The following is a 119,252-nucleotide window of genomic DNA, read 5'->3' on the forward strand; positions in this document are numbered from 1 at the left end:
GGGAATCCATTGACTGGCACAGCTGTCCAAGCCTGACATGTCTGTTCTCAGCAGGGTTTGGTGTGGAAAACTGAGTTTGGAGGAGGGATGAACATCAAAATGCTGGTTTTGTGCAAGTGTCCATCTGAATTAAATCAATCACATAATTTGTAGCCAGTGGCTTCTATACAATGTTTTGCTTATTGAAAAATACTCTGCTTGGTATTAGGAACTCGTTGAACAGAACTGCTCAAGGAAGGAAAGGACACTGATTTAGGGTTCCATGAGTAGTGGCCTACCATCCATTTCCCACCCTCTGAAGCTCTGTATTTTTTTTATCACCAGACATCACTTAAAAAAATGTTTTCATACCTAAAGCTTCCCTTTTTAGGCAAACATCTGGTCCAATTTCAGGCAAAACCCTTCACCACCACTTCATTGGAAACAAGCACATACTCAAGAGACCTCTGTTTGAAATTCCTGCTTTTCTTGATCAGCACAAACCTCTGAATTTCTGTGCATTTCCCATCCAATGTGACAGGTGAGGAGATGAGGGACAGAATGAAGAGAACCACAGCTTGAGGATGGACAGTGATACACAAATACTGTAGTCAAGACCACTAAATGGTAAAAAAAAAGGAAAACAAGACTTATAAGAAAAGATAATCTACTTTAACACATGCAATTTAACTGCAGATGAACAGACAAGTTTTACAATGTAAGCTTTTGTCCAAGTCACTTGAAAAAAGTCCTGAAAATGTAACTGGAACTGTACTCTGCCTGAGAGCTTGTCTATTCCTTTTCCAACCATGTCAAAAGGCTTCTTGTATGGATTATGCTTTGATATTTTGTGAAAGGAGGCAGAACGATCTGCTGAGAACAGAGGATAGAATAACTCAAGATAACCCCAGAGTCAGCAGAAAATGTCCTCACAACAGGAGACCCAGGAAAGGTTTCCCACACGCAGTTCCAGAAGCACAAGGTGTCCCCTGAGGGAAGCAGAAGAGCATCACCTGGGGCAGTGGATGGCCTGGGAGGGGAGTCTGGCTCTTGGGTGTAGTGCAGGCACTTCAGGACAGCAATTCTAGCTGAGGATTTCTGTGTACCCAGCAAAGGCAGCCACAGAAACACTCAAATCCTGAAAGTCCTTCATTAATGAATTTCTTTGTCACAGCATCTTACCGGTCCTAAATAAACCCTTCTGCCCTCTCAAAGTGTTGCCTTAGTAATTATAGCTACAGGGCAAACTAACATGATAAGCCGTGTAATCCTTCTAGGAAACACCAATTTCCTCTTCTCAGCTCTTTCCCTCTTTCCTCTCTCCCGTTTCAGCCCCTGCCTCTTCAGGTTTCCCAGTCAGCCCACCCTGACTGTGCTGGCCTCATTCCTGTAGCCCTCCTGGGCAAGGAGTGAGAGCCAATGCACACCTGAATAATGAGAGAAGCACCTTCTAACTTTGTACTTAACTAAACTTGATCATCTCATTTTCCACCTCATTTTCCACCCTGATTAATGTACAATTCTCCTCTCAGCTTCTCCCCTCTCCACATCAGCTGCTGTCTCTGTCTGCTCCTGTCCCCTTCTGTTAGCATAGCTTTTAAACCACTCAGGATTAGTTAAAGTCTTCGGCAAATTAGCTGTAGTCTGATGAAGACAACATAATCTCCTATTTCCCATCGAGATTTCATGTCAAGTGCTCCCGGTCCTTTCCTCAGATAACCTGAAAAAGATAATAATTGTAATTTTCCCTTTCCTGTTTTCCCCCTGCTTTTCTGCATAGCTACTAAGAGTATTCTGTTTGCTACATTAGGAAAGTTATTTTTCAGACTGTACCTTTCTTTTCTATGGATTGTTGTCTGTGGTAGAGATTTGTTGTTGGAATGTTCCCCATTCTGACCTTAAATACACCGTGGCTGTAAAACTACTGTAAACATCAGCTTTCTACTGCCACATGGAAATCACTGTCCACTGTCAGATAAGAGATAATGAACAATAGAAAAGCAACAAAAGCATTTATGTGTTGTTTTTCACTTTTTATGAAGACCCTTTCGTTTTAGCTATCTTGTTAAAACTGGTATTGTCCTTGAAAATTAAAATTTTTTCTGTTCAGAACAGTTTGTTCCCAGGAAAGCAGGAATGAAGGGGATTAAATTATACCTGCACTAGACTTTCCTTGGTGACTGTCACTCATGATGGTACTCATTGCACTTAGCTGCATGGACCTGGAGGAAAACATGACAATTCCCCCTGTACTAGACATAATGAGAATCTATGGCTTTTCAAGGAATAATTCATCAATGACGTACAGGAGTAAACAAAACATGGGGAAGTTCTACTTGGAACAGAGGATTTTTTTTTTCTTCAAGCCATAGTATAAAATATTTATTTTTCTCTTGGGAATTATAATTGGGCAGGTGGCAGGTGCCAGGGAACCATCCTTAGGAAATAAATCCTAGACAGCAAAGAGAATGTATGTGCTTTGATAGAGGGTCCCTCAAGAAAAAGGATTTTGTCCCTTCTCCATAAAAACATAAGGTCTTTACCAATTTTTAATCAGACTTGTACTAACTTTGTATTTTATATTAACTTTTGATTTTAGCTTTTACCTTAGTTTGTCAGTTATGTTCACCGTGCAGAACTTTAGACAAGGTGGAATTTAACCCTGAACTGTAAGCTGAACTTGAAGAAATAAACCAAAACCTTGTTTAGATTAAAGGCTAAACTGTAAGAAATAAGTCAGAAAACCTGTCTAGGTTGAGGCTTGAAGCTGTAATATTGTTTAGTTAAAAGGAGATATAGGGTTGCAGAGATAAGAGCAGCCCATTAGATCTGTTAAAGTCACCCTAAATATGCTGCTTAACTCTGAGGAGGTGTTATCAGTTGTGACTCAGGATATAAACCTGGAAACACAAAAGTCTCATCGAACATGCCTTTGGTGGAATTCTCCCCCATGTTCCCAGCGCTGAATAAAATGAAGAGTTTTGTTCTAGTCCATTGGATTTGATTGTTTCCTTAAATCAGCTTCCTGAGCACAGACTCACACCCTTCTGGCTCTATCCAGGTTGAAATATTGGCATCTCACCTTGTAGTGGTCAGTGTGTCTGTCATTGGGGTGAACACACTTATTTGGACCAGACTTAACTGCAGTCAAATGCATTTTCCTACTTCTCACTGGGATCTGTATGTTGAAAAGCTGTGGTACGAAAAGTGCTGTCCAATAGCAAAGCTTCTACTGAAAACCAAACCAAACCAAACCATATCTCCTTGGCAGAGGCAACACTGATGGAGGAAACCCACAAGTCTACATTTCCATGAACCACAAATTAACTTAACTTGCTGAATTTGACAAAGAAACGTAGTTAAATGTGGAGGGACTAAGTCCACAAACATTCAAGAGCAATCACTTGTGTTCTCAGCAGGCTTGTTTTTGCATCCAAGTCAGGTTCTTTGCAATCAAAATCATTCTGCAGAACATTGTGGTCTCAGTGAACTGTGTCTCCTGCAATGCACCCTCGGGCAGAAATGTGTGTTGGCCTCAGCATCACAGTGCAATCCGACATCCTGTAAAGTCTTTTATTTCCATTTCTAATAAACGTCAGTTATCCTAAATACAGTACCTTGCAAAGTGTTTCTGCAGAGCTTTCAACACTGACCTGTAATTGGTATGTTTTAAATACTTTCAAAAAGTTACTCTCTCTCCAGGGTCACTGTGACTTATACTTAAGAAAACACTCATGGCATCTCCCTGGTAATAGTCTTTTTCCTCCCCTTCAACAAAGTGCTGTCAATTTAAAACTCAAGAGACTTCCTCCTGCAGTATGTGGCATAAACTGGCTTTTATCGGTCGATAGAATATCGGCACACATGGAACAAGGAGATCAATGATGGGAACTACTTACAGCTTCAAAGGAAACTGAGAAAACTGAGACAACCCAGAGGAGATGTTGCAAAAGTTATCAGCTAAGTGTTGTAAATTGCTGTGAAAAATTCAAGGGCTGCTCATAGCTGATATTCTAAAGGAACAGCAACACAAACTGTTACACTGGCTGTATTTAAAGAAGACAAAACAGGACTCAGCTATCAGCTTATAAACTCTATTTGTCAGACAGACCATTCAAAAACAAATCAACAAATTAACTGCATCTTTCCTGATAACTGATAGGGGCATAGGAGCACAGACTGTTTAAGGAATAGATGTGTGTGCTCTTATACTGAGAGATGGCCACAAAGTGACAAAGAAACTTCTCATGAGAGAGCAAAGCCACCTCACAGGTGTGAAGAAATGTTAAAACTTCTTTATTGGATTGAGCTGGGTTTGTCTGGCCAGGACTTGGTCCTAGAGGGTGACTGAAGGAAACACTCAAATCCAACAGAATAGAACAAAACTCTTCCTTTTATTCAGCACTGGGAACATGGGGGATAATTCCACCTAAGGCTTGTTCGATGAGACTTTTGTGTTTCCAGGTTTATAGATTTGGTTACAACTGATAACACCTTCCAAGAGTTAAGCCGCATATTTAGGGTGACTTTTAACAGATCTAATGGGCTGCTCTTGTCTCTGCAACCCTATATTTCCTTTTAACTAAACAATATTACAGCTTCAAGCCTCAACCTAGACAGGTTTTCTGATTTATTTCTTACAGTTCAGCATGTCAGTTTACAGCTTACAGGGTTAAATTCCACTTTGTCTAAAGCCCTGCATGGTTAAGATAACTGACAAACTAAGGTAAAAGGTAAAATCAAAAATTAATATAAAATACAGAGTTAGTACATTTCTGATTAAATATTAGTGAAGACCTTATGATTTTATGGAGAAGGGATAAAATCTTTTTTCTTGAGGGGTCCCTGAATCAATAGAGAAAGTTCTCTCTGGCTATTAAGTGTGGTTTCATAGCAGAGATCAAAATTCTTCCAGCCTGTGTGCTGTCCACTGTTTGACAGGCAGTGTTGAGTTCTTAAGACTTTGATTTTCTGGAAATGCTTATAGCTCGTAAGTTCTCCCTGGCTAAAGTGTGGTCCTCACAGGAAGGCTGAAAACCTTTCCAACCTGTGTTCTGTCCATTGTTAAACAGGCAGTGCTGGGTTCACAAAGCTTTGATTGTTCTGAGGACGCTCATAGCTACTAACTTTATATTAATACAGGTGGGTGTGCTGGTTTAAAGACAAACTGACAGGAGAAATGAACCCAACACAAAAGAGATTATAAGTCAGAGTTACAATTTAATAACAATATCACAATAAATGCAATGGCACAAAGAGAAATTGGGTTTAACCCCCAAACCCAGCAGTCTAACCCAGCCCCCTGGGGCACAAACACAGTGGGGTTTGGTGGCCCCTGTGCTGAGCCCCCCGTGGTTCCTTCGAGTCCAAAGGAAAAGGAAGGGACAAACCTGTTGGTGCAGATGATGGCACAGTCTGGTGGAGAGTGGTGGGCACCTCCTGTCCAGGGTCTGATCCTCCTCTGGATCCCATGAGTGGTTCCCCAAGTGCCCAAAGCCCAAGATTCTCTCCCCTCAGGTGCAGGTGGGAGCCCCCAGTGCCTCCCCCAGGGCAGGGTGTGGAGGTGCCAAGGAGTCCCTGGAGGGCAGTTCTCCCAGCTCCTCTGCCAGGCTTCTTTCCCAGCCAGCTCCCAGCCCGAGGGCTCAGCTGTGCCCTGGGCAGCTGCTGCCAGTGGGCCATTGGGAACAGTTCCTGGGCAATGGCCCAGAGGGTTTAGAATGCACAGCTTTGGTCACACCCACACAGTGATAAACTGGTCCCACCTGCTGAACTAGGACAGTTGGACAAGAAATCTTTGCATTTCTGCCCTCTCCTTTCATGTGACACAGAGCCAGTACCCCTGGCCCCAAGGCAGAGCTACTCCTGGCCAAGGCACAGCCCGTCAGCCACATCTACAGCTCCTCTGGGATAACTGTGAAGAAAAGCCTGTGGGGAACAACAGCAGTGGCAAGAGGAGTGAGGATGTGCAAGCACAGACTTGCAGAGCCTGTGCCTGTGCAGCTGGAGGGGCAGGAGATGCTTGTGGGGCAGGAGGACCTCCAGGCACTGAGCTGAGATTCCCTTGCAGCCAGAGGTGAGGCAGCTGTGCCCCTGCAGCCCCTCAGAGCCCATGGAGTGCAGAGATCCCCCTGCAGCCCTGCAGAACCCTACCCCAGAGCAGGGGACTCCTAAAGGAGGATGTGATCCCATGGGAAGCCCTCCTGAAGCAGCTCCTGGCAGGACCTGTGGCCCCATGGAGAGAAGCCCATGCTGACACAGGTTGGGTGGCAGGACTGGTGAGCCTGTAGGAACCCACACTGCAGTGGCAGGAAGGATCAGTGCATCTGTCCAAGGTTCAAACAAAGGAAGGAGGTGGTGGAGGGAGGAGTCCTTCAGGGAACTTTTCTCACTCTACCAACACAAAAGTTTCAGGTGTTGTAGTGCCAGGACTGAGAACAAAGGAGTGGTTGATGGCTCCAGATTCCATCTGAATGGAGGGATGGAGGTGAGAAACAGATCCCCAGCACCTGAGAGGAGGAGAGGCTTTTCCTGGGTGCTGCTTCACTTTGTTTTGGGGCAGCTGCTGGAAGAGAGCCACTGCTTGCTGAGCTGGTGAGAGCTCCTTACGGCTCTGCTCTTTGCTTTTCCCCCTCCATCTCTGGGCACCCTGAGCTTCAGAGAGAGAGGGAAGAGAGAGGAGGTTTACAGCTGCTTCAGGACACACTGCAGACCTTTTTCCTGGGGACTGGCTTGGACTGCAAGGAGATTTCTGGGAATTACCACCACTCCTCAACTCCCAGTGTTTTCTTCTTTTGAATAAAGAAGAAGGACAGAGAGAGAGTTTGCTCTTCCCCATGGAAAAGGCTCCATCTTGCACCACGTGAATCCGACACCCCCCTTGTCTCTGCCTTGCTGGGAACAGACTGAGGGTTCACCTCGTGGCTGAGGTGTGACACTCACACTGTCCATAAATATAACTCTATCAGGAGGAACCTACAGTATTTAGGAGTTGGGTTTTTTTGGTGCTGGGGGAGTAGTCTACTCTGGTCTGTTTATAGTTATGTCTATATATATATAATCGTAGAATGGATTGGGTTGGAAAAGACCTCCGAGATCAAGTCCAACCCTTGCTCCAACTCCAGTCCATTTACCAGGTCATGGCACTCAGTGCCATGGCCAATCTCAGTTTATACAGTAGTTAAGAAAAGTTATCCTTATATACATTTTCTAATTAAAGTTTTTTAAAAATTTAATAAGGGGTGATGTGGTTATTGAGGAGGAATCCTCCCCTCTGTCTTGGTAAACATTTCAGTTTCCCTCAAACTAAGACAGCATCCTTCAGCTGCTGCCTGAGACTTCCAGACGCCTTTTCCCCTGTTGGGCTTGCTTGCCTTTCCTCTACACCAACACATTTTAGGGATTGTTACAAAGGCTCACAACATCCCAGGCAAACTCAGGAGGATTGACTGGACATTTTGAACCAGGATACTTAAAACCTTGGTTTCAGCAGAAATGCTCTGACACAGTCTAATGCCTTTCATTAGAGAACTGTCAGGGATGCTGCCATGGATTGTAGTATCAGTGCAAGGGCTCATGCAATCTTTGCTGTGGAATTGCTCACATCTATCTCTTCCATGCTGCAGACAACCCCTGTATTTCCAGTGCAGGGTGTACAGAGTGTGGGGTGTGGTTTTTGGAATCAATCACTACGAGGTGTTGTACTATCTGGAATGATTTTTCTCTCAAAAATTTAATGTTTACACTCAGTAGGACCTCAGGATTTAAAAATGCCTGCCCTTACAAAGAAGTACAGAATGCCTCATTTATTGTGCCACAACAGCTTTTTCATACACTTCAAATTTGTACTGGATCCCATTCTCTTCTTGGATATCAGCAGGCACACCTGGGTACCTAGGGAGAGAGGAGAGGAAAGGTAAAAGCCAACAAGTAGGTAAAAATATCATGACGCTTTAGCTGTAATTTATCCAATCAACCAGAAAAGTGATTTGTTTGGAAATGAAAATACTGTCCTTAGAACTGGTATACTATGTAAAAACTGGTTTTAGGAATCATATTAATACTACCTGCAACTTGTACACATATCTTTCACTTGAAGAAAGCATAGTCTGATGCAAAACAAACCCTTAATTTTTGGCTTAATCAAAAAATCCCCAGTATTTTTATTAAAGCTTCCAACAAAGCCAATATTCAAAATGCCTGCCAAGGTACAGAACACTTTGGGGTTTTCCTTTGCTTGCTTTTCCTCATAAGGTTTAGAGGAAACACAAAGGACAAGGTTTATTAAAAGTTTGCAGCAGATTCTTAAAGCAGCTGACTGCAACCATAGAAAAAGTTCCCCTATATACCAGACTGTCTAAACCAATTTTTATTAATAGACATGCTCAAAAATCTTTTCATCTCCCTATGTCAGAATGAGGATTTTGTACGAATAACATTGACTGAGAGAGAATACATTTGAAATTTCATTTGCCAGTTTGATGGTGCCAGGTTTCCACCTTAGAGAGGAGATTGCCTGGTACTTTATAACATGTTCCAAAGCCAAACCCTTGATTTCAGTTCACTGTCCAAAAGCAATGTACACCTAAGGAACAGCCCTGGGGGAGAGAGGGAGCTCTGGGTCAGACCTCAGGGCACTCAGGTGAACACAGGGCAGCTCAGAGTATGTTGGAGTTGGTGACTTGTCCTCCCCACCCACCCTGTTTGTTTCTCCTGCATTCCTCTTCCCTGAACTCAGTGCTGTGCTAATCCATTCCTGTGCCTCTGCAGAGACCTCCACTCCCCACAGCTCCTGTTTCTTCCAATGCTGGTCTAGAACCAGCTGGGAGTCAAAACAGGAGCAGCACCAAGAGGAGGAACAGGTCTTGTCCTTCCTTGCTCTTGAGGCTGGTGGCTGAATTTTTGCTGCTTCCTCACTGCCTGTTGGATATTGTCTCATTGGAGAGGACATAAAAGCATGACTGGCTATGACAAGGATAAACAGAAGAAACCACAGCAAAAGGCACAAACTCACAGTTCAGTGTCTTCTTCTACTACATTTGTTAGGAATAAGAAATTCTCTCAAGAGAAAAGGAACCTTAGAAACCAATAATGCTCAACCCTTTCTCATGAAACATTTTTCATTTGTCTTTGGCAATTTATCAAAGACATTCAGAGGCCAAAGACTATTTACTGTGCACACATTTAGAGTTACAAACCTGAGAAAGTATCTGAGTAATTCTAACCCCAGAAACAGTCTTTTGAAGAAAACTGATGTGTGCAGTTCTTTATTGTGAGGATTATGGGAAGACTGAAGAACACAGCAAGTTCCAAGAACCTCTGTGCAGAGTGAGATGCAACTCCAGGTTGTAAATAAAGTTTTCTGGGGGAAAAAAATCACCCCTACCTCAAACCAGCACAGCCTTAGCAGGACCCTTGCACATTCAAATTAGATTATTCTGAAACAAACCTAGTGTGCAATCTGATACTTACTCTGTGAGAAGTTTGTAGTCTTTAGAATTAATTTCTGGAAAAAATGTGTCACTTTCAAATTCCTTCAAGATTCTTGTCACAAACAATCGGTGATTAACTGGCTTCTCCATTGCTGCCTTTAAAAACAACAGAAACTCCAGCACTATTTATGCAGCACAGGATTTTAGCAAAGCAGTGAAAATTACACTCTAAATCTCATCTTTTAGATTCTGCTCCAGAGCACTTTTTAAAGGTCTCATTTCACCTTGTGTCAGTTCTATCTGGTAAGTGGCAGCAAAACCTATTCTCAGACTTTGGGTTATTTGACAGAAATTAGGAAAAAAAATTAAATAGCGCTGTGAGAAGAAAGGAACAGTGTGGCCTACTTGGCAATAAGCAATTTCTGAATTAACACTTCTTAGAGAAACAGGAAGGTTTAGGTGGTGGGAGATGCCCTCACCTCAATGTCATCTGTTCTGATATTTAATTACTATCACTGCTAAGGATTGATAACGTATTTTTAGTCTGCCATTAGTTTGAAATTCCAGATATCAAACTGCCTATCAGTTTAACTTCAAAGTTTGATGTCTGGATTGTAGCAACATGACAAAATACATTGAAAGTTTTTAACAACAATGTTTCTAAGTTCCTTGGATGAAAAATGTTAAAATAACACTTATTAGGAGAGTTTTTTCACTAACAACTTCAGGAGTTAAAAGTTTGAGACATTTTGTTGCCAGATCAGGCTGGAACAGCACCTCTCCAGGACTCTGTGGCATTAAAATAACCCACTAAAAGCTACATTGGTGCTGGTAGTTACAATTATTTTCGCAAAGCCCATAGCTGTTCCTCCCTTTCTCTTAACATGGCAATGAGCATCAATCTTTGATCTTTGTGGAGGGTGACTCACCATGCATCAGGCTATTAGGTACTACTTGGACAAGTACAGGAACCAAGTAACAGCAAATGGGATCCAATAAAAGTAATCATTGTCACTGGTGAGAGGTTATTTTCTAGAAAAGCTGCTCGATTACTAGAGAATGGTTAAAAATTTAAGTGTTAAGTCACAGCACACCAGCACCCAACAGCACTTGAACTGGTGTTGGTCCAGTTCCCATATAAATACCAGTAGCTTTATTTGTTTAAGGGTGGGAGGTAAGAGGAGAAACATACACCTGCAAAATAAGAGAATAATAATGTGCTCCACAAGTAAAAACATATTGTATTCTGCAAACAGAGATACTTTGGTTTTGTAGTAGAAAAATTTGACTTCCTATGGACTCTGGAATTCACCAGAAAGGCCAGGGAAGAGCACACGGACCATGGATGTTGCAAAAAGAGCTGAATTTAGCCCAAAGAGACCAGATAGGGACCTCTTTTCAGGTAAATGTTTCATTAGATGAGTGAACCAACCACTGTGTAACCATCCACTCATTAATGAAAGAAGCACAAATGCTTCCTCAGTTTGCAGACCAGCTCTGGGGCCTGTGTGTGGAGGTGACCCATGGACAGGAAACAACAAACAGAAAAGATCTTGGGGAAAAGCAACAGGCTCAAGGTGGTCCTGACCCACAAGCTGCTCCTCAGCGGCTGGAATGCCCAGTGCCATGGCAGGGACATGGAGCAGGCAAGGAGAAACACACTGTGAAGTGATTCCACTTTCCATTTCACTTGGCCTGTTCTGGTCAGTGCCATTTTCCCTCTATTGGGATTTAAGTAAGGAGCTGAATTATGTCACAGGTTGACACTGACCTGGCCTTGGCCAGTGCCCACAGCCCTGTTTGGTCATCCCAAGGCTATGTCTGACTCTGTTCTGATCCTGCCCATGGACCTGTCTGGTCATCCCAAGGCTACGTCTGACTCTGTTCTGATCCTGCCCATGGACCTGTCTGGTCATCCCTATGTCTGACTGTCCTGATCCTGCACATGGACCTGTCTGGTCATCCCAAGGCTACGTCTGACTCTGTCCTGATCCTGCCCATGGACCTGTCTCCCCACCTCAAGCCCCTGTCATCCCAGTTACTGCCCCTGTGTTCCAGCTCCTGTCCCTCTAACAGCACTTGGTCTTCCTGTTCTCTGACAGTAACTTCAGATAGTAAATTTGGTATCAACATGAAACCCCTCATGTGTGGACCCTCCAGGAACCTGTTTGGCAAGAACTGGGCTCTGGCCCTGCCTCTGCCAACTCCTGCTGTGCACCTGGCAGGATGGCAAAGCAGCTTTATCACAACTCTGTCATTTCCACAGCATTTCAAGTAGCTCCTCACCAACTCTTGCCCTGGCCATCCCACTCCATCTGTTCCACACACTTTTGGGACAGAAGAGCAGTTAGAGGATGCACACTGCTGAGCTGAAGGAATGTTTTACAGGCTATTTGCACAGGCATTTCATTTTTCTTACAGCCTTAGCAGTATGTAAACACTTCACTTCTTTACTGTAAAAGATTAATTCCTAAGACACAGAGTTTGTGAAAGGCACAAACTGCAAAGGCAAGAGATACCAGAAAATGTATTTTCCTACCCCACACAAGGCATAGTATCTGCCCTAATTTGACACTAGGAGCATGACAGCACTAAAATCCAAGTGCCAAACAATAAGTGGATTTTGTTTCCCACCATACTTTTAATGAGTAAAGGACAGTGAAAATGTTTCCTTCACTATTAAAAAAAAAAGCTTTATAGTTCTTAACAATTCAATTAAGAATACAGGGACTGGGAGCAGTGGGGACATCTAGTTGCTGGATGGGAAAGCAGAGTGCAAGCTTTAGCCATGATTATCTCCTCTTATTGAGAAGATAATCATATCTCCTCTTACTGAGGAGATAATCATATGACACCATCACCCACCAGCTCTCTCCAAGCCCTATTTTCTTACCTCTACACATGCATAAAGGGTCATACTCTGGCTAAAAATGCTCTGTTTTTTTCTGTTTTCTTTTTTCACATCCTTTGCAAGGTCAGTCAGCAACCTCAGTAAAATAAACATACCAATATGGGTTCTGGCTGAAACCCCAAGCAATCCAGGTGCTTAAGAAAAGATCTCAAAAGTACAAAGCCTGTATGGCAGTGGCTCATTGGCCAGAGCAACATGTGGTTACTTGGACAGGTATTTCAAACACAAGAGCTGAAATCTCACTTGCCAAGACTTGCTCTGCTGGAATTGCTTCGCTGGAAAAGGACTTTCTGAAGCAAAATTATCAGGAACTTGAGCCATCCTCACCCCACCAGAGAGATGTACCCCAGGAGTGGCTGACTGTACCTTGTAAACTGAAGTGCCTCCAACGATCCACACCATGTCTACTTTGCTTTTTAACTCTGGTGAATCCAAAAGAGCTAAAGCATCATCCAGACTTTTGGAAAGATAATGTGCTCCTTTTGGGGTTTCTCTGGAAAAAGGAAAGTTTTATCACTAAGTAATTAAAGGGGAATTCATCATCATCACCAATATAATCTTAACACATAATGTGTTTTGCTGAATTCACAAATAATAATTTACATTAATTAATTGTTTTGAAATGCCTGTTATTGCCAACTTATGTTAGAATTCTCATCTGACTGCAGGGTTGTTTATCAGATCTCAGATTCATCATAATTTAAGAGGCATTATAAATTATATATCTGAAATTGTAGAACACATTTTTGAAAAAGCATAACTGAGAAATTTACATATCTATAAAATGAAAACACAATCTATAAACTAAGTTCAGATAATTAAATACAGATAATATAGAAATTAATTACAGATTTTTACCTGAATTTCAAAACATCAATATTTCACTTAATGAAAACAGCTGATAAGCCCCAATTCCCTGCCCATCCACATATCCAGCTGCAAACCCACCAACATCCTCCAAAGCAATAGAAACTCTAAGTGGATGTTTTTGTTTATTAACATGTGGGTGACTGTGGGTGATGCTTTCAAAATGAGAGCTTTGAAAAAGGGCAGTTCATCCACAAATCCTAATAAAAATAAACTTCCAAAAAGGGATTGAGAACCACCAATCTGAGCAGGAACTAGAGAAATGCAGTTAAATACATGAATACAAAAGGTTACTGACAACTGCCAAATGGTTTGTGAGTGAAGCCAGAAGCAGTACTTATGATGCAAAATAATGACAATTAAGCTTGTGAATTAATTTTTTAAAAAAATTAAAGGTAAAGTGGTTATAACACTCAGAATCAGCAGCAGAAATGCTTCCTAGCCAGATACCAAAGATGATACATTTGGAATTACCGTATGTTGTATTGCCACAGGTATTTTTAGGTGCTGAATTTTTATTTGTTTTACAGGTCTATTATTCATCATACTTACTGGAGCTCCCTGCTGAGCACAATATTAATTCTGTCTTTCAAAGGACGGTTCTTCTCAGGAATGGAGAACCAGGTGTTTTTACCCATTATCAGAGCATTCTGTTTACCTGAGTAGGATAGGAAACACTAATTTAAATTTACTGTTTAGTGACAGTGTTGGACTTTCCCTTCCCCTCCTAAATGCCTCATCAGCAGTTAACAAAAGCACAAGCTCAGGCTCCAGATCTCTAATCGGTCACATGTTTGTGGCCTCAAAGGCTTGCCAGTCAGTTGACCCCAAAGCAGAATCCCAGACTCAGAATCCCAGACTGTTCTGAGCTGGAAGGGACCCCCAAGGATCATCGAGTCCGGCTCTTCAGTCAATGGCCCACACAGGGGATTGACCCCATGACCTTGGCATTGTTACAGCCAAGTTTTAACCAACTGAGCTAATTTCAGTTTCATGCAAATTTATAAAATCATGATTTTTAGAACATTCTAGAACAATTTTTAGAAATTAAATCTAAAGCTGAAATGCAACAGGTGTTCAATCATTCTAAAAATTCACCCATAAATACAATTTCTGACCAAACACAAGAATTCATGACCTGATCATCTCTTATACACACACTGCTAAGAAGAGAAAGGTTTCCCTTTATGAGGAAATGGAGTTGTCAGAGAAATAAACACAGAGGCTGAGGGTCAACAGAGGCAATGGTGACATCCCTGCTGTGAAGATTTATGGCCGCAAACTGCACTAAGAGGTCCAGTTATGAAACAACTTAGCTGGCTAACATCTAAAGTCACAGCTTACCAAAAGATCTGCAGGCAGGATGGAGCAAATTTTTTCTTTTTACTCGTATTTTAAACATTTTTTTTTGATCACAGGTTGTTTGTGCCAGGTAAGATTCAAAGTGCAGACATCTATAAAGACTTACACTTGTGTTCTGTCTTTTTTAGTACAGAAAAGGTTGCAGTGTGTTGTATCAGATCTCCAAAACATAGATAAAATCCTTCACTTAAGACTGCTGCAAAATGATACTACACATTCCTTGTGGATTATGGAACAGACCTTGTAAGTAAGAAAACAGAACAGGTCACCTAACTAAAACAAGGGAACACTTCAGGCTGACCAGGAGTTTTAGCAAACAAGTGAGTTTTAACAGGGGCATGAAAATAAAGAAACCCAAGGAAAGAGTGACCACACTGGGGAATGTTTGCTGTGTGGTATCAGCAGGGTTAGGGTTTTCTGGCACAGAGGATAGCTCAACACGCTGCAAACCACGAAAATTACTGTCACAAGCGTCAGAGGGGTGGAACAAATGGCCAAGGCAAACAAGTGAGATAAGCTGAGGCAGCCTGAACAAAGCAAACCACCTCTGCTCATGTGAAACCACCTCCAGCATGTGAAAACACCTCCATTTCTAATGTGGGTTTCCAGGCAAAGACGTTGTTGGTAAAATGTAAGTGAAGTCTTCTACTCTTTGGAGGAAACAGGACGTGGGAATCTCTTTTATTTCCAGACCAGCTGCACCCCCGAAACACCTGAAGCCCCTTGGTTGCTGATCTGACCCAAAGGATTGATTTAGCAGGGGTGAGGCACAGACAGGTGAGGCTCGGGAGGAAGGGGATGTGCAGGGCAGGGCTGTGATCCAGGGAATGTGCAGTGCCTGGTACCACGCACAGCTCCGCCTCACCTTCCACACGCGTCGTGCTCGTCATCCTCTGGAAGTACTTGTACTCGTTCCTGCGGGAGACAGGAACAGCGTTACAGCGATGTCCCCCAGCAGGACTGTGTTCCCCGGCAGGACTCTCTCCTGGCAGGGGCGGTGCCCCCCGGTGGGACACTGTGTCCTCAGCAGAACTGTGTCCCCCGGTGCCACTGTGTCCCCTGCCAGGGACAATGATCACCCTGCAGGACTGTGTCCCTTGGCAGAGGCCATGTCCTCCCGGCAGGACTGGGTTCCGCTTTAAGGAGCGATGTCCCCCGGTGCGACTGTGTCCCCCGGCAGAGGCGGTGTCCCCCGGCCCGCTCGGCGGTACCGATGTCCCCTGACATTAACGATGTCCCATGGCCACTCCGTGAGAGCGAACCTCCCCCGACCCCCCCGCGCAGCTCCCGCGCGACTTTGCCGCCTTCCCGCCGCTTTCCCGCCTTCCCGCCGCCGCTTTCGCGCCGGTTTCCCGCCTTCCTCCCGCTTTCCCGCCGCCGCGCTCTCAGCGCCTACAAGTCCCGGCGGGCCCCGCGCCGCCCCACAGCGGCCCCACAGCGCCCGCCGGCAGGATCGCGGCGCGGAGCAGTCCGAACGGCCGTACCTGAGTGGCGGCCAGGGCAGGTGCCCGTCCTTGCCGATGCCCATGTTCTGCCCCACGGCCACGATGGAGTTCAGCGAGCGCGCCATGGCCGTGCCGAGCCGAGCCGTGCCGTATACTGCCGTGCCGTATCGAGCCGTGCCGTGCGGGGCGGGACAGGGCGGGCGCAGCGGCCGCATCCGGCGGGGGCGGTGCCGGGCCCGGTGGGCCAGGCCATGCCGGGGCCGCGGCGCCGGGAGCGGGGCCGCACCGGGGCCGGGGCCGGGGCCGGGGCCGGGACCAGGACGCAGCTCGTGCTCAGCAGGTTCTTCGGCGCGGCGGCGACCGGCGGGCAGGGCGGCTCGGCCCTCAGCACGGTGACCGGGGCGCGGGGGCGGGAGGGACCGGGCACGGCCCGTTATCCCGGGATGAACGGGTGGGACCGATAGTGTACCTGAGGAACACCGGGCAGCTCGGAGAGCATCCCGAGCGGGAGGAACAGCTGGACACGGTGGCCGTGAGCTGGCAGTGCCCTGGGGACAGAAGGGACGGGGGATCCTGGGATGCCTCAGGAAGAGTGTCAAGCAGAGCAGGGAGGGGATCCTGCCCCTCTGCTCAGCCCTGCTGGGGCCACAGTTGGAACAGGGTGTCCAGCTCTGGGATCCTCAGGACAAGAAGGACCAGGAACTGCTGCAAAGGGTCCATTGGAGGCCACAGGGATGGTTTGGGCTGTGGAGCATCTCCCTGGTGGGCAGAGCCTGCGGGAGCTGGGCCTGGTCAGTCTGGAGAGGAGCAGATTGAGAGGGGACCCATCACTGCACACAAACATCTCCAGGGGTGGCACAGGACGGTTCCACACTCTGCTCAGCGGGACAGGGACAGCACGAGGAGCAATGGCCATGAACTCCAGTACAACCAGTGCCCCCAGCATGAAGCAGAACTGCTTTGCATGGGGGTGGCAGAGCCTGGCCCAGCTGCCCAGGGAGGGTGTGCAGTGTCCCTGTTGGGGACATTGCAGCCCCCCTGGGCACGGCCCTGTGTCACTGCTGGGGGTGCCCCTGCCTGCCCCCTGACAGAGGGGCTGTGCTTGGGAATTCTCAGCTCTGACTTGCTGTGTGCAAACCAGGGCACAGAAAGGGCAGGTGTTGTGCTGTGTGTGGCACACACTGAGCACCAGGGCCTGTGCAGGGCTGAAATAAATGGGCAGTGTCAGAGTGAAATTACTGCCTTGTGGCACACTGAGTAATGAATCTGAACTTTTGGGCAGCTCTGGCATTCAGGAGGCTGGGCTCATGGCCCAGGTGATGGAGCCCAGGTGACTCCAGGTGTGTCTGCTGTTGGGACAAAGGTTACAAGAGCCTGCAATGATCCAGCAGCCTCTTTGTACCACCACTGCTTAAAAATTGTCTCTCGGCAACTAGTTTTCATTCAGAATTTATATTTTCTACTCTCCCTGCAGTTAAAGTTTTCAATCCCTTACACCCTGGGGTGGGTGTTTGCTTTTTCCACCTGTGTCTCAAGTCAACTGCTTTTGTTACCATTTGGAGTGGTGATTGCAGCTTTCTTCCTATCCAGAGAAAGCTTTTTAATTAGTGTTAGTTTGGTGGTATTTAACAGTAGTCTTGGACACTTTGCTGCTGATATGGGCTGTGCATATGGGTAGGTTATGTAGATGTTGGGGGCTTAGTTGGTGAGGGTGGAGCTCCTGCTTAGTTGTAAGGAATTTGAAATGCCCCTCTTAAATGATCTGGCATTACTATAGGAAATGTGGATTCAGGCTGCTGAAAGCACCTGTTATGTGCTTATCTGTAAAGTGTTTGCGTGTTGTTGGAGTTGTAAGTTCTTTATACTTAGTCAAACTTCTTGCATTCTGTCAAGCAATAGATCAGTGACAAAGCAGCATAAATCGTGGAATTTTTAGTTTCCATAGTGTTCAGAATGCCTGTGTCAAAAGTCATCTAAGGAGCAGTGGTCCAAAGTGCTGGATTCTGTACAAACCCAGGTGCTTACAGGCAGTTTAGTCTGGATTGACAGAGAAGAGCAACGAGGCTGGTGAAGGGACTGGAGCAAAACTCCTAAGGGGAGAGGCTGAGGGAGCTGGGGGTGTTTAGCCTGGAGAAGAGGAGGCTCAGAGGTGACCTCAGCACTGTCTGGAACTGCCTGAAGGGAAGTTCTGGCCAGGTGGGGGTTGGTCTCTTCTCCCAGGCACTCAGCAATAGGACAAGGGGGCACGATGGGCTCAAGCTCTGCCAGGGGAAACTGAAGTTGGAGAGCAGAAAAAAATTCCTTGCAGAGAGAGTGCTCAGGCACTGGAATGGGCTGCCCAGAGAGGGGGTGGATTCCCCATCCCTGGAGGTTTTTAACCTGAGCTTGGCTGTGGCACTGAGTGCCATGATCTGGTAAAGGGACTGGAGTTGGACCAAGGGTTGGACTCGATGATCTCAGAGGTCTTTTCCAACCCAATCCATTCTGTGATTCTGTGACACTTCTAGGGAGATGTGAAGCAGGTGCAGGTGATCCCATCAGTGCTGGGGTTCAGAAATGGTGCCTCCTGGGGGTGAACAGCCAGTGTCTGGCAGGGAGAGATCTCTGGACTGTGGGAGTGAGCTGTGGTTCAGGCACAGGTGGTGTCTGTGGTGTGATGGGAAAGTCTGTTAAACGCTGGTTCAGTTCTCTGCCACAGAAGTAGCTCTAAGCTGCCTTTTGAAGCCACAGTAGCTGCAGGTGTTTCTTTTCTAGCACAATGTGAAGACAGAATGCACTTTTTCTCTTCCTCTTGTAGCCTTGTCTTCTAGAACTGTTTTATACACAGAAAATGTAGGTAGCTAAAACAGTTAGGGATTTTGTATATGGTAAATTATTTTCATAGAATCCCAGAAGGGACTGGGTTAGAAAGGACCTAACACTTGTCATGGGAAGGGACACTGTCCAATAGACCAGGTTGCTCCAAGCCCTGTCCAGCCTGGCCTTGGACACTGCCAGAGACAAGTTATTCAATATTTGCCTTATCTATTTGTGAAATCCTTGGGTGCATTATTGTCTTTCATAGAGGCTGACAATGAGAAACAGGGACTGAACTTCTTTGTGTAATTCACATTCCAGGCCTCTGAATGTGACACAAAAAGGAGCACATCAACTGAAGACTATGAACCTTGTGAAAAGAAGACCAAGGCACGACAAATCACTCTAGAAGACATCTGTAATCCCCTGAAGACTCTGGATAAAAGTGAGTTGACTGTAAACAAACCTCCCAGCATTGGCAGTCAGGAAATAGTTTGTCATTGTCAAATGTGAAAAAAGTGTTTTGGCAGATACTTTGGGAAGTGTCTCGTGAGTGTAAGATACATCCCTGAAGTGACCATACTCCTGTATGGTTTAAGAACCTTTCTGTGACTCAGAAGGTAGGAGGAATCTGAGCCTTGCTCCAGAATTACTCTGCAAATCCCCTTCAGCTGACTCAGCTTTAACGGGTTGTTCAGTCAGTGAAGGACAGATGTCCAGGCAGAAATGGTGCAACTTTGCTTTCTGTGTTGGTTTAACTTGTTCTGGAGCATGACTGACCCCTGACAGCTCTGTGGAGACTGGTTTGCCACTGGGGTACCCAAAGGCTGCCCCAAAGTAAATAGCCCCTGTCCAGTGCTCTGACCTGGGAAACAACAGCCACTCCATTGCCTCAGAAATGCCTGAGTTCCATCTGGCTTTGAACCAAGAGTTTAGTAAAATAATGCTAGTACAAAAACAAATCAGTGTATAGAAAGTTCCTTGCACCTCATTTAAAACAATTAGCCCCTCTGTGTTTTTTAAAATGGGAACTGTATTCAGTTTTGTGGGTGCAATGGTTTGAAGTATCACTAAGACACCACCAGCAGCAATACTGCTAAAAAAATGTACTTAAAAAATTGTACTTGATTTCCAATGTTCTTGGATAAATTTGTGGCTTTGTAGTTATCAGCCCAGAAAATAATTGTGTGTGTTTTTCCATGGATGGCCAAGTACACAAGTGAGGAATATTGGTTTTCCAGGGGAGTTAACCAAAGGGGTTCCGTGCACAATTCTGTCAGTCTGGCAGAAATAGTGCAATGGGAGAGCAGAAGGAATGTAGAGAAGAGAGAGATGGAGCAAAATAATTGTGTTCTATGCTTACTGATGTTGCTCTAATGGACATTCTGTCTTGGAAAACAAGTTACTAATGTTTTTGTTGTGTGTTTTTACTGCAGAAGAACCTCAGAAGCGTGAAAAGCCACGTATATGTTTGGAGACTCTAGACAGACTGAGAGAATTTTGCAGTGATTCAGACCAGCAGTGTACCAGAGTCCAGGAGGATGGTTTTCAGGAGAGAGTATCTCAAAGTTTGGAAAAATGTCCCACTGTTATTAGGAGAAGTTCAGAACTGAAGAACCCTCTTCCACCCTGGGACACTGGCCCAAAGGTTGCTCAGAAGGTATGCAGAGCTGTGGTCTGTGCTGTGTAGATTGCTTGTTGTGGTTTAAAAAAGCAAGTTTTGGCAGAAGCTTCCCTTTATGTTGTTGTGTCCTGATGTGAAACAGGGCAGCAGGACCCAACAGACTCTGTTTTCCTGAGGCTCTCCTCGTAGTGAGCAGGATGCCTTTTTAGCTCTTCAGAAACACCACTGGAAACCAGCAGTAATGAGAGAGCAGAAACACTGGCAGTGTGTCTTGTGCCTGTGAATGAAGCTGTAATATTGTGATAACACATGTTCAGTCAAGCACTTTGCTCAGCTTTCTTTCAGTTCTGCCAGTTTTGATGTGGGCAATCAGATTTCTAACAGGCTTTCTCTGCATAAATATTATCAGAAGTATTGCTGAGGTGCAGCCTAATCCAGTTGCTGGTAAAGCCAACTGCTAAAGATACCACTGTTTTTACATCTGCAGAGGGTATGGGTAGCTTACAGATCATTATGATATGTAGGATGCAAGTCAATAACAGTGGGGTAATAGTACTTTGTAAGAGTAATAGTACTTTGCTTCTTCATTAGTTATGGGTCTAATTAACATTAGTGAATTGGTTGGTTTGGGGATCAGCCTGCTCAGCTTGAAGTGTTCAGGTGCTAAGAGGTGTCTCCTGGCTTACTGTGGCAACTGCTCTTTTGTGGAATTGTACTCCTGACTCTCTGAGGGAAGGAGGTTGTATGGAGGGTTGTACAGTTGATTTTCACTTTCCCTGTCTGAAGGTGTGAACTTATACTGGGGGTGTCTGGTTTGTATGAGAGTGAGCTCAGAATGCTGAAGTGAACAGCTTGTGGCAAGATGTTTCACTTGTGATGAGAGATTGAGGTTATGTGGATGTGGTCACTTGGAGAGCACAGAAAACATTACAAGGCTGCCCTGCTTGGAGCAGCTCATTTTTGATGTTTGTGTCTTGCTTTTTTTATACAGTTATAACCTTTTTATGTGAGTGATTTTCCTCTCAATCCCTCAAGTTTACAACCATCTCAACAATCCAACTTCTCTGTCTGTTTTTACTTCTTTTGCTTGCTTTTATGAGACTTTTTTGCTGTGGTTTTTCATAAGTTTCCTCTAAAGTGAGGCAAGCTCATCCTGCTGGGCTGGCAGACCTTGGGTCGAGGGCTGCTGACCCCTGGGCTGAGATTTTGCAGTAGAGGCCTCTGAGCTGCTGTGGCCACCTGAGCTGTGGTTCAGCTCAGTTTGTGCTGGGCTGTGCTGTCCTGCTGGATGGTGTGCAATTGTGAGAATTGTGCAGTTACATTTAATGTTCTTTCTCACTGATTGTTCCCTGACTGCACTCTTTGTACATTCCAGTGACCTGAAGTATGTGATTTAAGCTGTCTCTGTGTTTCTTCTGAGTTACCATGGCTGTTAAAAAGGCTCTTCACTTGGGTGCTTGTAATCTGGATGGGGCTGTTGGTAGAAATGGAAGTCTCATGGGTTTATTGGCACATCTGGAACTTTGCAGCACAACCTGATCTGTTGTGTTTTGAATGGCCATAGACTTTAAAAACTTGTGGAGGGTGTTGTATTTGTATTTTGTTTTCTAACCAATTTTATTAGTACTTGGTGGTGTGATTTAAGTGAGGAGGAACTTTTTTGCCAGTAAAATATACCTTATCAGTGTTTTTCACCACACTGCTGAAAGACTGAACCCATCACCTTACTGATACTACAGAACAACACAGAGTTGTAGAGCTGAAGTTGCTTGGCAAAAATAGGCTGCATAATGTCATTGTGAATGGTAAACTGAGAGAGAGTGGGCTCAAAGCCTTTAATAGATTTTAGAAACTAGTATAGATCTGTGTTTAAATTATTTTGTGAGGTTTGCTGAGGAAGGGCAGACTGGAGAAGAAATACAGTTTTGGTAGTTGAGACAGTGAACTGGGACTCAGATTGGTTTTATTGGTGGGTTTTTGGAACATCCTAGATCCCTCTGCACTGCACTGGAGTTTCTTATCTGTAAACTGGAGTGGTTATTTTTATACTGCCCAGTTCAGACTGCCCAGTCTTTGCAGCCAGCACAGCTTGTGACCTGTGTTTGGCAGACTTAGGATGCAGTTGGGATCTGATTTCACCTGAAGTGTCTGAGGACTGTTATAAAGCAAGTCAACTAACTTTGATTTTCATGACTTTCTAATTCCTTTGAATTCCAAATCACCTGTGTTCTGTATCTCCTACTTCAATAGTTTTGCTGCAACTCTTGGGACTGTTTAGTGCAAGGACAGTCTTGAGCTCTGTGGTCAGTGCAAGCCAAGGTCTGCAAGGGTAATTGATTTGTTTGATGATTCCTAACTATGCTTTTCCATCCTTTATTTACAGGAGGAGGTACGATGTGATCTTAGCCAGTTTTCTGCATCTCTTAAGTCCTGTGAAAATACTCAAAATGCTTCAGATACGAATCTTAATAGAAGAACCAAAACCATTTACACTCCACTAGAGCTTCAGTACATAGAAATGAAGAAACAATATAAAGATGCTGTTCTGTGTGTGGAGTGTGGATACAAATACCGCTTCTTTGGAGAAGATGCAGAGGTAATTTTTGTCAGGGTTGTGGAAAGCTGGTTGCGTTGTGCTGGTGTCCTGCTCAGTCTATGGCCACTTCCAGAAGGGAGGTTTCTTTGTGGGTTCTTTTAATACTTGAAATCAAGATCAAAAAGTCTCTGCATGTTTAAACCTTTTACCAAAAAAAGATTTATTATTTTATAATGGTATTGTAGTGCTTACTGTCTTGTGTGCTGAGAATTTAAGGTGAGTTCCCAGAATAATTACTTGTCAGAGTTAAAGATGAAAAAATGAGGGGTGAATTGGCTCAAAACTCATCCAGGAGTGTTTCAGTCTGGAAGACAGTGAGACAAGTGCTGTAAAAAGGGATGAACATAGCAAGTACAGCCTGGGTGCAGAGAGCATCTTGAATGCATGTTCAGATGTAGCACCTACACCTGCCTGATCTGTAGGAACTTGGTAACAAACATGGTTTTACAGTGGAGGTTCATTAGTGGTTCATAATGTTGGGGTTTTGTTGGGTTTTTTTGTGTGTGTGTGATGTGTGTGATGATTTCTTTGCTACCAGCCTTGGATTGGTGCTATTTCCACACTGGAGACCAATGAGAAATGTTGCTTAGTTACTGGGAATTAATTTTGCCCTTCACATTTGGGCTGTGTAATTTGTCTAGTCATTTGCTGATGTACTTGCAGTCCAGAAATAGAATTATGTGGTCCAGGGAGACAGATCCGTGCTTGGGTGCAGTTGCTGCTTAACACACATTGTCTAGTCAGTGAGTAACTAAAGGGCAGAAAGCCAAATAAAATCACACATGATAATGTCACATTTTAGTAAGTGTTGTTACTCTTTCTTATTTAATGTTTAGTTTCTACTGCTCTTTGATACTGATTTTTCAGTATTTTAATTGATTAGCCAGCAGAATCCCATCGTTATAACCACAAATTGAACACCTCCATTCCTGCTGTGTTTTCAGGAGTGTGAAAATGATCTGACCCTTTGTTGAGCTGTGTTTCAGACTCTGTGTGTGCAGTGCAGGTGGTTTGCCTCACAGCCATGAAGATCCAGGTGCACCCTAAAAGTCTGACAGGTGAATTCTGAGACAGTGAAGCCCCTGCTTGTGGCAATGCCAGGACAGGAAGGTGTAAGAGTCAAAAAACTGGCTGATCCCAGATATGGGGTGAAAACAGGAATTCCTTGATTGAACACCACTCAATTTAAGGCCTTGGGGCAGTGTTATAGTTTGAGCTGGCAAAATGCCAACTGCCTGGTACCCTGTCAAAAAGCCCACTCCCAGAGCAGGAGAGTGAGGGAAAACAGCAGAAATGAGGCTTTAGACACAGTGAGGTTTTTATATTTATACAGAGAAGAGGAGAGCTTAACACAGAATATGAAATAGCACATAGTGACAGAAAACAACAACAGGCTCACCGTGGTTGCCCCAGCTAACAGGTGAAACTCCAAGCCAACCAAACCCCCTCCCCAAAGGAAACCCCCCAGCAAGAGGGAAAGAGGAATTAACAGGAATGTGCTCACGTCCCCGGCTAAACAGACGTGCGGACCGGCAGCAGGGCCTGATATCAGCAGTCAGGGAGCGGGAACCGTCCTGGTCAGAAGCATGGACCGAAAAGAGAGCGAGACTCCTCCCACCTTGCTTGTTATACTCCCCAACACTTCCTGATGATGTCAGATGATATGAAATACCTCTTTGGCTGCTTAAGTCAGATGATACCTGTCCCCTCTAATCTGTGTCACAACCTTTGAGGCCTGCTAAAAACTGAGGCCTAAATGGGGACTTATGCTGACTACAGGCAGCACATGTTGATAGGGAGGAAGAGTTATGGTAATCCAGGAAGGGCTTATGTTAACTAGAGAATTGCACAAGGCTTTGCTGAGTTGCACAAAGTTACTGTTTCTCATTCTAGGGATTTACAAGAGGGGAAGAGGACAAAGGGTTACAACATGGTCTGATAACATTCATTCCAGAGTTCTTTCTTTTCTCAAGGCAGGAGACAGATTTATCTTCAAGCTGAGCATCACCAGACCTCGTCTATTCTTGGTGACAGAATTTCTCTCAGCCTTTGTTGACCAAGGCTTGCTGTTTAAGCTTTCTAGCTCTTTTTGCTGGAAGCTGGATTTCAGATTCCAGCAGGAAGGTGGAGGGGCCCAGTCCCTCCAGGCTTTCTCTTGGAATGTTTGACACTGAGCTTTTAACTGTAGTTGTGCATCCCTGTCATCATAGGGATGCCATGAGAGGGACCCCAAAAAACACTCCAAGCCAAGTTAGTGTGGGATGAGATTAAAAGGTAGATTCTTTAATGTCTAGGCTTAGGGCTTTCAGGAATACATGATGACATGCCCCCTGTGAACACTGATTTCCATGGTTTTTATAATAATGTCCACATAATAATAATAATAATAATAATGATAATAATAATAATATCCATGGTTTTTATAATAATGTCCACATCTCTTGGTCCAACCCCGTCCTGCCCCTGTTCCACCTCCTCAGGATTTGAGTCTGGGGTCAGTGGGACCCTCTGTTCTTCATTTTTGTCTTCCTCAGCACACACAGGGCTCTTGGAGCTCTTCCAGTGTTCTTAGACCCAAGGCTGTTGGCTCATGTTTATGTCTCACTCTGCAGGCCTGTTCAGATTCTTCAGCCTTCTACCTTGAAAAGATGTCTAACCACTAAAAGAACTTGAGCCACTGATACGTGGTAGGGGTTGGGATACATAAACATTGAACTGAAGCTGCCAGAAATATTAACACACTACATTTGCTTTTTTACTACAGTTACAAGTACTTCTAAAATCTATAAAAATAAAAAAAATCAAAAAATCATAGAGATAAGCTGCTTACCTTCCCCAGTTACCTTCTGACCTGCTGGCTGACTTTTTCTGTGCCTTGCAGATCGCAGCCAAGGAGCTGAACATCTCCTGCCACCTGGACCACAACTTCATGACCGCGAGCATCCCGAGCCACCGGCTCTTCGTGCACGTGCGGCGCCTCGTGGCCAAGGGACACAAGGTCATCCTGGCCTTCATTAGAGCATGTTGAGCACAGAGTAGCACTGAAATAACCTGCACCTGTTGTACCAGAGTCCTGTTTCAGCTGAGAAGTGTGCAGCTCATTATCACCTGCTTCTGCAATTAGAATGTCTAACTTCCCTTTGTTTCAATTTCTCTGTTCCGGGAGAGGTCATGAGCCTCCAGTAGATCAGGCTTTTCCTCTCTTTTACGGAAAGGTATCCATGTTTTCAGGAACAGTTCTCAGTATTTAATTATCAAGTCTTTGCATTTGATAAAGAGAAATTTACATATCCTCTCTCTTTTATTCTTTGTCACATCCTTGTCTTCCTTATCCCAGACGAATGTTTTTCCTGATTTCCTTTCTCTCCTTGATCCCTGTAATTCTGTGGCTTTTCTGTTGTTACCTCTTTTTCTACTTCTAAGTAAAGAATGTCACAGAATATGCTGAATTTAAATTGATTGCAGCAACTCTTCTGTGATAAGCAGTGAGCTGCAGCTAAATTGTTTCAAAATAGGACAAGAAAGAGGGACAGAACCTGAGAGGACAGTTCGGAGCAGACAAAGGGTCAGGAAAGGCAGTGCCTTTCTCATTAGTAGGACTGATGCTCTTTCTGCCCTTTCTGTTGACAATGCACTCCAGCTTGAGTGGTCCATTTGCTCTCTGCATGTCTTAAAGTATCATCAGTTAATAACATAGTAAAAATAATAATTTATTAACAGAGATCTAACTTTGTTTCTTGTTTGCCTGCTTGTAGGTTGGAGTAATCAAACAAATGGAGACTGCAGCTCTGAAAGCTGCTGGAGAAAACAAAAGCTCTCTGTTCAGCCGTAAGCTGACTGCTCTCTACACCAAGTCCACACTTATTGGAGAAGATATCCTTTTTAAACAGATTTGGTTCCAGGCTAACCTTTGGTGTGTGAGAGGCCTCCATTCCAGTACTATCACCTGGATGGAACATGAGTAGATGACACAGGAGTGGCAGCAGGAAATAAAGTTCCTTTAATTTTGCATTGTGGTTAAATATCTTGCTGGACTTTCAAAGAATTTAATCTACTCAGTGCTGTAGGTATGTTGTGAAAGAGCAGAGGTTGTGTTCACTGTAGTTCCTTTCTGAAGTCAGAGAGTGGAGTTCCTAAGTCTACAGTGTTCACAGAATCCCAGACTATTCTGAGCTGGAAGGGACCCACAAGGATCATCGAGTCCAACTCTTCAGTCAGTGGCCTACACAGGGGATTGAACCCATGACCTTGGCATTCTTACAGCCAATTTTTAAGCAACTGAGCCAATCTCAGGTCAGTGTTCTGCAGGTCTTGCCTAGAAAATGCAAAAATGAGATTGAAATAGTTTTTAACCAGTGGATTTAATTTCTTTCCTTCCATTTTTTATTTTGCTATCTCCTTCTTTATCTACCCTATGATTTTTTTCTTTCATTCCTTGAACAACGTACCAGATACCCAGAGCAAAAGAGATTTTTAGATCAGTGCCTGTGAGTAGAAAAGGACTTAGATCCAGAAGGACCTGTGAATAATCCACCCAATTGTTTTTTTTAACACCTGTCACATGTGAACCCTTTGCTGAAGCTGGATGATTCCGTAGAGGTCGACCAGGTAACAACAGATGTCCCTGATAACTACCTCCTCTGTATCTGTGAAAATGGAGAAAACCTAAGGGACAGGAAGAAAGGTGACATTGTTATAGGCATTATGGTAAGTTACTTTCACAGGGAAATCAGTATTTTAAGGTTAGCTGGGTTGTTTTGAGAGGTGGATGATTCCCATCTTAGAGTCATGATTATTCTGTCTCATAGATTTTGTTTTGAGTGAGAAAATTATTTCTAAATTTTAAAATATTTTCTAAATTTTTCTTTTTGCAAAAAAAGAGACAGTTTAGGTAAAATATCATCTATATGCAAACTTTAATGGCTTTACATTTGAAAACTACAGGAAAGCAGTTGATAGTTGAGTATTTGTGGGACTGTTTTTGTTGTTGTTTCACTTAACACATCTGTATGTTCACCAAATACTGGGCAATCATTAGTTCAGATGCTTTAATTGCCTTAAACTTTGAACATCTTTAAGATCAATATTTTAAAGCTTCTGAGCACATTTTTCCTCTACAAAGTACTATTCTTTAGAGGAAAAGACTTCAAACTTTTTACCATTTACACTTCAGATTTGTTTTCTCTTCTATGGTGAAGATTAAACCCAGGATTGTGTAACCGGCATAACACAATGATAACTCAAGCCTGGTCAACTGGTAATTAATTAATTAAAAACCATCTTGATCGTGCTTGTGTTTGAATGTCACACTGCAGCTGAGAGAGAACAAGAGCACATGTTTAGATTCTGGATTGAATTGCATGTAGCTTTTATGGACTTCAGTTTACAGATTGATTTGTATTAGAAGTTGAACAGTGGTGGATTGATGACAGCAAGAGTACGTATACATTTTTGAGGTATTGTTGGAACTTACCAAGAGAAAGTCATGGCAGTCTTTGGAAGTTGTTACCTTATCATAGATTGGATAAAACCACAGTTATAGTTCTTGATCTGCCACTGTGGGTGTGGGTGCTGTATAATTTCTGCTGCACACTATAGATTTTCTTTCTGGCTTAACAATCCCAGTCACTGAAGCACCCCCTGAAAATGTAAATATCCAGTGGATATAGATGTTTTTTTATTGGCAGGCGATCCAACCAACCACTGGAGAGGTAATTTTTGACAGTTTTCGGGACTCTGCCTCTCGCTCGGAGCTGGAGGGTCGAGTTCTGCGCCTGCAGCCAGTCGAAATAATCCTTCCACCCAGGTTGTCAGATCCATCTGAGAAGCTCATCAGCAGTATAACCTCCATGAGGTGAGTCCTGTGGGGATGTCACTGTTTGAGGGTTTTGCCTTTTTTGTGTTTAAGTACAGCACAGCTGTCGGTGGAGTTTAGATCCAGAAGCAAGCAGGGATGTGTAGTTCTGTACAGGCCCATTTCTGAATGGCTGTACTTTGCTGCTGGGTTCAAAATTTCCCAAATCCCACTCATTCTTAGATTGTGCTCAGACTGAAATTGGTGACTTCTGTCTCTGGGCTGTGAAGGATTCATGTGCTTAAATATGGTCATTTAGATAGTCTTGCAACCACACTCCTGATCACAGGATCTGTTGGAATCATTTCCAAACTCATGCACTTATCTTTGGGATCTGAAAAAGGAGTTGTGTGGCTTTTTTTCTGATTTATCATAGTTTTAGGATTGCTAAATACATGAAACTTTTTTTTCTATTAATATAGGTAGGTATAGAAAATTTTTGCAACTGTTATTTCATTCTGTGTATCCTGTTGCACTGTCTTGAACTTGGGAGGATTGTGACTGATCATCTGTTTCTGTGTTATCTTTGTATATTTCAAGAGGAAATTTGTTACCTGTTTTCTGTACCAATTTTACTGTATAATAAAGCCAGACCAGGATATAATTGGTAGGGTGATAGATGAAGGATGAAGCAATTCTCTGAACATGTAAGGTAAGCTTGTGCAATCTTACAGGGGCAATTAATGTGAGAAAATAGCAGTTTTTCACTTGTTTTTTTAAACCATGCCATTTTTTGGGCTGTAGAGAGCTAGCTCAACTTGACATTTCAATAGTCACTCTGGTGCAGGTTTGGGAGAGGGGTTGTGTTTTTTTCTTCTCCTGGTTGTGCGCAGTTGAAGATGTTCCTGAGTAATTTCTCATTTTTGTGAAGAGCCAAAAATACCATGCATGAGCTGATTCTGTGAAGAGATATTAGATTGTAGTTATTTTGCCTTTCTGGTAATTCATTAGGCATCTTTCCAGCCTAAATGCTCTTAATTACGTGAGATTGACAAAAATAAAACACGTTTTTGCAGGACATTTCAAAACAGTTCTTCATGGATTTTCTTGTACCAAAAGTGAAACCACTAGAGGGCCCTGAAGTATTTAGTATTAGTTTAACTGATTCCAATGTGCTGCTTCCATGTGCTTTTAACTGGGCTCCAGTTTTTATACAATTACTTTTATATGGGCAGGAGTTTTATTTTAATACATATTGAGAAGTCTGAAGTGTTCAGGTTTGGTTATTGGCCCATTACCTGGTAATTTCATTCTTTGCTCTTTTCTAAAAGCTCCTGGTGAAAATCATCCATTATCTGGCAGAAATTTCATTTCTGTAATTTTTTTGAAGATCTTTCTGACTAAAACCATGGGAACCAGGTCTTGTGATTCAGGATTGTGATTCTCTTTGTGTGTTAGAAATGCAGTGGAGAAGCAGTGAATGTGTAAGAACAGGGCACAGGTGGGGGAGAAAAGTAGTCCCTGGGGAGGGATTGGGGGGGATGAGGAGGGAGAAGGGTGTTTCTGTCTGCACAACACAACACCTGACTGCTCTCCATGGCACGCTGTGCTTCTCTCTGCCTGTGCTCTGTCTGTCCAGGCTGGGCTGTCCCACTCACACAGTTCACTGCAGCTTCTGTTTTAGCGGTGTGTGTATTTTCACAGCCCAATTACAGCACAGGAATACCCATCATAGGAGGAAAAATCAGCTGAGGGACACAATTCTGCTGTTCTAAATTTATTTTTGTCAAAAATAAGAGCCAGTTAAGTCTCCAGAAGTTCTCCATGTCTAAAGTTGATGACATTCATGGGCAGTAAGCAAAGACAAATCCTGCTGTAGTAAGATCATGTAGCTCCTTGTAGGATTTGCTCATAAAATGGGGTTTTAATTCAGTTAGTATGAAGCCAGGTTAGTAAAACTGGATAAAAGGGAAATATTGCCACTGATTTAAATGAAATTAGACCCAAAGATCTCTTTGTAAAGACTTTTTTATAGCCATTTGGATTAAATGAGATCTTGCCAACCTAAGCAAGTTTTAAAAATAGTTTGACTTGTGGTGTAGGTTCATGTTACAAGCTGGAAACTTTCTCCTTTGGTAATTTAAAACTCGTGGAAGTGAATGTGTGTAAAAGTGTGCCATGGTTCCATGCAGGTTTGATTCTCACACTCTGGTGTTTTAAGTGGTCAGTGAAATGCTCCAAATTACCAATGTCATGACAGCCATTGTTTGTAAAAATTGATGACTAGAAGATGCTGTTGAAGGGCAGATTTAATGAACTTGGGAGTACTATGCAAGGACACTGAGCAGGGGACAGTTTTGATGGAGAGCCTTCCTCCAAAAGCAAAGTATAAATTAAAAGTGGTTGCAGAAAATGGTTCAGGACAAACTGTTCTGTTTGCAAGTGCTGATCTGCCTGGAGGAAAAAATTTTCATGTTTTTAGCTTCCTTCTTTCTAGAAAACAGAGAAAAAAGTCTTGCTGTTAGACATGGAAGAACACTGTGTTTTGTACAAGTTGTTTCTAGTCAAGGGTCAGCACCCATCCCCCTTAACTTGGTGGCTGCTTTGAAACTTGGCCTGTGCTAATCTTCCTGACATTGTCTTTGAGGCTTATTTTAATGATTTTTGCTCTTCTCATGTGCCCCACTTTTGTTTCATTGAAAAATCCAGTGCATCTGAAGATGCCAAATTGCCTGTTTTTATTTTTTCCATTTGCCCTCCTTTGTGAAATGTTTTATTCTAATGTATTCCTTGAGACTGTGTAAAAACATGCTGATCACCAGTCCTTCAGTTTTAATCCAAAGCATTTCACCCAGATCTGCACCTTTCTCATTTTTTCATGTATCTTGTTTGATGCCTGGCCAGCAATCTTGAACCAGGGTGATAGGACAGCTGACCTTTTGTCTGTGTGGTCTGTTACACTGAGCTATAGTTGATTTATTTCATACATGGGTCAGTAGTGCTATCCATTGCTAATTGCTGTTATGGAGAGAGTTATGGATTTATGTCCTCACTCAAGGAGTAGAAACTCCCCTGAAATGAACTTAGTGAAGTCTTGTAGATGAGTATAAAATCCTTTTAATTTTGTGGATCTTTATATGTGGATCTTTATATGTGGTTGTTCAGATCAGAGGGTGCATCACGTAGTTAATGCTGAGGGATGTTTTTTTTTATGGAGAGCAGTTATATGTATTTATTTATGTAGCTCAGCCCTTAAGGTTTGTAGGTGAGCAAGGACAGGAAGGTTTGTAGCAGCAGAAACAAGGTCCCAAAGGGTTACAGCAAGAGTAAACAGTATTGCAAATTAAATTGCAGAGCAGAGGCCTGAAGAGTATCTGAAGGGTTGACAGTCATAAAAACTGGTGGTTTCATGGTTTGTATAGCTTGTGATATTCCCATGGATTTTTAAGTGAAAGGCAAGCTGTGACAAACATCTTGAGAATGTTTGTATAAATGGAAGCTACAAGCAGTTGAATTTGCAGCAGGGAGGAAAAAAAAGCAAGTGAAGTACAAAACCAGCATGTGAGCTATTTTCTGTAAATACAGAGCCCAAGTGCATCAGTGAGCAGATGTTCACTGGCTAAGGAGGTGTTTTGCTCTGCTCAGAATCCAACTCGTGGCTGGGGCCATCCAGCTGTGGGGGAGCTGCTTGGAGAGTATTGATCATGTCACAGCTCACTCCTTTTGAACAGACAGAAAAAACTCCACACTGGTATTGCCACCTCATGTGAGAGAATTGTTGGATAGAGGGGTTTTGTTGTTGGTTTGGGTTTTTTTTTCAATTTCACCCTGTCACTATTGCTGTTCTCAGTACTGGAGATCATTCTTGTCTTCTGTGGCATTGCAGGTGTGAGAAACAGTCTCAACCTCGTAGGTTTTCAATTAAAGTTTATTATATGATAAAAGCAATTTCAGCATGCTGGGTGTGATGGACAAGCATTGCTCACACACTGAACATGGTGTAATTCTAACATTTATTTAGTCCCTACATACATATTCATTAGATCATGCATAAACATTCTAAGTACATTGTCAAGCACTTTAACATATACCACTATAGCTAAGTCACTCTTACAACCCTAGTGATAACCCCACCATAAATTCTGTTCCCCTTAGATGTGGGAAATTTTTAACTCTTCAGCCTTCTTGTTACAATTCATGTGGTCCTTGACAAAGTTGTAGGAGATAAAGTGATTTCATGCTATCCTGTTTCTCTCTCCTATCCTGTTTATCTCTCCATGTGGGTGTAAGTTGTAATTTTTATTTAATTGGCTGGCCATATGTTTCTTCTCATGTCACTATAGGAGCTCCAATAACTCATTCATTTTTACCAACACGAATCACACTCATACTTCTCACACAGGTGAGGGGAGATTGGGGTTTAAATCTCATGTGACAAATTGCTTCATGTGTGAAGTCTTATTTTCCGTGGTGTCTGAGTGCCCTTCACAGCTTGGGGCATGGCACAGGCACGTGGCACCCTCTGTGTGGGATTGCTGTCACAGAATCACAGAATATTCTGAGCTGGAAGGGACCCACAAGGATCAGCAAGTCCAACTCTAAAGTCAATGGCCCACACAGGGGATTGAACCCATGACCTTGGCATTGTTACAGCCAAGTTTTAAAGTCCCACTGTGCACGTGGAGTTGTTGCTACAGAAACATGCAGAGTTGCAAAGCCCTGTGTTTTTCTTATCCTGGATGATAAGTTAGATAAAAAATGTTAACAGTGCTTTTTGCAGCAGCTGCCCTTGCAGGCTCCTCTTGCCCATTCTGTGTGTCTCTCTGGATCCCCCCAGGGAAAAGCAAAGATGTGTGCCCTGATCAGCTTCATAGAATCATAGAATCGATTGGGTTGGAAGAGACCTCTGAGACCATCAAGTCCAACCCTTGATACAACCCCACTGTGATCACCAGATCATGGCACTCGGTGCCACGTCCAGTCTCATCTTAAACACCTCCAGGGATGGGGAATCCACCCCCTCTCTGGGCAGCCCATTCCAATGCCTGAGCACTCTCTCTGCAAAGAACTTCTTCATGATATCCAACTTAAACCTCCCCTGGCAGATCCACACCTGTTCAAAGCTGCATTATTTTCCTGTGACTGCAAACAGTGTGGATAATGTGCTGTGCTCAGGAGCTGTGTTTGTGACAGTTCTGCACTGATTACTGGTATTCATGCAATTGGATCCCCCCACTGTTTGAGCCAGAATTTATTAAATTAAGAATGACTATGTTGATTTGGTGCTCATCCTATTTCTTGCAGTCAGAAAGTTAACTTTTTAATTAGGACCCTCACCTTACTAAAAGAAGCAAGAAAGTTAAAACTTCAAAGCTTTTTCTTTTATGTTTTGTACCTACTTGTTTTATTATTATGGGATAGATCAAAACCTCTACAAAGTATCATGTAAGTAATTCTACTTTTTGTTGTCCTCTCTGATTTTGATTTTGCTTGATTTTTCTGTGAGGAAATATTCATACTGTGACTTTTCCATATTTAAATGGAGAAGGACTCCTCAGCTCTTAAAACTGGCATGCAAGTTTAAATTTTATTTCATAGTCTACAAATATTTGTGGGCATATTTGTTAAAGTCCCACCATTTTTTTAATAGTGACTTCATTTCTATAATTTATTTGTCTTTGAAGCTGACTTGGGACATAAATCCTTCCCTGTGGAAGAAGTGGCATTGTGGATACCTTGGGTGTGTTACCTTGTCAGACATTTCTTCTTCCCACATTTCTGGTCCTGTTAGTTCTGGGAGGTAGAAATTCAGCAATTTTAATCAAAACAATGTAGTGATGTAAATGAGACAAGAATGGGGAAGACTAAATTGCACATTTGACATGCAAGTAGCAGAGTGGGAAGAATAATACTCTTGTAGTGGTGGTTCCCAACCCCTCCTGAGTTGGGAAAGAGAGGAGACACATCAATGTGTTTATTTTTCATAAACCCAGAATACATTCATTTGCTTAATTTTGAAGGAAATGAAACTGAAGTGAGTTTTTATGTGCCATCAATGTACTGAACTGTAGAAGGGAACAAGATTTGTCTTTCAGGCTGTCTCTAACAGCCTTTAATTTTGTGCTTGACTGGCTTACAACACTTGTCTCTTTAAACAGTTGTTCTTCTTATGTATGGGATAGGTGAGAGGCTTTTGGTAAACTAGACTTGTGAAGGGTATGCTTTAGACTCTTCCTCTGGACATTTGGAAGGGTAAAAATGATTGTTAGACACTTTTACTCAAGTAGTTTGGTTTTATTTTTCAAAATTTAAGGGGATATTTTTTGAGTTGTTAACAGAGAATTTGAAATCAGTTCTACAGTACAAAGCCTATTAATACAGTATTTTTAATGTAAAAAGGTTTCATGTGTGATACTTGATTCAGTTTATGTGAAAGACTCTGGAGACAGAGCTGGATGTACTTAAAAATGTTTTGTAGCAAATGTGTTTGACTCTTGTGGCACTTCTCACTTTGTCCCTTGAATCCCTTGTCAGTCTCTGCTCCTGCAGACCTTCCTCAGAGTTGTGGCTGAGGGGGGCCCTCAAATGGAGAGAGAAGCAGCACATCCTGTCCAGGCAGGGTGTAAATCAAAGCCTCCACCTTTCTTCATGTGGCACACACACTGGGGTTTGGTGCAGGGTCTGAGCAGGAAGGCCAGCTTCCCTGGACAACTCCCTGGGCAGCTCCTTGCCCTCTCACTCTGTCTTGATATTCCTTTTGGCTGTGCATTTCCCTTTGTACTGAACAGCTTTGGGAAGAACCAAGAAAACAGTGTGAAAGAGCAAGGTGGTGTTCAGGTAATCACAGAAGAGTTTGGGTTGAAAGGGGCCTTTGTAGGATATGACCACCGAGCTGAGTCCTCATCCATGGAACACTCCATCAAGTCCATTCCCAGGGAACTGTAGCACTTGCTGGCCAAAAAAAATTGATTCATTTGAGAGAAAGTGAGCCAGAAGGATGAAAAAGCTGAAAAAAGAAGCCTTTAATTTACGGGGAACAATTGTGTAGCTGCCAAAAATCCTTACTTAGAGTATTAATTGACGTATTAAGCTGTTTTAATTCTCTGAAAAGATAGCACATGCATTTGCATCCTGATGTGGAGAAGTTAAGCCTCACTGTGAGGCATTTGTGCATATTGCAAATTCAGAGTACTTGTTATTGCTCATGGCTTTGACAAAAGAAATACCTGGTTTGTCTGTTGAAATTTAATTTAAGGATTTGTGCTTTGAGTTAATCTGGGTGGAAATACACACACACACATGATAAAGCAGTGTGGGTGTGAGGAAATAAATATGTTTCAGATACAGCCAGGGTCAGAGCACAGAGTGGACCTGGAGTCAGGATTTGAATGCCAGTGCCTTTGGGTTGCCTAAGTAAAGAAATGCTTTCATACCTGTCATTATCAAACCCAGTTATAATTAACCTTCATTAAGTTCTGGTTTGGAATGCACATTTTGGAATCTGCCATTCGTTGCTCAAAATCGTGACATGACTTTGTGAGCCATGGCAGGGTGTAAACTGTCAGCTCCCCATCAAACAATCACGCTGTGATAGATAATTAGCACATTATCAAACATTATTAACTGAAAAGTAACACATTTGATTTTAGCACACTGAGAAAAGGAACCCCAGAGTGGAGTTTCATCAGTGACTTTGCAGTGATACTGATGGGATAAGGAATTGTTTCTGCTGTCCCTTGGCCCCTTTCACACAATCTGCAAGTTTTTGTGGCTTCATAGTCAACTCCAACCAGGAAAAAAGAAAAAAGGAAAAACCCACAAATGCCAAGAAATGACTTTTTAAAAACATAACTCCTTTTTATTAAAAAAAGTAGAATTTGTCTTGAAGTGTGGCCATGTTGACAGCTGTACAATTTCAGATAAGCTACTGAGAGAGGACTCAGCACAAAACTTTCATTTGTACATGGAACATTTTATTTGAGTGTGGAACTTTTATAAAAAGTCCCTTTATTGCAGTCCATACACTCGTAGTACCTCAGAAATGTCAAGAAATTAATGGGTATTAATAGGGATGTCTTTTCAGATGCTTCTGTCTCATCATTGCCTGTGAGTGGAATCCAGATTTGTACCTGAGCAAAAGGAAGGCCACGTGTCTTGTGGCAAAAATCCTTTCCCTGACAAAAATAAGCGCTTTAATTTAGTAGCTTTATTCCCTCTATTATTGTAAGTATTTCATTTGTTGTTATAATAGAAGATTAATTATTCAGTTTCCTTAGGTCTCGACCTACAAAATCTACTAAGTTAGAGTGAACATCCATTGCTGGTAGAATTAAGATACTGTATTTTTCTTCAATTTTTATTTTACTTAAAAGAAACAGAACAAACAAAAGTCTGCCACCTCTGATTTCAGTTCACTTTTACAGAGGTGGGGTGCAGTCTTGTGGTATTTGAAATTATATTTGGGGCTGAATCATTGCCAGAGAGAGCATTTACTCAAATTAAGGTCCCCAAAGTGTAAACATGAGATAAACTGAACCTCAATTTTGAATTGCTGTCTGATTTTCCCTTTTTTTCTTCCTTAAAAGCATACCATTTATCCCACACTGCCTTCACCTGTTTCCTGCAAATGCTTTTTTCCATTTGTGAAATAATTTAAGCAGCTTTTTGCAGTTGGCTCCTTGGTTGTAAATCCTTGCATAGAAAGAGGAATATATATTGTACAGCACCTGTGTGTTACATGCTGAGTTAAGCACTGGGAAGGACAACTTCCCTTATTCAATTGTTTTAACTTTTCATGGAATGGGAAATCAGGGTAAGGAGCCATTTCTGGTTAAAATGTGCCACTCTTAAAGCACAGGAATGTGGCTGTAAAAAAGAAAATTTTGTGGGTAGGGGGCATAATTATTCACACTCTTTGTATTTATTCTGTTTATGCCTTTAAGCATCTTTGTACATCTCACAGGGAACCCGGAAATAATTTGCTGAAAAATTAACAAGTTCATTTCATCACATTTAATGGATTCTTAAATCTGTACCAGCTTATCAAAGGAAACATTAGTTAAAAGCATAATTGACCAGCCAGCTGTTTCCCCTTTTCCATCCAGCAGCCTCTATTAAAATCATTACAAAACGTGTAAAGCTCTTTATCTGAGGGAGATGAAGAGTTCCCTGTGCCAAATTCTGCCTAAGCACTGAGATTTAAATGGTATTTCCTCACTCCAGGCGTGCTGGGTGAGCAGGATCTGCAGTCTGCTGGGCTCTGAGCAGAATTTCTCTGCATGGGAACAGTATGTTTTGTCCATTGGTTTTACAGTGTTCATTCCCAACCTTGGAAATTATTCTCCCCAAGTTCCAGAAGGGCCTCATGGAACCATTCCATGTTTCAGTTCTCCTGTTTTGAGGTGGTTGGGAACTGCAGAGGTCCTTGTGGGATCCTGTGCAGGATGTCTGTGCTCCTTTGGAGGTGCCCTGTGAGCAGTGGGGATGTAACTACACACTTTGTGTCAGGGTTTGTGCACCTTCTTTGCTCAAGGCAGAGCATGGCTAAAATCAGCTGCTTCTTTCTCTTTCCAGGAACTGGAGTTTGGCCTCCCTGGGGGTTAACACAGAACTCTCAGGGTTTGAAACCTTATTTCAAGGTTTGTCTACCACTTGCAAGATGGTGCTGTGTCTTTTTTTTTGTTTGTTTTTGTGGATTTTTTTTAATTTGTTTTTGTTTTTATTTTTTGGTTGGTTTTGGGTTTTTTCGTTTTTTGGGATTTTTTTTGTTTGTTCTGTGTATGAAAGCCACATTTGAGTTAGAGTTATTACAAAAATAACAATCTCATTAATGTTCATGGCCAAAACCCCGAGGCTTCCTTTGGTTTTGGTGTGGAGAGTGAAGGCAAAATTAATTCCCAAGTTAACACCTGTACCAATAAACATTCTTCCTCTTTTTTTTTCTTTCATTCAAATAACTTCATCAGGAACTTCTTGCTCACTACATGCTTGGATTTATATTAATATTCAGCTCTCTCCCCCTATCTTAAGTGTCATCCTGTTTTCACTGGGTGACTGAAAGTTCTGGTTTTGCTCCAGGTGCTGCCATAGTTTGACAGCAATGAAGGAGAATAACTAATAACTAATACAGCCACATGCTGGTTTTATTTTCCTCTGCAGCCTGGATGAATGTATTTCCAACCTTTCAAAAATGTTAGTTAAGAATATCCAGTCTTGTGCAAAAATATCTGGATAAAATTACCCAAATCCTGCAGTAATACTTCAAAATTTTTATTCTTTCTGTTATAACTTATTACAATAATATGATGTTTCAGACTAAAAATTTAGGAACAAATACAGGTTTTCTGCCTGAGTGGCAAGTGTAATAATCTATCAGCATGGTTGGAGAACACACTAATGTTCATACTTCCCTTGGGACATTTAAATTAAACTAAGAAGCTCTGGCCTAATTTAGATTTTCTTTTTCCTGGTTAATTTTTTAAGTTGGTCTGTTATCCTGCAGGGCCATACAGAAATTTTGTCAAGAGGATTCAGTGGGATGGACTGTTATTTTTAGTTGTTTTCTTTTGATTTTATGGGAGTTTGGGGGTTTTTTTTTGAGGTTTTTGTGGGAGCTTGTGGGAGTTTTTTGTTTTGCTGTTATGGGAGATTTTTTTTCAGGTATCTTTCTAGTTGACATCTGCCACTTTGAGAACCAGTGGGTTTCTTCTGTCAGGACATGGCTGAGGAATGCATGGGGGAAAGGTGAGGCCACTCTTTCTGCTCTGAGCTGTTGCCTGCACTCCAAGTAAACTGGAAGGAGAGTTTCCTGCAGTTTATTTGGAGTGTGAGGTGTTCTCCAGCTGTGAGCACAGACAGAGGGCAGAATTCTGTGTTTTTAACTCCAGTGCTGATCAGTGTCCAGGCAGTGTCAGGATGTTGCTGTCTGTAGTGCACACAAGGCATGGACAGATTCTTCCTGGAGGCCTTTCAGCTCTTCCATTCCCACATGACATCTGCATGGAAAGAACAGCCATCTGCTCCCTGGCCTTCCCCTGCTCCAGGCTGTCCCTGGGGGACCTCTGTGTGTTCTCTCCCCTTCAGTGAAGCACTAACAGCTCTCACACGAGTTGCTTTGGCTCTGTTGTCCGTGTGTGTTTATCATAAATGATTCTGTGTCAGGTAAGGTAGATTTACAGCATTCAGAGGAGGCAGAGACAGACTCAGGCTGTAGTGTGATCAGAAGGCTTACACTGAAGACAAAGGACTTTATTTTTAGTTACAGCTTTACTTTTATCTACTCTCTTCCACACCGTGTCATCTCATAATTAGTCAGTCAGCTCAGCCAAGCATACATGGAAACACTTTACTGGCTAAAAGGTCTCTTGCGTTCTGCAGGTGGTTCTTTCTCTCTTAAGGGTGCACTGCAAACTGCTTTCATTCAAGAATACCCTTTGAACCGCTCCATATCAATCTCTTCATCAATTACCTCTGAGGGAGCTGGGGGTGTTTAGCCTGGAGAAGAGGAGGCTCAGAGGTGACCTCAGCACTGTCTGGAACTGCCTGAAGGGAAGTTCTGGCCAGGTGGAGGTTGGTCTCTTCTCCCAGGCACTCAGCAATAGGACAAGGGGGCACGATGGGCTCAAGCTCTGCCAGGGGAAACTGAAGTTGGAGAGCAGAAAAAAATTCTTTGCAGAGAGAGTGCTCAGGCATTGGAATGGGCTGCCCAGAGAGGGGGTGGATTCACCATCCCTGGAGGTTTTTCAACTGAGATTGGCTGTGGCACCGAATGCCATGATCTGGTCAAGGGACTGGAGTTGGATCAAGGGTTGGACTTGATGATCTCGGAGGTCTTTTCCATCCCAATCCATTCTGTGATTCTATAGATGTGGCACTGAGTGAGAATCCACCATGTCTTGATCCAACCCTACTGTGATCACCAGCCCAGGGCACAGAGTGCCCTGGGCTGGTGATCACAGTGGAGTTGGATCAAGGGTTGGACTTGCTGATCTTGGAGGTCTTTTCCAACCCAATCCATTCTCTGATTCTGTGGTTCTGTGACCTTAGGGGGTCAGCAGACCCGCTGAGTTCACCCCTATAGTCCTGAGCCTCACTTACACAAAGCTGCAATCCAGGCACTGGGGGCTCCTTGCCTTTGCAGACCAAAGAAGGTGTGTGAGAGCTGGAACAGGACATGGATCCCCTCTTCTGAGCATTCAGTTACATAATTTCCGTGTGGTGGTGAGTGGAAACTCCAGGTGTGGCCTTCCTGCTTGCAGGGCAATGTACTTTCTCAGACAGGTCTGTGTTGGATGTTCAGTGCTCCCAGTAAATTTCCACAGCAATTCTTATGCTGATTGTAGGACAGGAATGATGTTTCTGACAGTTCTTGGCAGGTAGAGCAGTGGTAGCAGTGTGGGAGGTGAGCTCACATTGATTTATAACAGAGCCATGGATGGACTCTGTCTGTCACCATCTCAATTATTACTTATGTAATCATTGGAAATGATGTTTCATAAGCTGATGATGACATCCATTCAACTTCCTATTTGACCTGTAGATCTATGCTTGTGGAGTGCCCTTTTATCCATTACCTGGGCACATGTGGTTCATGTTCCAACAGCACTCCTTAGAACAGAATCCCAGGATATCTGGGGTTGGAAGGGCCCTCTGGAGCCCCCTCAGTGCCACCCCCTGCCCAGGCAGGGGCACCCCCAGCAGTGACACAGGGCCGTGCCCAGGGGGACTGCAATGTCCCCAACAGGGACACTGCACACCCTCCCTGGGCAGCTGGGCCAGGCTCTGCCACCCCCATGCAAAGCAGTTCTGCCTCATGCTGGGGGCACTGGTTGTACTGGAGTTCATGGCCATTGCTCCTCGTGCTGTCCCTGCCCCGCTGAGCAGAGTGTGGGACCATCCTGTGCCACCCCTGGAGATGTTTGTGTGCAGTGATGGGTCCCCTCTCAGTCTGCTTCTCTCCAGGCTGACCAGGCCCAGCTTCCGCAGGCTCTGCCTACCAGGGAGATGCTCCACACCCCGAACCATCCCTGTGGCCTCCAGTGGACCCTCTGCAGCAGCTCCCGGTCTCTGTAACCAGTGTGGATTTTCTGGGGCTGGTACATCCTGCAGCATTCAACTTTGTTTTGGGATTCTCTTTAACTCTGTGAAGAAGTAATTAACTTGAATTCAAGATTCTTTCCAGAACGATATTGTATTGTAGCCATCTGCTTTTAATTCTTCATTAAACAACCTCACCTAGGAAATGCTTTTCTTTCGTGGACAAAGCACTAAATGTTTTGTATATGTGTGATCCAGATACCTTTGAGTGTTCTGAGGGATAGTGGTATTTCAAATAAATGGAACTGGAAATGCTTCAGAGTTTTTGCTCAGGCACAGCATAAGGGAAAGGAAGGTCATTAAAGTGGTTGGGAAATAGTGTTAAGCATTGAGCTTAACAAGCTGAATTTAGGGTGTTACTTGTGCTGCTGGGGAAGATGTGTCTTTGAATAGTATGTATTCTACCAAATCTTTCCTCCATCAGCTTGATCCTAGAGAAGGGTTGTAATGGTGAGTGTTAATGACAGTAGGCAGTGATTTGACAGAAACACAATGGTGATGACTTCGCTGCAAGATCTGGTAGGTGGGAAGCCTTTGCAGAAATATTATAAGAGAGACAGAGAAAAGTGCTTTGAGCTCTAAAGCTTTTGCTGTTTAAAATGAGGTTTTGTGTTTCTGTCAGTCAGCACCAGTGTGATCAGACAACACATGTCCTCCTGAAGCAAAGAGCAGTGGAAGGTGTGTGAGCACTGATGGAGCTCTGGGGTTGTGAAGAGATGGTGGAAATGCTGCTATTTAGAGCAAGGTGACAGTCCACACTTTTGTATTAGAGAGACAAAACTAATTCTATTTCAAGGCTGTTCTGTCATCTTTTCCTTCCCTCTGCCTGTCCAGAATTTTTTAGTTTCTTTCAGCAGTAGTCACTGTCTTCCTATTATTTAAGTTATTGGTAATATTTTTTAAGCACTTGAAGGCACATTTTTTTTCCTAAGTGATGCAAGGTAAGGTTGTAGTATTTTTAGTTATATAATATGTAATGCAGACCTCAGTTTTTCTGTGCCATTGTATTGTCTGGTCATGTAGACTTTCTTTTACAGGGCCCTTTTGGTAAGAAGTGTGGTAGTTCAGAGAGAGTTCTGAAAGTCAGTTATAGCTATGTTAAAGAAGAATTCAGAATAATATTAAATGGCTGCTGTATGTCTTATGGTCATGTATGAAATTATCTATTTTTTATGACCAGACTCAACAATGTTTTGCAGTAGGTCATCATTTTTGTAGACAGTACCTATTTCAGGATGGTCCATAACTGGCTTCGAGGAAAAATATATCAAAATCAGATTAAAATGATGATATAATTCCTGGATAACATTTCTGCTTTCTTTTCCAAAGAGTTGTATAGACCAGACTTCTCATTTTTACGCTGATGTTGCTTGTCTGAGTTAACTCACTTTTCCCTGAGCATCAGCACTGTTGTACTTTCCAGAGAGCAGCAGTTCCCTCTGTGCCTGTCCTGGGCTGGGGAGGTTTGGCTCAGCTCCTCACCCTGTTCCATGGGGAACAGCTGCAGCAGTGTTGGTTTCTGTGCCTGTGCTGCTTTAAAGGTAAACCAGCAGGAGAAACAAACCCAACAAGAAGTTACAATTTAATAACAATAATACAGTAAATGCAATGGCACAAAGAGAAATTTGGTTTAACCCACAAACCCAGCAGTGTAACCCAGCCCCCTGGGGCACAAACACAGGGGGGTTTGGTGGCCCCTGTGCTGAGCCCCACGTGGCTCCTTCGAGTCCAAAGGAAAAGGAAGGGACAAACCTGTTGCTGCAGATGATGGCACAGTCTGGTGGAGAGTGGTGGGCTCCTCCTGTCCAGGGTCTGCTCCTCCTCTGGATCCAAAGAGTGGTCCCAGAAGTCCCCAAACCCCAAGATTCTGTCCCCTCAGGTGCAGGTGGGAGCCCCCAGTCCCTCCCCCAGGGCAGGGAGTTCCACACTGGGGGATCTGACTCTGGGAGTCAGGGGGGATTTTGGAATCGTTGCTGGCCCCTGAGCAGAGCTGAGCCCTCAGGTGGGTGTGGAGGTGCCAAGGAGTCCCTGGAGGGCAGTTCTCCCAGCTCCTCTGCCAAGCTTCTTTCCCAGCCAGCTCTCAGCCTGAGGGCTCAGCTGTGCCCTGGGCAGCTGCTGCCAATGGGCCATTGGGAACAGTTGCTGGGCAATGGCCCAGAGGGTTTAGAATGCACAGCTTTGGTCACACCCACACAGGGATAAACTGGTCCCACCTGCTGAACTGGGGCAGTGCCTCTGGCTGTGTGAGCACAGAGCTGTGCCACTGTGCTGTGCCGTGAGAGTTCAGGCTGGAGCTCCTGCAGCTGTGGCTGCTCCATCCCACAGCCAAAACTGCACAGTGTCAGAATTTACTTTGGCCTGATCCTGGACTTGCCCCTGAAGCACTTCCCATTTGTGTCAGGCTTTGTTACACCCGTTGCAGGCGCTGGTACAGCTGAGTAAAGTCCTGCCCTGGTGCTGCCTCTGTGGGGCTGCCCAGCCTGGCCCAGAGCTGTGCCAGTGTCACATCCCGTGGCACTTTGGTTCTGCTGTGCCCCCTGGGGCTCCCTGGCAGGGCAGGTCCAGTTGTGAAGCAATGAAAACAGCAGAACTTGAGGGCAGATGGGGCAGAAGGATCAGGAAGTGAGAGTCTCTCAGGAGTGAATCTTACTGATGAGCAGCTGCAAATAGTGAAAAAGTGAAATAAAGCTTCTGGCTGTGTGGAGGGTTGGGAGAGCAGTATGATACAAGCCTGACAACAGCCTGTGCTTCTCCAACTTTCTGGTGTCAATCTTTTCCCACATTTCCCCTGAGTGACTTCTCTGGTCCTGTCACTATCACTGTCTTCTCACCTCATTGTTGCTGAGCCATTTAACCAGCAAAGCTACGTCAGCAAGAGATTTTATTCCCTTCCCCTCACCGTGAATTATTTCTGTTGTGGAATGCTCCAGTTGGTTGGTGTGGGGCAGAAAAGCTCTGCAGGCATTGCAGAGGAGGCAGTGGGAACAAGCAGCAGAATGAGTGGGGAGGAGAGTGGTGCCACGCCAGTCCATAAGTGCATTGCTGGGGATGTGCATGGAGCTGCAGCTGCAGAGAACTCAGGATCAGGCACAGAATGAGACCTCGTGTTGAGCTAAATGAGTATTTATTTCCCTTTTACAAAAGATACTTGTCCAGCTGAACATTGCTATGTGAAGTTTAAGACTCCATGGTAGAAGAAAGTACAGAAAATGACCCTGTTTGGTGGGAAAGGGCACAGATAATGAACATTTCATTTAATATTTACCAAGAACTTGGGTAACACAGGGATATGAAATGATTGATCCTTGAGGAAAAAAAGGAATTCAGAATTTGAAAGAGATCCTGAAAGCTTAAAGTGATGCTTGTGTGTTTCATGTTTCAGTGCAGAGCAAGGTAGATGGGAGAAGCCTTTAATTCTTGATTTTAGGATATATGATGTAAATGTGGAGTTTTAGTCGCTTCTGTCACCTCTACATTTTTGTCTTTGTGACTGTTTAGTGTTTTAGAAATACTTGCATTTACCCCCAAGGGTAATTTCAGGCTGTCATGAGCAAATGACTGGATCCGTGTCCTCACTTGCTGCTCTCTCACACTTCAAGAGAGAGGTATTTTCCACAGGGGGTGGGTGTAACTGGGGAGCTTTATTTAATTAGTGTTTATGCAGTAGGGCAGATATTAGGCAGGGTGTTCCTGTATTTTGTTTTGTGATTGATTATTACTTTGTTGTTGTTTTGGGTTTGTTTATTGTGGATTGGGTTTATGTTTGGTTTTTTCCTTGTTTAATTTGTTTGAAGCCCTGCAAGAAGGGATGTTTAACGGAGAGAGCTACTACATTAGAGGTTAGAGCTTCATTTACTCTCACATGTTGCTTGTTCACAGCCACACATGATGAAGAAAACATGTAATTTCTGAGTAATTTTTCTGTCCCGTGTTGAGCTCAATACTGGTTTTCTAACCTTCTTTGCATCCACTTGAGGTTCATAACTGGTGCAAGTGGAGTAGAGCTGCTCCATCTCGCAGTGCCCGAGTGGTCCCTGAAGAACTGAGTGCACCAGGTGCCGTGTTGAGCTGTATGGACCTTTGCAAAGCACATCCTTTCATTTTGGCAGGGCACCCCTGGTACCATTCTGAGTATTGTTCTCCTGCTGGTTTAGTACCTGCTCTGAAATGAGCACTTCCATGTAGATCTTGCTTCTGTATATAAGTTGTGAGAACATGTGAAACACTATAAAGTAACCTCACTGAAATCAAGCAGGTAGGAATTCTGCTTCTCTCTGTCCACAGCATCTGTTCCTCTGCAATTGAGGGAAATTTGATTTGAGGGGATTTTTGTTTTTTTTTTTTATCAAGTCCATGCTGAGTATTGCTCATCTTACTGTCTTCTGGGTGCTTAGAAATGTTTTCCTAGCAGTCTTTTCTGCTGGGTTTCTGAGACGTGAGTGCAGTTTGTCTCATCCCTTTCTTTGGACAGGCAGGTGGAAGGAGCCTGAAGAAGATTTGTGTCTATTTGTAGATGCAGAAGCTGCTGCAGCACAACTCTGTGTGTGTTTTGTCCTGTCCTACCCAATTCTGTCCTCACAGAAGGGGTGGAGTGTCCTACAGTACCTACACAACCCTGTGCCCTTTGCTTCTCTGGCAGCCTCTGCTCTGTTTCCTTGGCAGCTCCTGCTTCTGAGTTCCTAAAGCTACAGGAGTGATTTCTGCAAATTCCCAGGATCCAGACTCCAGGCTTGTTGATACGGTTGGAGTTGTTTTCAGCTGTAGTTCTTCCTGAGAAAATCAGGGTGTTGGGAAATGTTGGAAGTTTGGATAGAAAAAGGCAAGCAAAGAGTTTTCCCCAAGTTTTTCTGTGTGTGTACATATTTATATGGAAAATACATATATGTGTATGTGTGTAGATACACATAAGTGTGTACTATTATATTATTATATTGTTGTTATGTTATTATATTGAAGTGTGTCAGAGTTGAAGAAAAGCATGGAAGCAACTCTGACCCCAAAAATGGGTTTGGGTGGGAGATGTGAAAAGGTGGAGGTCCTGTGGGGTAATGTGTTGTATGGGATATATTGCTGACATCTGTGTAGTCACTGCTGTTTGGTTTTCATGGACAGCAGTGATTTCTATCACATATTCAGTGGAGGTGACTGTGCTGCTGGGTTCTTGCAACAACACTGTCTCCATCTCTGGTGTCTGAAGGTTGCCCAGAGCAAATGTGGGAAAGTACTTTACTCTGACAGGAGACAAAAGCTGTGCTTATAAAAATGTATGTGTTCAGTGTCAAAAGAACAACTGCTTGGAAATGTCACTGAGGCTGTGCCAGAGAAGCTACTGGAGCTTTGTGCCAAGATGTGCCAAAAAAGGAAGGATGATCGTTCTCCAGTTCCCACTGACAAATGCAAAGCTGAGCCCTCTGAGCCAGAGGCAATTGTATAACAAAGGTAACATAATGATGACAAGGAAAGGAAATGAAGTTTCTGCTAAGCATGTTAATAAGGGAAAGCCACACGATTTGCTTGGATTTTTGAAAGGATTAATGCTTTCAGGTTGCCTTACTTGCTGGGCAGTGTAGGCATTTTTTCTCTGTAGTGACAGACTGGTTGTCCCAGCAAAATACACTGCGAGAAGTGCAGAGAAAGAGCAATTGGAATAAACTGTGTAGAAAAATCCAAATAAATTATTTGTGCTTTACAAATCTGTGCTTAGCATCAGAACTAAAAGTGTCACACTACATTTTAGGTGCAGAGACCTTCCCAAATTCTGCTTCATCACCTGGTATCATTATGTGATACCGGGCTGTGTGGTAACATTTTGGTGCCTGCACCCCTTTGTCTGAGTAGCCCTAAAGCAGAATGGGCACAGCAGGATAGCGGTTGAAAGGTAAAATTCTGGATTTGTTTGCATTCCTTAGGAAGACTTTTGAGCTTTAACAAAACTTCTTCGGGATGTGTTTGTTTTTCCAGGAACAAAACTTACTTGGGATGTGTTTGTTTTTTCTGTACTTTATGCCTGTTTAATTGTGAATTGTAAAGCAGTAATGAAGTGACTTCTGTTTTATTCAGAGCGCTGCAGTTAGCTCTTGTGCTTAATGCAGGCTCATTCTTAATAAAAGATTTTATTATTTTCTAAATATCTTGAGTCAGTTTATATAAATCAGTTTTATTTATGTTATTTTCTTTTAGCTTCTAACATTTCTTATAAATGCTTTTCTTAAGAGATTCCTCCCTCCCTTAAGTATTTTTCCTGCAGCACTTGGTAAGCAATGAGTCTTTAACTGAATACACTGAGTTGTCAGATAAATAGAGGGGTTAAACCCAGCAATGCTGGTCCTTTTTCACTTTCCCAACAGGGTGACAGATAAATTAGTCCCTCTAGTAACAGAGTCATAGAACAGCATAGGTTAGGATGTACACACTCCATTATGTACACAGAAGTGCATGTCTATATATGTGTATTTTAGGATCTTTGTGCATCTGTTTATTGACACTCTGACTTTATATTCTTATCTGTGTCTGATGATCATCCCTTGGAGCAACTTCCATAACTCACCTTGTGATGGGAGAAGGTTCTACATCAAATCCAGCACACTGGGAGGGCAGGGGATTTAATGAGGAGCTCTGTGGGTTCATTTGTACCATCAGCTGACAGCTGGAAACCTTGAAGCATCATCTCTGTTCACTCAATACCCAGACAAGGGTGGTTGCAAGAGAAACTGGGCAAAGGAGGTAAAAAAGCTTTGAGAAATTGAGTTCCATCCCTGGCCAGCCCTGTTGGTGTCAGGGGTTATGGGGTTTGCTTGATCTCAGAGTGCTGGAAAGGATATCAGTAAAATAAGAGTTGAGCTGCAGTTCATTGCAGATGTTCTGACAAGAATGACATTTACAAAAGTTGATGGCAAACTGACTTCTGATTTAAATAGGCATTGGTAGCTGCAGAGATAAAATAAGCATCAACAACATCTCATCCTGGCTATAATCAGGAAAATGGCCTTTGGGTGATCAAATGTCTGTGTGAAGGGCAGACATAAAAACCATCTGCAGCAAATTTTATTTTCATACATCTTGATAAAAATTCAGATTTTTCCATATGTTGAATCTGTAACTTTTTGGATTTTTTACTTTATTTAGGATGTCAGATGCATACCTTCGGATAGACAAAGTGTTATATATTTATTTGATGTTATCATGTCTAAAATATAAAGTAAGTGAAGATTTTTGCAGATCAAAGTTGTCTAACTTCAACTATTTCCCATCAATATAGTTGACCAACAAAAATACTACTAAGAAGTCAGTCAAGTTATACTGGTTGTAACTATCATTTTCCAAAGTTTATGCTAAGGAGTTGGATAGATTTGGTTATGAAATGGAAGAAAATCACAAATGCATTAAAAAAAATTACACCAGTTACTTTTGAAGCATTGCTTTATAAACAGGCAGGAGTGGCATGAGCCATCACAGGGAATAGTCCCCCAAAGCCTCCTCTTTTTGACTCTGGTTTTAAAAATGAGCTCTGCAGACCTTGTTAAGCCTTGCTGTTCTGAAGTCGATGTTTAAAGCATAAAGAGGTAGAAATGAAAAGTAAAATCCTGTTTTAGGAAGATTTCTCTGAGTCCCTACTCAGTGCTGCACAGCCCTGCTGTCTCTTGGGTCTGATCAGAGGTTTGTGCTGTGCTTACCTCTGGTACCACACAGCACATACAGATTAGTGCTGAAGGGGTGTCTTTTCAAAAGACTGGAGTGAGAACAAGTGCTAATTTAGCAAAATGGAGGGATGTGTTAGAACAGATTATTGGTGGAGTTTGGAGCCAGTGAGAAAACACAAGGAAGGAAACAGCTGATAGTTACTGGAGGTTGAGAAGCATGGGCCAGTTGTCTTTTCACTTGCTTTAAAATGTTTGCTGTTTCTGAGGAGGGTTGTGGAGAGGGGAATCCCAGAGGGTATAAAGACTGAAAACTTAATTGGATCAGTCAGTTAAAACTAAGGCACTGGGAGGATCAACTGGGATGTGCTGAGAGAAGTCAGACCTCTGAGACTCACTTAGTTGACACATGTGGTGGAAATTAACTCTCATTTTCCCAAGTTGAGCCTCAGAGGTTTAGTGATCCTCTCAGGTGGGAATATGCAGAATGTAATGCAGAAAAGTTGTCTGTTTTATGTGTTCCTGTGAGGTGGAAAAGCTCTGCAAAAAGGGGGCTTATTAACTTCCATCTTATAATACCCACACAACCCCTCTCATTGGCATAATTCCCATCTGCTCGAAGTACTTCATTAATTGATGTCCCAGGGTGGTTCGAGAGTGGATACTCTGAGGCCAAGGGGGGTTTATACATGTCTTTTACTGGCAACTTTCTGCTGGCTGGTTCTTCAGTGCTCACTCTGTAGCTGTGCAGTTGTGCTCGGGGGTCAGAGGGACAGTGTGTGCCCTTTTTGTTCGGTTTTTCAACCACCATATCTGTTGAATAGTGTATTAACAGCTGTACAAATTGAATTGATAATGCAACATCCAGTTCTGCTTTCAGTGAGCAGTTAGGAAGAGCAACCAGTGTAGAAAAGTTGCATCTTGTAAAGTTTGCTGATACTGTTGAACTGGGTTATCACCAACAACATCCTTGGCAGCCTGGAGTGCAAAAAGACTGAAAGAAATCAAGGCCTTGAGCACAGGGAAAGGTTCTTGAAATAGGAATATTTAAGCTGCATGTGGGAAAAGTGCAGTACAACAGGTGGTATCACATGGAACAAAATCTCTAAAGGATAATTAAATATGGTAAATAGCATAAGAGAATTGCTTAACTGTGCAATCACTGTAAGACTTTAAAAACAGGTAAGGCAAATACTTTTATGATTGGTGAAGTCATGTTTGTATCTGCCTTGCAGGTATACTAGACAACCTCTTGCAAGTCTCCTTTGAGCTTGGTTGCTGTTGGGGTTTGGGTTTTTTTATTTGCACTTTTACAGTGATTAGAGGAAACATTTAAAAAAATACACCACCCTTAGAAATGTTCTCAACTCACTTAAATAACTCATCTCTTTATTCTTTACCCGTTCAATTCTTAATAAAGGAAAGACACCTTTGTAACCTTCAGTGTTCTCTGTGAAGAGAGCATAACAATCTGAAAGTCATGGTTTATTTTGCAGGTTACAGGATGACAGAATTAGGATAGAAAGGATGGAAAACCTCAGTTTTGAATACAGCCATGCTTTCCAGCTGATAACTGACTTCTATGCAAAAGAAGTGCCTGGTACCACAGGTATGGCATTCCACATGTCTTTGAAACACACATCCTTTTGGCATTTACATCCATGCAGGCTTTCTGCCACCTTTGCTTAATTTTCTGCACAGTGGAATCTTTTTAAGCCTGTGCTGGTACTAGAGGTTGTTCCTCCCCAGGAGCAGGACCTGCAGTTGCCCTTGAACCTCTTTAGGTTTCTCTTCACCCAATTCTCCAGCCTGTCCAGGTCCCTCTGAATGGCAGGACAGCCTTCAGGTGGGTCAGCCACTGCCCCAGTTCTGTCATCAGTAAATTCACAGGATCACTGAGTCTGGGAAAGCCCTGCCAGCCCCTGGAGCCCACCCTGTGCCCAATGCCCACCTTGGCAAAGCCCTCTCAGCCCCTGGAGCCCACCCTGTGCCCGATGCCCACCTTGGCAAAGCCCTGCCAGCCCATGGAGCCCACCCTGTGCCCGATGCCCACCTTGGCAAAGCCCTCCCAGCCCATGGAGCCCACCCTGTGCCCGATGCCCACCTTGGCAAAGCCCTGCCAGCCCCTGGAGCCCATCCTGTGCCCGATGCCCACCTTGGCAAAGCCCTGCCAGCCCATGGAGCCCACCCTGTGCCCGATGCCCACCTTGGCAAAGCCCTGCCAGCCCCTGGAGCCCACCCTGTGCCCGATGCCTACCTTGTCTCCCAGCCCAGAGCTCTGAGTGCCACGGCCAGTCCTGCCTTGGGCACCTCCAGGGCTCTGCACTCCAACCCTCCCTGGGCAGCCCCTTCCAGTGCCTGCCCACCCTTTCCAGGCAGAAATTCCTGCTGCTGTGCCCCCTGCCCCTGCCCTGGCCCAGCCTGAGGCCGTGCCCTCTGCTCCTGTCCCTGTGCCCTGGAGCAGAGCCTGGCCCCTGCCCCAGCTCCCCCCTCCTGGCAGGGATTGCAGAGCCAGAAGGTGCCCCCTGAGCCTCCTTTTCTCCAGCTGAGCCCCCCAACCTCCCTCAACTGCTGCTCCAGCCCCTTCCCAGCCCCGCTCCCTGCCCTGCACAGCTCCAGCCCCTGTCCCTGGGGACCCCAGAGCTGTCCCCAGGACTAGAGGGGTGGCCTCAGCCGTGCCCAGCACAGGGTCAGTGCCTGCCCTGGGGCTGTGACACCCCATGGCTGGCACAGCCCAGGGGCCATTGGCCTCCTGCCCACCTGGGCACCCCTGGGCACATCTGGGCTCACCTGGGCTCCCCTGGACACATCTGGGCTCCCCTGATCACCCCTGGTACACCTGGCACTCCTGGGCACCCCTGGACACACCTGGGCATGCCAGGGCTCCCCTGGACACACTGGGGCACCCCTGGACACACTGGGGCACCCCTGGACACCCCTGGACACACCTGGGCACCCCTGGGCTCCTGTCCAGTTGCTGTCACCAACACCCCCAGGTCCAGCTTTCCATCCCCTCTTTGCCCAGCCTGGAGTGTTCCCTGGGGTTGTTGTGACTCAAGGGCAGAACTGGCACTTGTTCTTGTCCTTCCCGCCATTTCACACCAGTGGCCTCAGCCCATGGATCAGCCTGTCCAGATCCCTCTCAGAGCCCTCCTGCCCTCAGCACATCAGTTTGCTGTGGGTCGTTTCCATCTCTTCACCTGGTGGTTGATAAACAGGTTGAGCTGGGCTGGACCCAGCACTGCCACCAGGGGACCAGCACTGCCACAGCCTCCAGCTGGATTCTGCTCTTCCATTACGAGTCTCTGAGCTCTGCCTTTCAGCCAGACCTCACTTTGTGTTCACCCAACAAGCACTTCCTGAGCTTCCCTGTGAGGGTGGGATGGGAGGCAGTGTTAAAAGTCTTGGTGCAGTCAAGGCAGAGTCTGCCCTCCCCTCCTGACCCATCCTGCCATGCCACCATGGATTAGTCAAACAGGATTTCCCCCTGGTGAATCCTGATGACCTTCTTTTCTGCTGCATGTGTGGTGGTGACCTGTGCAGTGCCCTATTCCATCATCCCCAGGGGTGGAGGTGAGGCTGCCTGGACGGAGTTTCCCAGGTCCTCCTTCCTGCCCTTGTGAAGATGGGGGTCACATTCTTGTCACTGACTTCTAAAGTTCTTGCACATCTGAACTCTGTAAGAACAAAAAAGCAGCTTTTAAAACCATCCCTGAAAGAAGCTTAAAAATGAGTTTTTAAAAATACCGTTTTATGTTGTGGTGCCATGGGGTGAATTTTCCTGTTTTTGCAGCTGGAACAGAGACTGTAGGAGGGCACTGTGCAAAGCACTATCCAATATGAATGGCTTTCTCACAGAAGTGTCAGAGTTCTGTTTTTAGTTTGTATATTTAGTTATATTGTATATTTGGTTTGTTATGCCAACAGTTTGTCATTTTTTATGAAGAAAAACCTGTGGAGTGATATGTTTTCTGTTTCTTAATATGTTTACACTATTGCAGCACTCTACATTCTTTGAAACAGTAAGTGTTCTTTTGGAGCCTTGCTTTATGTTGAGTTATAGATCTCATAAAACACTGTACATGCATTTCAGATTTCTACTATAATAATCTGAAAAACTGTTTATGGTTTTTTGACGTTAGTAGTAGACAGTGATTTAACAAAAAAATAAAAAAGTAACAGGAAAATTTTTTTTAAGGTCCTCAAAAGCTGTCTGTAATACTACGCTTGGATAAGCCTGTTATTTGCTCTCTGGCAGCAGTAATTGCATATCTCAAAGAATTTAATTTGGAAAGGATGCTTTACAATCCGAGGTAAGTTGCCTTACATAAACTTCCAGTTCTAAGCACCATTTCTTGTAAGTTTTAGCAGTCAGCTTCCCTGACTGTAATGAACACACCTACTAGAGTGATAAGCACAGTCTTTGTAAAAATGGTACCTTACTTTTCATCTCCTATTCAGAACTTGAAAGAATCAAGTGATTTCTTTAAGAGGTATTTCATGAAAATCTTTATGAAGCATGTTTGTGTAGACATTACTGTCAGTAATGTGAATTGACATGTAGTGCTGCCAAGTGTTGCTGAAAACAAACAAGGTGCAAAAACTGGTAGGTACTAGGGAGGAAATTTTAAAGTTTGTTTATAACAGCTATCACGTCTCAACCTCAGTTTTATTTTGTAAACCAAATGTAGGGCTTTTTTGAGCAGCTTAAAAAAATAAATTAGTGTTGTGACTTTAGCTTTGCAGAAGTTGTTTTATTTTGCCAGCAGTGTGTAAATATTTTTTCTTTCTAAAGCTCTAGGAACAGGTACAAATGCTAGTGTGTTGTTATGTTTAGACAGTGCTCAGCAGGTCTGTTTGAGTTGGCAAATCCAGTTACCAGTTACAAAGAAAACAGGCATTCAGCAAATCATGGCTTTCTGGAAAATCCCTACAACATCACCATTTGGGCAAAGTTACTACAAACCCACACAGGCATGGGAATAGCCTTGTCTTCCCTTGGGCAATCCCAGCACTCAGGTTTATTAGATATGCTCGGATGAGCACTCAGAATTTGTGACAGGGTCATGCAGGTGGAAACAAATGAAAATGGAAAGGTATCACCACTCAAGCTTGTCTTACCACAAAACACTGCTGCCCTACCTGGCTCAGCTTTGGAAATACCACTGAGGCTCATTGAATAAAACAGCTTTGTCTCTTGTCCCAGTGTTCCTCTGTCCAGTGAGCAGGCAGGCTTCAATAAAGTCAGTCTGGCTGTGAACTGGAAACTTAGAAATATGTCATTTGTAGATCAGTCATGTGTTGTATGAGCTTCAAGCCTGATATTGAAAGGTTTCCTACATCACCAGGTTTGTTAAAATGCAGCTGCATGTGAAATATCAGCTGCAGATGCCAGCTTTAAGCACTTTTTCATGTGTCCACTAAAATACTTGGTAATTATATATACCTGGGTATTCTGGAGTTTAGGATGGGTTTTTTTCCTTAAGTTGCCCTTCTCCACTCCAAGTAAATGTTAACAAAAAGTTTGATGGGCATATAGAGCCATGAGGTATGAGGGTTGGTTTCGTGCAGCCTCGTTGTGCTGTGTGCTGAAGGAATCTGCAAGGATATGGAATCTCCTGGTCCTGGATTATCAGTCCATTAACCCAGGAGAAGTGTGTGCTCTCTGCTCACCCCGACCATGCGGTCTCTGAGAGCCCCCAGAAAGGACACACAGGGACCACTGGCCAGGACAGGAACAAAGAGGAAGTTTATTCAGGGGAACAGGTTTATATGGACTTAGGAGGGATACAAACTCACCAATAAGGGACAAGGGGGGAGTCTGGCTTTGGGCCAATAGGAGTAAGGGGATTTACATTCAATGGAAAGGGTTTCAGGTAACATGAGGTCACTGTCCTTCTCCCAGCCCCCTGGCCTGGCAGGGTATTCTGGGAAGAAGCAATGACAATGCAGTTTTTACATTTAGTACATTCAAACCACATTAAAAACATCAGTTGTTAAAGCATTCTCAGTGGCTGGTGCACTTTCTTCATCAGCCCATTTCTGACACAACATCCTCCATGCCATGCATTGAGAATAATGCATTGCCACAATGAGGAAAGAATTCCTGTGTCATAATCTCTGCCTCATTCATCAAGGATCTGATCCCTAGTGCTCCTACTCACCCTCTTTGGTTGCCTTTTTTTTCCTTATCCTGTGGGTTTGGTTTTTTTTTTGTTGTTGTTTGGTTTTTTTTGGTCAGGTGTTTTTGCTTTTTTGTGTGTGGTTTTGTTTTTGTTTGTTTGTTTATTTTTAGTATGCTTGCAAGGGTGGGGAAACCTCTTTGTAGAGTTTCTGAAGAAGAAGGTGAACACTGGGGAAAGGCCATTTCATGGTCACACCTGCAGGTCACTGCTGCCACAGTGCCTTGTATGCAACCACATGTGAGGTGACTGTTCTTTCAGCTGAAGGAAATGCAAAATCCCCCTTTTATGTAGAAGTAACTCAGTAGTAGAGGAGAAACATCATTGTGTGAAGGCTCATGTAGCAGCAGTCAGTCACATTTGCAACAGCTGCATCCTAAAATCAAGCACAGTTACAAACTGGGAAGGAAAAGCACTAAATCTTGGCCTCCTGAAGGCTGTTTCAATGGATTTCTTTTTTGTGAATGTATGAGCATCTGAGTGGAAAGGCAGAGAACTACTTAATATCCTGGTGGTGCTCTATGAAGAAATAAAATACATTCCTGGAGATAGCTGTGTGGTTTGAAGCTTGGATTCTACTGTGCTTATTCCTAAAGCTTTTATGCTTTGACTACCCAATGCTGAGTTGTACTTGCTGTTTTTAGTGTGCCACAGGTATCAACACAGTGAGACAAACACTGAGGCAAACTCAACTTCAACAGTTTTTCTAAAGACTGTCTAAAACCTGAAAAGTGAAGGATTTTTAAGCAAATCATGTCAGGCTCATGAATCTCCTGAATTAGGAAATAGAGGAGAAATACTTCCATTGCCCTGTCAAGCAGCCTAAAGTTCCTAGAGGAATTCAGGTCAGTGAGCATGAGTTGTGAGAGAGTTTTCAGTTTTTTAATGTGAGTGACACAGACTTGGATGAAGACTTATTTGATAGGAAGAATGCCAGAAAAATTCATTACACCTCTGTACCTTCTTTGGATAAACACCCTTCTCAGAGCTGAATAGAATTCCATCTCAATTTAGTAGTAAGAGTCATGAAACATCATGTAAGAGATAACAAATCCTAATGGGGGGGGAACAAGTTTTGTTCTGATATTTAGATGACGCTTTTAAATCTACTTTTAAGATCCTAAATAAAGCAAAATATTAAAAAGAAATAAACATTTCTGCCAGCAGAACATTCTCAGCAGAACCCTGAGGTATGACTGGATGCATGAGAGTTCTGACAGCAAGTAAAAAGTAGATTTAATAATGAATATACAAGCTGGTTTTAATCAATGTGCTCCAACACCTTTAAATACTGAGACCTTTATTAAAGGTTTTTTTCAAGATGTTGGTGCACGTCTAGAAGAAGTTTTCAAATACATTTCAGTACTCAGTTTTGTTTGAAAAAAATCATCCATTGCATAGCAGTTGCTGGGGAAATGTGCGTCAATGTATTTTAACTTTACCTGTGTGTTTTCCAGCACATTGGAGACTGTAGTTTAGACTTTGAACAGTGATAGGTGAACCTCAAGAAATGCAGGGCATGGTACACAGCACAACAAGAGATTCAGATCAGAAGTTCTAGCCCTGTGGCAGTATTCATTAATGAATTCAAACCTGGCTAATTAAATACAAAACATAGTCTGGGCTTGATGTCCTTTGCTACTTAGACTGTGGTAAATGTCCTTCATACCTAAAAAAACCCCTAATGCTTCTGCAAAATGGAGAGACTTGTTTTTTACTTCCTAAAGACTTTATGGGTTCCTGCAACTCCTGTCTATATAGGCTTCTTCTGTGGTGTTTTCACCCTCAGAGATCTTGAAGACATGGACTCTAGAAGTCTGTGAAGGTAGTTAAGCAAAAAAAAATTTGCTGCTTTCAGTACAGTGCCTTGCATCTTCACTCAGAAATTTTACAGAATTGCAGAATTAAAGTAGTTGTAAACTACTGATCTGAATACCATGCATGCATTTAGGGTGGGTTACTGAGAACAAAATTACATATATCATCTCCTGTGCATTAAAAGAGCCACTCACTGCAAGCTTCTTGTAAGGCAGGATCACAGAATCACACAATAGATTGGCTGGGGAGGAACCTCAAAGCTCATCCCATTCCACCTCTGCCATGGGCAGGGACACCTTCACCAACCCAGGTTGCTCCAGCCTGGCCTTGGGCACTTCCAGGGATGGGGCAGCCACAGCTGCTCTGGGAATCCATGCCAGTCCCTCCCCACCATCACAGGGAAGGATTTCTTCTTAAAACTAAGTGTCTCCTGTTAGTTTAAAGCTGTTCCCCCTTGTCCTGTCACTACCTGCCCCTGTAAGTGGTCACTCACTCTGTTTTTGATTAGCCCCCTGTAAGTACTGAAAGAATGACCAAAAGAGTCCAGTTTCACCAGTAACACATAGGAATTGAAGCCTGAGGATGTGGTTTACTGCCCTAAAGCAGTCACAGCAACCCTTTCATACTCACTGCTCTGAAAAGTCATGAATAGGAACCTTTTTGTCAAGAATATTCCCCACAAGGTTCTTAAACTTTTATAGAAGTTTGTGTTTGTCTCCTCTTTTCCTTTTTCTAAGCCCAGAAGTTACATGCTCCTACCTTGCTGTGCTCTCAGTTATGGACTTGCCAGCTCTTCCCATCACTTGTGTTTTGTGCTATTTAAGTGCTTGAGATTGTTGCAAGTCTGTTCTTTGAGACACAGGTCACACTGTCACCTACAGAAGGAGTTGTGTCATTGTGATCAGTCAGAATAGTCTTGGCTGGATCATGTTTGGTGGTGCTGGGGCAGCACATAAGCATTTTACACAGGGATTGTGTTGAGACCTTTGTTGCAAAACCAGCACTGACTTAATAGTGGTTTACAGCCTTGTTCTTATGCCATTTGGTCTCTAAATTGCCTACAAAGAGTCTGGTTTTTTCACGTTTTTATCAAGTTCTGATCCCAAGCTGAAGGAAGACGAGTGGGTGGTAGCAAAACTTGTTCTGAGCTGTGACATCTGGAATTGTTGGTTGGGCACATACTGCACTTGATTTTGACTATTATTCTCATACTCCAAGATCTCAATTGCCAGGATTAATAGTAGGGTGAAGTAACTCAGATGAAGAAAATACCTGGATAATGTAAGACACACATAATTTATGCTGTGAAAACAACTTTTGCTTGTCTGATTCTGAATGAATAGTAAATATACTATGCAGTGGCACAGAGTGAGTTGTCTTCAGATAGTCCTGAGCAGCCTTGCTGTGAACAGAGTGTGGTCTGTGTTAAGTGCTCTAAAGCCAGAAGTGGGGAAGCACCAGAACCAGTAAATCCATCCCAAAACATCCTTTTCACCTTTGAGAAAGGGTGGAAAGGCTTGATGCTCACCCAGCTGGGTTCAAGGTATCACAGACTTGAGTTGTTGCAAGTGGGGGCACTATGGTCTGGGTGAGTCCTGGGAGGAGAAGAGGCACTTTTGGAAGAGCAGGTGGGATTTGTTGTTGACTGCAGGGGTCTGGAACCAAGCACAAATCATTCCTAATTAATTTTTGCCAGCATTGGCAGTTGTGATTGAAGATAATAAAAGGAAGTGTTGTTTTGTAGCTTTGTACTTTGTAAAGTGTTGCTGTTTTTGCCTCTAGTGTTTTGGTTTGCTGGTCAGTTTTGTTGGTTGCTGGCATAGCACACAAAGCAGAATAATTATGGATATGGGTACATTCTGAGTCAGCTCCACTTCCAAACACTCATTAAACTTCTTGAGGGCCCTCAGTTGAATCTGCTTTTTTTTTTTAATTCTGTGAAAAACACTTCAAGGTTGACCCAATATTTAGGAAGAAATTAGCTAGTAGGCCCAAACACCTGCATACAACTTAAATATATAGCTTTAGTCTCTGAATATTTCATGTTTCTGGAAGTTTTGGTACTGTGTTTGTTTTTCGTGTAGCAGCTGTGTGTGCCTAACAGAACGGTTTGAGCATTCGAGTACTTCTCCGAAGGGATTAAAATCAAATGCACTGGAACAATTCTGTGAAAGGTCAAGAAAAAAGTTTTAAATCCTGCCCAGCAAGTTGTTCAGCTTAGTCTAAGACAATAAAGAGTGTCCCAGATTCTGTGCCCCAGATTGGGGCAGTCAGCAGTATGATTAACCCAGACAATCATGACTTGATTTGTCAGAAGCATTTAGTGAGGAGCTTGCACTTCACAGTCCCAGCAACCTCCTGAGTGTGTCTGAGACTGAGATAATTTTTATATCCAATACGATTACACATCTAATACAGTTGGGGTTTTATAATGTTAAATACAAGTTTTGGGTTGGTCTCATCCAATTCTGTTAAGGAGTATCAAAAAGTCAAGTAACTTTGGTCATGTTTATTTTACATCAAAACCAAAATCAAACAATTTAGATTGACTGAATTCTTATTTTCCTAAATAATTGCACTGGCAGTCTGCTTAAATCTGTAGCAGTAATAAAAAAAAGAACATGTATTTTGATACACTTTTTTGATGATGAGTTAAAAGTCTGTTCCACTCTTGGAATATTACTTGTTAGTCCTATCTCTGCTTAATTGTAGACTGAATAAATCAGCCATTTAGTGTAAAAGGATTAGATCACAGATTTTATTCTGACCTTTGGCAGAGTCATTTTAGGGAACTGGGAAGTGAGTCTTGAAGATTGTTTTCCAAAGCAATAAGTTAAAAGAAGTTATTAGTGTTCAGGTATTTTATTTCAATAGATTTTAATTTCTTATGTTATTTTTTTTAAATTTGTTTTGCATAACTAATGAATTATCCAATGTGAGAAACTTGTCAGTATTTCAGAGTTCTGTGTGAATATAAGATATAACTCATGACACTTCTCTCCACAGCAATTTCAAACGGTTATCCAGTGAAACTGAATACATGACAATTAACGGGGCAACAATGAAAAATCTTGAAATTTTGCAGAATCAGGTAAGGACAAATGTTTTGTTAATAAATGCTGCCTTCCCAATGAAGTTGGTTAAATTACTTTGCAAATCTCACCCATAAAGCTTAAATTATTTTAAATGGGATCAGACCAAAGGAGGATCAGATTTTCAGGGGCATAAATCAAAGTTCATCTCTGTACTGGTTTTTAGTAAGCATTAGGATCCTTATTGTACTTGGGCCAACAAAAGACTTGACTTGAGCAACTTTTCTTCAGGAAGAACTGCACTCAGAGAATTTATCTGTAGTGGGTCTGTTCTTTTGCTCCTGCTCAGAGCTTTATGCACAGAACTTAATGTCACTTCCTTAATTTATTCCAGTCATTTTCTAAAGTGATCTTCTGCCTAAAGGAGTGTCATCCTTTAATATCTTATGGCTCTTGGAGGTACTTTATGTAAGGCATTGTTGATGGGTGAGATTGGTAAGTGAACATGCAGTTGTCATATCTTAAGGCCCAAACAGGATGTTCTGTGTAATATGGTGGAGATCCTTCCACTACAACACTGACTGCTCAGCTAAAAATATATTATTATTTTAGACCGATATGAAGACAAAGGGAAGTCTGCTCTGGGTCTTGAATCATACTAGAACTTCCTTTGGACGTCGAAGACTGAAAAAATGGGTGACCCAGCCCCTCATGAAATCCAGGTGAGACAGTTCATTATCCTGGGCTAAATCTTGTTTTATAGTGATGATGTTGACTGTATTTGTTTGTCCTGAAGACCTGAGAGCTACAGGAGAGTTTGCACAGGAAATTACCCTGCAGAAGATGTTATAAATAGGTTTGAAAGGTTAACTGCTCTGTTTGGGCACAGATAAATAGTAGTGGGTTTGGACCAGGTTAGAAATTTCTTTGCAGAAATCAGATTGGATGCCATTCTAATTCAATATCATTTTTGACAATGAATGAGGATGACCTGGAGTTGGGGGTTGTTTTATTCCTAAACTTGCCAGTAAACATTGGATGTTTTCTTTGCTTCACAAGTATTTATGTCCTTAATATGTTCAATTTCTTCTAAAATAGCTCTGGATGTTTTTGTTGTCCCTGTATACAATACATGGCAGGGCAAAGTGTTCCTTTTATTATTTTTATGGGGTGATTGTCTGGTCACTCCTGTATTTTGACCTATCCTTTATTTATCAATGCTTTGGAAGTGCTTTATTTTGCAGTGCTGTCACACAAGTTTTCACCTGCCTCAGTTTTGAAAGGGACTCCCTCATTTCTGGTTTCTCTTTGTAGGTTTTATTGGAGTGTTGCACTTGCATGTGTAGTAACTAAGAGTATTAAGTCCATGGGAAGTTTTTTGCCTGCATTTTAAAGTTTTTGAATTTTTTCCTTTGAATGTGCTTTTCCTCAGTCTTGTCCATGTGGAGCTTACTCAGTTGTCACTTTGTCCTCTTCAGCTGTAGCATGCAGAAAATCCTTTTGGTTATCTAAAGTATTTTCCCCTCTATTTTACTTTAGATATATTAAACAGTTTTAATGTTTATTAATTTTCACCGATTTTAAATGGTGAGGTAAATCACTGTTTTAGCATCTTGCTGTTGTTGGTAATTTACAAATTTTTCTTCAGAAGCACTTTATTTCTGACCAAATCTAGTATGTGAAAGCATTGTACTTCTGAGGCATCACTGCTTGATTTCTTATTAGCCTTTTGTAATAAGGTAATTTCAGTGTGCCTTTTTTTTAATTCTTCTGGTAATAGTTTTCATATCTCTTACTTCCAAAAAGCTTTTGATGTAACCATCCTAAATAGTGCTGGGCTTCCTGGAGGTTAATTAGGGCCTTGTGTTCACCCTTAGAAGCATATTGGCAGAGTTTCTGGTCCACTTTGTGGGAATAAATGGAAATAAATTAGTTTATTTCTCTTCCTACACTTATAACCCTTTGGGATTTTGGGATTTGTCAGCGGAGGGAGCCAGAGCTCTGAGGATGGAGGGCTGGTGGGGATCTGCCCCTGCCACTCTGCCCCAGGTCATCCATCACCTGTGTGATGCAGCAGGTGGATCACCACTCCAGAGTCAAAGAGTCCTTTTCCAGGCACAGCAGGCAGAGAACTGCTTGTCTGAGGGCTCCAGGCTTCCTTTATTAACTCATATGTTTGGTTTCTTCCTTGCCTCAGTGCAGAGCCAGTTTACAACTTGGTAGTTTTGTTTTCTTCTCTTACTCCTTTTCTCTCTTTTACCTCTAGAGAGACATTTTTCAGGCATCTGTGGCTGGAGATCTTAGAATCTTAGAATGACAGCACTCCTCAGGTGAAGTTAAGAAAGCTGCTTTGCTCTGTGCATTTCTCCCTTTCTGACTCTAAGTTGTAATTTCATGTACTTAGTGCATCAGACATCCGGTAATATTGGTCCCAGTAATGCACACAAATGCACTTAGAGAACATTCTGTAATTGCAATTCACCTGAGCCTCCTGGAGAGACATTTTCAGAGGAAGTCAGGTTTCTGTACTGCGTTTTTCCCACTCTGTGGGTAGGAGTATCAGAAAGTGAGAGGGTGTAATTACTGCTTTATGCCTTGAAGTTGCAAATCACTTGGGAAGATGACTAAATTTCCTGTGGGGAAGCCATACCTGACGCTGAATAAAGGTAACGTGTACAGACAGTTCATTTCTGCAAACTGGAAGATACCCTCCAGATCACTGGTGATGTAGGACATGTGAAAAAAGAAAAGGCAAAAAAAGACTTAACCACGAGAGGTGTAATGTCTTCCCTTACGTGGGTATACAAAGAGGATGAGGCAAGAGTGTGTCAGTCATTGATGACTGAGCTTTCTAGGAGCAATCAGGAAAGCTGTTTTTTTGCAGAAGTGACATATTTGTGGATTACAGATGCCTTATCTCACCTTTGAAGCTCCATCCAGTGCCTTCCTTGCCTGACTTTGTAAGGGGAGCACAAAGAAAAGGAAGTGGAAGGCCTGGGACATTCCTGACTGAGTGTCTGCCAGTCAGGCAGTGGAGTTCCAGCAGGGTAAGGAGCAGAGCTGTGTATTATCACACTCAGCAGCCAAAGGGCTCAGGGCTAGCCTCAGGACACACTGTTGTAGCACAGTGGGATCTTTGTGTGCAGTGTTTACAAATTTATTTGCTAATGCAAAATAAATCTCAACCCTTGAGGCTGATGTGAACGTCACTGTTTCTTCAATAGCTACAGGAGAAGGAGAAAGAGAAGCTTCACATGGGCCTGGTTAAGCAAGCCTGGCTCTGTTTTGGATCTCTTGCTTTGCTGTGTGTCATGGGTGTGTTGTCCCGTGGTGGTGGTGCACAGGAAAGGCAAGGAAGTTGCTGCCCTGCAAGTGGACAATCTGAAACCTCATCTCTGCAAAATGTGTCTCTCCTTGTCTCTGTTACATCCCTGGTTGCCCCCTCCCACCCTCCTCTTTGCATTTCCCTTCCTGGGTGTTAGGCTGTCTCCAAGCTGTAGCAATGCTGCTTGCCCATCTTCAGTCCAAACAGAACAGACAAATAAATACTGCAGCCTTGTCCTGGCTGGGTATTGACTTGTGTCTGTGCCTTGCTCATCTTGCTCAATTTATAGGAAATTTGCTTTCTTGAGATCAAACAAACACCTTCCTTTGGAAAGTTCTGGCCAGGTGGGGGTTGGTCTCTTCTCCCAGGCACTCAGCAATAGGACAAGGGGGCACAATGGGCTCAAGCTCTGCCAGGGGAAATTGAAGTTGGAGAGCAGAAAAAAATTCTTTGCAGAGAGAGTGCTCAGGCATTGGAATGGGCTGCCCAGAGAGGGGGTGGATTCCCCATCCCTGGAGGTTTTTCAGCTGAGCTTGGCCGTGGCACTGAGTGCCATGATCTGGTAAATGGACTGGAGTTGGACCAAGGGTTGGACTTGATGATCTGGGAGGTCTTTTCCAGCCCAATCCGTTCTGTGATTCTGTGATTCTATTCTATCATTGTCAAGGTTGCCTGGAGTTGAACAAAGAGCTCAAAGCTGGAAGAGGCAAATGAGTAGCACAATTACATGAAGGTTTATTATTTCCATAATAGGTCAGACCATAAAGCTAATAGAGCTGTGACTAGGTGTTTAAAGTAGAACTCCAGGTAAATCATGTATTTTACTGAGCAATTCATAGCTGCTTTAGGAGAGTGTCTGTAGATTCCATTCCTGTGCAGAGAACTCTGTGGCCTGTTTGTTTCAGAGAGAACTGCATGAGAGACGATTCCCCCATGAGAGATGATTCCCTCTCCTCCCAGTCTGTTCCTGGACAGGTACAATATCCCCTAAATTTCAGTGGGTTGACACCATGGGGTGTCATTTCTGGTCCAGTAGGCAGGGACAAGGCAGAGACTTTGATCTGCAAGTACAAGACAATCTGGCTGGTGTTTGGCTTTGCTGCAGGTGCTTGGTTTGAGTTGGAGGAGTTTCTAATGCAAAAGTTTAAAAGCCAGGATGTGTGTCTGGGCTAAACTGGAAATGGTGTTTGGGGTGTGTGATGTGAACGTGTTAGTTTGCACAATGATCTCTCTCTTTGGGGGTGTTATTGCAGGTTTTTGAGGGTTGTCATGTTTGAAGTGGCTTAAACAGACTGATCACAAGAGCATAGATTGTATTTCTTTAATATTCTGTTGTCTCTCTTAGATTTTTAGGATGTTACATATGACATGCTTGCCTTTATAGCCACTTTAATTTGATGTTTTCCTAGTTGAAGTTGATGTTTAAATCTCAAGGAAGGAAAAAATGGGATATATTTCAAGAGTTGCCAAAAACATTTTAACCTTTGCTTTGTGATTGACATAACCCAAAATTTTAATTACCTCTCAAAAACTGGATTTCCATTTCCCCCCCTCTGTGATTCCAGTATCCTTTGGCCCCCACTTCCTGCAATTCTGGCTTAGATGATGCTTTTATTGGGGTGGAATTGAAGCCTTGTAGGATGGTATTGATAATTAGTATTAGTCTGAATATGCTCTGACTGCAAGAGCGTAGAATGACTGTAAATTTAGCAGATTCAGGACTGCAGACAGTTCCTTATTTACTACTGTAGAAGAGGAAGAGTGTAAATTGGTATTACTAATGCCACATGACTTTTTTTTGGAGGATGTATGTACTGTAGAATGGGGTGGAAGAAGGTCCCTTTATACTGACATTGACAATGACTTGTCTTTTCTAATATAAAATACTATCTTGTTCTAAATCCTCTCACTTTGAATGTATTGAGTGCTGTTTTACTTATACTTCTATACACAAAGTACAGTCCTAAAGGAAAGTCTTTCAAGCTTAACTTTGTTCTTGTTCCCATAATTAAAGCATTGGGGCAGTAAAACAAAATTGCTAGAGGTTCTTGAAGAAACATATTTAATTCAGAGTTAAACTGCTTGCCAGTTGATGCCATCATCATCCAGAACAGGATTAGAATACTTTTTTTTCTTTTGCAGCAGTGATTTATGAATAAAATCCAGCACTCCCACAGCAGGGCTAAATTTTCCTCCTAAAAATAATGATTTTATAGCATCAGTGCCAGTATGAAATGCTCAAATGCAGGTTACAGCATATGCCTGAGCTCTCAAAATTGCTGTAGGAAAGAAAAAGATTGCAGCATCATCACATGTGTTCATTCATTTTTGCTAGCTGTGTTTTGGGCCCACTGAATGCCGTGTCTAATTCCTTATCAATGGAGCAATCAGGCCTTCATTCGTCGTGGCTGAAGTAGCCAACAGTTCCCTTTTTAGGCACAAATAGCTGAAATACATTGTGTGTGAACATAAACAAAAGTGTTTGATTATCATTTGCATATCTTGGACATTCTTTTAGCAGATGTGAAGATAAAGTTTAGAGTACTTGTATATTGCTGTTAAGTATTTGAGATCCATTCAGCAATATTGTCCTGCATGTTTATTTAGAGCAATGCTAGGCCTCATTGAAGAGGCATGAGACATTAGGAGTCTGGAGAGTAAACTACTTGAAAAACAAGTGAACAGATCCAGAAGGATGTTAATTTTTTTTTTAGGTTTCACTTAAATTTCTCTGTACTAATTATGAGATATATATATATATAGTTACCCTTTTTGTAGGTAGGTGCTGGTGCATAATATTCCAGTGGTCACAGCAAAATTTGACAAAACAAGATTCATCCCATGAAGTTAGGCACTTTCTAACTTAGTCAGTTGGGTAAATATGCCTTGGAGGGAAGGGATTACCCAACTCCTGTCAATGCGGGTGGTTGAAAGGAACAACAGAAGTCAGAGGGTCTGCAAAGTTCATAAAGTTTTGTTAGTAAATTACACACCTGGCAGGGACTAGGTGTGCTAGTCCCTGACCTCCTGTAGTAAGCACAGGGCAGAGGGGTACGGTGGGAGGGAAGAGAGAGAGGAAGGTGATTGAAGAGGGGGACAAGGAGGGGTCACCAATCCTGGCTCCAGCTGGGGCAGCTGGTGGGGTGTGCAGGGCTGGTTGCCCCGGGTTGTGGGGCACCTTCTGACAGAGCTTTCCTGTCCTGGACATCAGCTCCCTGCTTTCTCTGCAAACTAGCTCTATTGTGCAGTCAGTTCCAGACCTTCCTGAGGGTGGGTTGGAGGCTTTAGGGGCATTTGGTGATGTTGATCATGCCATACTGTCCATGCCCACTTCTAACATCATCCTGCCCCTGAGCTGTGTCCTCCTGCTCTCCAACAGACACAACAAGGGCAGAAGAGCTTGTGCCCCTTGTGCAGCCACAACAGTCCCTGGTGGCACTGCCAATGCCCCCTTGTGCAGCGACAACAGTCCCTGGTGGCACTGCCAATGTCTCCCTTGTGCAGCCATAACAGTCCCTGGTGGCACTGCCAATGGTGTCCCCCTTTCTGCAGCCACAACAGTCCCTGGTGGCACTGCCACTGTCTCCCTTGTGCAGCCACAACGGTCCCTGGTGGCACTGCTAATGTCCCCCTTCTGCAGCCACAGGTGGCACTGCCACTGTCCCCCTTCTGCAGCCACAACAATCCCTGGTAGCACTGCCAATGGTGTCCCCCTTTCTGCAGCCACAACAGTCCCTGGTGGCACTGCCACTGTCCCCCTTGTGCAACCACAACAGTCCCTGGTGGCACTGCCAATGTCCCCCTTGTGCAGCCACAACAGTCCCTGGTGGCACTGCCAATGGTGTCCCCCTTTCTGCAGCTACAACAGTCCCTGGTGGCACTGCCAATGGTGTCCCCCTTCTGCAGCCACAACAGTCCCTGGTGGCACTGCCAATGGTGTCCCCCTTTCTGCAGCGACAACAGTCCCTGGTGGCACTGCCACTGTCCCCCTTCTGTGGCCACAACAGTCCCTGGTGGCACTGCCACTGTCCCCCTTCTGCAGCCACAACAGGCACTGCCAATGTCCCCTTTCTGCAGCCACAGCAGGCCAATGTCCACCCTCGTGCAGCCACAGCAGTCCCTGGTGGCACTGCCAGTGATGTCCCCTCAGTGTCCCTGGACTGGCACACACACTTTATCCCCCTAACCTTCCAGGCTTCTGCAGTGAGCCAGTTTTCATCTGCTTGTTTTTGAAAGGACATACCCAGGTTACAGGTTGCACAGTGGTAATTCTACCACAGCCTTGGGTTTTCTTTTGGACACAGTTGCTTGTCAGGAAAGGGAGTGATCTGAAGCACAAAACGCTCTGTACAGTTCAATGTGGTCTTTAACTTAATCAACTCACCCAAAGTCCTCATTCATGAACTGTGTTCTGAAGGAAGGTCAGCAAAAAAGCATAATGTGTGAGTGAGTAACTTAAATAATACATTTTCCTTGTTCACAACGCTGTAGTGAGGAGGCTGCTAGGCTTTGATTTAGTTTATGTAAAGCCATGTTTGTTGTTTCATATCCTTCATCATGTTTTTTAAGCGGTGAATTCCTGTGACTGACAGTTCTACGTATCACTGTGGTTTCTAAACAGATTTAATAAAATTAATTTCACTTGTACACACCGTACTTGGGCTATGTCCTTAGCATGGTGAATGAGCTCATACTGTGTGCATTCATCATAAGTTAATAGCCTTATAAATTTGTGTTTATATACCTTGTATGAGAATAAAACATTGTGTAAATGAAAATGTTCTGTGGTTCTTACATAGCAGTTACATTATCAGTTTTCCTCTGCTTCAAATGTAATGGTGTATTATCACATCTAAAAATGTCAGGTTTGTGTTGCTGCAGGAGAGATCAGCAGATCTGTTGCCACTCCAGCAACCAGCAATCCTATTTAGGCTGCTCAGATATTAATTCAGTGCAGTGCTTTTCTATCTGCACCCTTCTGCTTTGTCAAAATGATTTTCAGTTTGGGACTCAAATATCTCTGTATTTTCTAATTTTCTGTATTGTTCACATATTTGGCATCAGAATAACTCAGGGGAGTATCTTGCTTTTTCATTTCAATTAGTTCTTTTAAATGACTAGAATAAAATTCTGCAGTTAGACTTTGTTCTGTTTAAATACACTGCAAAGTGATTTTAGTATTAATGGTGCTATTCTTAGATGGGGAGTACAGCAGAAGCAAGTGTATTGCTTTTAGTCAACTGAATTATGTTACATTATTTCACTGAAGATTGTTTGGAAAATTGGATAAAGCTCAGATTGCTGACATGGTTTATACAGATGAGAAAGAACAGGCTAATACTGCACCTAAATGGAGCATGAGGTAGTAGCCAGTTTGGCTGGCTGTTTAGTTTCTTTGTACAGTATTAGATTCAGGTTTTCTAGAGGTGAAATTCTTTGCCAGACCATGCAGAGATTATGAACTCCAGACTGAATAACTGTGCAGTGCAGAACAAATTTATTTTGAGATGGTTGAGCAACTGATCAGTGCAATATGTATATATTTGCATCCATTGAAATGTTTATTAATTTAAATAGATTTATTTAAAGTTTAAAAGCATACTTTCAAATTCATCATCTGTTTTTATCATGTCTTGTCACAGTTCTCTCTTCCTCATGGACATGGTATTTCACACAATTCCTTGCTGCACTTCCTGTTTTAAATAGGAATCCCACTATGTTTTCTTTACAGGTGGAAAAAAATGGGTCATTTGGTACTGAATGCCATTTTTCTGACCCTTTCTTGTCTGTGGGATTAAAGCAGAAACACTGTGTGGATGCTTAGTCTTAGATTACTGGAGCTCCAGTAACACAGCCATATGTGAGGATGATTAAAGTACAGATTAAGCCTTGAAGGGGGAAGTTTTTCAAATATCTGCATCTATTTTATGTATTACTAAAAGTTTTTAGTTGACCACATAGATACAATGGTGCTGTTTAAATAAAGTGACAGAGTTCTGCTGCTTGCAATGCTTTTTATAATGAAAAATACTGGTTGTTATCTTCTTTAAGGTACTTGTGTTTACAGTTTAACAGTTCTGTTACTCCTTCGTGCAGAGAGTGTTCCAGAGTCTCCAGTACAGCAAACTTTTAACAATTTGCATTAAAATGTAGCTGGTGACACTGACCTTCCAGGGTATCAGTGTGACTGTCTGGTGGCTTCAGAGCTGTGCACTCGGAGTATTGTGTCCCTGTGTCACTGACACTTCTCCATTTCCTCTCCATTATCCAGCTGTTGCTGAGTGTCTCTCTAATTGCTGTACAAAGCTCAAATCCCTGCTGCCTGGGATGCCCTGTGTGGATGCCAAGGGCTGGCTGTGTGGTTGGTTGGTTGCATAACCCATAGCTGTGTCAGTGCACACCAGATCCATGGGCTGGATTTGAGGCTGGGCTGAGTCCTGTGCTGGAGCAGCCCCAGTGGTGCTGAGCAGTGGCACTGACAGTGCTGCTGCTGCTGCTGCTGCTTCCAGGAGTCTTGGCTGCCCACGTGTCACAACACATGAACTCCACAGACACAGCTCTCAATTGAGCCTTTTAGGGGCTCCTCAGGAGCTGCAACCCCTGTCATGAAATAAATCACTTGACTGCATCTCATTTTATGGGGGTTTCTGGTAGTTTATTTCTGGGTCCCCTTCGTCATGGGTTACAGGAGTTGTGGAGAGAAGGGAAGAGGAGCAGAAGAAGGGAAAGGACAAGGGAAAAGGTGCAACTATGTTTACATAAACAATATTTAACCTATTCTTGCACAAGGATATTCAAGTTTCAGGAGGGACCATATTCAGTGCTACTTTTTCACACAGTTACACACAAATCTTCAAACCTACACACACCATGCAAACTACCCAATATCACACACCTATAGCTAACTATTAAGTAATATATATTTCCCCAGAAGTGCTAGATCTAAACAGTCTCAATGCAACTTATTTTAAATTTATAAAAGAGCTCTATTGATGTTACTCTGCGGATTTTCTGCTGACTTCTTTTCTTGCTTCTGCACCAGCTCAAGGTCTCTGGACAAATTCCATCCTTACCTTAGCAGCACCTGCAAACTTGTCTTTGGTTTGCTAGCTTGAAAATGTATGAATTCTCTAACACCCAGGGAACAGGAGGAATGTTTGGGTGAGTGTGTTTGGCTCTGCTGGAGGAGCAGAGTGGGTGTTCTGTGATCTGCCGGCCACAGCCTGCAAGTCTGGCCCTCCTGATGGCCTCAGGCTTGGGGACAAAAAGCAGCCTTTTAAGATAGTGGACTATTTTGAGTGCTCTGGTGCTACTGGAGATTCTGCTGTGCAGTTCAGAGGTAGCAGAGTGAGTTCCAAAGGTGCCCAGCTCCAGGCAGCAGAGACTGTCCCCAGTTCATACAGGGGCAGTGGAAGGGGCATCCATCCACCTGTCCTGCAGGTGGGTGGTGGGACAGTGCAAATCCTGCTGCTCTGGGGATGAAGGTGTGTTTGTGGCACAGGAAGCGATGGTTTGGCTGCTTTGCTGTAAAGCAATGTCACTGAAAAATCCTGGTGCTCAAGTGCTGTTAGATTTATGTTCATGTGAGTGCACACTCAGTCCTGATGTTCTCCCTGTCACATGGAGGGTGCCAAAATTTCCAGGATTCTTAGAGTTAGCTGTCTTCAGGGTTCTGACTGCCAGGCTGCTGTAGTGTCTGCAGCCTGTGCAGATGCCTGATGTCACTGATTTCCTCATGGGCAGCATTTCACAGCAGCTACAGTGGCAAGTGGCACAGCAGTTCTGCAGTAAAACTATGGACAAGACAGGCAACCTCCCCAGAATCTCGCATTTTGATTGCATGCCTGCTTTCCACCCCTCTGTGCTGGCTGAGCTCAGAGCATCTCACTGGGCCAGGAGAACAGGAGTGGGCTGCTTTTGCACACACTTGGCTGGTATATGAAGGATTGGTAACACAAAGCTGATTTCTTCTTATGCTGCTCAGGGGGATGGACATTTGTGTTTTGGATACACCCATTTACCCCAACTCTCAGTCTTTCCCTAGAAAGGATCGACAGGGACATTTGGTTGCACAAAAAGAAGAAATGGAGTTTACTTAAACTCTGCATTGTACAGGCAGTCCATGGACATGTTGGAAATACACAGTGTAGATTTGGGGTGAAACCTGACAGTAATTGTGTGTTTTTACAGCTCTTTTCTTACAGCAGCTTTAAGAATATGGTTGTAAGGAAGGTGCAAAGAGCTACAGAATGTTTTATCACATTAAAAATGTTTTATCACATTTTCTGATTGTCTGACTTCACTCCTAAAATACAGAGGTTAATGTTACAGGCTTTAAAAATAATTTTTAAAAAAGGTAGTAAAAAACCCAGTGTGGTCATAAACCATGTAATCACTAATTACTGGTTGGGATCAGAAGTAGAGAGGTGAAATGGTGTTTTAAACGACCAACCAAATAACCAATCATTTGGTATAAAGGGTAGTTTAATTTTATAAAAAATGAAAGCTACAGAGGAAACAGTGCTGGGTGCACTGGGAGTGCTCCATCAGTGATACCTTTTGAGCTCGCGGGCTCCTTTTTTATACAGTCAAAGCAGGTTTATTTTTAACCAGTTCCAATAAATGATTTTCTTCTTTCTCTGTTTTGAGATCCTTTCATCTGATTCTTCCTGTTGCTTCTCCATGGTCGTGGGGGCTGGTTCTTCTTTGGTGTGATTCTTCACTTAAAATTTAACTAGAGACATCTTGTTAGTTAAGCCTTATCTGTTGTTTTGAGGTGTTCCTTCCCTATTTTGATTGGCTTTACTTCTCCATTGTATTTAGGTGTTCTGGGATTATCTTTGGTCTGCACTGTATTCATTTTACTTCCAAAGGCTGCTTGGTTATTAACTTTAGTTCTTTTCTTTTTCTACTTTTTATACATTATTTGATAAGCTCACAGACATTCTGTTGCTAAATCTTTACTGCATCAAGCTACACATAATATTTTGTTATGTTTTTGACACGAATTAGTTTATATTTATCACAATGGGAAGTAGTATCTGCAGCCTGTTGGAATGAAGTATGCTGTGTAGGGTTGAAATCTAAACTCTCTCTGCCCATCCTCCACATACTCTTCTGTAAATTTAGGGTTGGATATTCAGGGTTCGGTGTTAGTTGTATTATTTACCACCAGAAGTACATGTAAAATTGGGCACTGAAGTGTGTATTTAGCTGTTCTGAGCACAAAGAGAAGAGAGTGGATCTTGCATGTTAAATGAAATCCCAAGATTCTCTGCATTCCTTAATTCTACTTACCCATTCCTGAGGATGTGGCATTAGTCAAAGGTATAAAACCTAAAACAAAGAAAGAGATTAACTAAAAGTGGATGCCTTCTGCCCAGAGAAGTTTTAACACAAGTTTTAATTACTGTCTTATTCTTTTACAGTGAAATAAATGCCCGGCTCGATGCTGTGTCTGAAATCCTGCTGTCGGAATCCAGCGTGTTTGGGCAGATTCAAAATCTTCTTTGTAAGCTGCCAGATTTAGAGAGAGGTCTCTGCAGTGTTTTTCACAAAAAGGTATAACCATAAATAGAGTGGTTTATTATTTTGAAACAGCATTATTCTGTCAGTGTACTTCCTCTGAGTTTGCATGTTTGTTTAAAAGTATTTTCTTGGCAAGCTTAATAAAGGGAAGTGTGTTTATGAAACTTAGATTTGGTAGACTCTTGCTTTTTTATCAGTGGTATGCTGATAGAATAAAGTGTGAGTAGGGTTCTAGAACACATGCACTGGATTGCTAATGGGAAAACCATCAGTGGTACTCATGATTTAGTGGATGATGCAATGGGCCCTTGTGCCATAAATTATTATTTCCCTTTAAAACAAAACATTGTATTCTGTACGCTTATCTAAAATCACACTTGCAAGTGAAACCACTTGGCTGTAGTTAGCTGTTTTCAAGTGAATGTTAATACGTTTATAAATTCTGTAATTTGGATCTCACTTCCACATTTTATTAAGAATCACTTGTAATGAGACACTGACAATTCTTAGTTGAAGCAGATTAATGTGCTAATAGCACCTGTGCAGTACTTCTTGTTCTTTTATTTCACTGTTCTATTTAGAGTTTTCACAGTTTGTTTTAGATAAAGGAATAGGTGGGTAGAGAGAGAGTGAAGTTGTAATTTTTTTGGATGGTACATCATGAAGTTTTCCTCTCTGACAATTTCAAACCCAGTTATCGCACTATTTTACAGCCCTACTGTGTTGCAGTGTTTGCATATGGAAAGGCTTGTGTATTTCAGTGAATGAGTACAGAGGTCCAGCCAGAAAGAAGGTTGTGGGAGGAGGAAGTGTAAACCAATTTGCCCATTTTCTGGAATGTACCATATTCACATGATAAAATTGTTTTGTTTTTTTTCCCAAACAAATGCCCAGGAATTAGTTAGTTCACTTTTCAATTGTTTGACTGATTTCAGGTTTCATATATAATACCATTTCTAGGGATATATCTGCACTTCACAACATCCTGGGAGTGCTCCACTTCTACTCTGTGGGGGTTTTTTGTTTGGTTTGTTTTTTTCGTGTTTTTTTCATATTATTTTTTTTGTATGTGCTTGTTTCTTCAGGTGTCCCTTGCTGCTGTAGAAGTGCTTACCTCTAAAGCTGGTGTTTAGGTGGAGTCATTCAGAGCCCCTGGGCTTTCATGTGGCTTTTGAAATGAGGTGACAATGTGGCTTGTCTTACAGCAGCCACTGTAGCATGAAGAGAGTGAGTCAGATGTTGGAAAGGAGCTGCAGCAGAATCGTTAAAAAGGATAAATGGAAGGGAAAAGCTGTGAGCAAATAGTTTTCATTTCACGAATTTTCTCCCTTGGTAAAAACCTGGGTTGTCATCCATGGCAGAGCACTGTGGAGAGAACCTGGATCACCAAGGAATCCCTTTAGATCCTTGGGACTTTGAGGAGATGGCAGTGTCTGTGAGAGACAGGGTCTGTTTGAAATAAAGATCAAAAGTATAGTCTTGGAAGCTGGTTCTGAAGTCTAGACAGTGAGTGTGGAGCCTGAAGAAAGGTCCCTGAAAAGCAGACACATATTCAAAAATGTGGAATAACTGGTTTTCATGGGGTTTTATGTTTTTTTTCCCCTGCAGTGAATGCTGCTATTTTGGTCCCACTACAGAAGCCTTCCCAGTTCTGTTAATTCCAGATGTCCATCTCCCACATGCTCAAATGCCCTGCAATTTCACCCCCAATACAGGATCCAAACTCCCAGTGAAGCTCACTGGTGACTTCACTGTAGGAATGTGGTTGTTAATTCTCTGTCAGCTGCAGAGAAAGAGGTGAATGTGACAAGTGTTTCATCCTTCAGCCCCTTCAGACTTCACTGCCATTAGTGTGTGAAGAGGTGTGTTTTAGAGGGAGACTCTGGAGTGTACAGAGATGACTGGGTTGTGTCAGTTGTTCCAAACAATTTTTGAAATGTTTTTTACATTCAGATCAGTCACTGGGGAGCTTTTACTGTGGAATGCATTTTGTGCAGTGACCTCTAGAGAAGACAGAAAAAAGGGAAGAAAATGGTCTGTAAGGCAAAGCATCCTTATGGGAACTCATCTGGTAAAGAACATCATTGTCTGTTTTGCTGATTGGATTAATATTTTTAGTAACTCTGCTAATAAGTCTTATCTTGTACCATAATTCAAGCTGGCTGTTGTTCATCTGTCCCTTCACAGGTTCCCATTACCCCAAACCACCAAGACCTATTGCTGACCTACCCCAGCCATAAAGAATCTAGAACTAGGACAGTATTTTTGTAGTGGAAATGAGGTGTTACATTGGAGGTCACAGTTCCAGCTGTAAGCCTGAAAAGGGGCTGTGGGAAAGGTTGGGGAGACAAGAGCAGGTGTTGCTATGGAGAGAGGAGTTACTCTCCAAGGGCTGGTCGTTCTTCTTAGTGCAGCTCCAGAACTTGACTCCTTGTCAGGCACAGTGGCCTTGGTGCTCCCTGTGGAGAGGAGATGTTTGAAGGCTTCTGGTTAGCATTCAGAGGTTGACTTAAAAAGGAACCTGAGAGGGACTTCTCAAGAGCTTTATCTGAATAGTGCCTGGAGCTGATGCAGAGTTAGGTCCTGCTGGGAGAGATGGTGTTTTCCAAACCAGTTCAGCTGTGCTCTCTAGAGCCTGAACAGAACCACCAAAATCGTCACCATTTGCTTTGGTGATCAGAGGGAAATACAACTGGAAGGACCTCTTTTTTTATCTCATTTGGGTGGTGAGTGTTCAGCCTTGCCTTGCCTTCTCCCAGGCACTCAGCAATAGGACAAGGGGGCACGATGGGCTCAAGCTCTGCCAGGGGAAATTGAAGTTGGAGAGCAGAAAAAACTTCTTTGCAGAGAGAGTGCTCAGGCATTGGAATGGGCTGCCCAGAGAGGGGATGGATTCCCCATCCCTGGAGGTTTCTAAACTGAGCTTGGCCGTGGCACTGAGTGCCATGATCTGGTAAAGGGACTGGAGTTGGACCCAGGGTTGGACTTGATGATCTGGGAGGTCTTTTCCAGCCCAACCCATTCTATGATTCTATGAACGGCAAAAGAGGCTCAGCAGACAATGCTGGAATAGGGTTTAAAACTAGTACAGAGTAAACAAGCCATTAGTGCTTTTAGAAATGTGTCCTACAGGGCCAGCCCGATGTTTCTTGCTGGTTTCATGCAGTGTATTTCAGAAGATAAATATTTATACAGGCTCAACCCATAAGTGTTTATCTTATTTGTATCCTTTGCTCAACAAACATTATTTTTTGTCTAAAGCACCAAAGTGGACAGAAATCATCATAACAATTGGTCATTAAATTTATGGAACAGATTAAAGTGAAGCTGTTTCAGTGAAGGAGTGAGATCAGTCATCAAACCTTACCACCACATGCAGTAAAACATCAGTTCATTCTGCTCTGACTTCAGCCACAGGCTCTCCCTCTCCCAGATGCTGCAGGTGGGAGAATCTGTTCAGCTCTGAGTGAGACATCAAGGCCTGGCTGCCCACGTGCCAGGCACCTGTGCAGAATGAAACAGAGCAGGCAGGTGCTGCAGGGGGTTTGCTGCCCACAGCCTCCTCCAGGCATAAACTTTCCCTCCCAGTTTTTCAGTGAGTATTTCACTATCCCTCTGGCATGGGCAGACACCTCAGAGGACAAGGATGTTGCTCAGCCAGATGTTAAAATCTCTCACATAACCTTGTCCAGCAGAATGATGCTGGAAGCCTTCCATGGAAGGAGTGTTTGCTATTTCATTGATGAGGGTGTGATTTGCAGATGATTCAGGTAAAAAATGTTGTGTTTCTGATTTTTCGTTTCTCTTGTTAAATTAATACCTGTTAAATATGCCCAAGAAATTAATAACTACTTGTATAGAATTCTTTAAATCAATTTTCCCCATAGCATAATCTTTCATTGACGTTGGCTAACACATACCTTGTATTTTTTGCTTTTTTTCCTTCTGTAATAACATGCTCATCTTGTATATACTGCACTTGATCTTCTAAAGAATCTGCCTCAGAGATATTTTTAGATTTGCAATACTAAATGTGATTTGAGCAAATTGTTCCCCACTAAGCTGACTAATATGAAGTCATAACAAGGAGACTTGAAAACCTTAAAATTAAATACCCCGTTTTTCCCAAACCAAAGCATGTTCTCTATACTAAAAACATAAAAGTGTCTATTACAGTTTGAAAAGAGTGATAAATATGTGCTGCATCAACTCCCATACATTTGGGTTTTGTTATGCTTTTAGCCTGCAGTGAGTGGTCAGTGGCTGTCAGCCCTGGGTCCCTGTTGGAAACATTTTCACTGATGCAAACAGGGCTGAACTCTGTGTTGTTGAGAGGGTGTTGAATCTCTGTGATCTTTTCCTGCATCCTCAGAGGCAGCCAAGCCATTTTCAGTAAACTCCTGGTTCAAACTATTGTTTGGCATCCCAGTCAACTCTGAGGTTATTTTCTAGTGCCAGAGAAGCTGTAGCTGTCATTGGTGTCATCTCAAAATTTCACTTCAAAAATAGCATTGAATAAGCTCAAGAGAATCTTCCAAGAGTGCAAGACTGTTAATCCTGCTTTATGTAAACCATTTTTACTGTATTTTAAAAGCTTCTAATTTGTAACACAGTTGTATGTCTTTTGTAAGGTTGCTTGGGACTTAAATGGAATCAGTCCCACTGCAGTGGAGCCCAGCTTTGCACAGTTACTGTTATGTATCTCCTCCAAGTTATGTGTTTGCTCACTATTTCTGCAGTGGAGACATTAAATTTTAGATGCAAAGTCCTCCAGTGTTACAAAAATGGAGCCAGGGGAAATGGGAATACTCTGAATAAGCACCCAAGGGGTTTGTCCACCCTCTTTCTTGGGAATGGTCTGTGGGACAAGGTTGTTTGCAGTAAAGCTGAATATCTCTTTCCCCAAAGGTGCTGTGGACTGTAGTCACAGGATCAATATTTTGTCTCATTAGGTGACTGTTACAGTGTGCGGGCCATCAGAGTTGCTGTGACAAACTTCAGTGTGTGCTTTAAGCATCTTTTGGCAAACCTCATAGTCTCAGGTTTGTTACAGGTGATGCTGAATTGAAATCCTTCTCTGAAGACCATGTTCAGCCTCAGCACCCTTGCTGCCAAACAGTTGTGCTCATATATTCTCAAGCACTTTTCCCTTTCCCACACTCATATAAATCATGTACTAATTAAGGCCCTGTTTAATTCTTTTTTTTTTAAACAAACTAGTTAAAAAGCCCCAACCAAACAAACACCACCTGTTCAGCTGAGGTATTTCTTACTGTCCATGTTTCCTCATTCTACTTTTCTGGACATTATTCTCCCATGAATCAGCCTTTGCCTCCCTGAGTACATTTTATAGTCAAGGGAAGTTTGGTGGAATTTTATCCCTTATTTGCATCAATGATAATGATAGTGATGATGATGAGGATGATGCCATCAGTCAGATTGTGTTTTACTTTGAGTCCAAGCCTCAATTTACCATTTATTTAGTCTCTCAGGCCTTTCCTCTGTGTTTTGACTTCAAATGCCAGTGACAGATTTACTGCTTTATTATCTTGTTTTACTTTGTTGTCAGAGCTTTTGCAAGCAGGAGAAGTCCCAGATTGTCAGAAAGATGCTGATAAATTGCAGCAAGTGCAGAGGAAACCCAAAGTTTTCATGAGGCTGAATAATGGATTGCTTATGAAGAAAGACTGAAAGACCAATTTTTTTTTTAATTTGATGATTAAAGGAGAACAGAAGGCTTAGAGGTGTTTGAAGGGTGTTAACAGCAAAGAAGCAGTTGAGTTACTGTAATGCAAAAAGGTAAAACTAGAGATATTTGGATTAATTTAATGAAAGGGAAATTCAGTCTATGTGATAAAAGTTTTTACACGATGATAGTTGTTGCTCTGTGGATTAGTGGTGAGCACATGGTATCTTGGAATATAAAAAAAACTAACACAGGAGAACTGGAGTAGTTTTATGGAGAACACTTGAAGGGTCTCTTCCATCCCAAACTCAGTGGTTCTGTAAAATAGGTGAGCTGAAGATTTCCAGAAACATTCAGAATGTAACCTCTGTGGCCTTCCTGAATGTCATGAAATACCGTGAATGGCATTTTTGTTAATACTTGCTTCTATGTTTGGGTACAGACATTATTTGGGAGAAACAACTACAGGGTAATGGATGAGAGACTTGCTTTAGTTCTTGTGGGAAGGACAGAGGGAGAAAAATTTACTTCTGTGGAGAAACTGAGATGATGACAAATGAAAATGTAGATGTGTTCTGTGAAGCAGTGACTCACTGAGGGCTGCATGTGCTGTAATCAGCCTTGTGTTGATCACCACACAGTCCTGAGCAGAAGCTGAATTCTACGCTGGGGCAGGAGAGAGGAAAAAATGTGGGAAGAGAAGGAAGTGCCACACAAAGAATATTGCATATCAAATTGCCTTCCTTGCATCCTTAGGTGAGGAAAGTAAACTGGATTTTTCAGTGATGTCAGTGGTCTGATAGGAGAATTTCAGAAGACTGGAGGAGGAATGTTTCTACAGATCAGTTAAATATGAAAAAAAATCAACATAATTCTTTATGGACAACTTTTTTCACACCCTCTGAAATGGAAATGTCCTGGAGTGTGAATGAATTCAGCAAGGTTTGGGAGCATTGTGTCCCACAGGACCAGGTTTCCATATGGTGTGTGCATCTGGAGCAGCACAGATGTGAACTTGGTGCTGGGCAGGGCATCCCAGAACTAGTGGTACCTTGTCACATCCTGATCTCCACAGACACAGTTCTCAGTTGAGCCTTTTAGGGGCTTTCAGGGCCTGCAAACTCTGTCATTAAATAAATCACTTCACTGCATCTCATTTTATGAGGTTTTACCCTTTTTGGTGTTTTATTTCTCTTCTACATCATGGGTTACAGTAGTTGTGGAGAGAAGGGAAGAGGAGTAGAAGAAGGGGTTAAAGGGAAAAGGTGCAACTATGTTTACATTAATAATATTTAAACTATTCTTGCACAAGGATATTCAAGTTTCAGGAGGGACCATATTCAGAGCTACTTTTTCACACAGTTACACACAATCTTCAAACCTACACACACCATGCAAACTATCCAACATCACACAGCTATAACTAATTATCAAGTAATACATATTTCCCCAAAATTGCTAGATCTGAACAGTCTTAATGCAACTTATTTTAACTTTATAAAAGAGCTCTATTGCTGTTACTCAGCAGAGTTTCAGCAGCTTCATTTCTTGCTTCTGCACCAGCTCAAGGTCTCTGGACGAATTTCATTCTTATCTTAGCAGCACCTGCAAACTTGTCTTTGGTTTGCCAGCCTGAAAATGTGTGAATCCCAACAGTACCTGATTTGTGGGTGGGGCAGGAGCACCTTGGGTGCCAGGGCAGCTGAGTGGGGCACTGGGGTGTGTAGGAGGGAAGCTGATTCCTCAGGGCTGCAGAGTGCAGAGTCCTTGAGGCTGAGCTGAGGGTGACAAACTGTGCTGACTCCAAAGAGCATCTGGAACCCCAACAGTGAAGTGCCTGAACCACAGCACTATAGTAGGTGTGCTTCAGAGACTGCTGGTTTTCCCTTTCTCTGGGCTTTATTATTTTCCTTTGTTTTTCCAAGATTCTCCCTGTCTTTTTCCCACTCTCTTTCCAAACCTACTCTTGCCAGAACAGCCCTGTGGGTGCAGATAACACAGAAACCCACGTATGGTCCTTCTAAAGCTACTCAGCCTGATGCTTTTGCTGCTTACACGTTGTGCCCCTTTTCTCCACTGTTGTGTGCATATCCCACTGAGATGAGCTCAGTTGGTTAAAGACTTGGCTGTAACAATGCCAAGGTCATGGGTTCAATCCCCTGTGTGGGCCATTGACTGAAGAGTTGGACTTGATGGTCCTTGTGGGTCCCTTCCAACTCAGAGTAGTCTGTGGTTCTGTGATCTGCCTCCAGCAGCAGCAGCACTGGAGAGCAGCTCCCCACTAGTTCCTAATGATGATTGTTGACACAATTGGTGTGCTTAATTATGCTTAATTAACTTCATGGAGGGGGTAAGATGGTGCAGCTGTGTTACTGTCCATACATGTTAATTGTATTTTGTCATGTTTTCAAAAAGCTAAAGAACCTGTAGGAATTAATGTAAATATAGTACTTTGGAGTAATTTTGTTGTTGCTTCCCTTCTCAGTGCTCAACTCAAGAGTTCTTCCTGATAGTCAGCACCCTGTCTCGCCTGGACCTGGAAATTCAAGCTCTTGTCCCAGTCCTGCACTGCCATGTGAGATCTCCTCTGTTAAAAAATGCACTGTTGGAAGTCCCAGAGCTTCTCTGTTCAGTTAAACATTATTTAAAGATCCTTAATGAAGAAGCAGCCAAGTAAGTAGAAAAAATAGATGAATCTTCTGTGCCTCATAAGCTTTCTGACTAAATGTACTCAGTTCTGCAAATTATGCACCTTGGTTTAGTGTGCCTTAGTTTTACATTTTTTATTTTGTATTTATGTATGTACAATTGCTTTTAGTTAAAGCAAAGGTTGTTCTTATCTATGGCTTATATTCTTTTTTCAAAGTTAAGCTAGGGGAGCAAGTAGTTTGCCTAGTGGGTGTTTGCCTCAGGCTGAATAATTTTTTGAAAGTTTTTTATCTATTTTGGCCATTGAACTTGGGCCAAAATATATTAAAACAATTTATTTAACATCTTTTTCATTTTCTTTTTAATAGAGACGTTAATCCTTTTGAAGAGAGGCTTGTTATTCAGCAGAGTGGCTGCTCTGCTGTCAGGAATAAGCCTTTTACTATTTTTGTGGTAATTCATTAAAGCTGTCTGCCTTTTTTGTCTTGTGTCCTTTGTTGGTCCAAGAAAAAAAATGATTGAGGGAGAAGATAGACTTGATATGCATTGTGTTGAAGGGTGTCTTTGAATAATTTATTGTCTACTCTTTCTTTAATGAAAGATATGGTATGTAGTTTAATGTGTAGTTGGCTGGGGGCTGCGTGGCCTTGAATTTTATATTCCAAACAGACTGAAAAGGAACACCCACTTTGTTTATAAAACATTTTTTTCTTTTCCAGTCTGGGGTTTAAAATCAGGTTTAAGAATTGAAGCCTAGAACTTTGTTTGCTTCTGAGTTAGACGTGGACCCAAAGTGTGTAAATTAAGATGTTGAGAAGGGCAGGAGGGTTTGCTCTGCCCATTGCACAGGTGAGATTATGAGATTTCTCCTGTGTTTGGTGTCCAACTATAGTTGTGGCAGTTCATGACAAAACTGTTTGTCGTTGTGTTGATGAGAGGGAGAATAGTCTACAAAAATGCTCTAAGTAGAAAGTTGTCATCATGGACCTGCAGAATACAGGCATTGTATTTGCGTTCATTCAAGATAACTAAAATAACAGAACTTTCTGCCTGTTTATATCTCAGCTTTATGTGGCAGCATTGTTTTTACTCCAAAACATTTCTTTCCTGAAAATCATGGTTACTGCTTACATCCATACATGAGCACACACACTGCACACACTGCATCACATGCTGATTTTGTTCTGAGGTGTGGATAAAATCCTGTACTGGTTTTCAAAAGTATCCCTCTGCTCCAGGGCTTTTTTTAGGGGGAGCTGGAGATTTTGAGTTTGTGTTTTTTTCTGTTTTTAAACTGTCAGCTTCAAAATTTTTGGTAGGCATCACATAGCACTGACAGTCTTCACAGTGAGCTGCTGGCTACTGGTGATCTTTTTTCCCTCCTTGCATTCCCATGGAAACGGGCCTAATTAGCACAAAATCGTTTCTAAACATTAGTATTGTATTTTAAAATGGCATCTTTGCTGTCATATAATGCCAAGGAAATGTAATGCAGAGCCAAAGCACAGCTCTGGGTTACCTGCCTGGTCACTGGCTCCAGTTGTGGTTTCACTCGCAGCAAAGGGGTAGCAGAGTAAGTACAATATTAGATTTTTTATTGCTTCTATGTTCTAATACTTTCAGTTTGCTATTTACTTACTCTCCGCATATTAGTTTTCAGGGTAATTATGTAATTAATCAGTAGAGTTTTGTACTTGCTCTAAAATACAAAATTCTATTTCAATTAGCACAGGGCTGATTGCACTGCTTTTTATTGTCTCCTTTTTATTGTTAACTTACTTGGGTAAGTTAAATTTTTGTTATTTGTGTTGACAGCCATGTTTTTAATAGCTAGTTCAGCTTCCAGATTTTAACCATTTGAATGGCATTCCCTGTTTCAGGTTTCAATCCGAGCTGAGGTAGTGCAGCCAAAATAATTTTGTCTTTTTTTTGGTGTTGAAACTAGAAAAGACCATTGTTTTGCATGTATTTAAAAGTGTTCTGGTTCATCTCTTCTGGAGAAGACAAGGAAGCTGCTCTGGGAAAGCCCTGATGGCATTCTGCTTTGAGGAGGGCCTTGGTGGGGGGATGTTTGTTGCAATCTTCATGAAAATCTGACTCAATTTGGACAAATTCTAAATATGTCAAAAATCTGTGCTCATGTTACGCAGAAATTGTGTAAAGCTTCGCATTTAATCACAGTAAAGATGTTGGCAGCACTTGGGGTGCTCTGTATGCAAAGTGCCTGTCTATTTATGTCAGCTGTTGGCAAATGTGATGTACCATGACCAAGCACCTGAAAATCTGTGTTTGGAAGGGAGTAAAGCTAATGTTAAAACAGATGAGAATGACAAATTAAAATAAGGATGCTGCTTTCAGAATCCAGAGAATGTACCTCTGTTTTTACCATCGTTTTATCTTATGCTTCTTATGAGTAGGACTGGAGACAAGACCCAATTGTTCAAGGACCTTACAGACTTCCCTGTCATCAGAAAGAAAAAAGAGGAGATCCAGGATGTGATTTCTAAAATCCAATTGCATCTGCCAGACATTCGTAAACAGATTAGAAATCCTTCTGCTGAGTATGTTACAGTTTCAGGTCAAGAGGTAATATGGTCTTTATTAAAATATTACTGTACCCATGTCTAGAAAACAGCTTAAAAGTCAGACCTAACTAGAACTCTGTTCACTTAGTATGCTGCTTGATATGGTCATTTGATGATCTTTTATCCAACTTTAAAGAACAACTTTCTTACAGTACAACTCTTTTTTTATTTATCAAATCAATTACTTTAATGATTTAAATAATAGAAACACATTAGTGCAGTTGAATTTGTTTCAGTGATGCTTCATTTTTCTGTGTACATAAAAACACTCACATCCTTCCAGGGTTAATTTTGTGGCTATTAAGTGCTGAAGGGCTCTCAGAGGACCAGAAAGCACAGCATGTAGTTAACTTGGAGAGTGGTGAAAGGATTTGTAAGCACTGCAGTTTGAAAGATGGGAGAGAAGAGGAGTAGTATTAAAGAATGATAAATATTGTTTTAATTCTTAAAAACAGTGCTTGGGACTGCAGCTTTTGTCTGTAAGTGCTGTGCAAGTGTAGGCAGGACATGCTCCAGTGAGCTGAGAAGTTCAGTGGTGAAAAAAAGAGACATCAAAATCCTGCCAGATTTGTGGGGGAACTGAAGAGGACCAGTGAGGTAGCACAGCTGAGCACTGTCCTTTGGGAACTGAGAGTAGGAAGGCTGGGAAAAACTCCACAGAAAACTGGGAAATGAGCTAGGAAATTGAAGGGTTGAGTGTAGGAGAGAGGAATGGGTGAGGACAGGGAGGGAAGGAGCTGGAATTGGCCCATGGAACACTTAGGAAAGTGAGAAGGACCCAGGAGACACAGGAGTGAGCAAAGAGGCACTGCTGAAATGAGGGAAAACGTGGGAAGGGGTGAGCTAGAAACAACAGCCTTTGATAAAGACCTCGGGTGGATATTCCTGTTGATGGTGGAGCTGTGAATGGCAAAGATGTGGCCCAAGAGTTGGGCAGGTTGTCAGTGCAATTCCAAAGGGTGCTGAATTCCAAGGGGAAGTAGAAAAATGTGCTGGAGCATTGAAGGTTTCTCTCAGGAAGGCTGGATTAAGAGTGTGTGATGACAGCTCTGTGGAGGAAAGGAAAGGAGAAGGATTGGTTGGAGAGAGGAAAGCACCTGAGGAAGTACCAAAATGTGGAGCTGACGAAGGGTTTAAGCCACCATTCAGTCACTGCAGACACACCAGAGAGGAGCCTTTGCAGCAGAGCACAGCTCAGAAACCACTGCAGACAGAGGTGTGTGTTGGTGTGTTGATAACAGGAGCTGTTATCTCTTGACATCTGGTGAGGGTGTTTCACAGACCCCACAGGAGTCAATAGGGGAAGGGTCAGAGAAGGTGGTCAGTGAGGAAAGACACCAAAGGAACAGAAGTAATGGAAAGGAAATTGTGAGGGAGCAGAAGAACACAGGAGTACAACAGGAGTCTGAGCTCTTTCCTCTTCAGATCTGTGTAGGATATTCTGCTTATGTTCTTGTAGCACCCTGACAGATGTAGAATTCAATACTTCCTCACAAGAGAAGAGAAATAAGAGGTATTTCAGGAGAAGTATCTTGAAAGTGGTTTGGGTGAATGGAGAACTCATGCATCATGTCCTTGCTGGTTCTTTTGTGCCCATGTCAGGACTGGCTTTTTGTTTGTACTTGAGGGTGATTACTGGCTATTGCAGTGAGCTGTGGAGGGCTTTATCAAAATCATGTTAGCTATAATGGAAAAGCTGTGTCAGACAAGGGCCTCATGGCTTTCCGTAATGTGGGCTGAGTCTATGCTAACCCAATCTCTGCAGGAAATACGTTTTCCATCTGAATTCCATGATTGAGAATGCCTCAATTCCCTGACATCCGGGGCCTCAGGCTGGTGTTACAAAGATGACCAATATGAATCACAGACACTGCATAAACACTGCAACAAAGACATCCCCTAAATGTCACTGCAGTGAGCATCCTGCCATCATTGCTGGTTTTCTCTGTGCCTCCCTCTCTGCCCTTGAGCTGACTGAAATCTCAGCAAGGTTCTGTAGGTACGAAGGGTTATGTATGTCATAGCCCTTGCTTTTTGGGGGGTGAAAAGAATATTAACTTCTGCTCTGCTCAGTCTCTTCAGGCTGAATATTGTTTTCCTCTGATGCATGCATATTTCTTGATGTATAATAATTATGATTCTCTAGCCTTCCTGTCTTCCCATAATGTGTAATATTAAATTTCTGTTATTTTAGTTTCTGATAGAAGTCAAGAATTCCCATAAATCATCTGTGCCATCTGACTGGGTTATGATTAGCAGGTATGTAAAATATCTTTGCAGTTCTATTTTAATATAGAATTAAAAAACAACAGGTATTTTGGTGTTACAATTAATTACATACACATTCTCATTGCTTTATGTGTTTATGTTTGGGTTTGGGGTTTTTTTCCAGCTGAAACCAACCAACTGAAATAGTAAATTTCTTGCTTAAAAGCAAACAAAAAACAAACAGAAAAAAAATTGAGTTCTTAAAGGATTTGTTTTTACACAGTAGATCCTTAGAGCACTGGATTATTTACCTAACCTTTCAAAGTACATGTACTGATGTCAAAACTATGGTCTTGATTCAGTTGTGCCTGTAGCTTGCATGTGCAAATGCTTCATAAAATTTTGATTGCTCTTATTTTATTCAGAAAGGTTAAAGTAGCTGTGCAAACATCTGTTTGTACATCTTAATAAATTCAGTGTGTTTAAAATGTCACTTTACTTGCACAGGCAAGATTTCCTTGCTCTGGTACTTGGTGCTATGTAAGCAAGATTTTAGACAGCTTTGGGTACTTTTTCCAGCAGGTGAAACAGGCATGCACTAAATTATGTAGTTGGCTTTTTCCCCCCTAGTAATTTGATTTACTATTTTAATGGGTTGAATACCTTAAAGTTATAATGTCCATGTCAGTGCTGCATTCTGTACAAGGCCCAATGTGTTACATCTGAGCACAGACATCACTGGTGAACTCTGAAGTGATTTTCTATTCACTTCTGCAAGAATTCAGTATTAGAAGTGCAGAGATCAGGCAGCATTAACATGGTGAACAAATTACAGCTAATCTGGATTTTGTGGAACAATGCCTGAGTGTGCCAAAATAAGTCCCTAATGAAAATACAGGAATAAATATCGAGTACCCCAGTGGAAATTAGGAAGACAGTCTGTATGACAGAGTTGATTTCAGGCTTATCACAAAGTTTTCCTGTTTTAAAGTGACTTTTAGTGTGTGTAATTCATTATGTATGCAACCATTCACAGGAAAGTCATCCATCTGGGCAGTGTTTTGTGAAATAAGTAAATTTGATGACAGACTGCAGTGAGCAGAGTGAATGGGCAGTGGTGCAGTGGCTTGCTTTGTTCTCAGTACATACACCGCAATCAGTGGAGTTTGGTAACACAACAAAAGACCTTTTGTTGTTGTTAGTCATCGATTTTCAAGGCTCACAATGAGTAAGAAGACTGCTGCAGTTTTGCATGAGGGTGGTGTGGCTGCCTGCGTGGTAACCTTGGTTTCCTGTGTGGTTTCTCTCTGGCAGCACAAAGACTGTGAGTCGCTTCCACTCCCCTTTCATCACAGAGCGCTACAGGCACCTGAGCCAGCTCCGGGAGCAGCTCGTCCTTGACTGCAGCGCAGAGTGGCTCAACTTCTTAGAGTGAGTTTACAAAACACAGCCCGTGCCCATCATTGTGTCTGATGTGGGGTTTGCTGTGAGGGCAGGAAAAGAAAAATGTTTATCTTAAAAAGAAGTTGGTGGTTGCGTTTCCCAGGACAGCCTCAGAGGTAGACAGTTAAAATGTTGAAAACATTGAAGGCAGCACCTTTGCAGTGGGAGTGCTGAGACCAGCAGGGGTATCTCTGCATTTAAAAATTCCAGTTAAAATACAGTATTCAGTATGTAAGGTGTCTCTCAGAGTTTCAAAGCTAGTATCACAGAATATATTAGTTTTATTAGTAATAAAGTAATAATATAATAGACCCTGAGATCAGCTCAGTTGGTTCAAACTTGGCTGTAACAATGCCAAGGTCATGTTCAATCCCCTGTGTGGGCCATTGACTTTAGAGTTGGGCTCCATGATCCTTGTGGGTCCCTTCCAACTCAGAATAGTCTGTCTGTAAATAATATTAATATAAATAATATATTAATAAATCAGTATAATTCTTTTAGTAAGAATTAAGAATCTGGAAGTAGGGCTGACTGAATGAAACTGAATCTAGCACTTCTATTGTTGAAGTTGTAGTACAAAGTGGTTTTATTATACTGTATATCAATACTATGTAGTAGTTCTGATACTCATTATATTTTGTATGCCCTGAGACTGACTGTGAGTACTTGCTAGAAAGTAATGAGTTTTATTACCCCTCACATTGGGCACATCTGTTTGAGGTCACAGTTTTCAATGGAGTTATTTGACTGTTTAGCCAAAGAATCTTTAAAATGAAAGTTCAAAAAATATTTCTTGGACTTCTGTGTGCCTTTAATTTTTCAGATGTCCAGTTTTCTGTTACTTTTCTACTTCCATAAATTGCAGAGCTGGTGAAATTGTTCCTCTTACTGTGCAGTGATAGTTTGCAAAAGCTTAACAAGTCCCTTCTGAAGTTGTCTCACTGGATTTGCCCCATAGTAGGAACCCAGCAATTCTGTAAATTTGGTAGAAACTAGAAAAACATCCCAATTCACACCTCTCCAGGTGTGTTTCCTGTGCAGTGCTGTGAAAATAGTTCTCTTCGTGTTCCCTTGGCTGTGTTCAGTGCTGTTGCATGACAGCAGACAACAGGGAAAGGGCTGAGTATGGGAAAGTGCTCTTCTTTCTCACTCCTCCACTCATTTATGTCTGTTTGTTAAACCTGCACCCCTGCTGGTTCTGTCTTCTATTTTACGTCTAGGAGAGGGGAAAGAGCAAATTTTTGGGGCTGAAGAAAATGAACTTTGCTGGAAACTTTGCTCTCCTGGCAATGTCGTTATTGTGCTGGTGAAGCAATGCATAAACTGAAAATTAGTGCTTTGGTTTCCTGTTGTAGACACCATAGTTACTGAATTTGTAGACAACTCCTGTGTCAGACACTCTTAGTTTGGTTTTTTTCTGACTGTAACTTACGGTTGAAGTTGAAAATCAGCGGTTGGGATTCAGTTGCCACTGAGAGAAATTGTGGCATTTTCATAGACCTCTCTGAGGCAACAGGACCCTTTCTATGCTACCCAATGAGTTTAATTTTTGTGTGATCTTTTTGTACTTAAAAATAATTCACTTTTAGAATGGGAGCACAAAGCCCATCCTGACTGAGATTGTGCCTTTGTGTTACAGCCTAAATTGCTGCTGAAACATTTGAATTTGGGGTGATTTAGTGACCTGAGGAACTTGCATGGGAGGTATTTTCACAATCACTTTGCATCTGTGTGGTGGAATTAACTTTTTTCCCCTGTTCTTCTGTTACCTTTCCCTGTTTTGGTACAGCCATTTCAGTGAGCATTATCACCCTGTGTCTAAAGCCATTGGTCACCTAGCAACTGTGGACTGCCTGTTCTCTCTGGCCCAGGTGGCTAAGCAAGGAGACTACTGCAGGTAATCAAATTTTAATTTTTATCTGGGATTTTATAGGGAATTATAAGAGAGTATTTAAAATAAATTAGATTTTAATATGTGTACTGTGATAAAATGCATTATTAAAATTGTTTACAGTAGTTTCAACTGAATCTGATTTGCAAAGCAACACTTCTGGGCTAAACACAAACCTGTGAACATTGCAGTTCAAATTTGACATGTTATGTCAAATTAACAAATCAAGACACAAACGATGTTTGTTGTTCAACCTGAGTCTAGTGGGTGATATCTCACTTATATATATAAACAAATGTTGGTCTTTGCATGGACTTTTTTTTCTTCTTTTTTTAATCTCAGCAAGGTGTGAGTTTATAATACCTTTCTAATGCCTAAGATTCTCAGGTACTTGAGGTATGTTTCAGAGATGTGTTTTAGGTCAGTAATGGGTGAGTGTTAGTTGCAGAGCAGAGGTGCTGCCCCACCTGGGATCCTGTGTGGTGAGCTGTACACCTGCCCAAGGCCCACACACAGACAAATGAGGAGAAGTCAAATTACATATACTTCTGCTTTTGTACATTTTTAAAGATAATATTGATCACCTCTGGACCCCTGGGATCTTGTGTGCCTCTGTCAAAATCTCTTTGAAAGTAATTGCTCACTTATATCTGTGTACTCAGATGAGAAAACAAACTGAAGTCTGATTAATTCACTGTGCAGGGGTTTAAATAATTCACTGAATTTTAGAGTGGCTTAGAGCTTATAAACTGGCTGGAAGGAGACTTTTCAGTGAAACTTCAGCTGCAGGGAAGGTGTCAATACTTAATTTTAGAGGGCTGCTGAAGGAAAGATAGGACTTGAATATTAGGCATTTTGGAGGAATGATTTTGCGTCAGTGAGGATTGTTTCCTGTAGCCCAACCTGAGGTGGGTAATTGAGACGGGTCAGGAGCACAGGAGCTCCACAGAGTTGTGGGACAGGGCTGAGCTCCTCTTACAGTTTGGGAACCTCTCAGGACATTCCTTTGCACAGAGGATTTGCAGCATCAGGACTCTCAGGCAGCAAAGACAGATACGTAAAGGTGATGGTGTGGGGAATCCAGAGACCTCCCTCTGATGTTTGGGTGTCCACTCTCCAGGCTGTGAGCTGTTGAAGGGATGCTGTTGAAAAGGTGGCACAAAGCCCAAGACTGTCTGTATTTTGGTTTCATCTCAGCTATACATCTGCTGGGAAAAACCCCACCTGATCAGTTTGTGCCTCTTTCCCCAGTGCTTTGTGTTTCTAATATGGCCATTTATTTCATCTCCGTTTTCCTTCTAAATTCCATAATCCCACTCCCTACGTCTTCCCTTTGAAGTCCACCCAAAGTGTTAGTTCATTTCCAGAAATAAAATTCCGTGGTTTTATTCCAGTATCCTCCTTTTCTCAGCTGCTGCCCTTTCCCCAGTTACTACTCTTATTTCAGAGTGGTTGTGCTTGTGGTGTAGGAAAATGTTGCTGAGACATGGAACCACATTTACCTCTCCACTGGGTGCTGCAATTCAGTTTACAAGGGAAAAAGGGAAAGAGTTAATAGTCAGAATTCAGTGGAATATCTTTCTTTTTCATTGTTTGTGCTGTGAAGGACATGGCAGAGTTTGGAGATGGAGCTTTTCAGACATGAAGGTATGTAATGCAGAATTAGACATGTTGTTATTAGTGGACTTTTAGACAAATCTGCAGGTACGGTTGAAGTTCTTTATCCAAACTGCTAATATATTTTTTTATAACTGAATGAAACCAAGGAACTCTTTAGAAATACCTAATGGCAGTAATTAATTTTTATCATTTTGGGTTGTTGGTTTTTTGGTTTTTGTTTTTTCCCCACAAAAATCTACATCATGAGTGACCCTCCTGCAGGCTTTACTTTCAGTAATTCTAAATTATTAGTTACAGTAAAATTGAAATTAATATATTTTCCTTTTTGCAGACCAACTGTGCAAGATAATCAGCAAGAAATAATTATAAAAAAGGGGAGGCACCCTGTGATTGATGTGCTCCTGGGAGAGCAGGATCAGTATGTTCCAAATACCACTAACCTTTCAGTAAGTACCAAGACACTTCAAAATCATTCAAGGGAAGGAGTATGGGATCAGCTTCTTGGCCAGGAAGTTAAAATACATAATTTAGTCATACAACTGTCTTCTTGGTTGCGTTTCAGAGAGTTATTGCTAGATGTGACCACATCTGTTTTGTCCCTTTTCCAGTATCTGGCAGCCAGACTCTCTTTACAACCTTGTTCAGCCTTAACGGCATAAATAAAAGAAAGGTTATCTCAAAATTAGGAAAATGCATGTTTTAAACGCTTGTTCTTGAAAAACAAATTATTAATTACAGGGTTTTTAAATGACGTCATCAGGAGTCTGCATTTTGTCCAAATTTCTTCTTAAATTTGTGGAGTGTTTTAATATGCAGGTTCAGGTGTCGACCTGGGTCCTAAGATTGCTCATATATTTTTTTAGGTATGTCTTTACTAAGTGTTTTCCTTTCTTTCTGAAAGTATTAATGTGTGCAGCCTTTTTTAGCCTGATAAGTTAAAATCTGTCCTCTAAATTGCACATCTGTTTGAAGTTTTTCATTAAATATTTACCTATATGTTTTTTTAAAATATTAAATATCTGTTCCTCGGTGAATATAAAAGATATACTTGCAACTTAACAGTGAGATCTTTTTACACAATAAATACAGAAAAGGTATGGAACAGCTGTCAATGTGGAACATTTCTGTCATAAACAGTGTTCAAATTTGTATGTACTTTCTGGGAAGTATTTTTAAATGCTGTTCTATACTGAACAATGATACAGATATTTTGCCATACTGCAGGGAATGTTTTCAAAATTATTTATCAACTCCAAACAAGCGACAGATGGCACTTAAAAAAATTCAGCATTTCATTCAGTAATCATCATCCACTTTTCCCTGTTTAGCCCCATTCTTATGTTGGCTTTCTAAATACTGAATATTACAAAATCAAGTGATCACAGCAGAATCACTTTTGCCTCTACTGTTGTTCGAGTTTTCCTTTTCTTGAGAGAGGTGGTGGGTGGGAACCAGTTTGTTAAAATGTCTGTAGTTTCCAACTGATGTGTTTGAATCAGCAGGAAAATACATCACCTCTCATGTTTTCAGATGAAATATTGTCAAATATCTAACTCGAGGAAAAGCTTTCTCCCAGTGCCCTGAGATAAACATGCTATTTTTCCATTCCCCCTCTCCTCCCCAAACGTTTTGGGTTGTTTTAGAGCTCCTAACTTCAGCCATGAATTTCAGTAAGATGCTGGCTTGTGGCTGTGTGCAGTCGTAAGGGCAGATGTGTTCTCTGCTCTGATGTTACAGCAGATGTTTCTTCTGAAAATCACAAGATTTGCAAACCAGCCACCAGTGTCACAGCATGGCTGCAGAGAGCCTGGACAGACACCAAACACATGCAAGAAATTTGTGGGTTTTAACAGATGAACTCATGAACTCGTTCTTGTTTCAAGTATCTGTAAATTCTGTTGGGTCGAGCCCTGACAAGGTTTTAGTAGCAGCACTAAAACTATACCCTGAAGACTAGAATGTTATACATTTTGTTCTCTTGTAGTCATGTGCATTTTATTACATTCATCCCTTATTCCCAATAATGGCATTTTCTGGTTTTCTTTGCAAAGGCTGAAGAACTTTTTACATGTAATAAATACGCATTGTCTGTATCTTCTGTGTCTCCTGTATTGTGACATAAGCGACAGTCCTGTCTGAATTTTATGTGTGTCTCTATAAATGGAATGAAAGGCACATTGAAAGTCAGATCTGTGAAGATCTTGAGACTTATTCTATGGAGATTTTTTTGTTTGTTGTTTTCACAGTGTCTGCTCAGGTTTCCCAAGTAGTGTGACCTCCATGCCCCTCCTCAGGACTGTGCTGACCTGTGTGTAGTCCATCAGTGGGTGCATTTTTTTGGATGTACCCAGTGGAAAGGAAAAGTCTGCCTGTGTGATGTGCCTGCATAACTTAATTTCCTAGTTTGGATTATGGGCTGTGAGAAAGCTTTATATAGATTGATGAGTTTTAATTTTGTCTCAGCAATTGTCTTCACTGGAGGAACAGTTTTATTCTGAAGCTGTAGACAGGAAGCAGTACCATGGGGAGTCTTACAGCTGAGATGAGTTCCTGCATCTGATTTAACTTTCTGTGTGATCTCAGTGGTCAGATACACTAATTGATTAGAGATTGGGTGCAGTCTGCTCATAGAATTTGTGCTGTAGTCAAGTATTGTCAAACGCAGCAATGTCTTCATTTCTTGTTGTATCCAGTCTGAACATACTTATGTCATACCAAGGCAGGCAATTTTGACTGTAAAATCCAGGTCAGGTCTTCATCTGCCAGATCTCCCCACTTGGCACTGACAACTCCAGCTGGAGAGGCATCCAGATCACAACCAAACTAGCACAGTGCTGGCTGTGCTGAGAGCTCATGAGTTTCTCCTTTTCTCCAAAGAAAATCACACAGAATCACAGACAGAATGGGTTGGATTGGAAGAGACATTACAGCCCACCCAGTTCCACTCCCTGGCATGGGCAGGGACACCTTCCACTGTCCCAGGTTGCTCCAAGCCATGTCCAGCCTGGCCTTGGACATTTCCAGGGTTGGGGCAGCCACAGCTTCTCTGGGCACCTGTGCCAGGGCCTGCCCACCCTCACAGCCAGGAATTCCTCCCCAAAATCTCATCTAATCCTGCTTTGACAGTGTGAAGCCATTTCCCCTTGTCCTGTCCCTCCCTCCCTTGTAAATGGTCTCTCTCCATCTTTCCTGTAGCTCCTTCAGGTCCTGAGAGGCCACAGTTGGGTCATCCCAAAGCTTTCTCTTGTCCAGGCTGGTCAATCCCAATTCTCCAGCCCTTCCTCCCAGCACAACTGCCCCGTCCCTGTGGTCACCTTGGTGGCCTCCTCTGGACTTGCTCCAACAGCTCCATGTCCTTCCTGTGCTGGGGACCAAGTTCTTGGATGCTTTCTTGGGTCCTTGATGGAGAATGGTAAGGTCTCCCCTCACTGTGTCCATGTTGCTCAAGAGCAATCAAAGTTGATTTTGGTGCATCTGGGATGTGATAATATCTGGAAAAGTGAATGTGATGAACTCCAGGAATGAAGGAAAGCTCTTCACTAGAAACAGGGTGTTTAATCCTGTAGACTTCTCCTGTGTCCTAAGCAGATGCACACACCAGACTTTCTTAGAGAAGCACCATGTGCAGGGCAATATATTTGACTTCTCTTTTGTGTTTCCAGGGAGATGGTGAAAGGGTCATGATAATAACTGGGCCCAACATGGGAGGGAAGAGCTCCTACATAAAGCAGGTGGCCTTGATCACAGTCATGGCACAGATTGGCTCTTTTGTTCCTGCAGAGGAGGCCACCATTGGAGTTGTAGATGGCATTTTTACCAGGTAATTTTTCAAAACTTGCTGCATGTTTATGGAAATGCTACTGTGGCAGGATGTGTGTGTGTTTTTCAAAGTATAATTTCATTTTTCATTTAGAACTTTGTTACCTGAAGGTTCCCTTTTCATTTTAAAGGCATGCATTCATTGTTAGGTTTTGATTCTGATTTTCTGGAAAGGTTTTGATTCTGATTTTCTGGAAAGCTGTGGTATTTGTATTGTAATCTTTGAATCTTCAGAGGATAACGATTTCAATGTGTGTGTCTTGATTAAGATCCAAATATCTAACTTTATCTGCCTGAACAGACATCTCAGCCAAATGTATTCGGCTGGGTGGTACCCAAGTGGTGTTTCCCCTAAAATGAATGTTGTCACCTGGAAAAGTCCTGTCACAGTTTCTGCTGTCAAGTTCAGTTGTATAAAACTCAGAGTATTTGAGACTGAGAATATGGGGCAGCACATACTCTGTGCTTACTCTCCTTCTTGTACTATCAGTCTTGAACACACTTAGACCCCACTTGATGTGCTTTTCAGAGTGAATAATGGCAGTGTGTTGCACTCAGTCTCATTTTTGAGACAGTGCTGAGTAATTTCTAAAGATTATCAGTACAGTCAAATGCTGTATTTTATAATGTATTTCCCCCATTTTCTTTAAAAATTTGTAATGAGCAATAGTTCTGTGTTTCTGATGGTATTTGAGATGGATTATTATGTATGGTTGTAAGTTTCACAGCAATCATGTCATCTGTGCTAGAATTTCCTGAAATTCTAGTTCTGTGATGGCAGTGTGCATTCCAGAGTTAACTCCTAACAGAGAACCTGCAATACTGCTCACTGGGATTGCCTCATCATATAAAGGTGTTGTCTTCTTGCTCTTCATTGTGTCATGACAAAATAAATGAAATTGCACCTTGATGCAATTCAGGGCTAAGAAAATCAGAAAACAGTTTGTATCATCTTTCCAAAATTAATTGGAGGTGAGAATTCAAAATGGTTCACTTCTTTCCCCACCCTGGGCTGAAAGAAATCAACTGGGTGGTTGGATGAGCTTTTCTAGAGGGGACATGAAGACACAGAGGGTCTGATTTACTTCACAGAACAAACCTTCCTAACAATTTGAAGATTGTCTTCTTTGTGTGTAGCTGAACTTACAGTGCTTCACTTGGGTTTGTGAATTTCTAATCAAACACATGTAAGTCTGCTGCTCTAAGGCTGAGTATCTGCTTTCCTCTATTTTTTCTTAGACTGTCATTACAACAGGATAATTTCTTCAGAAAACATCAGGAAGTGTGACACAGTCATTGGGAGAGACATTTTGTTTTGTGCCTACTTGAAGGAGAACAAATCGGGTTTTTATCTGTGTTCTGCCTCTTCCCCAGTGTATTTCTCTGATTCCACTTCGCTTTCCCTTATACAAGAATAAAACCCAAGTATTTTTTCACAACTTTTCTGATAAAGTAGTGTGGTCAAAGGTAAAACTTTTGCTTTCAGATTTCAAGCCAAGAGACCTAGACCATGTTATGTGTGAGGTGTCAGGACATTTCATTTGTAACCCAGCCACACTCCAAAACAGAGCACTGATTTTTCTTTCCCTCCCTGATCACTGGATATGCCATTCTTCATTTAATGCAAAATGTGTCAAACAGCAGATGAATACACAGAGGAATTGCTGAAATTCTTGTAATTGCACTGGCAATTAAGAGTAAACTAATTGGCTCAATATTAATCAAGGAGAAATTGAAAATACGTTATTAAGATAGAAGTAGCTGTGCATTAATTGAAAGGTAACAGGAAGCAGAAAGGAAAAGGAGCAGCATATCAGATTCTGCAACACACACATGTGCAGAGACTGTGCAGGAAGTAGGAACCTCTGTTTTGGTTTGGGTGGGGTTTTTGGGTTGGTTTTGGTTTTTGCACAGCTCTGGGAAAGGCCTTGCAGTCTGTCAGGGCAGGTGAATGTGGTGCTGCATTCAGGGTATTTCCCAGCCCTGGGAAGTGATCCTTGAAACAGGTTTTAGTGCCTGCTTTGAGGAAAGAATTAACAAATCAGCTCACATGTTGTGTCCCACCTTCCTGTTTAATACTCTTGCTTTCCTGAAGTCTCTGCTTTTGCCCTGGACTTTCTGCTGGTAGGGAATGACCTGGAAGAGATCAGAGACTTAACTCACATGCAATTCTGCTTGTTTTGTTTTGTCCTCTGTGTTTTGTTTTGAGGGTTGGTTTTGATTTCTTTTTATTTGTTGTTTGGATTTTTTTTTTTACATAATATGATGACAGCTGTGTAGACTTCCTTTCTGGACCCCAAGCCACATGTGTCTTGCTGAAAATTAGGATTTTTTTTAGTTAATATCTTCAGCATATTTTTAATATTTTAAAAACTTTGCGTAAGGAGATTTAGAAGGTACTTCTGTCCTGCTGTGGTTGAGTTGTCTGTGGGGGCTGCTCTTGGTGTGGATGCTGTGAGGATGCAGCACAGGCTGACTCTGCAAGGTCAGGGGCACCAACAGTTGTGCTTGATAAATCTTTTTTGAATATTGGTGCTTTTTCCTGCAACCTCTTTTCTTCATAGGCTGCATGTTCAAAGCGTGTATTTATGTAGGTTTAAGAGATTTCTGTCTCCAGGATTTGTGTCTTGTGTTCCAATAGGGTTTCCATGGAAATTGAAAGGTTGCCACTATGGTTATTCCTTCTGTTATATTGTATTTGTATATGGTACCTTCTCTAAAATGGCTTTAAATATTGAATTATATTAAATATTTTTCAAGATACGAAGGAGTTGCTTCCAGGTGGAGTGAAAATAGGAATGATGCGGCTTCATTGCTGGTTTGGACACAAGGCAGTGCTAAGGCTGCTCCAGACATGTCTGGAATGTGGGGAGTACATAAGTGTTTTGAGGAGGATTGCTGGTTAATGTTTTCTTCTTTTTTTCCCCTTCTCCAGTCAGGGATAATGCTTGCTTGCAACCTTTCCATAAAGAATTTAACTTGATCAGTGTCATTCCATTTTAAAAATTTAGAGGGGTTTTGAAAAGGTCAACACCTGATCTATGTTGACTTTTAGTGGGATTTGAGTATTTAATGCTCTGATGTTTGAAAACTCCCAGCCTCACTTGCAGCAAATGGGTTCAATTTTTGCTTTAAATTAACCTTGAGGTTTTTGTAGTTCTAGTGTAGTTATTCATGGATGTGCATATATGGAGGAATTAATGGCAGGAATTCTGTTGGCCTAATGATGCCCCCAGAAAGGGTGATGTTCAGCTGCTGAGGAAGGCTGACCTTTAGAGAGGTCTCACTTTCAATCTGTTATTGATGGAATTTCTCATAGGTAGAAAACCTTAGCCTAGTTCTGCAGGTCAGCAGTAGCTCCTCATGACAGTCAATTTTCAAAATTGAGAGAGAATGCTATAGATCTTTGAAGACAGAATATGTTCAAATAGGCTAATTAATAATACAAACTAGCAGATGCCTTGATTTCAAGAGTTTGAAAATCACCTTTTTGAAATCAGAAGCTGCCATCAGAAAGAATACTGCAAAGGACAGGAGCTCCTGCCAGCGCTGGGTGATGGTACAGGGACAAAGAATTTCCTTTAGATCACTTACCTGTCTGGCTTTCTCTTCTTGTGTTGAAATAAAAGCCATTTCACTTATTTCAGTGATCAGACTTGAGCAAGCACAGTCACAGTGCGGTGACACACCTTCCAGTGAGGGTTCATCCCATCAGCCAGGCTGGGAATGGTTTTGGGGGTGCACATTCAGTTCTCTGCACTAACACAGTGCCCTGTGCTTCAGGTGGCTTTGAAAACTGCCTCGTGCAAGGGATCTGCCACATGCAAAAAGGCTGGAGAAGGGACTGGGGCACAGGTGCTGTGGGGAGAGGCTGAGGGAGCTGGGGGTGTTCAGCCTGGAGAAGAGGAGGCTCAGAGGTGACCTCAGCATTGTCTGGAACTGCCTGAAGGGAAGTTCTGGCCAGGTGGGGGTTGGTCTCTTCTCCCAGGCACTCAGCAATAGGACAAGGGGGCACGATGGGCTCAAGCTCTGCCAGGGGAAACTGAAGTTGGAGAGCAGAAAAAAAATCTTTGCAGAGAGAGTGCTCAGGCATTGGAATGGGCTGCCCAGAGAGGGGGTGGATTCCCCATCCCTGGAGGTTTTTAACCTGAGCTTGGCCGTGGCCCTGAGTGCCATGATCTGGTAAAGGGACTGGAGTTGGACCAAGGATTGGACTTGATGATCTGGGAGGTCTTTTCCAACTCAATCCATTCTATGATTCTGTGATTCTAAAGGAATAAACAGAGGCATCAGTAAGGTGCATGTAGGTTGTCCTCTCATGCACTTTGTCTCCCTTGGAAGCGTTCCTTGCTGTTCACAGACTCTCAGCATGACTTCAATCCTCGTGGTATCAAATACAGTTTGAATTGTCTGTGAAGGTGAATTGAGAAAACAGGGTGGAGGAGGGTGGCAGTACAGGCTGACAGGTGGGGTGGTGGGTTGCCTGGGTGAGCAGCAGTGCAGTGTTTCCACTCCACATGGACAGACAGCTGCCTGCACTTGGCCATTCTCTTGGAATAGCCCCTGTACATTTCGTGATCTGCATTTAACTGCAAAGAACTTTATGCTACATTTTCTCCTTCTAACAGATGATTTAAAGTTATTTTTAACATGGAGAGCACTTCTCATTGCTGAGTCCGTAGTTAGGAGACACTCAGTTCAAATTCCACTGTACATCTAAGAATGATTTGAGAACAGATGGTGATTGCTCACCTTGGCCAGGGAGGGACAGTTCTGTTGTTCAGCTTGTACTGTGTGTCTGTATGCATAGTCTGTCAGACAGACACAGCCACGGGTGTGTCCTGAATCTTCTGTTCCAGGTGTCAAGCTGCAGAGCTGCTTTGGTATTTTCTTCTGTTTCTGTTGTCCTTGTATAGTGATTTTGAACATGTGTAATATGCAACTGAAACTTAGAGCTCAAAAATCTGTGGGCAGCTGACCACTGAAACAATGGAGGAGTTTCATCCCCCTCACCTCTGGCCTTAGGTGGGTCTTGTTTCCAGCAGCTGAGATCCAGTTCCAGCCAAGTACCTTGCAAAAGGGTGGCAGCTCTGAGCTGATCCACGGGGTCAGTCAAGGGAGGGGACTCTGATCCCTGCAAGGGCCAACAGAGCTACTGAGAGACTTGCCAAGTGAAGATCCTGTTGGAAGTTGCATTAGGAGACCTACCCATGTGAGTGATATCTGCTCTCTCTGTGCAGGGACAGGATCCAAAGGAGCAGCTGGAGCTGTGCCAGGGCAGGATAGGGTTGGGTGTCAGGAAAAGGTTCTTCCCCCAGAGGGTGGTGGGCACTGACCAGGCTCCCCAGGGCATTGGGCACAGCCCCAAGGCTGCCAGAGCTCCAGGAGGGTTTGGACATCAGGTGAGGAGGGACCTCAGTGCTGCTCTGCCAGCTGGGGCTGCACTTCCCTTGCTCTGCCACTGCTGGGGTGGGATCTTCACCTAATCCTGAAATCCACAAAGACCAGACATGGCCATTCCACTGAAACTCGTGAGCATGGAACACTCATGGGACAGAGCATGATGTTATATCCAAAAACACCAGGATTTGATGCCTGCCTGAGTGATGTGCTTGGCACTCCTCATCCCCATCTTCCTGGAGCAGAAGGACACACGTCAATCACATGCAATTGGATCCACAAAGATGGGAGAGGCATTTATGTGTCCCAAAGTGACGTTTCCTCTGTGATTCACTACAGGTATCTGGATCCTCTCACCAATTTCTTTTCTATGCCTTGATTGTTGTCACCTACAAGAGGATTTATGGGGCAGAAATAAGGGAATGTTTGTGGATGTGCCTCTGTGGACTTGAGCAAGAGTGCAGGATGTGTGGAGCCCTCACTCTTCTTCCCTGGAATCCGAAAAAAAATGCTGTTAAAGCCTAGAGGACAGTTTAGGGATGAAGGATTTCTTCAAAGTAAACTAAAAGCCCCAAGGAAACTCTGCCCTTATTAATCCAGGCTTCTGCTAAGGCTGTGTATCAGTAAACCATAGTGCTTTTATCTCTGTGGTTTATTGAAAATTACTGTTTTTCTGATCTGTAAGTGGTGGAATTGACTTTCAGAAAGGTCGGGTCTTACAATAGATGTGTGGTGAGTGTTCCCTCCCTAAGTGCTTTTACAGCTATTTAATCCTGACAACTCCACAAACTCATGTTACTGGTTTGTGAGGAGTGTGTGGAGCTGAGAAAAACAAGTAGACAAACATATTTTAACTGGATAAAATGTACATATATATGGCATTGCTACTAATTTCAGTAGGGTGTGAAGTCATGATGGAAAGCAAATCTTTTTGAATCACTTGGGCAATCAACCTGAGACGCTTGTACTGTAACTTCTCTTCATTGGAATCTCACCAGCATTAAAATTTGAAAGGTATTTAAAATTGCACAATGTGCTTTAACAGATTTAAACGTTCCAAGGCTTGTTAAAAGTTTATTTTATGAGAACTCTTGAGAAATTCAGAAAGCACAGGGTAGAGTGGTATGTGAAGCAGGGAAGAGTGTTTCTATCTGAGCTGAAACGGAGTGAAAGATGTTTTCCAAGTGCTCTTCACAATAAATTGAAATCTGAGGTAAATCACGTAAGAATAAAACAAAAACAATCCTCATAAATATGAATGGGCACAAATACTCCATTGATCTGGTGGCTAAAAAAACCAAAACAGCTTTTTGTAACTAGGCTAATCATGTTGCACGTAATGTAATTCCAGTTTTACTGTTTTATTGGTACAAAGGAGCCACACAGTAGGAGCACAGAGTGGGAAATTTTGAATTTAAAGTAACAAATAAGTATCAATCTCTGTTATTTCAGAGCTTCACTGCAAAAAGTGTCCTGTTTGCATAGCAATAGGCAAATATTGCCTGTCATTTTTATGTGATGTGTGAAACTTGTTGGGTTTAACACAAAAAACCAGTTACCAAACTAAAAAAGTCCCTTGTTTCCGTTTATTTCTTTTTTAAGTTTTATTGATTTCTTTGAAGCCCTCAGGGTAGGGTGATAAGGATAATTTTTTCCTAGAAAAAGTTAATATCACAAAGTTTGTCATGAATGCAGCTAGTCAGCTTCCTCATCAGATTAAAAAAAATACAATAGAAGTCTCTCAGTTTGCTTGTGCAGTTTGACTGAAAGATAATGGTCAGAAAATTGAAAAATCGAAGGCACTTCCTCACATCTTTGTTTGGACTGTGTGAATGTGGTGGTGAATGTGATGGTTCTGCCATGCCCATTGATTCATGTTTTGTGCAGAAAAGGAGGGAACTGTTCACACAAAGCAATCAATCCCAAGTGAATGACAGGTCCACATGAGAATTTTATACCAATATGCTAAACAAGCATAGTTTGTGTTGCTCTGGAAAGCACAGTGAGTCAGACAAACAGAACTTGTTAGTTGTCAATAACCCCAAAGTAATTTTCAGAAATGCACTCATTTATGGCACAGTAATTTCTTTCATTTTGTTCTTCCTTAATTGTATTTCTGTTTACTGCCAGAATAGCAAAAGTTACTTAATCCTTTCATTTATGCTCACAATCAATCATATAATTGCCCCTCTGGGGTAAATTGTCCTCAGCTTCCAGAGAAAAACAGGATGGTGTATTAAATTCTTTGCACTTCTTTTTATGACATGGACACAAGTGGATTTTGAGGGGTTTTGTATCTGTGTGGCTTTTTTGGTTGGTTAATTTGGTTTTGGTTTGGGAATTTTGTTTGGGGTGTTTTTTCCTAAGAGAAGAGTAAGTAAAAGTTGTAGTTAGTGTTGTTACATTGAGAAATTACTTCATTGTGTTTTTTCTGGAAAAGTGATGTGTTGGACACTTCACAGTACTTTTGAGCTGTAACTATTTCTGACAGTGTTCTGTGGCTCTGTACAAATAAATTAGGCTGTTCTTTGCATGTATCTGTAGCTAATTTAGCTTCACGTCTTTGTTCATTTCATAGAAACATGCAGCTGCAGTGTTGTGCTTGTATCTTTTAGACAAGGAATAATACAATATTTAACAAAGCAATCTTCGGTTTACATACCTGGCATTTGTTGAAATCTGTGAGTACAAACAACTGTTTTGTTTGCTGGGGTTTAAATCAGCCTTGAAAATTCATTCAGGTTGCATAAAAGGCAGTTTTTTATATAAACAGATTTATAGGACAATTTCTGCTGCATATTTCAGTGTTCCTGACAGGGATTGAGAGGTTTTTCCTGGTTCTTTTGCAGTAAGTTGAATGGTTGTATTTACCTTTCTGAAACTCTTCCATCCTATGGTTTAACCTGGTGACAATTTGAATTGGATTTTCCTTGCTGTCCACAGGTTTAAAGGGGAAAAGTTCACCTGTGCTGGGTGTTTCAGCCACTGTCCCTCTCTGTTGCTGTAGTTTCTGCTCCTTAATCCCCCTTGGCCTCAATCCTCAGCTACAAATGCACATTAACTTAATTACCCCGAGTTCCCTCGCTGGTGTCTGACAGTGGACAGTGGAAACCTGCCTGTATTTCAGGGCTGGGTTTTGATTTGTCTTCATTTTTTCATCTTCTTCAGGCTAATGTTGGTGACTCAAATAAACACCTTAATTTAATTTGAGTGTCTAAGCTTGTAATTTATCCTTTAGCAAAATGTTTATACTCACAGAGTTGGTCTTTCTCATGGCCATCAGTGACATTTGTACAGATAATTTTAAGAGTGAATGATGTATTTGCCCCAGGTGATGGAACAGTTCTTTTTAAGGAGTTCTCATATTATTGAGGGTGTCATTACTGTATTTCAGAAAACAACTTTCTTGGGTGTTCTTCCCTAGGTAACATAGCATAAACTTTTGTGAAACAACTGAATTTTTATTGCCTTGTAAAGCAATTCTGGTAGGTCCTTGTCACTCCTTGACTGTGTTGACTGCACTGGTGTTCTTGTCCTCTCAGCTCAGTGTTGTCCTGTCAGTGCAGGTGAAGCTTTTACAAATACTAACTGTGGATGTTTGTCTTTCCTCTGGCTTTCAGCAGAAAAATCAATGCACTGCACATCTTGAAAGTTAATCCTGTTAGATCTGTTTCTTTTAATGTACTGGGGTGCTCCTGTGTGCAGGATTCCCCTGTGGGACAGGTCTAGAAATGAGGATTTAAGTGACAACTTGTTCTGGCTACTTCAATTACCCAGTGATGAGGAAAAGGGCAGAAAAAAGACGTAAAAACTGCTATGAAATTTCAGTATTGAAGTCACTCTGGACTTGCTTTTCTTTCCAGGATAACTCAGAAGTTTGTATCCATGGGAGTCTTAGGTTTTAATTAATTTCTCAGAGAGTGAGCAGGTCACATATCTAAAATAATTTACAAAATAAATACATGTTTTATATTAAATGCATTGTATGAGGCTTCCCAACAACTGCTGTTCCACTCTGGGTAACATACCACTGGTGTTTCTTCATTTAAAATCTGCAAATCAGCAGTAGTAGAAATGGCTGGGCAGGTGTGTTCATGCTGACTGCAAACAGGTTAATATCACGAGCATCTTCTGATCTCCTGTCCTCATCTATGCAACTTTGCACACATTTACTTCTTACAAGTCACTCATGAATAATGCAAAAATAACAACTATCCTGATAACAACACTCTTTGTCTTGCTGTTTGGTTTTTTTTTTTTTCAGTCTGTAATTACAATTTCTGTAAATTGTTTTTCTCATTGTCAGTTTTTGGTTTGAATCAGTGAGGTCTTGATGGGTATGAAGTGAGTGATGTGCCAGTACTTTGTGGGGGAGTGTGAAGCATCAGTTTCTTGCCAGGGGACTGTTATAAATTTGCACATGGAAATCTTCAAAGGAATTACTTAATACACGTTCATTGTATGTGGAAAGTAGCCAGAAGTTACAAAACCAAGCTGGGCTGCTTTCATACTGACCATGTGAAATACTAGTTAGAAGTCTCAGTGTCTCTGAAATACATGAGTTTTCAAAGCACTTCTGTGGGCAAAACTGAGCAATTGTTCTGGTTAAAGTTTGGGCCTGAGCAGCCATCCTGCCCTTCCTCCACCTGGGGTGCCTGTGCTCCTTTTCTTGACAGACCAATCTGAAAATTTTGATTTTTTTTTTTCAATCTCTGAAATCTCAGTAGGTGTTGTTTGTAAAACCCAGTTCAACAGGAGAAGTTTAAGTGTGGAAATGAAATTTTTCTGGTGTCTTTCCACTCATGTTGGGATCAATATCAAGTTTTTCTCTTCTCATAAACAATATCTTCACTCACATCTTAATACTTACACTTTTTCAACCATTTGTTTTCAGCTCAGGCCACATGAAACTGCAGCTGGAAAGAGTGTTTTCTGCAAAAATACCCCAAAGGATGCAAAACAGTTGTGAGATTTAAAAAATAATTAACCATACATTGTTGTTCAAAAACAGGTTGTAGAGAACAGTCCCATGACAGAAAAGGGATGAACTGCAAGGCAGGAGCAAATCTAATCCTTTCTTTTTTGTTAACTAGTTATTCTAATTTAAATTTAAATGACTCCTGTTCAAATACAGTGATCTTTGAGATGATATTTTGAAGGGGTTTGTGTGAGGGAGTGAGTGGAATTGTGGTTACATTAGGACTTTATTTTATTTGTGTTGTTCTCAGTGTTGTCTTTGAATCAGAGAAAGTGATTCTTGTTGGTGCTTAAAGTGCTCTGTACTTTATTCTCAGAGAAAAGAGTAATTTTCTTTTAATGTTGTTCCTGAATTATTGTTCTTCTGTAACAGGCACTTGGTTTTATTTCTCCTGTGAGTATTTTAGAGGAACTTCTAAACTCAAGTGGATGTTACTTAAGTCAAGGTGAAAATGTAATTTCTTCTTTTTCCAGCATTAGGTGTTTTGTAACCTAGGCATCAAGAAATAGCATCAGGATGGTGACAACTGTGTGAAAATAATGGTTTTGCAGTTTTGCTTTCCAGGATTCATTTGGAAATGTGTGATCTACCTGGTCTTTTTCACAAGCAGCATGAGAGATTCCTACTGAAATAAAAGAATAACAAAATACTTGAGGTCCACACTGTGCTCTTAATTTTATAACCAAACAAGAGATAATGCCTCCTCTATTTTTCAGTTTACATAATAAATGTGTTGAGCATCATAAGATGAAGAACTTTTCATTGTATAGAATTTGGTTGGCTGTCAAATAGAAATTACAAGTGGTTTCCAGCCAAACTGTGTCTGCTGAGGAGGGATGGATCTCTTCCCAACACTAGGGAGGCACTCCTGGGCAAATTATTATGGGGGAAAATTTAATATTTTAATGTGTAAAATCATTTAGGAGACAAGATACATTAAAATGTAAATTCAAAGTGGCTGAATCTTGTAGAAGTTTGGTGGGATTTATAATGGCTGTTTTAAACTTGAAGAAAATAGCAATAGATTCAAAGGATTTATTGTATCAGTAATAATACAACATAAAGTTAGTGAGCAATGCCTTGCTGCAAATTAGCTGTTTGATAAATGCAATCATCCACATTAAACATTTATTCTTGTTTCTGGGATAATACTGCTTAGTATTTATGTTTAAAGAAAAGGATAATTCTTCTAGTGCTAAGAACAGAGGCAGAAAGAACAATTTTATCCATTTTCAAAGGATGATATTTAAGAGGGTTTATGTCATTTAAAAAAACACTTTTTTTTTTTAGTCTGTAGATAAGCCCTGGTCAGATTTGAATGTTTTAAGATGCTGAAAAGAAAGGTTTCTTTTGCAGCTGTGTCTAACAGCAAGGGAATGATAATGTTTGTATCTTGAACATTTAGTAAGGAAGTTCTGAACATTATTTTTGTGAATGCAGATTAGATACAAAACAAGTAAATGATTTTGTGGGCTCTGTGGAAGTGATGCAATCCAAGAGAGAAGTAGAACTGAGAGCTCTCAGTGTAGCCACAGGAACACACAGCCAGCCTGTCAGATGCTGCCTCTGTGATTAAAAGCCACACAAATAATGAGAAAATAATAACACTGCTAATTCTGGGGTCAGAAACGAAGATCAAAGTTCCCCATTATGGAGAGAGATGCTTCACTAAAAGTTCTTGTTGTTCTGATGAACATACTTGTAGTTAATGGTGTTAAAACAGGCCCAGGTTAAATTGTAGGTCTGTGCAAGAAGGGGATTTTATGACTTCTGTGCGAGAAGGGGATTTTGTGACTTCACAGCAGGACCTGGTGGCTGAACTAACATGGGGAAGGGGCTGAGGGGTGTTGGGCACTGTCAGGAATTATCTGGTATGTTCATAATTCTTAACCCAGCATTTAAAAGGATTACAGCAGTAAGTGGCTTAATAAAATGTTAATTTCACAATGCCTCTATGTCCTGAATTATATATTTAATTCAGTGAAAAATCCTGTACAGTTAGTACTGTTATGGTCAAAATCATCTGTATTCTGGAATATGTGGGAGTGTGACTTCTGTGTGTGCATGTAAATGAAATATACAGAGTCAGTTTGCTCACGTGCTCAGCTCCAACCAAAATTAACTCATCTATGGCTGAAGATGTCATTGTTGTGCGTGTCACCATACCAGATCTTCAGGGCAGGGACCAGGGAATATATACAAACCATGGCTGTGCTGGGTTCAACCTCCTCATTTTTGTCAAAATTGTAAGATTTGCATTAAATTATTAGTACCTCGGTGGGGCTTCTGTAGCAACACAAGCAATTATTGTAGAGAGAGACCCAGCAAAAGGCTAAGAGGTAAAAAAGCTGTAATGGGATTCTCTTTAAAGTTTTTGGTTGGCTCTAAATACTGTTGTGGCCAGCTGTTAAATTTGAAAATACAATATATACAAAGCCCATATGTCAGTTTTCTTTAAATCAGTGGGGCTTGTATTTAACTGTATATTGCCTGATTAGAGTGAATAAATCCAGTTTTAGGTTCCTAACCTGTGGCTTGCTGGTGATAACCTGTCTCAGAATGGATAGTGTAATGTGATTAATGTTATTGAAAAGCATAAATGGGAAAAAGAGAAATGTTGTTTGTTCCAGGTAGGAAATGTATGAATTGAACAGGTAAGGAAGGCTGCAGAAAAAGAGAAGAACTGGGTGGATTAACAATTTCATCATTAACAATTTCATCAGGTTTCTGAGATGAAAACTGCAAATTCACAATTTGTGATAGAATTTGAGGATTGAGGGTTACAGGAGTCTGAAATGGGGCTGGAAGAGTTGTATGAAATGTGGAGGAATTTGTGTATGTAGAGCTCACCTGCCTGGAGGCTGCTGAGTCTAAGAACTCCTGTGTGTTAAATGAAAGAGGAGAAAAACCTTAAAATCTACTTAAAATTCTGTTTAGGTTTGCTGGTTAAGGCTGTATACCTGTGTAATTAATACTTTGTTGATACCTGAAGGAAATAACTGTTCTATGTGTTTGGATGCACAAATACCACCTGGTCACACAAGTGTCCACTCCATGTGGAAATCTGATACTTTTGAGTATTATTAGCATTAAAACCCATGCAAATTAGATGGTTGAACTAAACCCAAGAACTAAAATTCATCTTTATATCTACCTTTCTGGGAATTCTTCTCCTGACCTGCCTGGCCTGAATTCCCAGGATGTGTGGAGGTGGGAGAACTGTGTGCTGAGCAGCTGTGCTGGAAGGTGAATGTCCTGCTGGGTCCTTCTGCTCTGCTTGGAGCAGCAACAGGGCATTTATATCAAAATGGTTTCATCATCATATTTTTCCCAGCATTATATGGCATTTTTAATGAGTTGGCGTGTTCTGTGCCCCAATGCAGGATGGGAGCAGCAGACAACATTTACAAAGGACGAAGCACCTTTATGGAAGAGCTGACAGACACTGCAGAGATAATAAGGAAAGCCACCCCACGGTCCTTGGTGATTCTGGATGAGTTGGGCAGAGGGACGAGCACACACGATGGCATTGCCATCGCTTATGCTACACTTGAGCATTTCATTAGAGATGTAAGTGCCCAGTTTGGCTTTTCCATCCTGGCAGGCTGACTTGGGCATTGCCTGGTAGAAATGTGGCATATCTTGATTCAGAGCAAGGGGATATGGATAAAGGATATCAGTTCTGTGATGCTGTGTTTAAAAAAAAATCAGAACCAAGCCGTGCTATGCATCTGTTTGTTGTAGGTGGAGTCCCTGACACTATTTGTCACGCACTATCCCTCGGTTTGTGAGCTGGAGAAGCTGTACCCAGACAAAGTTGGCAATTACCACATGGCTTTCCTGGTGAATGAGGAGGAAACTGGTGAAAAAAATGGTACAGTATAAACCTGAGTGCAGTTCTGGCACTGAAGGTATAGACAGAAGTCTAAATTGTTGTGGTAATTGACAGCTCAGTGTGAACGTGTGTGCTGGATTAAAGGTAAAGTGGCAGGAGAAACGAACCCAACACAAAAGAGATTATAAGTCAGAGTTAAATTTAATAACAGTATTATAATAAATGCAATGGCAGAAAGAGAAATTAGTTTTGCCCCACAAACCCAGCAGTCTAACCCAGCCCCCTGGGGCACAAACACAGTGGGGTTTGGTGGCCCCTATGCTGAGCCCCACGTGGTTCCCTCGAGTCCAAAGGAAAAGGAAGGGACAAACCTGTTGGTGCAGATGATGGCACAGTCTGGTGGAGAGTGGTGGGCTCCTCCTGTCCAGTTTCTGCTCCTCCTCTGGATCCCATGAGTGGTCCCAGAGGTCCCCAAATGCCAAGATTGTCTCCCCTCAGGTGCAGGTGGGAGCCCCCAGTCCCTCCCCCAGGGCAGGGAGTTCCACACTGGGGGATCTGACTCTGGCAGTCAGGGGGGATTTTGGAATGGTTGCTGGCCCCTGAGCAGAGCTGAGCCCTCAGGTGGGTGTGGAGGTGCCAAGGAGTCCCTGGAGGGCAGTTCTCCCAGCTCCTCTGCCAGGCTTCTTTCCCAGCCAGCTCCCAGCCTGAGGGCTCAGCTGTGCCCTGGGCAGCTGCTGCCAATGGGCCATTGGGAACAGTTCCTGGGCAATGGCCCAGAGGGTTTAGAATGCACAGCTTTGGTCACACCCACACAGGGATAAACTGGTCCCACCTGCTGAACCAGGACAACATGATACATCCAGACTCCCTCGAGTGTCAGCCTGACATGACGTGTGTCATGCACACATTTTGGGGGTTTGGGAAATGAACACCCATTTCTCTCCTGTTTCACACAAGGGTGACTGAGCAAGGTGGGAGCTTTGCCCAGCCCATCATCCAGCTGTTCACAGCAGCCACACACAAAGGATTAGGGAGCAGGCATTAGGGATCAAACATATGGCAGCTCCTTCTCTGGAAGGTCTCACTGTCTGCAGACATTTGCTGTTTATTAATCAAGACTGAGGTGTGTTTTCTGCTGTTTTTTATCTTCCATGGATTTACTTTCAGTGAGGCTGCCCAGGTTATCCTTGTGTACCTTTACTGTTCTTCATTCTGCTGTGTGAAGGAGCTCCAAAATTTGGGGCTCTTTGGAGTGAAAAGACATTGGTTTGAAACATGTGCCTTCAATGATGGAACCAGTTCTTGAATTATAGGAGGCATCATAAGTCACTCTTAGCATTTTTTTATGATTATTTTTATGAATTGCCCTGGTATTTGCCATTAACCTTTCTCTTCAATAATCCTTAGTATTGTATTATCTGCTTACTTTGTCAGCTAATCAGGACAGGGAACTTCTGTATTTGCCACACAGAGGAGGTTTTGATTTTGGTTTTATTTTTTTAGGATCTGAAGTTGAAGAGAATCCTGAATTTATCACTTTCCTTTATCAAATAACTAAAGGAGTCTCTGCAAGAAGTTATGGGCTAAATGTTGCCAAACTGGCAGATATTCCTGAAGAAATCCTGAAGAAGGCAGCTCACAAGTCAAAGGAGTTGGAGAGAATAGTGAATATGAAAAGGTCAGAACAATTGTGGGTTTTTTTTTAATTACTTCCTTCTATGATGCCTACTTCTGTTTTCACCAGAGATTGTGAAAATACTGATTTTAAATTAGGAAGTATCTTACTTTGGAACTTGAAGTTGTATTTGCATATTATAGTGTATAAGGGAATGTGGATATTCTTGTTTCAGTTTAACTTGGAAGTATTTAGAATATATTTTGATTGCTCCCTAAGCACTCCAAATTTTACTGAAAGTTTGTGGATTTTAGTATTTTTCTGATACCCAGTTTTCATCTAGGGTGTGTGTACTATGTAGCTTTTATATTAGACTAGTTGTGAAAATTTCCATGTGTGTCAAATAGCATAATTGTTCTAAAACTTGTAACATTATGTACACAGTTTAGGTATAAATATCTGGTACATTCATATTCATTCCCACTGGGGGTTTTCTGTTGTTATTATTTTCATTGGCAGCCCTATCAGCAAAATTCAAATGGCCCCTTCAGGAACATCATAAATCAAGATTTTGGATGTCTGTGACTGTAGCTAATCCTGACAGAATAATTTCATATGAGAACATTGTGACTGCTAATTATATATAGGTGCAAACAGTTTTTTTGAAACTCAACAGTTCTTGGTGCTTAACACTGTGTTTTATTTAATAAAGCAAAATAAGAACATTCTATTTTACAGTACATGAGAGTTTATGGGAAAAATGATGTGTTAGCTTTTGTTAATTGGAAATAATAGTCTATAAGTGACAAAAGTAAACCAACATATTACTAGCAATATCTTAACTCTGTTGTTATAGGCTGCATAGGGCTCTAAAATCAAGAATAAATTGTTTGGAAAAGTGAGTGTGTGAGCTGGAAGGCCAGAGTTACTGGGTAATAAAGCTAAAATGTGAAATAATGTGATACATCCCTTTAATTTGTCTTTTCCTGTACAAATTCTGCCATCATATTACTTAGGGTAGAATAGAGTTCTAGCATGTCTTCATTGCTGCAGGAGAGGTTAATGGCACACAAAACATATGAGCAGTAAAAAGAGTAGGGGATGATGTAGTTTGAGCCTGGTTTGGAGTGCCCAGAGGGGGACAGTGGGTCTGACTGAGCAGTGTTAGTTGTGGGACTTGGTTGTGTCAATTCATCAGCCTTTGGATATGAGAGCTGCCATCTGTGTGTGAGTATGTGGAAAGGGCAAATCCTCAGTATAGAGCTGTGCTGAGCCCTCTGTCCTGTCTCATCACTGAGCACCAGGAGCTCCTGTGCCCTTGTCCAACAAGGGATCTTAACAACCACAAAAGGGTATGGTACCTCAAATAACCATCCCTTGGTAGTCAGACTCAGACCTGTTCACTGCAAGTGCACTCGTGCTGTCACAATACCCACGGGCCAGATGCCTTGTCTTATTTTTTTAAATCACTTTCATATTGTTTCAGAAACTCCACTGGGTAATTTCATCCGATTTTGACATCTTTGTCATTGGGAATGTGTGTTAGCCCATTTTAAATGTCTTATTATTTGTCACAGCTCTTACAAATCAAAAAACGCTAAGAAGAAAATAGGAAGGATGTGTGCACTCATTTATATTGAAAATGCCTTTTGTCTTTATGGTTCTACAAGTGCAAGTTGTAGGGACTGAATGATGGAAATTAAATACTGCCAACTACAATGCTGTTTATTTCCTTTAATGATTTACTCAGTATTTTGAATCGTTTTGTCAATGCTTCTGGTGCTGTAAGTTAGTTCTAAAATTAATTTGTTGGCTGTCCTACAGCAGGACCATGTATCTTAGAAAATATTAGCTGGTTGTTTGAAGATCACATAACATTTTGAGCTGTGCTATTTTTAACTGTGTATAAAATTTTGCAGATAACTGTGGGGCTTTCAAGGTTTGATGTGCTTCATTTGAAAATGTGCCTGTATTTTGATTAGGTTTTTTTCCTCTTCCAGAAAGAAAATGAAGTCTTTTGCTGAAGCATGGAAGATAAATGATCCTCAGGAACTACAGACGTGGAAAAGTATGTGTGAGCCTAAAGATGAAAGAAAGGACAGTTTTTAATCCTCACATCATGGTTAAAGATGGAAGATACTGGAAGTGCAAAGTAAAGTCCAGAGACTAACAGATTCGATCAGGGTGTAGTTGTAGGTGCCTCAAGTTGACCTTTTTGCCTTCTGGGGGATAAGAGATGCTGCATTGTGTGTGGTTTTCTCTGTATATATACCTTCCCTTTTCACCTTTTTTCTTAATTGCAAAATGTCTGCTGGCACCAGATGGGGATCTAACATAGAAAACATGAAAAGAATTACTAGTAAATTATTAGGTAAATATTTTATAAATAAAATAATGAGTTTCATCTTTATTGTAGTTCAATTTCTAAAGAAATATTTCTGTGTGTTGAGAAAATGTAGCTGAGTCTCAGCTGTGCTGCAGTGCTGGAAACTGGTAAGAATGGGAACTGTAAAGAGACTTCTTTTCTTGTTCTAGTGTTAAAGCATTTAAAATTCACTGGGTTTTATTAGAGCACCCTTGGCTCCTGATCTTGTACCTCTCTGACATGGTATGGACAAAGACTTAATGCCAGAAATAATGGTGGAGTATTGTGGGGTGAGTGAAAGGGGCAATTCATACTGTGCAGCTGGTGTGTCCCCAGTGCTCTGTCAGGGGCAGAGTGACGCTGAAAAACACAGAAGTGCTTTTTAATTCTTTTATTTCCAGTTATCAAGGCCAAATTTCATATGGCAATATGATATCCAAATTGGTTTTCCCTTGTAAATAACGAGGTTAAATTGCTGTGGAAACAGACAGTGATGTTGGCAGAGCTGTGCTCGAGGGACTGACCCCACAGGGGACCCACACTGGAGCAGCCCCTTCCTGCCGGACTGCAGGAAAGGGCATAATTGTTTTACTTGTCACCTAACTGCTGCCCTTAAACAAACACCTCTCTCCAGTTCTTCAGATGGCAGAACATCACTTCAACAAACAGTTTGTGTGCCACTCAGAGAGCAGTGATGGATGTGGCTCCTCCACAGACCCTGCAGTGCATTGGCTGGAGCTGCAGAGGAGAACTGGCCTGTCAAGGTGTGGATACACACGTGTGTTTGTCTGATCCAGGCACTGTGCAGCATCATGAATGCAATACCCTGTCATTAATGTGCACAGATGCAGGGCTTGGGAACTCAAGGCCTCTGACCAGAGTCATCAAAGAGAATAAATGAGCCATTACTCAATTCCTGTATGTGCTAAATGTGCTTTTAGTCTTTTCCCTCAAGGGAGCATTCAGACTATGGTCTGACAGGAGGAAAAAAAAAGACCTGGATGCAGTGAAAAAAATGAAGAAATACAATTAAATGTGGACTTGGTACTGCTGTTTGCTGTAGTGATGAGAACAGAGCAGTCACAGCAGGGTTGTAATGTCTGAGCACAGTGGAAACAACTGCTGTTTCCAGCCCTGCTCAGTCCAGCACTGGAGGTTATCTTGCTGTCCCAGAAATGTTCCTGGTGGACATGCAACTAATTAACTAAAGCTACTGTTTTATTCACTGTCCTCAGAGGGAGATGAGAAGCTGCTCCTATCTTTTTTTTTTGTACCATTACTCTTTTATTTTCTTTTCAGTTCAAGCACACTAAGCTTCTTCCTGAAAAGAATGTGAAGCACAGTTTGGTTGTGGAATCATCCTGGAGATGTGCCCTATTTTAAAATCAGAGTAGTAAAATTTTGTCTGTGTGCTGTGTCAGTGTGTTTGATCATTTAAGTTTAAGGTGTGAGGTTAAAGAAGAGTGACCTGTTCTTAGATGGGGCTTTGCCAGAGTGGGAATTCATGCTAGTCCTGAGTTTGCCTTCAAGAAAGGAATGTTTAAATCTTGTTGTCTGAATATTAATATTCTTGGCAACCTGCATAAAATGTTGGCTTGTTCTGCTGTGCCAGCACAGTACTGACAGGGTTAAAATTTATTATTCATGTGAGAAGTACATCTTTATGCTATATATAAAGGTACAGTCTGCTTGAAAGATTTTGCACTTCATGGCTTTTACCCTTTTTTTAAAAGGTGGTATTTATCTCTATTTTGGGCTTTTCATTGTTACCTTAACAGAAGAATTCTAATGCCTTTGTGCATCTTGTTTTGGAGGTGTTGCTTTCAGAAATCACAGTGCCAGAGGCAACTGCACAGACTGGCAGAGCATTTTGGTGGGAGGGGAGAGGGAGGGCTGGTGCTCTGCCACGGCCTTTGTGTTTGGTTATGTGAAAAAGACAGTTTGGAACACTCAAAGTAAAACACATCACCAGGAGCAATCACCTGTATTGCTGGCACACAACATCTTTTACTGAAGTCATTCTCCAGAGGATTCCTCTTTGTGTTGCAAAGTTTTCCAGAAGTATTTATAAGAATTACATGAATTTGTTTAGGACATAAGTTTACAAGGTGTATGAGTCAATTTAAAGATCACTGGAATGTCAGCTGGGTCAGGTATTGCAATAGAGTGTGTTTACTGCACTGAAATTAATGCTTATTACTGAAATCTGTCTGAAGGTAAATTATCTGAATATTTCTACTGTGTAAAATCTGTGAGAATTTGGTTCAATTACTTTATTAAAACTGCCTTGCTAGTTCTGATATAAATGCAGTGTTTTGTACAGAAATAAAGGTTTGTTGGATTGGGTTGTACTGAGAGAAGTGAGACTTCCTTAATCACATTATAGATTTTTCCTGTTGCCTACACCTAGGGACAAGGAGAAAGCAAAGGATGTTTGCTTAATTTCTTAAAAATCTTAAGCAATTTTGAAAACAATTGTCTTGATTTGTAAGATGCAAGGCCATGGTGTTCACTGCTATGTATTTGTATGAGACTGGGCTGCTTTAAGCCATGTAAGTGAACTGGAGAGAGAGACATAAGACATTTATAGTTTTCAAATATTTATGTTCTTTTGAACTTGCAAGGAATTTGTAATTTATTTTTTTTATAGCCCTCCTTCCAAATGTTTCCTTGTCTGTGTAAAAGTGTTTTTTCAGGTGTTAAAAAGGAAGGTCGTTTTTATTTAAAATACCGGTAGCTTCCACTAGTAGTAGTAATGAAAAATACTTCTGATGTTAATGGAATTTTTAACCATTTTTTAATTATTTTTAAGCAGTTTCTGTGACTTTATTATGCTATAAGAAAATGGGTGATTCTTGGGAAAGAGTGGATTGGAAAACACAACACACAACAGATTTCAAATGCACAATCTGCAATAAGGAAGTAGAAATCAATGTTGATTTTTAAAAATCATAATAATCCACATATCTACAGTGACTTAAAACTCAGAGTGTCCTGAATACTGGAAAGATTACTAGATATAATTATCTCAGTCTTATGTAACACTAAGTAAAAGTTTCAGTCAATACTGAGCTTTTCTTTCTGCCTACATACTGAAATATTCCTCTTTGCATATTCCTTCTGCACAAGGCATTAGAAATGGACTCCTTTCCTGGGCATTCCAGAACTTCTCATGCATTGTGTGAGCACGTTTGTGGTTCTTGTTCAGAGGAGGAGGGGAAGGACCCGGGTCAGAGGACTGTGATGTTCAGTTAGGTGGGATTCCAGTGTGGAGAGAAGGGGAGACTGAGGGGATTGGTTTTCCAGGGTGAGGCACCATGGAGGATGAATCCGCAGGTGAGATGCATAGGGCAGGTGTTTGCTTTGCAGTGGGAGGGCTGAGCATCCTTTTTGTTTTGCAGTGGGAGGGCTGAGCATCCGTTTTGTTTTGCAGTGGGAGGGCTGAGCATTCTTTTTGTTTTGCAGTGGGAGGCTGAGCATCCTTTTTGTTTTGCAGTGGGAGGGCTGAGCATCCTTCTTGAGGTGTGTCCTGGGCTGTGGCAGCTCCAGCAGTGGCCACTCAGGGGACAAACAAGAACTTAAGGAGGTGCAGTCAAAGAGGGGAGTGGGGGACTGATAAGGAGAACAGCATCCTTGTCCAGGTTTAACTCAGCGTACCCAAAAAGTGCATTGCTGGGGAATGATGTGACTTGTAATTTGGATTTTATTTTTTATTCAAAACTATTCTCAAAAGTAATTAAATTCTAGTAGTGCTAAGAACGCAGCACCAAGGGACACTGAGCTGGTTGTTCCAAGAATATTCCCAGCCCTTATGCAGGCAGTGGGACCACCCTCCTTTCCCCAGTTTCTGTTCCCCTTGGCTGTGTTTTATGCACACCCTGAGCTCACCTTGTTGCATGGTGAGGGATGTCTGCATAAAGTCGAATACTGCACTCTATTTGCAGTACCTCACCTAACCAAGACCATTAATGCAATTAAGTAGCTCTGTTAAATGGGCTGATCTTCTCTGCAAGTTCCTATTCTTAATAGCTCCTACATAGGAAAAGAAAACTTTGCTAATCCTTTAATTAAATTGCAAACTAAATCTGTGTAAGCCTTTTGACACATTTATTGGAGCAGCAATTAAGTCTTAGAAGTGATCTGTGATATGTTTGTTCTGCCCCACAAGCCACAGGGCTGAGAAGCTGCAGCATTCCTTCCCCCTTTTCTCCAGCAGGACGAAAAAGGTCCACCTGATTCCTCTAAGATTGTACCTTTTCTCCCTTTTTAAACTGTTCTAGCAGGTTTTGTTGTCCATTCCTCATATCCACTGGGTTTTTTCTCAGCTGGTGTGTTCTACAAGCATCTCAGTTATCACTGCCTTTTTCTTCCTCCTGATAAAGATGTTCAACAAAAAATAACTTAAAACAGGTTGTCAATTTAAACTTTATTTAAATAAAATTTAAATAAATTTAAGCTTACTTCCATACAGCAGCTCCTTGAATTCATTCTCCCTCGGGAATCCAAGTATTCCAGTGGAGGCTTCAGCAGTGCTCTGGATTTTACATTCCCAAGGCTTGAGTGTGAAGGTGTTCCAGTAATTTCCTTGGGTGCTGTTCTTTAAGCTGGTGTGTTCTGCAGCCTCTCCTCTGCCCCAGGCTCTGCACAAACCTGTCCCCCCATCACAGTCAGGTGCAGGATGGATGGCACCAGTCACACTCTTCATGAGCTGTTGGCCTGCACAGGTCCCTCCCTGCAGGTGTGTTCCCCTTTCCCGGGTAGGTGAGTTCACCCTGGTCTGTACCACACCCTCACTTCTAACAGTTTCATCTTCAGGATCCCTTAAAAATGTTCCCAAGGACTTCGGTGAGTCAATTCAGGGTTAAAAATTGGTGTATTATTGGGTTTCATCAAATCTCAGCCGACATCATCTGTAACTTTGCTTTTAACTTACACATGTAAACATTTCTGCTTTCTGTATTTTGAAGTGTAGGTAAGAAAAACAACAGGGAGAAGAATTTTGACTTTCCCCTCACCTTTACACAGTCATGCTTCAATGCTTTGCTTATCAGCACAGGATTGGCATAAAGGAGTATCTGACTTACAATTTCAGGTCTCAACCTCACTTGCCCTCTCATTTTTAGATCCATGGAGTTTTGAGGTGAGTTGGTGGTACCGAGTGCCCAGTGCTGTGCTTTTGTTTACCTGAGCTTGACAGATCTCTGTGGTCACCACTAAGCACTTAAACCTTTTTGTTTTTTTCACATTGCCGAGGGCTGCCTTGCCAAACACTTCACAGTAAGATCTAGGCACTGCATTTGTCTGGGTGTGCAAGTGAGGAAATGATGCTTATTACAGGACCTGAGGTACCATAACCTTTTCTTTTGGCAACACGAGGTAGGATAGTTTATAGCGTTCCCAGCAGGGAGAGGAAATGAATTATTTGCAAAAACAAGTCCTGGTCCTGCACCAGAGCCAAAGTGGTCTTGTCACACACAGGTTATGAGCTAAAGTGTGGTGAGTGCTTACCTTCAGGTTTACAAACTGTTGTAAAGAAAGTTATGGACATAATTAACTCCTTGGAAAAGTGCATTTTTTGTTGCTTTTTTTTTCGGAATCCCAGGGCTGTATGTGTGGCACCTGCCTTGTGACTGTCCCAGGAGAAGCCCTAAGACTCACTTCAACTCCACTCCACTCACACAAAGATACTTGGGTGGTCAGACCTCCATACTGCTTTGACATTTACAGTTTTGTGATTGG

General features: G+C 42.2%; 2 protein-coding genes across 3 annotated transcripts; one reads left to right on the top strand and one right to left on the bottom strand.

Annotated features, from left to right (window-relative positions):
• Positions 1 to 7,689: 7,689 nt before the first annotated feature.
• On the bottom strand, positions 7,690 to 16,196 carry DHFR (dihydrofolate reductase). 2 transcript variants are annotated; one of them, XM_071580144.1, is made up of 6 exons: positions 16,032 to 16,196; positions 15,413 to 15,462; positions 13,738 to 13,843; positions 12,685 to 12,811; positions 9,448 to 9,563; positions 7,690 to 7,869 (listed from the first exon to the last, which is right to left on the bottom strand). In XM_071580144.1, exons 1-6 carry the CDS (start codon positions 16,115 to 16,117, stop codon positions 7,782 to 7,784), a joined length of 573 nt encoding a protein of 190 aa, XP_071436245.1. In that variant the 5' UTR covers positions 16,118 to 16,196; the 3' UTR covers positions 7,690 to 7,781. The 2 variants fall into 2 exon arrangements, with proteins under 2 accessions (XP_071436245.1, XP_071436246.1); XM_071580145.1 differs by lacking the exon at positions 16,032 to 16,196 and adding an exon at positions 15,627 to 15,797.
• Positions 16,197 to 16,220: 24 nt separating this feature from the next.
• On the top strand, positions 16,221 to 117,944 carry MSH3 (mutS homolog 3). Its single transcript, XM_071580143.1, has 24 exons — positions 16,221 to 16,384; positions 19,110 to 19,233; positions 20,225 to 20,448; positions 22,796 to 23,008; positions 25,890 to 26,006; positions 26,764 to 26,881; positions 27,570 to 27,715; positions 28,696 to 28,862; positions 51,031 to 51,143; positions 53,733 to 53,847; positions 60,541 to 60,625; positions 61,179 to 61,288; positions 73,320 to 73,452; positions 81,591 to 81,778; positions 84,172 to 84,340; positions 86,534 to 86,598; positions 87,862 to 87,978; positions 89,780 to 89,887; positions 91,833 to 91,947; positions 95,164 to 95,321; positions 109,082 to 109,268; positions 109,443 to 109,572; positions 111,037 to 111,211; positions 113,149 to 117,944. Exons 1-24 carry the CDS (start codon positions 16,244 to 16,246, stop codon positions 113,255 to 113,257), a joined length of 3,327 nt encoding a protein of 1,108 aa, XP_071436244.1. The 5' UTR covers positions 16,221 to 16,243; the 3' UTR covers positions 113,258 to 117,944.
• The last annotated feature ends 1,308 nt before the right edge of the window (positions 117,945 to 119,252 follow it).

Source organism: Pithys albifrons, chromosome Z (genome assembly GCF_047495875.1).
Source record: "Pithys albifrons albifrons isolate INPA30051 chromosome Z, PitAlb_v1, whole genome shotgun sequence".
Taxonomy (NCBI): domain Eukaryota; kingdom Metazoa; phylum Chordata; class Aves; order Passeriformes; family Thamnophilidae; genus Pithys; species Pithys albifrons.

What these genes read in the sequence shown, in the direction of transcription:
- DHFR (XM_071580144.1), bottom strand. Translation starts at nt 16,117, where the DNA reads ATGGCGCGCTCGCTGAACTCCATCGTGGCCGTGGGGCAGAACATGGGC. An exon ending in GAGCACGACGCGTGTGGAAG is followed by an intron (nt 13,844 to 15,412) that starts GTGAGGCGGAGC and finishes TATCCTACTCAG; the next exon opens with GTAAACAGAATGCTCTGATA. An exon ending in GTGCTCAGCAGGGAGCTCCA is followed by an intron (nt 12,812 to 13,737) that starts GTAAGTATGATG and finishes TCCTTTTTCCAG; the next exon opens with AGAAACCCCAAAAGGAGCAC.
- MSH3 (XM_071580143.1), top strand. Translation starts at nt 16,244, where the DNA reads ATGCCGGGGCCGCGGCGCCGGGAGCGGGGCCGCACCGGGGCCGGGGCC. An exon ending in GACTGGGTTATGATTAGCAG is followed by an intron (nt 86,599 to 87,861) that starts GTATGTAAAATA and finishes TCTCTCTGGCAG; the next exon opens with CACAAAGACTGTGAGTCGCT. An exon ending in CAAATACCACTAACCTTTCA is followed by an intron (nt 91,948 to 95,163) that starts GTAAGTACCAAG and finishes TTGTGTTTCCAG; the next exon opens with GGAGATGGTGAAAGGGTCAT.